At 41.1% G+C, this 144,179-nt stretch overlaps 1 protein-coding gene across 4 annotated transcripts; it reads left to right on the forward strand.

The window, feature by feature from the left end:
- The first annotated feature begins 2,548 nt into the window (after nt 1-2,548).
- Nucleotides 2,549-101,358, forward strand: LOC125905718 (mediator of RNA polymerase II transcription subunit 13-like). Of its 4 annotated transcripts, none has more exons than XM_049603887.1 (31): nt 2,549-3,974; nt 23,361-23,598; nt 61,295-61,379; nt 67,809-67,892; nt 80,543-80,688; nt 80,989-81,195; nt 82,911-83,075; nt 83,183-83,339; nt 83,448-83,552; nt 83,811-84,467; nt 84,803-85,016; nt 85,623-85,701; nt 85,807-85,928; nt 86,148-86,244; nt 86,395-86,609; nt 88,940-89,118; nt 89,356-90,284; nt 90,528-90,707; nt 90,846-91,075; nt 91,190-91,388; nt 91,506-91,794; nt 91,877-92,129; nt 92,229-92,417; nt 92,542-92,765; nt 92,863-93,005; nt 93,561-93,719; nt 93,994-94,158; nt 94,473-94,636; nt 96,176-96,340; nt 96,554-96,663; nt 99,505-101,358. In XM_049603887.1, the coding sequence occupies exons 1-31, from the start codon at nt 3,903-3,905 to the stop codon at nt 99,635-99,637; spliced, it is 6,354 nt and encodes a 2,117-aa protein (XP_049459844.1). In that variant the 5' UTR covers nt 2,549-3,902; the 3' UTR covers nt 99,638-101,358. The 4 variants fall into 4 exon arrangements, with proteins under 4 accessions (XP_049459844.1, XP_049459847.1, XP_049459843.1 ...); XM_049603890.1 differs by having other exon boundaries at nt 86,166-86,244; XM_049603886.1 differs by having other exon boundaries at nt 2,550-3,974; nt 86,392-86,609.
- The last annotated feature ends 42,821 nt before the right edge of the window (nt 101,359-144,179 follow it).

Below are 144,179 nucleotides of genomic sequence, written 5' to 3' on the forward strand. Positions count from 1 at the left end.
CACTGACATGCAAACTAAATTCCTGGAGAGAGGGCCTGATAATAGGTATTTTACAGCGTGTAGGCATTTCAGAAAATCATTGCTCTTTTATGATTGCAAATGAAAAAGCTCCTTCGATTCAATGGGATATTTTTCGGTAAGGGACAATGTGATTGAGGGATAAAAGCTTATTGACTGAATAAACTAACTACTGAATCTTTTTAAAGACCTCTAGGGGGATCCGTGTGCAGAGGTCTGTAGCTATTGATTATAATTCATTTTCCTGTTTATTCATGACTGGAATTACAGTTGAGATACAGCACTCTGCAGAATCCAGGAAAATATTTCCTTACTTGTAAAAAAAAAAAAGAGATAAATTTAAGAAATGTGAGGACATGTAGAGTGAGCTTAAATCTAAAATCAGAAACCACTAAATCCACTTACATTTGTTGTCCACACTTAAAGAAGAGTCAAGCATATGCAGTGCATATTTATAATAAAATAAATTATTGATAATAACACAAATATTTGATGCTCTGACTCCTGGATGGCCTCTTTCGTCTACCTCAGGAAACTGTGACTGTGTTAATAATCTTTGTTCTTCAGCCTCAAAGGGCAGCACCTGAGAACAGAAGAAGCAACTGACGCTTTTATAAAAAATAGTGTAAACAAAACAACTAGCAATATGTCTATGTAAATACAACAATGCATCACATATGACTGGATAGTAGGATGAATAAGAGAAAAGTCCCCAGTGAGAATTTTGGGGGGTTTGGCAACCTTGGGGAGGAGTATCTTAAGACTCAGTACATATAAATGTTATTACTTTCAGGCCAACAAAGTGAATAAAGGAACAATTCAGTATTTCTCCACCAGAATTTAATCATGGGAAATAACTCAAATGGTTTATTTTTCAAAAAAAATTTCCAAATAAAAACAACTCTGGTGTAATGATGATATAATTACAAGTTGCAGAAAAGAAGAGTTAGACCTCAGTTAATTGAGCTTTCAAGAATTATTTCCTTGAAAGAACTGCTCCATTTAAACTTGAAAAATATTTTTACCTTTTAAAGTTTATATGGCGAATGTGTCAGCAAACTGTTGCCTATTTACACACCCAGTGGATACAGAAAAACAATAGCATTCATTTGGAGTCATGTTTGTGGCCACATGATGAATGCAAGTCCAAAGTTCACTCTCCTTTTACCTCTGATTTTGGTCTCCACCAAATACTGAGAAAAATGTTTGGCCCCCTGGCTGCTAAATACGCCACTATGTTCAGCAGCTATGATCACTAACTTTTTTGGTCCTGGTCTCACTCACAGGGTGTCAAAATATGCCACTTAGGCAGTGTGTGGCATCACTGTAATGATGCTGGGGACACCCTTTAGCTTCTGTATGTATAGATTTAAGAGTGTGATAGTCTGCACAGGACTTTGACCCAGAGGGTAACTTAAGTCAATGCTGAGTTATTTTGTCACATCACACATTGGTCACGTGACTCGACTCATGTGACAAATGTCAATCACAGTGATTGTAATACTTGTAATACTGCTGAGGGCTTCTGCCCAAGCGTGAAAATGATGAGCAAGGATGAGATCATGTTGGTTTGTCTACTGTTTGGATTTTAGTTCTTTTTAGCTGAAAGCATATTACACGCTACCTATCCTTCTGCATCTGCTGTTGCTATCCAGGACATGCTACCAATGCCGGGAAATCAAAAGCACATGGAAAACATAATAATTGTTGGGTGGGCTTTTACCACCAGTGATGTCTTCCACATTTATACATTTTACTTAAAAAAAATCTTTTTTTTTCTTTTTATTTGTAAATATAATACAAATAAAAAAATGATACATAAGATAATATTTACACATAAAGAAATGTTTTTAAATAAAATTTATGCCTATTAATATATGTATATATATATATATATATATATATATATATATATATATATAGGTGTCTAAGGGTGGGGGAACTTCACCTCTTCACCTACAACCAATTTGGATAACTTGCAATTAAAGCAGTGCTTGATTTAAGTATGATTCTTATCATTTCTTCATCTCTGATATGTTTTTTGAGGTAATTAAGTGTTACGAAGTGGTGAATCTGGTAAGTGTAAGACTAACCTACATAGATGGCTCTTATGAAACCTAGTGTGAGCTCAGTAAGTCATTCTGACCTCTATTCTGTCACATCCTCTGTTGTGAGAACACAGTTACATTATGTAACCAATGCATCACAGAAAGACAGCATACAGCGATGAAAAAAACCCACATCATAGCCTATAAAAAACCTTTCTTTAAACACTTTTAAATAGGCAGCTGACCAGGAACAACAAAGACAACATCTACAACAAAGAGCGCAATAATAAAGGAAGTGCTGACTGTCATCGCGCGCGACAGACACGGCGTCTCCAGTGTCGCATCCAGTCTCATATCAAAGATACTAAACAGTACTGTAATCCCAGACTTTGATCACGTGAGCACAAACTTGGTCAAATGGGAAGGCGAGTCTCGGTAGTACGCTTCCGACCGCCATTACATTACAATGCGTGGTGGGCTGGACGATCGTGCGCGAAAAAATGCTCCAGCGGCGCTGCGCGTAAAGCAAACAGACACAGAGGGTGAGGATGACACACTCTCAGGGCTGCGCGCACACTTATTTACCAATATAATAACACGCTCCCAGAGACAAACAACGAGCAACGAGTCGCTGCTGAGGAACCCGTGCGCATGTTTTGAGGATTTAATTCAATAACCAAACCGAGAAGGAGGAGGATTCGCTTTTAAATGTCGTGCTGGTTTAGAAAAGGAAAAATCTGCAGCATGCAACATAGTCTTTATGTCAGCGATCGGCGCCAGACAAGGACTGTCACGTTTACTTGAACTGTAAAAAACATCAGATTTTTTTGTGCAAGATTGAGGCCGCGAGAGGACGTTTCGTAATGATATAAAACTGAAAGGAAGGAAGGATTTTTTTCGGTCTACAGAAGCCTGCTTGTCGTTTTCCTGCTGGTGGAGTGTAAGAATAGTTTTTCTTGTCTGAACGCTTAGACTCATGATTCGGGGGGTTACATGGGAACCCGCTCCACTTTTGTCCGCCCTGCCACGGAGGAACACCCCGGCTCCTTTTCCTCTTTTTTAACCAGCGACCCCTTCGTCTGCGGTCCGTTTAATTGAAGAGCAACAGAGGGATTAAACATTCCTGCTCGCAGCGCCTGTTTGTGTGAGGCAGACTGGGTTACATTGTGAGAGGAACGGTTGTGGTAAGAAAGACGGCTATAAATAGCTCATGCAATTCTCGAAAACTATCACAAGTGGTGCATCAGCTTGTGGAGCAGACGGAATCCTGCATGTAATGTCTCCGCTTTAATTGTTTTTTTGCAGAGCGTGTTGTATTTTTAAAACAAGTTTTGACTCTTTTGCATTTTTTTGTTGTTGTTGTGTGTGTTGTGGGGCTGTTCCTCGGCCGCGGAAGAAAAAAAAGGAGTCGTTTCCCCCCATGGATTATGCTCATTTAATGATGAAACTATCAGCGGAAAGACTGATATGGAAACAGGCTGATCTTCCTCTGTGTGTGGATTGAAATGGATACATGTCTGTGCTCTCCGCCTTTGACAATGATCACATTTGGAATCGCCTGACCTGGTTTGTAACAATGTTTTGATCCCCGCGCACGCTTTGGATTTACATTACAACATTATATCCGCTGGGGCTCCATGGATGCATTTTGCACTTCTTCTTTTTGAATACGCCCATTCCTCTGCCCGACCATCCGATCGAGTCTATTATCTGGACCTCTTGTGAGGTTAGAAACCTGCTTGTTTTGGGAAACCGATTTGTCAGCCCTGCTCGGTGCTTGATACCGATGTAGGATTTCGACATGCCCAGCGCTGACGACCCCAACGGCGGACGATTATGACTACAACAGCGAATTGGGTGGCTAACGGGGCAAGCCTTGAGGACTGCCACTCCAACCTCTTCTCTCTGGTACAGTATCCCATTTAATCGTCACAGACACGCGAGCCCAGTTGTGATTGACAAGTCATAAGAGCGAGGGAGGCACGCTTAAATGTGTGTCTGCTGTGCAAAGGTGAACCAATAGCTGATGTTGTTATTAGGTAATCATTAACACGGGTTAATGGTGCGAGAGAAAAAGCACCATATTTCACCTTTAAGCCTGTTTATAATAAGACATCTCAGTCTAGAGGCTAAAATCAACATGCCTTTACAAAGAATAACACTTTAGGATCTGATTACAACCTAAAAACTAATCTCACATCGCTTTAAGTACAATTTCCAAATGCTACCAAAATAAACCCACCACTTATTCTGGCATGTATCTGCAGCTTTGGCATGTATAAACAATGGATAAATACATTTTTTGTCCTCGTCAAGTGCACATTGCTTTGGCCTCCACTTGAAATAATCATTTGACTGGAAATCGAGCTGGAACTCTGTTGCATTGCCAAGCAACTAACTTGGAAAGAAGGCGTAGGCCCTTCTGCTGCCTCTGTCAAATATTTCTAAAGCCAGAGAATAAAAAAAGCCTCTCTGATCTCCAGCAAATAATAGTTTAACATGCTGATCCACTAAAACGGCTCACCGGGTTATAAATTGGAAGATCATTTAGTGTGAATGTGAAGAAGCACACAAAAGCTAATATATTTCAGATGAGAATTGATGCCATAATGATGTCTCCTAGAGAAAGGAAGGTTAATAAGATTTTGACAGACAGCAGCAAGCACACAGCGGAAACCCCACTTTCACACTCTTTATCTGAAAAAAGGTGTTTTTTGGACTCCACAGGCAGTATCATTTTTGCAGTAGTCACCGGGTTTTCTGAGGGTGGAGGAGATTGAGCAGTGTGTTTTCACAGTTTTCATCCTGCAATCAGCGAGTTAACTGTCCTACTACAACAGGCAGCCAAGTGGAAAGGCATGCGGTAGACTGAGCTCAGGCGCAGGCTGCTGAGAACCACAACAACATAGGGGTCCTGAGGGCTTTTTAGGTGATCATGCAGGTTGTCCACAAGCAACAGCAGCCGGCCTGTGTTGCACTACACAGGTTACACCAAAGCTAAAGAAACATGTGTCACAGAGTATGGATTTAGATACTTAGAAACTAATATCTTTAAAAATTCAAACAAAGCACTTGCAGTTCTTCCCTCTCTTGTGTTTGAGTAGTTTTTGTGACTGTAAGCAGAAAGAAACAGGATTCAAAACACTATCTGAAGCTATTCAAAAGCATCTTGTTTGAATTTCTTTGCACTGACGCTGAAATAAATCCAGCAGCGCTCCAGTGTCTAACGTCTTAAATTTTCCCTCTGTCACGTAACAGTCAAAAACAGCGATTACGTCTCTGTCAACATCTCAGCCGAGGTTATTCCCTCGTGGAACAAGCTTTCATTCACTCGCCCTGGCGTTGTTGGCCATCGCGCTGGCCCCTGTGAACATCCCTTTCAAACCGAGGGAGAAAGAGACCATCCATCAGCTGGCTTGTTGAGAATATTTATGACTGGCCAGTGCCACAGCGGTTGCTCACTGGCAGGGGCTCCTACAGGGAAGTCCAAGACTGAACAAAACGCTAATGACACACAAAGTGTCCTGGTTAGAGGATACGGCTGAGACAAAGAGACAGGGGACACAGACAGGAGGATGCAGATCACACCTTGATGTTGGGAATGAGACATTTGTGCATGATAGTGGAGGCTGAAGCGCAGTTATTATCACTGGAATCAGGTGTGAGTATTGATCCAGCAAAAGAAGACTTGAAATAATATGTATTGTACATGAATTATTGCTCGGTTATGATTTCCTGCATGCATTTGACAACTTATTACTTGTGTCAGTGCTGAAAGGATTAGCTGATTAATTGATTAGTCAATCAAAAATGATTTGAGAACAATTCTGATGATCTATAATTAAGCAGAGATTTTTTTTGCCAAGGAAAAAAACGCCAGAATTCTGTTTTCCAGTTTATCAAATGTGAGAATTTCCTGCTTTTAAGTGTAAGTAAGTATTTGGAATAGCTTTTGGGATTTTGGCTGTTCAGCACCTTTGTTATCAGGAAACTGTGACAGGCATTATATGGACTCCAAAACGGAGAAATATGGACATTTAGAGTTCCAAAAATGACAAGACTACGACCTCATTTGTTAACTTTCTCCTCCAGGTCATGCTGGCTATCTTCTTACATAAAGGTCTCGTGGCTAGCTGGTGAGCTCTCTGGTCTGACAGCCTATTAAACAGCATTCCAACATACACTAACCTCGTCCCTCACACAGATTTACTGGCTGTTATTGCAACCCGCATCAATAAAAAAGTACCTTTTAGAAAGCACAAGTGCCTATACTGTGGGACTTTATGGGGATGCAGCGGATTATTGTCATGTGCTCTGTGAGGCCGGTGTCACACACTGGAGATCGCTGCCATCACACAACCCACAAAACAACTGTCTTTTGTTGCTGGTGATCATCCATCTGTGGCAGAAAAGCAAACGAGACCCTTGTAAGTGGGAGAAAAGATCCCGAGCTGGTGTGCTAAGTTGAAGTGGCGGTGGCGGCGGTGGAGGAGGAGGGAAGGGTGGAGGACAAGAGGAGAAACAGAGGAATGTTTTCAGCCGAAGGAGTGAGTGAGGCTGCAGCGGAATCTGTTTTCATTTTAGGAAAGTATTATGACTGATGTGCATTTCCTGACTGCTAGCCTCAGCCTGTTTGAGAGAGAAACAGTGAGAGTGAGACAGAGCAGGGGAGAAAATTAAAGAGGGAGGAATGTAATGAGAGAGAAGGAGGAAGAAAGAGTGAGAGAGAAAACAGTCATCGTTCTGTGGACTGGGCCGGTTCTCATGACGCCGACTTGAGCCAGAGTCCCAGCCTGAATGTGAAATGCAAGGAGACAGTCGAGAGCCTCACGACGCAGGAAGCCTCAGTGTGTGTGTGTGTGTGTGTGTGTGTGTATGTGTGTGTGTGTGTGTGTGTGAGTGTGTGTGTTTGTGCATGTATTGTAAACACTGTAAACCATCTAGACTCGGGAGACAAACTTCAAACACCCATCACATTATACACACACAGACAAATACACACACGGATGAATTCACCAACATGGGGAGAGGAATAAAATAAACACCCACATGCACACACAAACATATGTATCACAAATGCAACACGCGCGCACATGCTGAATCTCACACTCGTGTTTTATCTCCTTTATCTGGGTTGTGAGTACACCCTATATCCCAAGGACGAAGGCTTGTATAAACATAGGTAGAATGCAGCGCCCTTAATTAAAGGACTTCCTCTGTCCCCTCGACAGAGTGCAACACTGGTAATTAAGTGTCCTCAAGTGGAGGTCTAATGTGATCAACTAAGAGGTGCTCATTAGCCAAACTGTATTCCAATAGAGATCTTGCATATATAATAATGATGCTACTGTCTGGCATGGAAATAAAGTGCTAAGAGATGAGGCTGAGGGAATACCATTAACAGCAGTGTCTTGATTTATGGCAGGTGAGTGGCCGTGCCTTGTAAGAAGAAGCAGGTAATCAGGGACGGTGCCTTTTTAATATTAGGCTGTTTGCATTTCCTCGTTATTAATGGTGGTGGATATTGCAAGGATGCTTAGGGATGAGGAAGAGGCAGCGGTTGGATGAAGTGTGTGTCATGATCAGCCGGAGCAAAGAATCAGTCGAGATGGGGGTTATAAAGGGCTTGGCACCATTTGGCTGATACGATATCTCTAAGTGTTGTGACCGATAACAAAATAATATTGTTTTTGATACCTTCATCTTTTTATTCATGTAACAAAAGAAGGCAAATGAAGTTCCCAAATCTTAAAGATTGTGTAAACTGGGGCTAAGTGGTGCAGAGAAAATCAAATATCATGATATTTTTTACACAGCTACAATACTGTAGGGTTGCCTATTGGTGCTTTCACACTATGAGATGTGTAAATATTATCAAAAATGTGGATATAATGACTCAAAAAAATCAGAAAATTACATAACTTTACTGTAATGCAGCCTTTAAACCAGGAAAAAAATGACACTTATGTTATTACTGGGGCTGCCCCCAAATAGTCGACCAAATGTAAGTCAACCAGAAAGTTCATTAGTCGACAAGATTTCATTGGTTACTTAGTTGCAGGAAGAAAAAAAAGTGAAACTGTTAGGAGCTGTGACTTGTAAAAATAAATCAAAACAGAACAGATACAGGAAATGGCCACGCTCAGCAGTCAGACAGAAAGTCACATTAATTTCCAGGGCTGGTACCTGTGGTTATTCCACAGGCTAGTTAATAACATGTTGGGCAGGAAATCCAAAGTGTGGGTTCATTTTGAGAAGGTGAGGGACGAACCCAAGGTGATATGTAAACTCACCTTCATTGGTCGACTACAAACATGACGTATCATTTGAAACATGTAAAAAGCTATATGCCTGTTAGCCACTTAGCACAATCATTACTGCTTTGCCGACAGCATCATTAACAGGCAGCTCGCTCAGTGTGTGACGTGCAATTGTAGATGAAATATAGGCTTATATTAATGAAGGTTCATTAGTACGGTTTTGTATTTCTCTGTAATGTAGCACAGTATTAACAATGTAATTTAATAATTAAATTTACATTGAAAACATGTGACTGACTAGTTTACCAGTGGCCCTAAATGACAACTACTGGTTCACCAGGAAAATTCCTTGTCAGGGGGGCAGCCCTAGATATTATGATATCCACAGTCTAAGAAGATATTTAGTCTTAAATCACAATATTGATTTAATATAGATATATTGCCCAGCCCCTTAATAAGCTACATGTTAATCTGGCTAATACATTGGATATATTGCATATTGTTGGTATTGGTGTATATTTATACACTGGCGTCCTCCAACCCATACAACCAAATAAGTCGGTTATTCCTACGCTCTATTACGACCCACAGGAATGTTTCCTAAATTAGGGCCTCTACCAGTGTCACACCTAAATGACAGAATAGGTTGAAGCCCATATGACTGTTAACGTTTGCAGGTTTAAACGTGGTTGGAAACAGTTGCAGTTGCACCAAAATTACTTTAGAAAAAAGATCATGTTCTGGCTTAAAATAAATAAGTTTGTGACTACAAATGTAGTTAAAATAAGTCAACGTTGAGTTTTGGCTTCACATGTGACACAAACAGAAGTCTCCTGGGTGAAAGTCCTGTATTTCATGACCCCTCCATCCACCTCAACTGTCTCTGTTTACGGACTTTCTTGCTCTTTATACTAAGTCACCTGACTTCCTCCTGTGCTCCTGTCATAATTACTACAGCCACTCAAGGTTATCACCTAACACTAATGTAACTATGGGTTGTAGTAAGCTGCATATATAAACAACCTATGTGGTCATATGTTTCTCATTAATAAGTAACACATGCCCATAATGTAATTTAGAAACAATTTTGCCATGACATTTTTTTTCCAGAAGAGAGAACGGACAGGTTAATTTCTCAACTGTAAATATCTTGGTCCCAATACTTGGATGAAACTTATATAAAAAAAAGAAAAGCTAATGCATGTTGTGGCTTTATTTATCTGCAGTGAGGGTCCAAGGACAGAGGGACGTCACATGCTGTAAAGCCCTCTGAGGCAAATTGTGATTTGTGATATTGGGCTTTATAAGTGAAATTGAATTGAATTGAAGAATTGAATTTATTAAGAAAACAAAGACCAATGGCAAATATATAATTTTTGGATTTTTTACTGGCAAATAAAACACAAGCAGCTGTATGCAAATATTGCCTATAAATAAAAAAGTGAAGGCTGGCGATAATCTATATTTTCGTTATAATTAACAATTTCCAAAAACAGGGTTCCAAATATAAACATTATTTTTAAAAAAAGCTTCATAATTTCCAAGAACAGCTGGGCACTGTAGTTTTTAGCAAACGTTATGCAAACAGTTATATATGGTGAATTTGTTGGGGACTATTTTCTGCCACAGGTTTGTGGGCTATATTTTTTCATTGTATGGAGGAATGTGTCACTCAGGTCAGTGCTGTGGCTCACTGATGTGTTTTTAATGGTTTTTGCACAACAATAGAGTTCAAACTCTGCTTCAGAGACAATTACTGTTAGCAGGATCAATATATTGTTATTTTTGGTCTTTTCATGGGATTTGTTTACACTAAGAAGATTATAGATTATCACCAGATTTATCCTTTAAAGCCCCCTTTAAAAGAACTATCTGATGAAAGATAAGATGATAGGAATCATCACCGAGAATCTGCCAGCTGTTTGTAAAAGCCACAAAAGTGGAGTTCATATTGAGATATCTGAGGATGACATTGAAACCATGCCAACGTCCTCTTGCACAAGGAGAGGATCAGTCCAGGTTTCCAAGGCATCACCCCCCCAGTCTTCTGCTGTGTGCCCAGTGGAGCAGCTCCATCTGGTTGCTTCTCACTCAACAGTCCGCCCCCCACGCCCAACCTGTGCTTTTGGCTCCGCTTGCTTGCAATTTTGACAGCGAGCATTGGCTTCACCTTGAGTCTGTGTGTGGCGCCTCCCACTAATCTGCCCCTGTCACTGCTGTGGGAATCCCTTGTCATCCCAATAGGACTCAACCCTGCAGTGGCCCACCTGTGTGAACATGGCATTCTGTGTGTCAGAAACAGACATACAGGCCCCTGGAATAGTTTGCTGCCATAACAAAATGATTTGTGAACAAGGATTGCTCACTCGTGCTCCTGTTTTTACTACACATCTCTTTTCTATTAAATCGTCCCAGAGTGTAGTCATGGATCTTATCTGAGCGGTAGGCTTGTCAGAGCCCTGCCACAGAGGTGAAGAACGGTTCAAAGACAGGACAGGGAGGAAGGAGGAGGGGAGGAGGGAGGGAACCACCGCTGGTCCCGGAGCTGGAAATGGGACGGGATGGGCAGGAGTATTTTGGAGCACGGTGGCTTGAGTGTGAAATATGTAAGCCCTGCAGTGCCAGCTGTGTTCTATTCTTAGCACCCGCTGGTGTTCCTGCATGTGTGCAGGGCGACAGAAGGCTGAGTGGGAAAAGAGGATTGGTAGGAATGGGCAGTAGCTGGTGCCATCAAGTGCTTGTGATTGCTGGAAAGTTAGCTAGTTGGCTAGAGTATGCACTGAGAGGATAGATAGATTTTAAAGGGGACCTATTATGCCGTTCCTTATTTTTTTTGGTCTTGTAATATTACAATGTCTGCTGTTCATATTAAACGCGGCCAAAGTTTCAAATAATGAGGTTAATGTATGTAAAAGTAATCCCTGTGAGAAAAATCGTCAGACTTGACACTGTTCTGAATTCTCTGTTTCTGTTTTTTTTCTACTTTCAAGACAAGATGATGTCATCTTTTGACATATTTCTTTATATGGTCATCTGCTCCAGGCATGCTACTGCAAGTGTTAACATTACATACTGCTACATGTAGCTACATGCTAACATCAGGGAAACATGTAATCTTGGTTGCCAGTATGGTCATTTCTTCTTGATTTCAGATCATATTCTTGTTGGAACATATCCAGTTGTGAAAATATTGGTTTAGAAGCTTTTACTGGGGATTTTTCACAGTAGAAAGTTCCACTACTTTCCATTGCAGTCATTCCCCAGCTGCAGTGATCATGCAGAGATGTTGAGATATGAAAGACCTGCAAACACTGACCAATCAGAGCAGACTTGAGCATTTTCGGGAGGGAGGGCTTAAAGAGACAGGCGCTAAAATGAAGCGTTTCAGGCAGAGGGTGTTTTTTTGAACATTAAAGCATGTAAACACGTTCTACTAGAAACCTAAAATACAAGTATAAACTGGAAAATTAGCACAATATTGTAAAACTTCAATTAAAAGCCTAGACTGAATTAAACACCTAGTCCCTTTTACTAGCCTGGTGTAGCTACACACTTTGACAAATAATGGCCTGTCTTTGGATGAATAAAACCACATTGTTGACTGCCCACTTGAGCTAATGTTAGCTAGCTGCTGAGCTTGTGTATACAAATACAAATGTTTAAACTTTTGTCAGTATGGAGATGGTACACATTGTTAGCTCGGTTGATTTCGTTTCTACTGAAACCACAAGCACCAGACAAGACCATTAGTCATTCAGATTTACCGGCATGACAGAAAACAAGTGGTGACTCCCTTCTTCAGAAGTGGTCATAAAGTCAAAATATGTGTCCATTTCCTGATCACATGGAAAGTTATTTATAATTCTTTAGTCCATGAGGGTCCACCCATCAAAAGAATCAGTGTTTTACATAAAAATGAATCCAGTAATGAATATTGTTTTAAAAGGATAAAGTGGTGTCATATAGGTATTCTGGGTGCTGTCAAACAAGTGTCATAACATAATTGATGTGTTATTCAAAGCCTAATTTTTATACAAGTTATATTCATACTGCTTTGAATAATGTATTTGATGGCATTTCCCACCTTTGCTGGGCAACAGTTTAGTGTAAAAGGAATTAAAGGCCTGTCCCATGTAGACGTCTGTCCCTAATGTATGCCTGTTGAGTTCAGTGGTTTAAACAAATAATAGCCCGGGCTACTAATTGAAGTTTTACAGTAGGTCCCCTTTAATGTGGTAGCTGGTTGAGGTGAAGCTAATTGTATACTTTACTTATCCTGTTGGGTACTCAGCATTTATATGCTGCAAAAAAAACCTTCTTAAAAGGACACATTTATTAGTTATTTAGTCATTTTAGCCAGTTTTTAATACACTATAACTCCGAATGAGGGATCAGCACTCTGTAATCAAGAAAATTACACTTGTTTCTTGATGATTAATGAATTCATGACACCTGATTGTTTGGATAATGAATATTTCTCTATGAAATGAAGAGGAGTAGCAGTTTTAGGCAGGGAAACATCAAAGTTATTTTGCACCAGAGCTGAATTTAGTTCTGTCTCCTGTAGTAAGACACAATTCCCTGAAACGCTGGTATTTCTCCCCTATGGATTAACACAGTTTCCCTCCAAACTATTACATTTTAGATGTGTGCCGCTACACTCCCTCTGATCTGAACCCAACGTCTGAAGCCTTGTTGTCTGATTGGTAGATAAATTCCAAAAAACAGATACGGCTTGTGTTCGATAATGCTGCTGCTCTCTGTGCCATCACAAGATCTGTTCGCAATCTCTTCACCTGACTGCAGACACCTTGACAAAGAGAATTTCTTTAAAGGGAGATACTGCCCTGCTTGTAACTGGGCAAATATTTTCTGCAAGCCAGACAGCTTTGCCAATATCATGGTTGGCTGGGATTCAATTGCAGTTAAAGCACACTTAGGTTAAAGGGTGTCTTTTTAGAGCCGCAAAACAAGGGGAGAGAGAAAACATTAATGTTGGCTGCCGCGCTGTTGCAAATTCTAATTATCATGTGTTCATGTTCCATTGAGAGATTATCTGCGACCAATCAGACGGGTACTTGATGAGAACAAACACATTATGTGCAGACTGTTGATTCACAGCCATTTGTGGTGCATTGATTCTCCCTGCGCTGCCAAACGGCGCTCTCTCTCATCTTGAATTAGGCAGACACCCATGATTTTTCAGATGCTAATGAAAATTTGTACAGCTCAATTTCAGTCCTGGCTTGCCTCACAGAATAAATGGACTTTGCAGTATAAAAGTGAGGCACAAAGGGTTTGATAGAGTATTTACCAGGCATGACTGAGTGAGCATGGAGCTGCAGGGCTAAGTGTTTCGGCAGGGCGGTGTTGGCAGAGCTAGGAACATGCCATGGTACCATTGTATCTGTTGTAGAGAGTGAACGGACAGGAGAGTAGGACTTGAGTGGGATTTATATAAAGCTGTGTGTGAACTGTGTTTCGAGAAGTGCAGCGGACTTCTAGTGTTAAAGCTCTGATTGGCTGCCACTCCCACGTAGTGAGCAAACAACAGATTACAGACAGCAGCCAGGTGAGTTGCAGGTTGAAACCTGTTCAGGTGTGACCTACGGTGGAGTTAATGGCTTGGCCCTGCCTACGTCCTGCACACACAGACTCCCTCTCACACACACACACACACACACACACACACACACACACACACACACACACACACACAGGCAGAGGCATTGCTGCTTTCCAGTTTTTCTCCTTTATATTTTGTTTATCTGGTGTGTAATGAAACAGGGAGAAGTCATGCTGATTTATGCAGGCCTGTCATTTTATCTGAAATGGCATCCCTGTGGAAAAAATCAATGCAGGAAATTACAAGCCAAATTAGATATTTTTCATACAGCTTATGCCCCATTTGCTCAATTTCAGGAACAATCAGACTATTAACTACTTGTAGGCATTTCCGAAGCCTCCATGCAGTGCTAATTGTACAATTACTGCGTTGAATTCTCTCTTTTCTCTCGCCAAAGAAACTCGGTGAGAAATCCCACACTGCAGTGTCTTGCTTCTGGTAATCCCAGGACTTTCCTGACGCATGTATGACGTGCTTGATAATATCTTTAGCCAAATTTGAGCTCATGAATTCCAGCTGTAAGGAACAAACGGAGGTGTAGCTGTGCTCAGCAGAGACAACATACAGAGGCGTACAGTACAAGCCTTTGTGATTTTTAGAGTAAAGTAAGGGACCACAATGTTACATTTCCACTGTAACCCTGGAGACAGAAATCTCAAAAAACTGAATACCTTGCTCAATTCCTATAGATGTTGTATGTTGCCTAGCAACTGCTGTTTTTACTGTTTTTACTTTTTCTCTCTGTCCTCTGTTTTTCCTTCTTTGTGATTCTGTTTTTCTGTCTTTGTCTGCGTCTTTCTCTCATTTCTCCCTCCCCGTGGCTTGTCACGGTTAATTAAGTTACACCAGAGACACTGGTAAAGCAGAGACTGGTTTATTTATTTGCACGTTAATAATTTAGGCTAAGCAGGGCCACTGCTTTAGCCTGTCCCCTAACACTTTAAAAGCAGCCTGACGCTGCAGCTTTGTGTTGTTTTATTTGCCAAGTGGCTGGGGATCTTGTCAGCCCTTTCAGATGCTGCAGTGCCACTGTACACAATGTCTCGCTGTCCTTATTGGTCTTCCACTGCTGTCGCCTCCTGCCTCCCGCCTCTCTTTGTGTCAGGTGAGAAGTCATGGCTTGATGGAGGCTTTCTGCGGTGTGATTGGCAGGTCTATCCGTCACTCAGCCCTGGGGACTCTCGCTGCTCTAATTAGGTCGCTTGGCTTGCTCACCTCCCAGGGCTGGATGCTACAGCAGAACACAGATCAAATGACGGTCCCTTGTTTTGTAGGGACTTGTAAAGGTGGCGGCAGAAGGCAGAGGAAAAGCATCTGTTTAGTGTCTGCAGCCCCAGAGGCCTTCTTTCTACACCTGTTTGGTGCTTTTGTGTCGCTCTCTCTCCCTCACAAGTGCAGTAATGTGCATCGCTCTTCATTTGTGGTGTAAAATGCCAGAGGGGAGCGCGACTCCTTGTGGGTTAATTTGATTTCAGCGGGTTAATTGATGAAGGGGGAGTCGTTGCCTGTTCTGATTTCTGCCACTGGCTCTTCTAACTGGTGACTTCTCACTGCTGACTTAGCAGCTCAGCCACCTTCATTGTCTTTGTTCATATTTGCTTTTTCACACTTGATTTTGTATTAACCTGCTTCAGCGTGCCACTTCTGAACATTGTGCCGTTAAAGTTGTAATCCTTAAGATTTAAATCCTGGTTGATGGTATCTGGTGCTCACAGCAAGTGTGGTTTAGTACAGCAAATGCTCCTTGAGCAGCTACTTTATCAGGAATACAAAAGAGCAACTGTTGTATCTGTTTACCACGCACTCACACACAGTCACCATGTTTTAATAAAGAAGTCATATAATATTTTGCCCTTTCCTTTATGCTATGAGCAACCACCATCTGATTTCATGCCACGAACAAGGCAAGTAATTTTCTGCACAACAGAAGAGAGTTGAAAAATGTGCAAAATGACTCTTTTGTAGATGCTTTAGGACAAATACGATGAGCACTAACCTCTGTGGCAAATAAAATCAAAAAACTAAAAAATAATATATAAATAAATATATAAATAAAATAAAATAAAATTACAAAAATCTTGTGCGTAGGTAGGCAATTAAAATTGAGCGAGAAAATGGCGGACTCCGCCACTAATTAGGGGTTTAAGGATACATTGATATGGATTGAAATAGTGATTCAGTAATAAACAATCCAATACCATCGGTGTCAACTGAAAACACTAATACATATCGTCATCTTTAAGATACATCTTTATTGTAAAATTCCTGTGGCATGTCTGTGTCATCATTTCCGTCCAAGCACATGCAAACAGCACTAGTGGCCTAGTGCCAGGCAAGTAATGGCCAGCAGCCAAGATTAAGACAATGAGGATATTTACTGATATTGTCTCATATTGATCACATGCCCTTAAATTAGATTGAATCAAAATCATATGGCATGTGGCAGACTTTGTGATATCAGCAAATATTGTATTGCTGTCCAACAAATCGATATTATATTGTATCAAGATGCAACTTGCGATTTACACCCCAACCACTAACAATGAAAACTACTATACAGAGAGACAAAAGCAGAATTTAGATACATTGGTGATAAATGCAATGCACAAGTAGTTTCAAAAATGGGGTATAATTTCATGAATATCTTAAAGATTATAACTTTAAACAAAAATGCTGCTGAAACTGCAAATAAGTTGTACTGAGTGTCTGTTACAAATGATTTAATTATACCCTGTTCTTTGACATTAAAAGAGAGTGTTGCATGTGTCTGATAAAGACTCCGAGTCTTATCGAAAGACTTGCAGGCATCACAAGTGATCTGAACACACCCCAAATATTGGCAGCTTGTCAAGTGTCTAAACTGATTTGACGTTGATGAGAAAGCTATGGCACTCTGACAGAATGAGTGTTTCACTTGTGCCAGAGTAGGTAAAACTGCTGATACAAGCTGTCTCTCAATTGCCTAAAGTGCCTCCTTTGTCAGACTATCAGACTGTGAGACTCTTACACTGTTGTGAGACTCCTAAAGAAGTGGCATCTCTCTTAGATGACATTCTCATGCGCTTTCTGTCAACTTTGATAGAGCATGAGGCTCCGCTGAGATGAAAATGTTCCCATCAGCTGCAATCCTGATGGAAAAGTGTCCTTAATAAAGCTGCATATACCAGAATAAATACAGTTTTTCTTATTGATTTCTCTCTTAGTTAGCTGCATGTATTAAATTATTACTAACAGTCATTTGTTGCGAATGTGAAATTACATGCCTTTCTCTGCTCCGGGCAGCTGCGCAGCCTTGTCTATGTGGAAAAAGTCCAACACAAACATACATTCAGCTGCATGTTGGGAAGTTTAAGAGGTCCGTTCAAAAGGTCCCACAAGTTTTTTTTGAGAAAGAACAGGAGGAGCAAAAATATTTTCAGTCTGCAGAGGCATTCCTGCAAAGTGCATGTCAAGTGTGTTTTCCTCTCAGCTCTGCTATCTAAGTAGCGGAGGCTTCCTCTGCATTGTAAAGCTCCTGGGCTTAAAACAATATGCAGTATATATATGGTATGTATTTGTGTCTGTCTTTTCAGACCTGCAGTAAGGCATACCTCTTTATTCTCTCTTCTGTCAAAGTCGCACGGTTTATCCAGAACTTTTTGTTTGAGCAATGTATGCCAAAGATTAAAGTTCTGACTTCCATATTTCCTTTTGATTACAAGCACATGTCTGCTGCACTGAGGTTGACCTCTGGTTGGGATGCAGATTATGTTTTCCAAGCCTGGGCTCAGTTCACTGTATAGTCAGGAAATTATTTTTAACTCTCTGGTTTTAAGTTCAGGTTCCTATTTTAAATCAATTTTCAAAAAAAAAAAAAGTACAAAAGCATGTAAAGCAATAGAGAATCCACCGACACTGAGAAGGTGATTTTAATAGAATACTACAAATAGAGTGCAATCTTCCACCTCCTCTGTGCTAACATAAAAATATTCAGGAAACATAAGGTTGGCTGTTATCTTTGCTCTGTTTACCAGACAAAAAAGACATAAAGAGAGGAATAACACAAAGGCGAGAGGGAGAGCGTGAGATACTCCTGGGTGTATTCAATAGGCATCCGTGACAGTGAGAGAGTGCTGAGAGATGAGAGGGAGAGTGGAGACAAGAAAGATAATAGAGGTGAGAGTGAGGTCAAAGCTTCGGTCTGTCTTAGCAATGGGAGGAAAAGCTCTTGTTTTTGGTCCTGCACTCAATCAGAGATTGAACCAGCTAACCAACAGAACAAGGGGGCTTGCAGGAGTGCTGGCTTTATTGACAGCGAAACAAAATTCGCCGTCTTTTTCCTTGACCCCTTCACCTGTTTTACCCCATCGGTAGTTTTTAAAGGAGACAGAGACGGCTGCCTGGAATAATCGTTGATTTGCTCTTTCGTGCTTTGAAGGGAGTCGAAGAAATTGCTGCTTCAGGTGCATATTTGCTCTGCTCTTTGCCTGCCATCTTGACGAACGTGGCTATAGATTCACTGTCCTACCAAGCACATCATCGTCATCATCATCACCGCCGCTAATGGCACAAAAGGACTCAAATTCCTCTCAGATTAATGAGATTGAAATCCCAATTGGCTGACCCTTTTACTGCCTTTACCACCTAAAACACTACTTAAACAGTCAGTGCATGGTGTAATTTATCCACTGATTGATGGACATTTGCACACTAAATCTATTCTATCCATATTATCCAACTTTAAAGTGCACTTAAGCATCTTTCACCCCCGATTCTTTTATGACTAACAATGAAAGAACTACAGCAAAAATGATTAAATGGTGTTTTTATTTGCGTGACAGGATTTTACTCACAACACTGATTTGTCACCAAAGTCGCAGAGATAATAGCTTGACACGCTTGACAGCTTTTCTCTGCTTTCTCTTATGTGTTACAAGTGATAATTTATTCATACAAATATAACAATTTGCCGTGTTTTTAGCGCTGGTATTACCGCGACTCCAGGGACTCCATACATGTGGATGCATATGTGTTCATATGGGACAGAAACACCCACTGAAACACAGCTGTCGTCACCGACAAATAACTGGACATCAGCCGGAAAATATGTCTGCCTCCTGATGCATGTCACTGTCTTTGAGCACTTCTGGTCTGCGCATCATCACAGCTGCTGTGCGTGACGTCTGTGTATGTGTGTGCGTATGTGTTAGTGTTTGTGTGCGGGCATGTGTTTGGATCTGCCTGGGAGCATGTGACTGTAGCCCTGTTCCTCTTCCTGCAACTGTGCCTCAGCTAATCCTCCACAGGAGTACAGCAGGGTGTTAGGTTAGTGCTTTACACATGGCCAACAAATACACAGCACCTGTGTTTGAAAGACATAGTGCAGCCTCTGGCCATTTAGCGCCATATTTCACCTGAAAATACAACGTGTTATCGGAGAAATATTAGACTTTAAGCCATATTTCTGCACTAGAGAGGGAACAGATTTTGCCTTAAAGCCTCCCTCCACTCAGAAATGTGTTTTGGTTATTGTTACTGCACTTGAATGTTTGACCTTCACCGTGCAGAATAATGTATGCGCGGTTTGACGCAGTAAGGGGGATATCAGTTTCTCTCTGCTCACCTTAAATCTCAGTTTAAGGCATGTACAAGCATGAGTTGACAGTGCAGTTAGTTTGGAAGCCGATCTGTAACTTGAATATGATGTGGCAGTGCACACGCACTGAGAGTGCACTTATCAGTGAAGCAGGAGACATTTTTGTCCAGTAGTGAAATAACTTAACTACTGGGTGGACTGCTGTGAAATTGACATTCATGATCCCCAGAGGATCAATCCTGACTTTTTCTCCAGCACATTTGGGTTGAAATGTCTTAAGAATTATTGGATGAATAGGATCAGGATCTCTCAACTTTTCATGTAGCAGCATCATGAAGTCAAAAATTTCAGTTTGTCCAAAGCCTTTGTGTGTCACTAAATATCTTTAAATTGAATGACTTTCCCATCAACCTGTGCTGTACTATGTAGGGAAGTGTAGTAGGGCAAGGCATAAGGGGAAAAGAGGTGATTTTTTTTTTTTTTTAATTTTGCATTATGAGAATAAAGTTGAAATGTCAAGAATAAAGTTAAACCTTTTTATTGTTGGTGCCAGGCAGAGGAAAAAATATTCAGAGGAGGAATTCAATCGTTTTTTTTAATTTTATTTTTGAGAATAAAGGTGAAATGTCAAGAATTAAGTTGAACACAAGAAGGCACAAGAAAAAATAAATCAGAGTGGGTAGATTTTGTTTTTTCAATTTTAAAAAAATAATGTTGAAATGTTGAGTATAAAGTTGAATTTAAAGAATAAAGTCAGATTTCAAGAATGAAGTCAAACTTTCAGTAATAGTAGCAGGCATAACAAAAATAAAGCAGAGAATTTTTTTTTGTATTTTGGAAAATAAAGTCAAAATGTTGAGAATAAATTCAAATTTCAAGAATAAACTTGACATTTCAAGGTTAAAGTCAATTTTTGGAGAATGAATGAAACTACTAATGTTGGCACATATGGCTGCCTCTACAAAATGCCCTGAAGAGATGACTTGTTGAAATTGTACTTCAGAATCTGAGGAAATGTTCTCTTTTTTGCACAAACACAATGTGGCAAAGAACTGTGAGGACTTTGAAGAGACTGTGTTGAAAGTTGCGTGTGTTCAAGTTTGAAAGGAGATACCAGACGAGCTTGCAGGAGGCTTGTGCAAACTGAAGTAGCTGGTAATGGACAGATGCAAAGGTATTGATGGTTACATAGTATACAGAGAGCATATGTTGTATTAGAAGACAATTTGATTGACCAGAGGAATTCTCATATATTCTCTTAAAATCCATAAACTAACTATATTAATTATATGTTTAGTGCTACTTAGCAAAGGTGTTAAACTAAGATGGTAAACACTGTAAACATAATATCTGCAACACAGCAGCATGTCAGTATTGTGAGCATTTTAACATGCTCATTTAGCTCAAAGCACCCCCGTGCCTGCACACAGCCTCACAGAGCCGCGAGCATGGCTGTAGATTTGTTAACTTTTTCTTTGAAACACCACATCAGACTCAAATTATTATTCCGAGCAGAATATTTTTATGTCTAAAAACATAACTGGAGGGGATCTTTAACAATCAATTCACCAGAGAGTGTGTGCTGCCGTGTAAAAACCAACAACTGGTGTGCCTTTATTGTGAATATATTTTTTGACATTTCACTTCTCCTCGCCTCCTCGTCTCTGCTCCTGATTCAGTAGCAGCAGACAGCTGTGTCAAACAGCGGAGGAACTTTTGACATTGACTGGGAGTGACGAGGCAGTGCAAGCAGATGTCTTCCTCTTTGCTTTGGGAGAAACAGCATCCTTGACCTTGTCATGGCTAATTTTAGGGCTTGGCTTATCACAGCGCCAATGTTTATATCTCCCATTACACACACTGTCATTACAGGAGGGGCATGCTTGTAATTATGGGTGCATTCTGCTGTCAGGATGTTCCTGGGGGTCACGTGCATACCTCGGTGTACGCTCACGTATAAGATGCTGCAGCTTTAGTGCATGCATAGCTTTGGCTAGATGTTTGATTCGGACACATCCCTGCTTGTTCCCTTCAAACTGAAAACACACACACTCTCTCTACGGTCATCAAAGCTGCGGAGCCTCCCTTTTCTTCATCCACTCAAAGACACTGCAGGCTTTAATTATCTTTGAGCCGCTCCTTTCTACCTGTCCCCATCCCAAAATGGGTCAGTATTTTTTCTTCTCTCAGCTGGTCTTGGATGTCTTGGTGCCCGAGCCAGTGTGCCAAACACGATCCTCACAGCTGGGTGAACACAGGAGAGGAGGGCAGCGCGACACACCGAGAGATTTCCCCCCTGCCTGCCAAATCTCTGTCCTGTTCAACAATGCCTTTTGTGCGCTCGACTCATTCATGCAGAAACACACACACACAAGGACACAAACAAACATGAGAAAGAGTTTCCAAAGCACACACAAGCATCGCAAGGTCTGTATGTTTTTTGCTCATTTGCATATGTATGCTCATTTACAAAACAGGTGGAGGTTTGGCTCTGTCTCCAGCTCATCACTAAATGTATCATGGTGCAGAGCCTCCACGCCCAAGTCCGCAATAGGCAACATAAACACCTATCATCCCATTAGATTAAATGGAGTAGATGTCAGACGCTGGGCCGGGCTCCAACCATTGACCCCAACACTATTTCCTCTCCTCGCGTCTGTCTCACTCTCCATGTCTTGCTCCTATATTTCAATGCTGTCTCTCCTGTAGTAGTTCATTCCCCACATTTCACTCAAGGCCGTCCTTTATGTCTCACCGTCACTCTCCTGCTCTTCTCCTCCACATACTCGTATCTTTACAGCGCCGAGTGAATGAGGTTGTAAGAACACAAGGAGACGTTAACTGTGCTTTAACATTTATACAAAGATCATGGCTGCGTAAACAGGAAGCCAGTGAAAATGCAACACAGTTGGAAAGAGTCTGTGCAGTTATTGATCGAATATTGTCTGATGCTCTCTTTCATGTGAGGGAAATCTATTGTGCACTGAAGTAAAGCACTTCAAGGTTAACACGACACTAACAAGACTCTTATCACAGTATAGATTTACGCATGATGGTTGTTTTATTTTATTTACGGCATGTGAGATAAATGTTGGGAAAAAAACCCCACTGTCATTAACATGCACAGGTATAGAATATGCTACAACAGGAGCTCTGCTGACATAATTTCAAATAATATAAAATTCCATATGACATTTGTGATTGCCAATAAAGAATATTTGCAGTATTGATTAATCTGCTGGGTATTTCCTGATTGATTAATTATTTGTTTGGTCTATAAAATGTCAGAAAATAAAGAGAAATGCCCAAGATGATGATTTCAAATGTTAAACCAACAGAAGAAAACACAAGATATTCAGTTTAGGGGTGTCCTGGTAGCCCATCTGGTAGAGTGTGTGCCACATGTAGGCTTAGTTCTTAGCCTGGCCAGGGTTCAAGTCTGCCCTGAGGCCCTCTGTGCATTGTCCCCCTTTCTCTCCCCCCATTCATATGTCTGTCCTCTCTAATAACTGCAAAAAAAGCTAAAAAAAACCCCACAACAATTTATAGTGATATAAAACTGAGAAAAGCAGCACATTGAATAATATTGAATGAATATTTGGTGTTCCTGCTTGATAAGCGACTTAAACAATTAATGGATTATCAAATTTGACTGCAGATTAATTTTCTGTCGAATTGACTTTTCAGTGAATCAACTAATTGTTTCAGTGTTTGCGTGTGAAATATGAGTGAAATGACTTTATTTGTCGCTGCACATAATAACGGTGCTGTATTAAGGTCGGACTGTTTACAGCAGCTTTAATCATTACTCCCTCTCCTCCTCTTCTCTACAGGCGGAGTTGACAGGCATTAAATGGCGTTGCTACAGCTTCCAAGGCAGTGGGGAGTACGGACCGGTGATCTCGGCCCCGGCCCAAGACGACCCGGTCCTGCGCAGCTTCATGCGCTGCGTGCAGGCCAACCTGCTGTGCGTGTGGCGACGCAAAATCAAGCCAGATGCCAAGGAGCTGTGGATCTTCTGGTGGGGTGAAGAGCCCAACCTCTCCGATGTCATTCATCAGGAGCTGGAAGGTGAGAATGAAAAAGCTTCTCTCTTCTATCCATCTTAATTATTTTTCCATCCCATCGCTCTTCACTTCGGCTTCCATTTCTGCTGTGAAAGTTGAGGTTAGAGGCTTGTACAGTCTGTTTAGTTTTATGGTTGCTTTTTATTATGTTGCATTGGGTTATATAGACTGAGGAGTGATTACATGGAGTCTTGGAGTTTTAGCAGGTTGTATGGCTGAGAAGTGGTGAAATATGTGTTGTGTGCAGATGTACAGCATGAGTTTGGGTTGTATGAGAGGCAAATGAATGTGAGCATAACGCCTGCATGTTATACGGGAGCTGCACTGAGAGCAGGATTCAGTATCATGCAGATTCGAACGGTTTAGTCTCCTGCAGATTCAAGCGTCGTGCTGTTTGTTTAAGATGTGTAGGGCGCATTGATCCAGTGATATATTTGAGCCTCATATAGCACATATCTGCAATGTGTTTGCATTGCAACTCAAGTGTTTATATGCTGCTTCAGGACTATCGCCATGATGAAGCACACGGCAATGGGGGAGATTTTTCTCGCTGGTATTTACAGTGTGCGTGTGTGGTTGTGTTGGTGAAAATTACACTGCGATATCTCACTTGAGAGAGTGCTACTGTCAGCACTATTGTCCCTATTTATAGAAACATTTTCATTATCTCACCGCGCACGTGTGTAGAAGTCTAACATATCGACTAAGCCTCTGGAAGACAGGGAGAGGAGGAAACAGGAGAGGGATTATATTGGGTTTGGTTTAGCAGAACAACAGTCAGGAGGAAAAAAAAGCAGGAATATTGGATGGAGAGGTTGAAGCGATAGTGAGAATTTCAGCCCTCAGTTACCTATTAAAGCTGACTTGATGTGAAAAGGCCTCTCAGGCACTGCAGTAGATATTTGACAGATGTTCTTACTGCTGGTGGGGAGAGCCCTTTACTCAGACTGCACGAGCATGTGTGATAGAGAAAGATACAGTGTACATTTCAATTGAGTTTTGTTTGCATCACTAACAGACGCTACAATAACTTCCTCACTTCCCCCAAAACTGCCAAACATCCGAACTGTGTTTCCAAACATCTAACAGCAAATAGTTATATCATCCAGCTCTGATACGATATGGCCTTTCTGATAATTCTGTTTCATAGTGCTCACTGATCTTTAAAGACGCATGGAGGATGATAGTGATCACACAAACACACACAGTCAGCGTGGTGAGCACTCAGTGGCAGGAAATCGGCATCCAGAAAAAAAAGTATTACAAGAAGCCGCACAACAAGTACGCAGCAGTGTGAAATTTTAGTATTACCTCACCAATTTGCAAGATGTTAGCTGGCAGCCTAAACCGTCAATTATGACTCCCTTTGAGCAGCACACCGAGGCCTAATAAAGTTTGATAATCTGGACCTATTTGATTACATGTTACAGCTATTGATTATGTGGGATTGAAGGTGTGTCACTTGTTTAAGGATTTTGTTGCTGTTTGTTTATATCTGTGTAGACCATGGAGATGTGCTTTGCTTATGCTGACTAAACAAATCAAAGTCAAGTCAGCATTTTTGAAGGGAAAAGAGTTTAAAATAATACTGATACACTTGAGTATCACAATATTATTGTATGTTTTGTGATACTGTATCAATTCTCAAAAACACTGAATTGAATTTTAGTTGCTTACATTTTGTTTTACCTGCAAAGACTTTTATTTTATGGATTTATTTTTCTTATATAAGCAAATGTTAATTAATTTGCTCAGGCTGCACAAAAAGTAATGCTATGATGCTGAAGATTACAGGAACTGTAATAAATACAGTGTCCTGAATGTGTAAAAAAGTATAAAAAAGTAAAAGTTTTTATGCATATGGTTGTTCTTTATACTACAACAGGTTTCCTTAAATTAGATTAAAAATTTTAAATATATTGCCTTGTTTACAGTATCACAATATATCGCAATATATTGCAATTAGTAGGGCTGTACCCAAATATTCGGATATTCAAATATTCGTTTCTATGGGTAGGTATTCGTTATGAAAATTTGGTACTCGATATTCTTTTTTGACATTTTTTTTGGTGCTAAACGTAGTAGATAAATTACCTAAAGTAAATTGCATTGTTAAAAATGTGAAAATATAGTATAGCCTACCAACTGAGCTTGTGCGCACGGCACGCTTGAGCGCATCCGTCTGAGGCTGTGGATCAATGCCAAGTTTTACCACTTTATCACTATTCCCTCTAACTTGTAGCTGTTTTTTCGTTATCTTTTGAATTTAATATGAATTATGGTACCGTTTTTGTCAACGTTTGTTTCCCCCATTTTGTACAATAAATTAATGTTTAAAGTTTCAATAAGTTTCTTTTGGAGTGTGTGACACACGTGTGTTTTGAAAACGACCATTGAAACAGACTGTCACCTACTCAACGCATCAGTACCTTCGGATGCCATGACAGTAATGGCCAATAATGTCAAAATATCATTTACAGACCAATTTAACAGATGATCACTGCTGCCCGACCCGCAGGTCCATTTGCGGGACCCGCGGGTTACGGATCGACCCGCGCATCACTACTCAGCTCAGTCTATAAAGGCTGTATACACAACAGTAAGGCTATAGACATTATATTCTATTCAGGCCGGCAGAACCAGCAGCGCATCGGCTCTACAGTGCACCGCACTGCTGATTAACCATTTTATTGCAGCACAGAGTGTCTGCCAGCAACCAATTACTTACAGAGGCTTCCTACAACTTGTTTCAACGGTTCTGATTTAATCAGTAGACAAATTAAACAGGATGACTAGCCAATGTGAAAATCAAAAGAAAGCATAGAATAATGTACTGAAGGAGACTGTTGTGCCATCACATTTTTTTTGTGGTTTGAGAGCAAAGATCTGGTCGCCGCCGTGCAAAACTCCGGAGTCCGCCGCTGGTTATTGTCGATTGATCGTTGAATATGTTTATGAAATATCAGAGAACTGTGAAAAAATGTCCATCACAATCTCCTTGAGTTTAAGCTGATGTCATCAGATGTCTTGTTTTGCCAGATCAACAGTTCAAAACCTCCAAAACATTCAGTTATTCTCCACTGAGAATCAATCATTTGACTTTTTTTTTTTTTGACAAAACCACTTAAACAATAAATTGAATTCTCAAAATATTACTAATGGACTGTTGAGTCTTTGAATTCAAAGGCGTTTAGTACTTATTTAGCATCACACTGGGTGCTATGGATGGACTGTAGTGATGTGGCGTAATATCTATGAACATATTTCTGCATATGTTTGCAGAATATGAAGGCAACTGGAGAAGATTCTGGTATCGGAAGCATTCTGGTTTCTGTTTGTGGTTGGAGTAGTGTATTGTTGAACGATTACGTCCTGAGCAGCAGGTCAACATTTCGTGTAGAGAATTGACTGATGTCCAATCTCAGAATCTATCGGCTATCGTCTGATGACAGTTTTGCTTCATTATATTAGCTTTTCTTAGTATGTATCTGCGTTCATATACACATATATGTTTGCAGGACTTAGTCAAAATGATTGGCACGTGGAAAAGGAAGTCTTGGCCTGGATATCCGCTGGCTACACTGGATCTACCCAAATACTGTCGGTGGCCCACAGAGGCTTATCGTCCTCAGACCGATAGCTGATGGGTTCTGAGATTCGTGTGGCGGGACTCTTGAGGAGGATTTACTCTACAGCACAACAGATATACAGACACTGACTCACTCTCTCTCTCTCTTTTTCACACACGCACACACACGCACGCATGCACACACACACACACACACACACACACACACGCACTGCATACAATTATGATAATAAGACTTCTTTACTTCTCCTGTAAAATCTTGCAGGTCTCCCTGTACAATTCCTATTAAGCATAGAAAATAGCACTTGGGGTGTGAGCAGGAGTTGATAATTGTTAATTAAAGTGAAGCTGGATTTTCTCCAAATTAGAATCAGATGTAACACAGGGAATATCAGTGTTTTACTGAGTCTTAAAGAGCTACACACCTGAATTTCTATTCACTGCGGGGATGTTTTACGTGTTAGATTTCTCTGTCCCTCATGCCGCCTTGACTCCTCTCTCACCTGTCGGTCTGTTCCTCGTGTGATTTCTTGCTCTCAGTGTTTCGCTGGTTCTCTGGCTGACCTGGTGGCTGCATGAAAAATATCTATTGATGTTAGCTAACCTTGGATGCAGTGTATAAAAGCAGATGTGCAATATAAGAGCTAAAAAAACTTTGATTACGTGAAAAATTGTTGTGTGTCACAAAATATTTGTACTGTTGGGGACAAATACTTACTCAATACTCAATTACTGTACTTAAATTTTTAGGTCCTTGTAGGTCCTCGAATATTTCCATTTCATGTAACTTCATACTTTGTGTCCGTGCATTCCAGAGGTAAATATTGCACCTCTTACTCCAGTTAATGGTAACGTTTCAGATTAAGATCTTACAGAAAGACATGTGATAATCTTGCAAAGTACAGTATACTGTTAAAAGATTAAAACAAGTGGTTGCTTGACCAAAAAAAGCGACCCCTTGTCCCATTTCAGATGTGTATCATTTCTCCTCTGAACTTCTCACGTGGTTTCATTTATATAATTGTCAAAGGCTCAGAGGTTTTTTTTTCTTCTTTCCTCCCTTGTTAATCATCTCTTAAATTTATCTTGTGACCCTTCAGATGGAGCTCAGCCCCCAGTTTGTAAACCACAATAGTTAAATACCCACAGTGGCTATAATTAAAGCTACTTAAATTAGCGCCACCTTGACCAATGCTGTGCTTACACACTGATATATTATTGTCTTGGCTGCTTTTTTCTGTAGAACAAGTACTTTTACTTTTGATATGTAACTGCTTGTGGCTAAAAATACTTCTTTACTTTTATATAAAAATGATTTTGAAAGCAGGACTTATACTCATAACAGTGTTACGTTGTGGCATTGGTACTTTTAGTCTGGGTGCGAGTACTTTTTAAACCACGAATTGGTCTTTGTTTTTGGCCGTAAAATGGTTCAGAGTTTACTTTGGGAAGTTACATTCACACTGAGAAAGTCCGTTAAATACATCAGCATTCTCACCGCAGTGCAAAGTATCAAGTTTCACTTTCACCTCCTCTTTTAAACAAAAAGTAAACCGTCACCCTCTTCCCCAATCTTGTTCCCATTCTGCGAAATGTACTGTACTGAATTTAACAATCAGTTGCTTTTAATTTTGTTCAAATCAGAAGGTTTGATACACACAGAAGCCAGCTGTAACAAATTAACTACTGTTATTGCCACACGCCAGATCCATAAAAGAAAAAGGCGTGTTTTTGTTCACACTCATCCATTCACAAATGCTAATTTACACACATTTGACTGAGCAGTAAAAGCTGTCAGCCTGTCGGGCGCATAGTGCGAATAGTAAGCAGGTTAGTTATATTTTGATTCATATAGAAAATATAAAGCAGTGTGGATTCATTGGCATGTTTTAAATTAGCTGGCTAGACGACTCAGAGGGTTGTCTGCCAGCGGAGCAGTGAATGGGGGAATTTTCAGAAGGTGCTATGTAATAGTAGAGAAGAGGATGTTGCCTAACATCCCTTACACAACAATAAGACAAAGACAGACCATACAATTACTGTCACATTACAAATACAGTCACTACAAAAAAAAAACAGTTGTAATTGTAATTTCTGAGAACCATTACACACATGAAAACTGGCAAAAGTGTTGGGCTTAACAAGCTCAGAAAACTCACGTCATTAAACTGTTTATGATTTTTAAGTAAATTAATGTAGAAAAACACAACCTCATTATATTTACGCTACATTCATTAGTTTTCAGTGTAGCCGCCGGCAGTTATTCGACAGATATGAATAATATAAAATGTGTTGTGACCTGTGAAACTGAGACAAGTCTCACGTTACACACAGAGGCTGCACTTCAACAGGTGGGATTAGGAGTAAATTTAGTTCAGATGGCAGAGAGAGGGTGCAGAGAGATGTAACGCTGATTTGAAAAGGAATCCGAGTGGAAGTTGAGAGGACAAATTGACCTGCTGACAGGTAATAGGAACACACAGAGTAAAGCCTACTCTGGCATACTTCACACACCACAAAAGATGGACTTTGATGACACTGTGAAGCTGCATGGCATCATGGGAGCTGTTATTGTGATTGTTAAACAACCACCATTGCAGATGAAACTCTATTTGATGTTTCTCAGGCAGACATCATGTTCACAGACAAGGAAGTTAATGTGTTTACTCACCAACTTCCTTCAACACTCTGACATCATCTGGTGTTTCATGTTTCCCTGGAAGTTAGAGCAACTTGAGGGGCTGAAGAGGATATGACACCATTGACAGGCGACCAAATTAAATTATGTTACCTTGAACACAATCTTCCTTTGGCTATCAGTATGAAGACGAGAAAGCCTTTGGGGGCAACAGCCAATATTCTGGGAGATCCAGTGTAGCAACAGATATCCAGATCAAGACTTCCTCTTTTCCTCCATCTCTACCCGCATATGAATACAACTGAATCATAAAGATGCTAATATAAAGCTAAATCGTCATCTGACAAAAGCAGATGGTTTCAGATTGCATTTTGACTGGTTACTATCCACTCAAACCTGATAAGTCAATGCTATTTGGACTACAAACGGACTACAAACAAACCAAAACACTTCCAATACCAAAATCTTGTCCCATTGATTCTGCTCACATATGCAGATAACTGTTTAAAGAGATCAGCTAAAACAAAATTATAGATTTCTGTGTTCGAACATTGTTGAACACATTTGGGATAATGTAAGTACACAATTCAACAAAATATCGAACATTTGTCTCGTTGTTTTTAGACATTTAATGCAGGAATGTTACATATGACACCTTTAAAGCTTTAAATAGCAGGACTTTATCTTGCTCTCTAATTAAGAACTTACCCCCTTTACCAATGTTCCCATCAGAGTGCTGTGAGTGAAAACTGTCATTAAAAATTTTGAGATATTATTCAAACCAGCTCCAATTAGGTTACACATTAAGGCTTTGCAGTCAGGCAGCTTGGTAGACACCATGGCTACCAGTGCCGCTGGAAATTAAAACAAGAGATGCAGTGAAATGTTTAGTTGGTTATTATGCATGCAAACAAAGTAGTATGTTTGCTTGAATTAGACAAGAAAGAGAGACAAGTGCTTCACCCATTTATATTTGTTAAGGCGTGGAAGCTGCTGGCCACTACTATGAGCTCATCCTTACAGAAGAAAAGGCCTCTCCTACTCTGGATGACCTGCTAATTATCTGTTTTTCAGTAGCATCAAGTGTCTCGTTTGATCTTTGCTTAATTTGATTTTATATGAAGGTCACAAACGGAAATATAAAAAACAAATCTACTTCAAAAATCTTATGATTATAGTGGCTGTCGTGATGAAGGAGCCATGAATCCTACAGTGTGACTGGAGTGCAGAACTGTTCTGGTCTAAATAAATCATGCCTTTGAGATGGTGCCAGCAGTATGAGCAGCTATGATCTAGTGTTACCTCTCTTCTCCTCTCTCACTCTACTCCAGCACTCTCTGATATTGTCTTTGGTTCAATGATAAGTGTTTAAACATCACTTCCAACACGCTATGGCTTTCTTTTTTAAAATCAGATGGCATTGGCCTGTGTGTGTGTGTGTGTGTGTGTGTGTGTGTGTGTGTGTGGGTTAAGTACATTTTGAGAGGAAGCAGGATTAATGCGTTGAATTGACTGAATCGTCAGCATGTTGCCGGCAGAGCCAGAGACAAAGTGACATATTTTGGACATGAGTCATAAATATGAACACACAGACAGCCACCCACCCACACACACACACACACACACACACACACACACACACACACACACATGCTCACACAATGGTTAATGTATGACTGAAAATACAACGTGGACCTTGTGATTATCCAGCAGAAGTGTCACATGCTCTGTGGCTTTGGAGCTACTAACATGTAAACTGCATTTATGTAATTATTGACAGTATCAGCTGTACTTAAACCAAAACATTTTACTAAAAGTGCCATTTATCATGTTTCTACGACGACTATCATGTATGAAAGAGGGACATTTTTGATTATGGAAGCAGACATGCTGGTCTTTTTTAAGGTGGATATTTTAAATTGTCACACTTAAAGAAATTAGTCAATAAATGCTAACATAAACCAAAAAAGTACCATTTATATTAAATATTATATTATATTAAATTAAGTAAAACTGAGATAAAGAGATGATAAAATTTTTCTGAGTTCAGAGAATTTATCAAATTTACTGTAACAAAGTTTTGTAATTACTTCATAACTGTTAATAATTTCAGTTTACTTAAATATGCTGAATTCACTAAAAAAAAAAAAAAACATCCTGAAAAAAATCACTGCTGATAAACATCAGTGTATTTGAAATACCAGTAAATACACAAACTGTATTAAAGTAAATTAAGTAGATTCTATTGGCTATATATAAATTCTTAAAGATTACATAAATGATATTTTTGGTGTATGCTAGAATTACTTCACTCAGCTGGATGGAAATTATAATGAAATATTAAAGCCTGACAGAATAGACCAAACAATTTCTTGCATCACAGGAAAATCACAAGTATAATTAGTAACATAAATGATGGCTTTGATTTATGGAAATGTCCCTGACAGTGAACCAACATATCTAATTTTAGAGGTTTGGCGCTGATCTACATTATTAATGTTATACTTGTGCTTTTCCTGCTATGCCATTAAAAAAAAAGACCAATACGAATGGTTTAAATGACGAGTCAGTAGGTTTTAAATGACACGTTTAAACTTGAAATCAAGAGTGCCAACAGATGCTTTATAGTCCACTGTGGCGTGCGTGTGTGTGTGAGGGCGATAGAGTGTGAACCTGTAAAGAGCCGCTACAGACGGCGGCGTTGGTTCAAATTAAGGTGTTTCTGATCTGAGAGACGAATGACTAAAAATGTGTCTGAGTCGTGTCCGGTGTAAACAAGCTTTAGTCACAGCTGGCTGCATACAGACACAGTGTCAGCAGCCACATCACACCGGCCAAAGAAGGGCTCAAATGATAGCTCATTTAGCCTTCAAAGCACAGATATAATTTATCCCCTTTTTAACAAAGGAGTGAGCGGTGCACACGTCTGGCCAAAGTTCAGGTTTGTTTTTGTTTGTAGTTAAACTGCTGTGCATTTTGATGAACATTTTACCACCAGAGGACACGTTGTACTAGGGCTGAAACTAACAGTTATTTTCACTATTGATTAATCTCCCCGTTATTTTCTCATTTAATCACTTTGCCTGTAAAATGTCTGAAAATAGTGAAACATGCCTTGTGTAATCCACCAGTACCCAAGGTGATGTCTTCAAATGGAGGGTTGTGTTCAACCGACAGTCCAAAGATCCCATGCTGTTCAGTTTATAATCATGTATGACAAAGAAAAGCATCAATCCTATAGCCTTGATGATAGTACATGGAAAACACCAAAAAAGCCTTGCAGGACGATCTGGCACACAGTGTACCATGTGGGATGCATAAAGCTGTCAAATGGGATCTTCGGGGATTAAAACAGGGGTTTTCAGTTGTTATTATACTTTTCTTTAATATAAAAAGACTAACGTAAATTAAATAAATACATAACAACTGTAATTAGGGAGTTTCAGTGTGTTAACACTGTAGTCTTACTGAGACAAGCCGGTGTCTTTTTATAAGACAATGTAGACAAAACATGATGGAAGTCCAGATTTTAAACTGAACTATACTCCAAAGAACTCAGAGTATTTCTCAGTGAAAAAAAATAGCCTCAGGCATTAATATATCAGCTGGCCTTATAAATGGAGTGTCTACTGGTAAAATTTGTCTTTACACTAGAATGACTTGCACATTTTGTAAGATAATGTTACGGCAATTCCAGGGTTTAATTTTTTATAACCACCTTTCTTGTCTCATGAGTTACTTTGTGGTATTCAGTGAATATTCGTTTCTATTTGACATTTAAGTGTAATCCCTTGTATTATAGGAGATGCACAAGGACCACCATTAAATGTAAGTTAATTGTCAGTTTTGTAAAAAGTAAGCCGCATATGTCAGAGTAATAACTTAAAAAAATTCTATATTAATAAAGAGTTAAATGTGAAAATCACCATTGTAGGCAAAAAACATTTTCTCTATTACCTCCTATTTTTCTTCTTTTCCATTTCATCTGTTTATTTCCAAATCATCAATAAGAACTTCCACTCCTTTCACCTTCACTGGAGTTCCCCAGGGTTCACTCCTGGGCCTCCGCCTCTTCTCTTTCTCAACTCTAGTCTCTGGCTCTCGCTTCACATCACATAGCTTTCCCTGCTGCTCTGAGACCAGCAGCACTCTACCTTTTTTACTTTATATCCTCTGACAGCTGGGAGTATGACACGTGGGGACTGGTAAAGTTTCATCTCAGCCGAGCAGTATTCATCTGTTCTCGCCTCCCTGACATCTTCAGTCGGATGCTTGTCCACCACCTTTACCTCAACCTTGACAAGACTGTGCTGCTGCTTTTCTTTGGCAAAACCTGTGCAAGACCTCCCTGTCAATACCGACAACACTGCAGCGACTCAGATAACAAACTGCTGTGTGAGCCCCACATCATAGCCATGAACCTGAACCTAACACATCTCCCAAATGAGACTATCCGCAACCGCAGAATTTTCTTCAGTGCCTGTATCTCATCCATGCAGCTGCAGCCACCATTGTCCTCAGTGTCCCTTCATTTCTCCTGTCACATTGCTCCCGCTATACATACTGACTTTAAAAACAAAACTCAGACTGTACTTTTAGGTCGTGACCTAGACTTCTGTCCACGCTCTCTGTTCTGCCACAATTGTCCAATTATTTATCCCTCTCCCTGCAGTGGCCTTGCTGGCTCCTTTCTTCCCTGTGGAGAAATGACTTTCCCACCTGAGTTAGACGAGCATGAGTCATTACCTCTTTTCCATCACAACTGCGCATCCAATATCTGAGTCATTTCTCAGTCTGTATTAATTTACTCACTTGCAAAATGGTCCAGTTTAACAGGGTTCCCGTGGATCCTTAAAAGGTCTTAAAAGGCACTGAATTCATTTAAAAATGAGGCTTCAAGTGATATAAAAATGTCTTAAATCAATCTTTCAAAATTCTTAAAAATGCTAAGACATCACTTTTTAACAAGTTAATAGAAATAAAATCAAAATAATTAATTATTAAAAAAAAAGACTGAATTTCTGTCATGTCAACATCATATTTTGTTTACAGCCAGGATATTTAGTGCAGAGCTAGCTGTCACTTTACCCTGGATGACATAGGAAAGTGTAGATTCAGTGAAAATTGGCTATTTCACCAAGATTTTGTGGCATGGTGGTGCAGTGGTTAGCATTGTCACCTCACAGGAAAAGGGTTCCTGGTTCGAACCCAGGTGTCAGTGTGGGTTTTCTTTGGGTACTCCGGCTTCCTCCCACAGTCCAAAGGCATGCAGGTTAATTGGTGACTCTAAATTGGCCGTAGGTGTGAATGTGAGTGTGAATGGTGTGAATGCCTGCCCCTCCGTGACCCCTAACTGGATAAGCCGTGACACAAAATCAAGGAAATTATTTTGTGGCATGGCTGAAATTGGTACAAGGCTCAGTGTATTTTATGCAAGAAGTTCAATCAAGACAAAATCTCACATGCAGAGTAATAGACACAATATTGCCAAGAAAATTTAATTCTGAATTGCATTAAAAAAAGTCTTAAAAAGTCTTAAATCTAAATTCCCTTAACCTACAGTAACTGGAGATACATATTAAATACATATTCAGTTTCAAAAAAGAAGTGAATTATGCTGTTGTAATGGTTAAATTGTGAGTGTTTAAATATGTGTTAAAAAAAAGTCCTCAAACAACATTTTCATTAAATTTGCAGATGCTTGTCATCATAAATATGGAGCCAGTAATAAGTGTTACATGTGCTGTGCAGGCACTGAACCCTACAGCCCTGACAGTGGGTTGGTGACTTATGAATTTCAAATGATTCCGCCGTTGCACTCCTCACAAATTACTCTGAATGAAAAGCATCAGCTAGATCACTAAAATGGAAATGTCAGTTTTGTTTGTCAGCCCACAAATGTGCTCGACTCCCATCGAGACAAGAGTACCATAATAGGATTGATTATGGATTTGCAGAGGAGCGTGTGGGTGTAGCGTTATCCAGTTAGGAGTTTCTACAGCGGAAAAACTAAGGGCTGATGACTTTGATAACACCATAGGCGGTGCTCCTGTGTGCCACCAAAACAGCATGTGGTCAAGGTGAATGCAGGGGCAGGAGAAATAGTTAGAGGACCGCTCACTTAACGCTGCGTAGCAGGTGTTAGCGTATTTATCTATGCTGTATGATCAGAATAATTTCATCTGAGGTTGCTGAAACATTCATCTTCTACATCCTAATCAGACCCATGTCACATTTAATGAGTATTATTTTTCCTAAGATATATGTGTTGCCCTTATTTTAAAGCTCCCGTTGGAAATATCTATATGTTTTCTAACCAAAGAGCCAGCCTTCCACCACCCTGAGTTTTCCTTTTCTTTCTTGAAACTGTAGTAAAGCTGAGAGGAATACAAAGTAGGGGAAATCCAGCAGAAAAAGATTGTGACTGGAATCAATCCTAGCTGGGGGTGAATGTTGTTCCAGAGACGGGAGTCTTAACCACACTGTCTCAGAGAAATTATGTGCATACTTAATTCAAAAATGATCTTTAGAAAAAAAAAAGCTAACTAAAATGCACAGGGATGCAAGGCAGCAGAGAGATGATTTAACACCACATCTTTAAATAAACGTACCAAATCACTCACCTGTTAAGCTCTTTTTGTCATTATCGCACTTTAATATGACGTTCAGCATCATTCAGTGTATTTCTGCCGTCATCACAGCTACCAGTCAGAGTGAGATAGGACTGAATTAAAAACCTGGGTCGTGCATATTCACTATCAGCTCACTGGTTGGCTGGTGTAACAAAGATATGTGACCAACAAGTGGATTAGAGCAGCAATGCTTATGAGAAAATAATCAGAGATAATGGAATTAACAGAACAGAGAGAGGGAGTGAATTGGACATGACTTCAGGCACTGGGTTTAAACAACAACAACAAAAAAATCTCTGCCAAATATGTAGGGGAGCGTCTCAGTCTGTCTGTCTTCTGTGTTCGAAAGCTGCAGCTGGGTGCTGTGCCCTTCATAAACAGAGCTGGTTGCCATATTTTGTGGAGCTGGAGGGGTTGTGGAGTGTGTATGTACACACCATGACAGGGTTCTGTGTGTGTGTGTGTGTGTGTGTGTGGCACGACTGTGACTGTTATCATTCCTTGTGTGTGTCCGTAATTGGCCCAGAGTGCGTGTGTGTGTGTGAGTGAGTGAGTGTGGGCTGGCAGAGGTCGCAAGGTAATTGTCCTGTGAAAAAACGGTTGCCAAATGCGTGTGTGTGTAGCAGAGCGCAGGAAGGAGGGCTAACCTCTGCCTCCATCTGTCCACGTCTGGCTGTGAACTCATAATCTGGCCTGTGGAGACAAACCCTCTTCACCACTTGCCACCTGCTTCAGAAATACAGGTTAGATTGAGGTTATTACGGCTATGGATCTGCTGGCGAGGATGCTCGGTTAGTAATGTGCCGCACATAATTTCCTGTTTATTTTAGTGGCTCTTTTATTATTTAAAAGCAAATCAAAAGCAATTTGCATTTCACATTTGGAGCTTAAAGTTTCACTGAGGACACATTTTACCATGCGCGGGAGCAGAATGAATTCCTGACATGAGAAGCATTTCATGTTCGAAAGTGTTTGTGTTTGATTTCTTCTAATTATGTACACATGACACTGCTTAACTCTGTAAAGAGGCTGGACTGTGACAGTCACTGACAAAAGCATCAGCTAAAAATGTTGGTGCGTGTTACTATTCTGCATTACAGAAGAAAACATACAGCAGATGTGAACTTCAAAAGACTATTATTTTAATAAGTTTAACTTTCATATGGATCCACAGCAGATAAAATAGTGTTTAATTCAGTAGAGGTATTTAAACATTTACATCCTCTCCAATTAAAGCATTACAAAGTCTGTTTCATTAAAGGAATAGTTTGACATTTTGGGAAATACACTTACTGAAGTGTAAACATGATTTACGGCGGGTTAAGTGCTGAACTATTTCTTGTCTGGGCTGGTTGCCTGGCAACCTCATGGTGATGACAAAACTCCAGGAAGTCATTGCACCCTGCCAAGAACTTGTGCGGCACATAAGCCCCTGTAAAACATTTTTTCACACAGGTTTATGTAACTAGAGCCATACCAACATATCGGCCGATATTAGTAGTGTTAGTAACAAGAAATTGCAGAACAGAAATGCAACACTGGCTCTGGGGTGATTAAAAACAGTGTCACCATCACATAGATTGGCTACCACAGAGCTCTGGAAAAGTAACCTTTTTTTTTTTTTTTTTTGTTAAAAATATTTTTGGAGCTTTCTGCCTAATTTGATAGGACAGCTATAGCATGAAACGGGGAGAAAGAGATGGGGAATGACATGCAGCAAAGGGTTGTGGGTTGGAATCAAAACCACGGCTGCTGCGACAAGGACACATCCTTTGTACATGGGGCGCCTTCTCTACCAGGTGAGCTAGTGGGCACCCTGATAAAAAGTCACATTTTCAACTGTAAAATGTCACACCATTAAGTCTTGCCAATAAGTTATATTAATTAGTGAGTTTTAAAAGTGCTGGCAGGAGGATTTTGTTACCTTTAGACACTGTTGTAGTCAAGACCATTTAAACTGACCAAGTCATGATTAAGAGCAGAGTTTATGGAGACCAAGACAAAGCCAAGACCAAAGCACAGAGACCCCATAATAGGGCCAAAACAAAGACCATATATTACTGTATACTGTATTATCTGTATACGGGCTCAAATGTTACATATAGCATACTTTACGTATACTTTTACCATCCCTCTTATATAGCAGTTGATCTCTTCCTCTGCTCGGAGGGTAAGGAGCTCCTGGACCTTATTGTCTCTTAACATTATTGACATTTTCATCTGCTATTCTTCTTTGAGTTAGCCGCTAACTGCTGCTAGCTGCATTTTAAATCTCCTGGTGGTGGGTCGCACACATAACACATTGTCAAAACAGCACAACCATCCGGCTCATGGGCCCATCCTACCTGCTGTCCCTTTCACACAGATGTCATTGTGGTGCTACTACCTCCACTGACAGCTTAAAGGCGAGAAAGCTCTTTCTCCCCATTCCATGGTCGTACTGTTTATACGGAACAGCGAGGCATTGCCGCCTTGAACATGCTGTGTTAAAGGGGCTCCAGTCATGACCAAGACCAGAGTGTATCGAGACTGAGACAATGCAAGACTTTGGCGGGTGAGACCAAGTCAAAGACCAAGTGTACCATGAGAAATGTTTTGATAAAATAATCACAAGACATTTTAGCGGTGAATTCTATGTACAGGAACTTACAAAGCAAAGCAACGTTAATACAGAGCTGAAATCTTGAACAGTTTCATCGAACAGAAAACAAATATATTCCAAATAATGTCAAACTGCTCCTTTATTGTGCTGCTTTTTTCCCTCGTGCTAGAATTTCATAGCAGGTGTACAATTTATAGCAACCTCCCCACACAATGACAGATATTTGCACCTATCCACCTAATAGCACTATCATATCCAGTGCAGTACTGCCACAATCTTCTACTTATGGCCCTCCTTGAATCAGTGACGGATTAAGTGTTTTGCTGAAGTGCATCTCAGCAGCGGTTGTTAAGTGAATGGAGACCGCTGTCCATTTTCACCTCCCTGATTATCGCAGCCAGGATTCAAACTGGTGATCCTAAAGTGCTGGCTCTTCTGCTGCGAGCTGTAACCACCTGATCATTTTGATGATGACAGTGAGCGGCTGAATATACTGCATACTGTGAAATCTAACCTTTAAGGTTATACTGACACATTCTCAGGGCCATCATAATATGTAAAATTTTAAGATCTGGGAAGTAGTTGGGAGTTATGATGTGTTTTATGATCCCTCTTTCTCCTCGTCTCTCTGCTCTTTTCTCCTGTTATTTTTTGCCCCCTTCTTCTTCTTCTGTTTCCACCCTTGCACCTACTCAGCCATTGTTACTGATATCATCATAATGCTACCATTCAATGGCAAATTAACAAGTGAAGAAGGGAATCAAGTGAGATTGTCACAGGCGATGTTCCAAGAGCTTTACAGCATTGCTCTCTCTGCTCAGCCATGTGCCAACGTGATCCCTGCATACACAGCAGAAATGATGAGGGGTGCGCAAACACGTCGAATCCTCCCAGGATGCATGTTGAATACTGTCAGACAGAACAGGTGCCAGTGAGCAGACAGGGAAGTGTGTTTCTGACCTGATAATGTGGGTGAAAGCGGTAATTTCTTTCTGCACTGCTTTGGTTAGGAAGCCTTTTAAGGTTATGACTTGTAGTCATAAAGTGGTGAATAGGAATTGGATGAAAGGTGTTAAAGATTAACAAGACAAGGGCCGCACGGGTCAATTAGGGTAAAATAAAGCAGGCAGGAAATGAATAAAAGAGAGTCAATGAAAGTGAAAGACACTTCTGTGAATGTGGGGTGGTATTTTCATGGGGTGGTTTCAAAGGGAAATATTCAGCAACCTGATAGTAACATTTTTTATAGAGTGCACAGCGCATATTCATCACCACTGGCCTTTTCCTTAGATGCAATAATGTGATTTTAATGTGTGTTGCACTGAAATGCATCTCCTCACTTATGAAAGTGAATTGAAAAGCACACCTTAGGTTTATTGAATCAGCTGAACCTTGATTACACTTTTTTAAATAGAGAAACGTCGGAAGAGTGTCTTCTAATAATCTGACTTTAATAAAGAAACAAAATCCAGCCGTGATCTAAAATGACTCCCAAGCCCCATTTCTGTGTCAACAAGTTTTACTTGGCATTCATTCTTTCCTCTGACGCTCGCCTCTTCCAGCCCTCTCTCCATCCTCCCCCTCCTCCTGCTACTCCTCCTCTTTTCAGGCTTTGTTGTGCTTTATTTTTTCTCTCCTCCCTTGTTTTTGGGGTTGCTCTCTGTGATGTTAGGGTGGCGAATGTCTGCGAGCACGCTCGGTTCCTTGGCAAATAAAAGGTGGGGGTGTACGGTTGCCAATCAAGGCCTACTCCTTCTCTTTATTCCTCCAGGGTTTGTCTTAGGAACAGCTCTCAGAAGCAAAACTCAAACAGAGGGAATGAATAATTAGCCTCCCAATTTTTCCCTTGAATCGGGAACTAGGTCGCCGGCTGACACATGTCTCAATAGGGAACAACTTCGCTGAAAGAGGGAGACCTATGGAGGTTGTAAGAGCCCCCCTAAAGGAATACTGCTTCACCTACTGAGAGGGACACACAGAGTCAGAGAGGCAGCGAGAAGACACAAGCATTTGCCCTTTTTTTTCCTGTCTGGCTTTGGCTGGTGAAAAAGTGAGTCACATGTGGAAAGCGGCAATTCCATGATAGCGAGAAAAAAAAAGAAGAAAACATGAGCGAGAGAAAAGAGGGGAGGAGGGGCGGGAAGACGAAGAAGAAGAGGGAGGGGGTGGGACAGGGGAGAGATACATGTAGTGAAGAGAGGGAGGGAGAAAGGGAGGGGAGTGTGCGTATGACGGGAATTCATGCTTCAAAAGAAGAAGAAAAAAAGTGGTTTGTTTGGAGGGAGAGAAGAACATCTGCGATTTCTCTTTGGGCAGTTAGATATGCAGTCGGTTTGTTGTTCTGCACATGTTTCCTTTTTGGTTCCTTATTTGCAATCCTGCCAGCAAAAAAACCCAACATACACTTATTTTTCAAAATTGGTCACTTCACACCTCCTGTTCACATCCTTCTCATCTTGAAATCTGTGAGAGAGGATCAGTCTGTTCTACAGCTATGACTGTGTTCTGACTGGATGGACACACTATTCTGTCACAGATTGACTTCAAGAAAAGTGGCGCTTGTGGGGAGAGAAAAACTTTTCCCTCTGACTTTTCCTGGACAGACGGGGGCAGATGTACGCGGAGAGAGGAGGGGAAAGTGAGCTAGGGAGCAAGGAATGAAGGAAGCAGACTGAGCACTGAGGAAAAAATTGCCTCAGTCATGTTTACTTGTCAGTAAATTTTGTGGGGCAAGGACGGAGAATCTCTGATTTCCTTCCCGCCTCCTCTTCTTCTCTCCACCCCCTTGTGGGTTGTCAGGGCGTGGTGGCCTGTGACCTCCTGACCCTGCACCGTGTCTGTGTGTGTGTGTGTGTGTGTGTGTGAGAGAGAGAGAGAGAGAGAGATGAGATGGCAGGGGTGAAGTTTCCCAGCTGCACCAAGGAGGGGTGGGGGGTGTACGCTTTTTCCTTTGCAAGCTTTCGGTTTTGAAAGAAAAGCCACAAACTGAAAGAATGAAAGCTTTGTGTGTGTTTGTGTGTGTGTGAGAGGGTGACACAGAAAGAGATGGAGGGACTAAAAAGAGGGACGGAGAGAAAGAGAGTAGGAGTGCAGAAGAAGAAGAAGACAGAGAAAGAAGAGAGGCCGCGAGGGAATTAGGAAGTGAAGGGAATCTGTGTAAGTGTGGTGAAAATAGTGAAAAAGTTTAGGGGTGGGGCAAACTGCGAGATGGAGGGTGGAGGGAAGAACGTGGGTGGGAGAGTATGACATTTCTATTTTAGCATTCAAGAAGATCAACACTCGGGTGCTAATATAGAACACAGGTTTACAGGGATCCCTAAAAACAAACAGACCATGTTTATGTATCTTCCTCCTGTAGTTTTCCTCTGCTGCTGCCGTGTTTCAGATTTACATTAAAAAGAAGGAGCCATGTTTCTGAATCTTTTGGGGGATGATTTGGAACCACAATAAACAGAAATGTGTTGCTAACCAGAGTCGCTCTGCTCCAACTTTGATATGTCTGCATGTGTGGAAGACCGGTGTTTGAGATAGGCGTACTGTATAGATCGTGGGCTGATATTAATGTTGCCTCAGGTTATGTACTTCCATAGTACATTTACATTCCAAGTGCAAACACATTTTATTTATTTATCATGCTCACGATAAGCTATGTGCAATACAAACTTAAAAACATACTGATAGTGAGGGACTGAGAGTGGGTCAGCCTAAAGCACCCTTCTGTAAGATACAATAATAAGATAATAAACTGTTTGGGAAAAAATTCATTTTATTTGGTTTGAAACATATATCTGTTTAGATTATTATCATTATTATTTAATTTATTATTAAAAAAATAATTATTATTATTTTTCTTCTATTTTCTTCTATCATTATTATTATTATTATTATTATTATTCATAATACTACTAATAATAACATATTTAACATAGTAATACTGCACTTACAAGTCATAAGAAAAAGAGAAATAAATAATATAAACAAAAAATATATAAAATAAATAGTTAAATAATAATATAATAGTAAAAATCATCATCATCATCATAAATTAAATAATAAAAATGATAAATAGTTAAGAAAAAGAAAAAAGGGAAAAGAATACAAATAGTCTCTTACAATAATCTCTTTTTTTGTGTCAGATTTTAAAGCCCTTTAAAGCAAATTTGTATTTTTTTTATTATCGGCTAAATAAATAAAATTGACTTATATTATGTGATGCTATGCAGCATTGGCGAAGTATTCACTATTTTTCCAAGTAACTGTTAAAGGACATGGCAAAAAACATCTGGAACAAAAGAATATTTTGAGCTAAAAAACAGGAGCAGACACAAAAAAACATGTTTTGTCTATATAGATAGACTGGGACAGCACATCTTATTTCAGTCAGTATTTGACTTTAAGATTTAGCTTCAGGACACATGTATTATGATGTGCAGACTAAATCCAAATGTGTTGAACACCAAAGATGACTCAAACGTGAAGCTATATATACATATATTTTTAAATAAATGATCGAGGATTAAATGGAATGAATACTGTTGTTGTTTCCTTCCATCCTCCCGTCTGAAGACGAGCCAGCTGCCTTTGATATCTGCAGTTTGTGAGGCCCCTCAGCCGGCGTCAAGTGACTACAACGGCCAAATTGATTTTCTCCCCTGGCGTTTTTATCAGCAGCATAGAAATGCTGATTTTGTGTTGCAGGACCAACACAATCAATCTCTCCACAATAGCCAGCTATTCTCCTATAGGGACCTCAGCTGTTTGTTAGAACAATTAGCAGTCGTGGAAATATTGTCTGATACTGAAAGCCTGCAGATGTAGACACTTAGAAATGTTTTCAGTCACATCTGTCAGTATGCGGTGTGTTTAACAGACTGCTCTTAAACAGGCCAGAAGAGAGAATACACTTGTTATTATTCAGTGAAGGTTTACCTTTTAGATACTGTTTGTACTTATGCATCCCTAGCAGTCCACTGTTGTAACCAGTTGGGATTAAAATCATTGCTTGGTGATGCCACTGAAATAAATTCCCACAGTCTCTCCACAATGGGCCGTTCTTTCATCATCAGTATCTGTTTATCCTTAATCCTCTATGACCACATCTCCGGCTCAAATGGCAGTAGTCTGAAGGACTTTGTCATAAAAACTCGGATAATGAGACCTTTTGAGGCCAAAAGCAGAAATGATAATTTCTGAGCTTGAAGCAAGATTCCCACACAACCCTGTGGAAACGGTACTTTTGGTTTGTTTGTTTTTTTGCTTTTTGGATGACACACATTTTCAGCAGTACTTGGTAGACTTAAATTATACAAAAAGAATTAGGTACAAAATGATATATACAAGCTCAAGTGTGACTCAGTAAGAAAGACAATATGGATGAAAGTGAATCAACAATCAATTCTTACTCATCTGATGTGTTGAACATTATGTTCCTACAGCAGTAATGCCGGACTCCACTCAAATTTGACTGGTTTGAATTATGACCACACAATGCAGCATCACTACTTTGTTTTGTTCTGTTCTTAAATGATTGTCTTTAAAGGGTCCCTGTCTAAGTGACTAATGGGAACAACAGTTTGGGTTTGGGTGACATAAACCCGTAAGGGCTTGTGTCCACATGGCATCTTTCTTCAGCAGGAAAGCAGTGGCAGGGTGTTGGGAAGCGCTTCATCCCAGTGCTTCATAAAAATGCTCCCAGTGTTTTTCTTAATTGAAAATGACATATGATCCTATGACAACAATATTCTGACCCTAACATTAGCTAGGTAGCTAACGTAATGCTGCTGTAGCCATCTCGCTACCCCTGTGAGTTCCCACACAGATGCACAGGTTCAGCACTATGTCTATATGCAATACTTTTATTGACTACTGCCCAGCACACAATAACAAATTCAGTCCTCAACATGTGCCTATGGTTACCCGGCTCATGTCTCCCAGTCCATTCAGTTTTAAACCAAAAACACAGGCAGTGTCCTTCTTTTTTTTAAAGATAATTTTTGGGCATTTTTTAGCCTTTATTTAACAGGACAGACAAGCGTGAAGGAGGGGGAGAGAGAGGGAGTGACATGCAGCAAAGGGCCACGGGCTGGATTCGAACCCGGGCCGCTGCGGCAACAGCCTTGTACATGGGGTGCCTGCTCCACCACTAAGCCACTGACGCCCCAGGCAGTGTCCTTCTCCTTGGTCTGGGCCTCAGTCTCCCGAGGGCCAGCACACTACTGTGTGACAAAGGGAGGGATGTTATCAGAACAAACCAGCAGCAGCTGTGTCAATCAACTCACCTGGTACAGAGTGGTCGAACAAAAAAGGCGGAGCGCTCTAAAAAAGGACACTGGTCTTGGCTCTTTTTTACTAGGTGGCTGTAAAGATGCTGGTGATGAGAAAAAAACATGGTGGACACAGTTAGATGTGAAAATATGCTGGCTCTGCACACACTTAAAATGACTATTAAAAAGGAGCCTGGTGGGATTGGTGATGGTAATTTTTGGGGTTGTTTCTGGTTAAATGAAAGGATCTCACCATTTAACAAAAAGGTCTATCTCTGTAGGGGTCCTTTCCTTTCCATAATATCATCAGAATAATGATCTCAGCCTCTCAGTGGCAAAACAAACACTTTTACTGGATGTAAATGGAGGGTGCGGCTGAGCCCCGAGTGGTTACATTACAGCCTGCTTCACAGCTGCCAGCTGCAGCACTCTCTCTCAATACTGGACCAATTTCAAAAATTGTTATTCCTATTAATCACCTAGACATAAAAACATGGGAAATAGCATCCTGTTGGAAAAATACAGAAGTTACCCTTTAAATTTCTGCAGCTTCCTCATCAATTAAGCCTCTATGTGACTACTGTGACACATTAAAGACATACTTGATGATTGGCTGTTTTTTAATTGCTCTCTGCAGTGCTATGCGAGACTCCACTGAAAAATGTATCCAATAAGTGTTGTAAGGACCAGACGAGGGACCGCCGCAGACACTGGCATGAATGAACTGCAGCCTGGAAAGAGAGGAGGGCTCTCCATGTCTCGCTCATCCTTCAGAGAGAGAGAGAGAGCCTCGCTGTCAATCTCTCTCTGTCTCTCTCTCCTCTCCCCCTCTAGTGGCAGTTAGGGAGCCCTGTGGAGTCCCGCTAAGCCTCTCAATAGCTGCCCTGCCTCCCACCTCGAGGCCCATTCACTTCTAATGAGGTGCTCAAGTGTCTGTGGCTTAACATGAGGGTCAACACCACAGAAATGGGCCCTTTTACAACGCTATAGCTCCACCGCTCTGGCAAAAGTGATTAATGATATCATGCTCTTATATTTTAATCTGCTAGTGTTTCATTTTAATGTGCATCAGTAAAATGCTTGTTATTTTTTCATGCACCAGACAGTTTCTTCATTAATATAAATTGTGTTTCTCTATAGCTTGCTTACATAATATCATACTGACATTATTCAGTATATTCACATATACTTAAATCCTCAGGCGGCAGTTCAAAAGATAAACTATTTTCTTTTAGCGCTGTAATTTGCTAGATATTTGGCTTGTGCATGTTGCAGCACTACGAGCTGCTTGACACTTGACACATTATTTTGACAGCTGAATGAATGGGAATTCACAGGAAGCGTCACTTCACTCTACCTGAGCAACACTCAAAATATCAAGGTCCTAAACAGACATCCTGCACTTGAGATTGTGTTGCAGACAAACAAACAAAAGCCACTTTTAGTTGAAGTCACTGTCTCCTACTTCACAACCGCTTCCTCTGGAACGACGAGTCAAACTCGTGGTTTTTGATCATTTGTCTGTAACCTCCCCTGTTGTGGTGCTTTGGCGCAAACCGAGGCCATGTGGTTATACTGCTGGAGAAAATGATGTGAGCCCACCTTCCTTTAATTACACAGGCAGAGTTCAGTATCAGGTTGATCTAAAAAGTAAGAAGAAGGGGAGGTGTCAAGGATTCAGGTCCATTTCCTTTTGCTGGCTTTTAATATTTTTAAGCAATATAGTTCTTTTGAATTGGCGTCACTGGTTTTCTGCTGTCCAACCTGAGTATCTGTGTGTGTATTCATCCCTATATTTAACTCTACATTTGTCTTCGACACTTTGTCTTAAGTCAGCATCTAAAGGAAGAAGGATGTTCTGCATTTCCGAGTGCTACCATATGACTCAGTCTTGTGGTTAATCAGTTGTCTGCTTGTTGTTCTCTCATACGCCAAGTTTCCATTCAAATGTGCTGCAAATTACTTGTGAATTTCCACGAAATAAGGAAAAGAAAATGCACGTTTACATCCACTTCTGTTATGTCATTTTCAGGAGATGGGTGCATCGAGATAAACAGTTGGTGTCAGTTAGTCTCCAGTTGGGTGCCATCAAACCGTTGCAGAGGAAGAGGGCACAATGGGGTAACATTAGCGTTGGTCAAATCTACCCAACAATGGAAAATGTGACGAGAATATGGCGTGAATTTGAGTTACTATCTCCTCAAAGATGCTTTTATCTGCACCTTGTTTTTATTGATGCAACAACTTTCCATTGCCGTTTAGGTGTAAAAAGTTGGTTGCAATATTTTGACTATATTTCTCCACATTCTTTTTATGCTCATAAAAAGAAGCGGATTGAAATGCAGTTCCCAAGCAAATGTGAAGAGAAGGGTGTGCGTCACAGTTTCCCAATGAAAAAGCTTAAATTTCAGGTGTCAGTGGACCCAAGACACATAGATAACGCCATCATACAGACCACCACTGTAGTTTCTCCGAAACATCTGCTTACATTAATGGCAAACTGTAAATACAAGTCATCCTCGCCACATTCAACCAAGTAAACAGAAACAAACAGTGGCTGTTACTTCCTGTGTATTCAGACAAACAGGATTCATTCTGAGAGGAAACGGCAGAGTGTCAAAGCAAAGTCAGGACAAGACGATGAACTCGTGCTGCACTTTGAGAGCTGTAAAACTCAAAATGTCAAAGTAATACTCATTATACCAATACCTTAGGCTAATAATTATCTTATGGGTTAAAGGTTACATGGGCCGCAAATAAACCCACAATGATTGAGGTTCAGACACTTGGCACATGCACATTAGCTTGAAGAAATACGCTAACATTTTGGGAAGCAAGTTTTATTTTACTGTCTTGATCAATATTAGTTTGATCCTCTGATGCTTACAGAGATTCCTGTCTTTCCTATTCCCTTTATGTTCTTATGCCTCTGGGCCGGCAACAGCGACTGTCCATCCATTCTTGTGATCATGACCTCTCAGTAACACCTTGAGGGAAGTTCTTCAACTTTGCCACAAACGTCCACTCGCACTCAAAGATGAACTGATTAGATCTTGGTGATCAAAGTCAGCTCTACTGTGACATCATAATGTTCTGCAAAAACACTCTTCCGGCCATTATTCAAAGTCATAACGCAGGAGCAGATAAGGAGATATTTGGTCAGATACTGAATCGGTGACACAAATCTTGGGTGTCCACTTTGAAACTGAGCTGATTGTGTAGATCTTCCGTGCGTCCGGGTTTAAGATGTGTGTAAAGCATCTCATCTTGGCAGCTACATCCATATTTGAAGAGTCTACTGTCATAACTACAGCTTTATTGGCCAGGCACGTGAACGCATAAGGAATGTGACTTTTTGTTTTTTGTTTCTCACACTCACACTAATAGACATACAGCAGAACAGGAATACAACTGCTTAACAAAGTCAAGTCAAATCAGGTTTATATGATTTATGTATATGTACATATCCCTATATTACAAGTCAAAAATTTGCCTCACGGGGTTTCATAGTTTGCACAGTAAATACCATCCTCTGTCGTCACACCATGTGATGAAGCTCTCTATCAGTCCTGTGTGCTCGCTTGTAAGAATAGTCTATGAAGTGAAGACAGCATGTTTTTCACTGGAAATTACTCACTTGAATCATACAAGTCAATATATTGATTACTTTTTGCCATAAAATACATTTAAAACCTGTAATTAAATTCCTTCAAAGTTGTCACAGTGTATGAGTCAGGACAGAAATGGATGAACTGCAACTTGACGTGTTGGCAGAGGCGTAAATTTTGAGGTAATTCTAGTTATTTTTAATGCTGTAATGAAATCTGAGAGGCCAGTTGTGTTCACGTGAGACCGCAGAGACAAAATGTGTTTCCACGACAATGTGTGCAAAACAATTCAGACACCACATTCCATTCATTTATTTATTTCCCAGCGACTTATGGGAAAACACTTGGCACTTAGCATCCATCCGTCCACACCATTCCAAACATCAGAAGATTTGTGTGTGTGTGTGTGTGTGTTTATGTGTGTGTGTGTGTGTGTGTGTTCTGGGTTGAATGAGCTAAGTGACTCAAATTACGTAAGATTGTGGGATAATTCTGCCGACCTTTCTCTGCACAGTTGTCTCTTTTTTGAGTGTCAGGGTTGGCGAGATGCCAGCACGCAACACACACCAACACACTCCTTCCTCACTGTCAGTATCATACAGAGCAGATTTTTATTTCCATACTTCTTTTTGTCATGACTTTTCAGCCATCTTTCTGTGTCATGCAGACCTTGTTTCTTCCTTCTTTGTTCTATTTTTGCTGTGCTTTGTTTCTATTTCTGTTTTTGCCTCTTTTTCACACCAACTATCCCTTTATATCCTTCCTCTGTATCTTTCCTCGACAACACCATGCAGCCCAAACCTCTAAATTCACACACGTGCATTTTTATAGCAGGTTATATTAGAGACTAATCTCATTTTGCTTTTGGTGTTGGTATTATAGCCCCACTTGTATCCTCCCCAATCACTCTAATTACACCATTGACTCTGCATTAATACAGTAAATACCCTCTAAATTATAAATTACACTGTCAACATGCTCTTACTAATGAATCACACACAGTATCACTCCAAATCAGCGCTGGACTGACTGGTGAGCTGCTAAATAAATGAAGGAGCTTACGTGTCATGTCTGTTTACCAAATTAATTATAAACAAAGAGCTGACAAACCTGGAAACATTTACAGAAGAAGAAAGAAGAAATTAAATTTAAACATATGCCTACAGTACAGTGATATATTCTGCCTGTCTCGTTGGCTCCGGGAGTGAAATTTGAGCTGTAAGCAGCTGGTGTTTTCTAGTGTTGACATGGTGCATTTAGTGATTCTTCTTTGTTGTTTTCAATTATTTATTTCCCTCTTTATTTCCTGCATGCCCCTGATGATTGCCTCCCCCTTTTGAGTGTCTAAAATGTGCAGCTTTGTCTGTGAAACAGATCCCTGTTTGCACAAGGAGAGGCTGCCTCCTCAGAGAATTACACCTAGTCACTTTATACCTTTATCTCTCTGTCTCTCTGTGTATATCTTATTTTCCATCTCCGGTTAATCTTGCTATTTTACACAAGCAGACACACGTACAGTAACACTTAGACTCTATGTCCTCTACTCATTAGTATGCCTTGTGCATGCCAGCAGTAAGAGATGCTTTAGGCTCCTCGTATTCACACCAGGTCATTGCTGGCAGCAGTGTGGCATGCTGTGTAGCAATAATAGCAGAACCCTTGTGAATAAACCACAATCTGCGTAACTTAAAGTTGTGACATGATGTACTCTGTACATATTGTTACGTCTGCAAATTCAGATTTGTTCTGCAGACCTCAGCTTGGCGCACAGTGAGATGTAAGCCTCCTACAGCATGTGCTCACAGCGTTCCTGTTTGTGCTCTTAGTTTTTTTTTTTTTTGTCTAACGTTCAAGTCAAATCCCCCCATCGTCCGAACCAGCGATATAAAACAAGGTGAATTTGGTGTGCGAAGAAGTAACGAGGGGAAGTTGTGTAAGGGAATATTGAGAGCTGCTGTGTTGACATGGCCTGGGTGGGTGCCAGCCACCCGTTCTTACCCTCCACTTTGACCTCAGCTCAGGAGAGGTGGGGCTTTTCTGGTTGCAACTTGACTCCTCCGGTTCAAGTGGTGCTGTAACGGGGGTGAAAGAGATGACCAAACACGTTTCTATTCAGCGAATACTCGCACGGAAAATTAGATATGTCACCAAATGCTCTATCAGCAGGCGTTTGCTGTTGTTTTTGTGTGCTTGTGTTTATATGAATACGTGCACTCATGGCACAACACTCACACCCTGGTCCCTTCTCTTGCCTCTCAGCCTGACTCACTCCCACAACTATGCAAGCAACTCCAGCTCAGTCACCTAATTGATTCCAGATTTTCCCCTCATCTCTTCGCTCGCTCGCTGCCTCCTCCTCCTCCTTCTCCTCCTCCTCCTCCTCGCTGTCACTGCTGCCCCTTGTTCTGTCCATCTTTCTGGGCTTTCTGGGTCCCAGTGCCTGCCATGTGTGCATTCAGCTTTTTTGCTACTGCGTGTTATGTACTTAAGAATGTAAATAATATGAAGTGTGATTATGTATGAGTTCCTCTTTGTAGTCCCTCACCTTTTTTTCCTCTTAACATAATTTTCGGTACATGTCAAGTCAAGTTATTTTGTAAAATTTCATGCAAAATCCCATCGTTATTAAACTACGCCATCATCCGGTGAGATGACTCAATAAGAAAGCTGGTACAAGTTGCAGCTGAAGGGGAACTTACCAGATTTGATAAGCAGGCTGCCAGCATTCAGAATTTTAACCAGAAGTTGTAAATCTAACTTGTGTTGGGGCTAAAATGTGACTCACCATGCTTCCAGTTTAAAGGTTGTAAAGATCAGTGTAATTCAAAAGCAGGCAGAGTTTCCTGTTTACTGCCCTCTGGGTTGTGCAGAGTGGTGGTGGATGTGCTCTGTTGTGTTGAGCGGACAGGTGTCTCTGAAAAGTTTAGGGATCGGTGTCACTGCAGCATGGGAATGTGTGGGTGACTGTCACATGTACAGGGCTGTTTGCTGTTTAATGATCTGAGGAGCTGATAGAAATAAGGTGAGAGAGCGAGAAAGGAAAAAAATGTCCCATCGTGACCTTTCATCTCAGAGCCTTTAACATTTCATGCATTATGTACAAGCGTATGAAATTCATTCTTTCTTGAGAACATATTTAACCATGTTTGTGTAAAGTATACAGTCAGGCAGTGGACACTGTGCATGGACATGGCTAAGCATACAGATCAGTATGTACAATTTGAACAGTATGGCCAGTGGTACAGGGTTGTACAAATAAACTGTATTTACATACCATTAGATAAGAGGCACAGTCAGATGCCATGTGCTTATGCTACTGGTATCAGATGCCACTGGATGTTTAATTGACCTCGCCTGATCCTGTAACTTGTTTGTTCATAATCTCCCACATCAGCCAGCTCCATGCTCATGTGACTGAAAACAGACAAACACAGGAGCAATAACATAAAACCCAGGCCTGTAGATTTAAAGCCCTCAATCACTAAACACAAACCCCTTTCATGCAGTGTGTTCCTGAAATGTTCTGGATCATTTCCTGCATGGGGTCAAGTGTGAATGGGAGCAGCGCAAAGCAGTGATATTCAACTTATGGCCTTCGGGCCTAGTCTGACCCATGATTGGGTTCCAGGTGGCCTGTTGAGATAAAGTTATTCATCAGATTGAATTTTTAAAAAGCATCAGAATAGTTTGTTGATAAAAACAGGAAGGATCAATCAATCAATCAATCAATTTTATTTATAAAGCCCAATATCACAAATCACAATTTGCCTCACAGGGCTTTACAGCATACGACATCCCTCTGTCCTTAAGACCCTCACAGCGGATAAGGAAAAACTCCCCAAAAAAACCCCTTTAACGGGGGAAAAAAAAACAGTAGAAACCTCAGGAAGAGCAACTGAGGAGGGATCCCTCTTCCAGGATGGACAGACGTGCAATAGATGTCGTACAGAACAGATCAACATGATAAATTAACAGTAATCCATATGAGACAGAGAGAGAGAGAGAGAGAGAGAGAGAGAGAGAGAGAGATGCAGGTAATGACAGTATCTTACAACAACATTAATGAAAGTAATAATATTGTAGTTATAGTTCTGGTTACTGCGGTACAATATGTTGAAAGTATGTATTAATACCTGGCAGTATACATGTGTGACAATAATCATATGTGTATAATAACAGAAGAAGTATGACTAATGACTAATGATGGCAGCAGCAGCAGGAGGCATCTGGCGGGACCACGGCAGCAGCACAACCACACACGTCACGCTGTCCAGGCACCGCTGTGATATGAGTTAATCTGAGAGACAGTGGAGCACAAAGGCTCCGGAGAAGAAGCCGAGTTAGAGACATCCAGAATGGCCGGGTTAGCAAGATGCAGTAATAGAATACGAGAGAGAGAGAGAGAGAAGGAGAGAAGGGGCCCGGTGTATTATAGAGGGGTCCTCCGGCAGACTAGGCCTAAGTCAGCCTAACTAAGGGCTGGTACAGGGCAAGCCTGAGCCAGCCCTAACTATAAGCTTTATCAAAGAGGAAAGTCTTAAGTCTAGTCTTAAATGTGGAGACGGTGTCTGCCTCCCGGACCGTAACAGGAAGATGATTCCACAGGAGAGGAGCCTGATAGCTAAAGGCTCTGGCTCCTGATCTACTTTTGGAGACTTTAGGGACCACGAGTAACCCTGCGTTCTCAGAGCACAGTGTTCTGGTGGGATAATATGGCACTATGAGCTCTCTAAGATATGACGGAGCTTGACCATTTAGAGCTTTATAAGTTAACAGTAGGATTTTAAATTCCCAGATAAATACCCCAGACTCTCTGCCCTCTGATACTAGAAAACCCCTGTGTGCTCTTGACCTGTGTGGGGCTGCTGTGACTGGATTTGCCTCTTGGAAAAGATGAGCGAGGACAGCAAATGTTGAAAGCGTGAAAACAGGCAACTTATTCTTCTATATATGCAGATGATTAACCCCTAACATTTGCTTATTAACTGGCCTCTTATCATTTACCAAAGTGGTCCCCGGGCAAGGCAAGTTGAGCATCCGTAACGTAAAGGGTTACAGCCGCCTGATAAAAGAATTAGCTGATGCCGTATTTGAATTCTTGACTTGTGTAGGCAGCGTTAACACCAGTGCTTTTGCATGTGGTTTGATAGCTAATAAGCAAAACAAGTTTTGTTTGCATTGGCACTGGACAAAAAATTTCCTTGCATGCCACGTTCCTGGAAAATCATCTTCCACTGTGTACATGTACATCCGGCCTTGCCTTGTCTTCCTCTTTTTCTGTTGAGTGTAACGGCGGTTGGCATCCAAACTGTTGCATTACTGCCATCTAGTGAACTGTCCCTTGCCCTACCTATTACCATGGCATGTGTAAAAAGGCGCGAGACAGCAGTGCTCCTGAATGTAGTGCACTTGTGAGTCGTGAGAATCACTAGCAGTGCCTAGAAGGTTGTCTCGGTAATTTACTGGGAATTGTGTAAAAGAAGCTATAGAAATGGAACATAATAGTTCACAGGTTAATCAACAGCTGCTGAAGAGCTAGCTCCTGAGCTCAAAACTCACTGCTGTTTATATAAAGCACTTAAAGTGTCTTAAATTGATGCTAAAGAGAAATTGCCAAAGTTGAACAAACGGCAGAGCTTTGAGTAAAAGCTACTTTGATCTTCTAGTCGCTCAATAATTAGTTTGTCTAATGGACGGAGACTGTAGTAAGTTCCAGGGAAATGTACGTCTGATGACAAACTTATTTTTCAACACAGATGTTAAAGCATTCATATTCAGTTATGGTAGCAATTATGGAGTAATGGGGCCTTGCTTTGCCCCAGAGGATAATAAACAGTGTTACAGTTTGGATTTCATCAGCAGAAAAATGTTTTTATTTTTTGGTATGTGGGATGATGTAACTGGTCGGCTGTATGGAGCTCAGGTCAGCTCTCCCCTGTACTCATACTTGTGCCAGCATGACTTCAGATGGTGATGGTTGATGCATTTTTAAGTGTTTCAGTTTATTGGTCGAATGTAGGCAGCGACACCACCTTAAATTCATGTGTCCACAACAAGACAACAGGGGATCTCAGGAATAGATCTTGCTTTTGTAAGGACAAATATTAACAATATTGTTTAAGATGGCAAAGGACAATGATTGATAAACAGACTCTGTAGACATGAAGCATTTTAATGATGTAACAGGCCCCTGAAGATGGGAATATAGACAGATATGATGATGTCAAAATTGTGAATGAAAGGAACTCTTGCAAGATCCTTCACACCGTATTTCTGGGTTAAAATAAGTCCCTTTCCACCAAAGGATTCAGGATCTGATGAACTTTAAAGCAAGCGATCTGCAGGAGCTTCAGAGATTCAACACTCTTATGTTTGCCTGCCACATTTCAAACAAGAACGACGGCCAAAGAACCCAAATTGGAAGCAGATTTTGTCAAGTGGAAATGGAGGTAAAGTTCCTGAATAATAAAGGTTCTCCTAACATCCTGGTTCCTAGCCAAGCTTCCTGCAGTGGAAAACGGGCTGTGCTGTCAATGTGTTTTTGTTCCCCGTCTCTACATGAATGAATTTAGAGTATATCCATTTTCTGTTTTGTGTTGAGAGCTGTGTAGCTCAGCTGGCCGAGCTGCATTAACTGTGGCTCAGTGCCAGGGTAATACAGCATATTATTGCCATATTAACAGCCAGCACAAAGACAGTGGACTGCTATAAGTAATCCCCTCTGGGCTTCTTGGGCCTCCTTATGCACTTTAGTTTTTGTTATTCTGATGTCCATGTGAGCGTTGCGCAGGTAATTGGTCTGTTTTGCTCATATCAAACACAAATACCTGTCCTCGGTGGGAGTTTACCTTTTCATGTGGGGAATGCAACTGAGTCAGAAGAAGCAAAAATTAAAAACCTGCAGAGTTTGATCGACTTGTGAATCAATATTGATGACTTTACAGTTGCTTTTCTTTGTGCTGATCAAAAGCTAACAGGCCCGCACTCTGTTTCTGTAACAGTCAGCTTTTATGGCCTTTTAATTTTCTTTGGCTGCAGATTTAAACTTCATCCAGCACCTCAAGGTGTTGACAAACCACTTACAGCCCACTCATGTCAGATAGTGTCATAAAAAATGTAGTGTGAGCTTTACAGGAAGCTCACACATTTACAGACGTGTGTCCGATATCTCTCACAGCATTTGCGTTACATTATAAACCCACTCGTATATGCTGAGGGTTCACACATGTGCTCCTGCTCGTAGGATTTGTGATTTGGTAAAACCCTGAAAGTGCAGCCAACTCACAGGAAGAAATATGAATTCATTTTACCTGGTGATTTTAATACTTTTAGTTATATTTGAAGATATGGCATTGAGATAATGTTCTGATAGTTATCACAGTTTTGATTTCGTCCTTACCACCCACATCCACAGATTTCACATTATATCATATCATCATCCTTATCTAGGGCTGCAACTAATGATTATTTTCACTGTTGATTAATCAGTTAATTATTTTCTAAATTTATTGATTTGTTTTTTGGTCTATAAAATGTCAGAAAAAGGTGAAAAATGTCGATCAGTGTTTCCCAAAGCCAAGATGACATCTTGTTTTGTCCATAACCCCAAAATATTCAGTGTACTGTCATAGAGGAGGAAGGAAACCAGAAAATATTCACATTTAAAAAGCTTGAATCAGAGATTTTTTTTAGTTTTTCCTCCTAAAACATTTCTTAAACCACTTAATCGATTATCAAATTTATTTAATTTAGTAGCTCACTCCTTATCCGTCTTTCCTTGTTTGTCTTTCTGTTTCCCTCCGGCCATCTCTGCAGCCTTGTAATCTCTCTCTTTCTCTTTTATGAGTAAAAATACAAAAGCATACTAAGATTTGTTGCTATGCACAAGCTCCACATGCAGCACACACACACACACACACACACACACACACACACACACACACACGCATACACACTCACACAGCAAACAGAGACCAACCTCTGCTCAGACATGCAGCAGGGCAGCTAATTAGTAAAGTGGCAGTGGGGTTTTGTCTGAAATCACACACACATACACACAGTGTTACACACATACACACACACATTTCCCAGTGAGAGCTCATAGTCTGCACACTGCAGAGACACCACTGGACGCCAATACTGCTGCTGCTATTGATCCAAGACAAATGAATGAATGAGGGGAGAGAGAGAGGAGGAAGGAAATGTGTGGAGAGGGGTCATCGTGTTCGAGACAGAGTGTTGTCACACCTTAACTCCCGCCTTTGCCCCCCCCCGCAGATCAATACCATCTTTTGTGTTTGTTAGCACGGTATTGTAGTGGTGAGTGGTCACTCCCTCTAGTGGTGTGAGACCAACACAGTCAGGGGACACGAAAGAGTGAGGAGAGGAGTTGAACATGAGACAGGGAGGGTCGAACACGCTGGGAAAAAAGAGAAGGACAAAACAGAGAGAGATGGAAAGACAGGGTTAGATAGAGAAAAAGAGAGGTGGAAATATAGAGAATGGTAGTGGCGACCCAGTTCCATCAATGCTTGTTTGTGTTTGGGGGCGGCGCGGCAGTTAAGAGCATGGAGGCACGGGGATGGGGGGAGGAAGGTTGTGAGAAATAAACATGCATTTGTGAGGACGTTACCTCACTGTACACACATACAGCACTCACACGTGTGAAGTCAGGCCCAGAGCTCGCATGTGCACTAAGGCACTTCGGGAACCAGTTCTCACACACATACTGCATGCATTAAGATGAACACACACGCACACATTCATAACGGTTCTGACAATTTTGGTGCCTGATGTTGCTCTCACTGCTATGTTCATGAATGTGTGGCAAAAATTCACACACGCTGCACTAGTGTTGCAACAATATGATATTTTCATGGCACGATAACAGTCTCAGATAATATCATGGTATATAGTGTTACACAATTATTATCAGTTACAGTGATTTTTTGGTTTATTATAACTGAAACTGGAAATCTATTTAAAATTGAAAGTATGTTTAAAAAGTCTGACAGGCAATCAGAAGATGCACCGTCCCCAAGACATGGATTAATGAGCTAACCTCTTACTGCACACCTGAAAAATATTACATAATGCAAGAAAAAAAACCTTCAACCTTTCAGAAAATTTGGGGTCCCTTTATTAACATTCTGCCTACTTTGAATGCAACACAGGGATGAGACTCTTCCTGAAGCAACCTTGACTTAAACTTTTATGTTAATTTCATTATATAGTCTGTCAAAATCATATAAATGACCAAAAAATGGAGGACCGCACGGAGGTGGGTTTGATGCTGAACAACTTTCTTTTCCAACTTTGATCATTTCTGATCCATTTGTGAGTTTAGTAATGTACATTTGTACGCCAAAATGTCCTAAGGGTTAGTTTTAGTACAACCTCTCTGTATATATTTAAGGAATCCTAAGGTATCCTTATATGTAATTTAGATTTTGTGTCTTTTCATTTTTGGCTTTGGTTTGGTTTGATTTTTATTTTTGTTTTTTGCCCCTTTTCCTATATTTTTGAATAAATATCTTTGCCCCTTTCACCTATTCATAACCTGATGCATTTTCAGAACTGCTCCTGCACTGTAATTTGAACATCTGTAAATAAAAACAAATATATGCAAAAAAAAAAAAAAAAAGGCTGTCAGGCAGTAAAGGAGGAAAGAAGATGCCGGTGTGCGTGTGAGATTCTTCATCCAGTTGTATTTTTATTTCCGATACTGTAGATAAGCAAATGTACACAGTATGATGTACACTACCAAAAAAAATTTTCATTTACCTGCCACATCACCCTCAAACACATCTGTGGCATTTTATTTTGGTATCATTCCACAATACAAACATTGGTGCACATTTTACAGTTTGATAAGGACTCATAATTTCAAAGATTAATTGAAATCAGTAAGAAATTAATAATTGAAAGAAAAGGTGAAAATTGGATTATATAAAAAATATTAGCAAAACAGGCTGCTGCTTATCTGCTAATCATTGTTTATAAAATATATATTTTTACCTGCTTATTAGGAGTCTGGTGCATGATCAGTTACTCCATTTGTGTTTCCTCCCATTTTTTTCTTCACTTTCCATCCTTGCAAACAAACATGACTTTTGGCTTAAAATCTGAGCGAAAATCTTTTTTTTTTTTATATGCCTGTGCTTCTTTTAAAAAATATCTGGCTTTTTATCAGTTAAAATCAGCCAAAACCAAAAATGATGAGCTTTCAGTTTAATCTAATTGAGGCTGATTACATCCAGTTCCTTTAAGATCTCTCAGGCATGATGCCGTTCCCTGTAGCTCGGGCTGTGACGGATGATGGATCATGATGCTTTAAAGCCCTATTGCACTTAGCTGTGCATTTAGTGTCTACAGTGCGCTTTTCCCCTGGGCCATCTGTGTTCCTCCTCTGATTAACAGGCAGTAAAAAACTCAAAAACACGGTGTATACAGACCGACTGTTGGTGAAATGACAGTTTGGCGGTGTTTGTGCTTAACACATCCCTACAGAATATCACTCTTTAATGTATCAGATCATTGTTTTATTTCACACCCCATTTTCTGTGTTTATAATGTTGGTGTGGGGTTGCGTATGCATGCTGCTGTGGATGCCTGACCTTGTTTGCTTGCAAGAGTGATTTGTCACACCTTGTGTTGATATGGTGCAGTGAGCTGGCTCTCTGACAGCTACAATATAAACAGGAGCATCTAATGCGGACTGCATGTTTTCTCAGGCATCTAAGTATGTGCTGCCGCCGCTGTTGGGATTTGTAAAACACATGGTACCTGCTCTGTTCGGAGCTGGAAAAGTTTGGGTAAATCACTGGGGTTTGTGGTTTGGTTACGTGAACTGTTGGGTGGGAGGATGCAAGGTTTGAGGAGTCAGTGACAATTTTGGAGTTACAGGGGTCAAGAGCCTGCTGTGGAGCCGGTCATGACATGAGTAAATGAAGATGGGTTGTGGAGGATTGGCAGAGTGGGGGGAGAAGAAAAAAGTTGGGGTGGGGGATTTTGAAGAGAGGGAGCGAGAGGGAGATATAGAGACAGTGAGAGCTAATGAGCTGGATTTGCTGGAGACTTGGCATTCTGCTCGTGGTGCTCGCTCTATCTTTCTCCTCTGTAGAGGAGCTGGCTAGAGCGAGCTTCCTGTCTGAGCCCTGAAGCAGGAGTAAATGAGGGGTGGGTGGGTGGGGAGGGGGAAGGTGTGGGGGTGGAGGGGTGTTGGAAGCAATAGAACAGAGGAAGGAGGAGAAGGAGGAGGGTGAGGGGCGGGAGGGACCAGTGTTGAAATTGAATGCCAGGGCGCCATGTTCTCACCGCCAGCGTTTCCATGGTTACAGGGTAATTCTGGCGAGTAAGGAAATTTCATTCACCCTGGTATGAAGAAGAAGAAGAAGAAGAAAAAAACAGGAGCGAAATATCAACAAAGCAACAGAAAAGGAAAAAGGAATACATGCAAAAAAAAAAAAAAGAGGAAAGAGAAAACCTCCACTGGGGTGTATGCCACCCATCCCCCAGGCGATCTGCCTCTGTCTCTCATTCCTTTTTTTCTTGTGTATTTCTGTGATGCTTGGTTTGTTTGCCACCACCCTATAAGCAAACACAACACCCACCCACAATCCTCCAGTTCTTCCAGGAGCCCTGCAGGTATATTGCAAGGAACAAAGAGAAACACTGTTAACTGGCCGCTGTGCGTGTGTGTGTGTGTGTGTGTGTATGCTGGTGTGTTCTTTTTGGGAGCAGGGTAATGGGGGGTTGGTGTCAGGGGGTCGGGGGGGTTAAAGAAATCAGGAGGGTGCTCAATTGTTCACAACACATTTGACACATGTGAGGTAAAGTGCGGCTGATGTGACCACACTTTGTCTCACATTTCACAGAAAAAAAAAATGAGGTTGAGATAAAACTCTGTGTGCATGTACAAACCTGAGCACGCAAGCATGTGTGTCAGCCTGCGCAGATACAGCCACACTTTCACTCTCCGGCTAACTGCTGTTGACAACTGCATGGGGTTTGACTGGGCTGTCGCTGCAGCCAACCTGACAGCTGTAAAGCCAAGCACCCTCTGCACACACACACACACACTCACACACACATGGATGTGTACGCACAACTTCATCTTCAGTGTAATTTCTGATATGATGTGCAGGTTTTCTCATCAGCACATGCAGCATGTTTTGACAGAGCGGGCCATAAACACACGCAGTTAAATGCTGAATCATGTGTTGTTTATTATCCTCAAGCTGGTGCGTGCAGATGTTTTGCCTTCACAGAAAATACCATTACTTCTTTTTTTATTTTTATTTTTTATTATCGAGATAATAAAATAGGGAGGTTTATAATTTTATGATTGCTTTCTCCTTTTCTTCCAGTGGCTGAGGAGGGGCTCTGGGAGTGCGGGCTGTCCTACGAGTGCAGGACCCTCCTGTTCAAGGCCATACACAACCTGCTGGAAAGGTAAAAACCATCGTCGTTATCAAGAGGCACTTAATTAGCTGCACAGTGAGAGCTGCTGAGTGATGAACAACATGAAACATGTTACATAACACACACAGTTGCATAGCATGAAGTATATAACTTGCAGTGTTATTAAGTGTGCGCCACAAAAAGTGACTTTAAATTTAAACAAAATTAACTTATTTAATTTTTTTGTTGTACATTTACACATTGTTGTCACTTTACACTTTACTTAAGCATTTACAAACCTCATATATACACAAAATAAATGGCTTATAACACACTAAAATGCAGTTATAGTGCAAGCAGATATAAGTGTTTATTAATTTAGCTGTCAACAACTATAACTCCCCCTGAGGGCACCCATAATTGGAAGCCAGTGTATAAACAGATATCAATATATATCAAATATCAATATAAAACATGCCTTATAGTTATAGTTGTAACAGATACTGTACTTTAATATTATAACACCTGACACATTTTACCACTTAAAAAATGTCATATATCTGCATAGAGCTGCATATTAGGGAGGAATAAATTATTTTATGTAGGGCTGCTATAGTGTTTACACAGATCATAAATGCTAAATAAAAGAGGTTAAGTAAAGGATTTAGAAGCTAAAACTATTATTTATATGGGTTTTTTTTAACTTTGTATAGTAAAGCTGGGCAATATATTGATATTGTGTAAATAGTGTGACTTGATATTGTCTTAGATTTTAGATGGCATGTGTTATAAGTGTTGCTTTTGAGTGTAATTTTCTGAACTTACAAAACAGTTTTTGATTATTATTTTTTTTTTAAACAAGGTATTTTTATTGATTATTCAATAAAATTCACAAAGCATCAACAAACAAACGTAAAACCAACAAGGACAAAAATCAACCCCACCCACCCACCAACCCAGAAACAAACAAGGAAAGCCAGACCAGTGAGAGGAAATAAAAGACAAAAACAAAAACAAAAAAAATTAATTTTTTTTTTAAATATATATATACATAAATATAGAAAAAGAAAGAAAGAAAGAAAAAGAAAGAAAAAATTTTCAGCTTCCATATTTGCCAAAAATGGTTGCCAGGTGGCAAAAAAGCGTGTCATTGATCCTTTAATAAAACAAAAGATTTTCTCCAATTGTAGATAAGATCATCGCAATATTAAAATTGAGGTATTTGGTCAAAAATACTGTGATATTTAATTTTATCTATATCGCTTAGCCTTTTTTAATTCACAGTAAAATAAATATAAATCTTAATAGCATGAAACATATCAGTAATTTTAATTAGCGCTCTGAATGTAACTTCTGTCTGTGTCTTAAATGACCTTTTGAGTCAAACACAAAAATGACCAAACAAAAGAACTTAGTGTCACACTGACAGACAGTTTCAGTTTTCTTCCAGCAGCTTCACCTTAATGAAATTATAATCTGAGCGCTGAATCACTTGCTCAAGTACCCAAAGCTCTCCTTTCTGAGTCAGAGCCATCTGTTAAATGAAGCAGCACATATTTGCTCTCTATTAAGTTAAGCATCAGTGATCATCATAGGGGGCAGGTTGAATTAACCTTCCTATTACCTTGAAGCTAACTCCTTTTATAGCTCACTATTTCAACACAGGACGGATCATTTCCACTTTCTCTTTCATATCGTTCAGACAAAACTGACCTCTGTCGCTGAGCGTTGTTATTATTGTTTTTAATTATTCTCATTGTTAAGAATGAACATTTGTTTGAATTAATGGAGTCTTAATCAAACAAGTGCAAGTAAAGCAATTATGAATATTACAATAACGCAAGCACAGAAAAATAACACAAATACAAATGTTAAGTGCTACATTATAAAGTACAATGAGGACTAAGAGCAAAACTTTGTGTACTAACTGTGAAGACTTTGTAGGACGTTGTCAGTCGAAGCTCCAGAGACAAGACTTCCCATTAACATAGACCAATTTAGACTGGCGAGGAGCGCTCTGTTGTATGGTTCATTATTTTTTGACATTTTCAGTAGAAGACTGGAATAGACATAAATTATCCTCAACGCCTAACTCAGCTCAGAGATTAGCATATGAAAGCATTAAATCGTGCTTGTTGCCAAAGTGGAGTGGGACAGAAACAAAAGATACATACATCTGTCAATTTACCTTAAACTACACAAACTGTCTAAAACTTTTACAGTGCCGTACTACAGGGTAAAATTTGATGAGAGAAGATTTCTGACAGTTACTGTAGCCAGAAAATCAAGAGCTCAATTAAGTGTAATAACTCGAGTCACCTGTCAATCAAGCACACAACACATTTCCCTTCGAAGCTGTTCTTATTTGTATTTTTATATTGGGTCAGATGATGTGTAATGTGACAGGAGTTGCTCATAGTGGCAAACTGGCAGAGTATTATCACCCAACTGTGCAGTTCCCTCCACGCTCTGCAGATTATGTCAGTGTCAGAGGCCTGCAACTTTACTGTTTTGGTTCAGTGTCACTGCTCTCATCAGCTCCATGTCCAAATGCATGCAGCTGTTTTCTTTGGGAACATTCAGCTTCAACCCTTTGAAGCCTCAGCAAGCTGGCTTGATTTCTTTAAAAGCATGGGAGGAAGGCAATGGGCAATCAAAGAAGAAATGACTTAAACAATTAGAAAGAAATTTGGGAAAAAAAATTAATTAAAAAAGAAAAGAAAAGAAAGCTAAAAATAAACAAGGAAATGACCTTTAAAATGTGCCAAAAAAAAAATCTGTAACATAATTTTAAAATGTAATATTATTGATAATAATAATCAGGAATATTTCTTTTCTGAGCTTTTTTCCTATTTTTTTCTTAAATAATTTTCTTAATTTATTTATTTTTTGTAATTTGTAGGACATTTCTTACCAAGTTGCTCATTGCCTTTTTACATTGTTTTTGAAAAATATCACACGAACTTCCTTAGGGTTCAGAGGTTTAAATACCTGCGAAAAATGTCTGAAAGCAGCACAAAAAAACTGATGTTGCTCCAGGTTTCAAAGGGTCAATAAACCTACCATACACTACAAACAAAGTTAGTGATTAGCTAGTGAAGCATTGACACTAGCGTAGCAGCAAAACAGGCAGATATCAGAAAAAATAAGAGGTTCGGTGGAAACCAAAATAGAGCTAATAGAAGAGGAAACTCCAAATGGATCCACTGTTGCTTTGTGTCGACTCGACTTAAATGGTGATATTATGTCAGTGTTGTATTTACAGCTTGTTAAAACACCCCCTTGTGACAAAAAAGCAAGTTTGAGACGTAATATTCCCTCGATAAGATGAGTATACACCATGCAGCAACCTTCAGGGCTGAAAAATGAAGTCAACGCAGAAGTGCCAAAAACTGCAGTTCTTTAAACGGCCACTTGAGGCTGGCTCCAAAAGCAATTCAGTCCCCATAGACCCTCATGTTATAATGGACAAGTTTATACACTTAGGTGTGTGGCTGCTTTAAGTAACAGGCTATCTGTGAGACGTATGCGTTCAGATCCACCCTTTGTGCTGCCACAGCTCCACCTTCTTGTCCAAAATGGTCACTTCTGGCTCCAAACAAACAAGATAACAATGGCCAAAAATGCCATACTTAAGGCTTCAAAATTGGAGTCCACAAACCAACTGGTGAAGTCACAGTGGCTACGTCCATTATCTTTATACAGCCTATGCTATACACAACAAGACAAACAGTAGAAGGAGCACAACTGGCTTTTAAGAGCCTTAAAGAGCCTAAGAGGAGTTGAAAATACCTTATTGGCTTCAGCATCATCAAGAGTATTTGTTTGAGCCAGCATTTGAAGGAGCTGTAACTTGAGGCTTTACAGGATTAGCATCAGCATTTACTCACAGTAGCTGCTCCGTGGATGTAATGAACTGTTAACTCCCGTACACTTTATTCTTTGTAAGGGCTCCAGCTAGCTGACCACGCACAGGCATGCACTGATCTCATACAAGTAGCTTGTACTGGGGCTGTTACTGACCTTATTACGCAGTTGGGGCATCAGCCATGATGTAACCCGTCCACATTTACTACAGTCTCTTTGTTAATGTTCTAAAATTAATTGTTTGGGGTCGATAAGACTGTACCAAAGATGGTAGAGCTGCAGGCTGAAAGCTTTGGATTGCTCAGCCTGGCTGAGTGCAGAGGAGTCCATAAAATCATTTTGTAATTCCTTGACCCGGGTCAGAAGATCCAGCAGGGAATTCACTGGCACCTGCTCACAGAGACAAGTCAAAGTTCTGAGAGCGCTGAATTTTGTCTCTGAAAGGAGGCTGAAATGAGGTGAAGAAGTGCACAGATGGTGAGATAGCCAAATAGGGAGCGCGATGACTGAGCTGTTTGATGTGATCAAATTTTGATCTGATGAAAGAGAAGGCTTTTGGAAAGCTATGTGTAAAAGTGAAACACCACTTTGGAGGGAAAGGAGATTAGCAGAAGATTACCTTTCCTTTTCCTGTGCACTTGTCATAAACTCCACATCTCAGACTTCAGACAGCGCCTACTGCAGTTTATATGTAATAACTAAAGTCATAAATCAGTTCTAACAGGAGATACGCTAAAGGTGAAGTCAATATTATTCTGTTTTGCAGGTCTTGTGGCTTATTTTTTGCTCTAACCTATGCAAGGACACAAGGAATAGTTTCTACTCATTCATGGCCAGAAATTAATTTTGGAAGATATCATTGAGAAACGGGGCCTTTTCAGCCTTAAAGTCTGAACCAAGGCTCACATTTTTGTTACATTGTATACATACAAGTAATGTTGGCTTCAGATTGCTGTTGTGCGACTATACATGATATATCTATGCTGCAGCTCTCTATACTTGACATTGATTGGTTTGCAGACGGGCTTTCCCATTCCCTCATATCCCCTTTCTCTCATCCTCTAGGAAAATAATTTTAAAAAGTGTCTGAGTTTTTGTCAGTTTTTCCAACTAGAGTCATCTCCTCCTCTCTCCATGTGCTACTGTGGCTCATTTTTAATGTTGCGCTGTTCATGGACAAACTAAAACCTGCACTGTACATTTACTACCACTTGACAAATTTACCGCTAGTCCCTCCTCTGCTCCGATAGGCAGCACCTGTCTGCTCCCAGCACAGCCACCATCACTCTCTCTGTCACTAAACCGCACACAAACACTACACACTGAGGCGCTACACTGCTCTTATCACTTGACGATAGCCTGCCAAAACTTCCTGTAATTGGTCTTAAAGTGGAAAACCACCCAGAAGATGTTTTCACGTCAGAAATGAAATGCAACCATGGCTCAGTTTGATCATGACTGAGATCACCTCTCTCTCTGTCGGACCAAACTTTGACCGTTTGGCCTGGACTGTGTTCCAGGGGAAGTTTAACACCTGTAATTGCGGTTTGGATCAAACTGAAAAGTCCAAAAGTCCAGACCAAACAAGATTGGTGTGGAAGGGCCATCAATCTGCAATAAGGATTGATAAGGATGCTGGTAATATTCTGCCATTAGTCTGATAGTAGTTACTGGACGAAACTAAGGTTGTATGGGTACAAGAACTGCAAGAGCAGGAACAGGAAGTTAGACAACACCTGGATGTGGATGAGAGATGTGACGAGTTTATCATAGTTTCTAAACTATAAACAGTCCATCACTGGCAGTACATATACCAGACATATGTAACTTGGACTTGCCATTACATGACACATTACACTTTATTTAAACAGTTTTCCTGGCCCTCGTATTAACGTTGCGAGTTAAGCGGAGCACCACTTTAAGTCCACACTGAGCGTTGTCATGCCAACATAAAGTAGTAACAACAAAGCATGGTGTTGGGCGATATTAAGAAAACATGAGGCAGCTATCTTGTCAATAGTGCTTACCATTGTTGTTGTTACTCCTCATTTGTTCTGGAACACTGCTTGACAACAGCTTGACAAGCTTGACAGTGGCATAAGTCCCACCCATGGCACTGATTGGCTAATGGAGTCCAACTGTGGCGCTCATTGGTTATTTTTTATTTTAACCGAGAAACCACTGTTTCATGTCACGATGCCAGACCAGAATCAGTTAACTAGAACTTGGAATAGGCTGATTCAAAGGTCTGGACCCAGGCAAGTTGAAGAGTTGTCTTTTGCACCGTTTAGTTTAACGTAGGATTTTTAAAGGCATTTAGACAGAATTTTGTGTGGGTGTTGTGAAGTGTGTGTTTTTAAGATTTTCCTTTCTACTGCAAATATATATTTACTCCAAATAACGGTTGTCAGTCTCCTTGATTATTAATAGTTGGTATCCACAACATCAATAAACAACTGCGCCTTGTATCAAAACTTCTCTAAGCCTCTCGTGAATACTATTTGTTGCATGATTCATATGGAAGTGCCTTATACAAGATTTTAAACCACATTTCCCTTGTCTAATAATTTACTTATCTCCTCTGTTGGCTTCTTCTTCTCTTTACTGCTGCAGATGTTTGATGGACAAGGGGTTTGTGAGGATTGGGAAGTGGTTCTTGAAGCCGCATGAACTGGAGGAAAAGTCTCTGGGCAACAGGTAAGAAAAACTTTCATCACACACCTCATTGAGATACCTTGTCATTGCACTTCTTCAACATGTTTTGTATCCCATTGTATCCCATGAGATTTCGTATAGGCTGTGAGAAACACACACTGCAGAAGTCCATGTGTGTGACCATGTGTGACACGGCGAGGCATTGTGAGAGGCTTTCATGTGAGTCAGTATTCGTCTCCTCTCCTTGATGTTCCAGCAGCTGGCTCATGGTGTGAGACTATTAAAAACCAGGACAGTGAATGGTGGTGAGAGGTGAGAGCTGAGCTGAGTCGCGCTCCCACAGCTCTCCCGCTCTCTCTGGGTGAGGGGAGGGTGTGTGTGTGTGCGTGTGTGTCAGTGTCACGCTGTGTGAGTGTGTAGGCAATGTGGGAGACAGACAGAGAGACTGAAACAGAGTAAAAAAAGAGGGGTAGGTGTGATGACAGTTGCTCAACTTGTTGCTTCAGCCATTATAGTTCCCTCTCACAGCTCAGTCTGCCCACTTCAGCCTCTCCTGCTGGTGAGGATGCAACATTCCTTACATCTCTAACATAGCGGTGCTTAAATGCTAAGTATTCAAGTAGGAAGCCACTTAGCTGTCAAATGGCTCATTTTAGAAATCTGCTAGAATATCGCTTAGAGGCAGCAAACAAACAAACAAAAAAACCCCCATCCTTTTATTTGTATTTACTTTGTAGGTTTTTGAACTGTAAAGCCGCAAATTGCACTGTCATTCAAATGTGGTGCAAATTAAGAGATACACAGGAAACTCTCGCTCTTGAAAGTTGCTGACACAAGTGCAGTCTGCTGCGGTGCGCCGTAGCAAACTCTGTTCAGAGCAGGTGGAAGTCCCTCAGTGAGGCACAGCGCGTGACATCTCAAGAGAGTGTGTGTGTGTGTGTCGCTTGTGTTGCATACGTGTAGTGTTTTGAGAAATACTGCAAGGAAGTTTGACGTGACTGTGACATTTTTTCGCACCTTACCACTCCTGGTAAATTATACTGCGCTACAGCTGATGAATTAAAGGGAGAGGAAAAAGCTGAATATATGAGTGGAGACACATAATGAATGCAGGTGCTTCCATACGAGGCACATGAGGGGTCACTGAAAGGTTTGATGAGAGTGGAAAGGATGTGAATCAAATGAATGCTTTACACTCAATACTCTACATGGACAGCAAACTTTTTCACAATGTGTCTCTCACCCTCGCTGGCCACACAAGGTGACCCCAGCTCTAATTACCACGGATGCCTTTTTCTGCTCTTTTTTTTCCTGAGGTTGTGACATCTTTTACAGATTCTCTGCACATGTTTTGGGTACATTATTCTGTTTGGCAGGTGGAAGCTGCTCATTAATTATCATCAGTGGTGGGTAGAGTGCTTAAAATGTACTCAAATACAAGTACATTTACTACCAATAAAAAAACTGACTCAAGTATAAATTACCTGGTTAATAAATAACTCAAAGTACAAGTTTCTTTTCATTTTCACCCTTTAAAAATGGAAGTCCCGTGGACGTCCTCAGGAGATTGTTGTTTGCATGATCCTGTTAAAATGAATCAACAATCTATACAATCTTTAAGAACCGTAATAGCTAAAGCATTGATTGTTTTGCTGCAGAAAGCTAAGGCTTCTGTCTTCTGTATCATTATGTCATTACGTTACGTTATCTTACTTGCGGTGCAAACGTGGCGACAATGCATGATAGCACCCATACTTCTTCGTAGTGGCCCTAGGAAATCATTGTTTGGATAATCCTGAATATATCAGTCTAAAATAAAAACTGTAACAGCTAGACTATTCATTCATTTGCAGCAGTAAACTACAACCTCTGTCTTCAGTGATATCACATGTACTCATCATGATGACATCATTATGCTATGTTTGTGTGCAGTGTAAAACCACATAAAAACATGCAGTGGCACCAGTGGAATGAATAAGGAATCTATCAAAGTGCCTTTGTACTCTGCTCATGAAAATTAGCATATCCCAAAAACTAAATAATGTACATAGTTTAAAAAAACTTAGAGAGTGTTTTGAAATATTTTGTTGATGTTTCTACGTTTAAAAATCTTTTGGACCAATGTTTTTTGTGTTTATTTTGTAAAATGTATTGAAAACGAAAAAAGTCAAATTTTCTTTTAATTTTTGACACAGTGTCATTACTATTATCAATTACTGTGGTTTATTATCTTACCTTTCAGCTTGGGTTGTATGGATTTTATGGATTTGACGCATTTGAAGATACTCCTACTACTACATACTAAGACATGGCACGACAATAAACAAAAATACCAATGTAGGCACTGGTGGACCATTGCTATTGCAAGTTTAAAGGGTTAATAATTTTTAGGGTGCAGTAGCCAGTGCAAAAAAATAATGAGCACTTGTTGCTGTTACACATGACAAATGAACACAGCTAACGTTAGCTTGGTAACCACATTTATACCGCCAGTATGTATAACTTCCTTCAACGTGCTTGCAGAGGTTAGAGGAGGGGTTTCTGAAAGCGGCACAGCGAGCACTTCATCATGTAACCTTCGTTTTTTTAGATTTTAGTATAAAGTGTGGTCAGATGTGGCCAAGGATTGTTGTTGGAAGCTGCATCTTGTTCTGAGGTTTTGCCGTCATTATCACATCATGGCCGAAAGGCAGGTGGTGCGTCTTTTCTGCCAGGCAGCTGGAAGTTTGGCATCTTCTTGCGCTCTCTCCCTACACACTCAATCCCCACATTGAGAGCATAGTAGCTGTTATGATGGTATAAATGGCAAATGTAATGAATTAAAATGTAGATCACTAGTTCAAAATTAGACTTGAATAGAGTAGAAGTACAGTTTGGAAAAAAGGAACATGAAGAAAGCTAGTTCCTGATTAAAAAAAAAATACTTTTCAGCTTATGTGTGACTTATAATGAGTAATGAAAAAGTCAGAACTGGGTGTTTGTGGACTGTTTACCAAAATCACCATGTTTGGCACATGTTGCATGTGTGCAGCAGAAGTATTTTGGAAAGTAGCTGTATGGCCCTGATTATCACATTGGAAAGGCTAAGGTTTTGCCTGGAAGAGAAAGGAGAAAGAAATATTTAGACCAAATATAACCAACATTACAACTTAACAAATGGGAGTGAAGCTAAGAGAGTCACTGAAAGATCAGTAAATAACATTTGTGTGGGAAGAAGGAAGGTGTGAAAGACACTGGGTCCAGAGTGTGTTTGTGTGCATACAGTACGTATGCACACTAACATATGTTGAGATTCGCTCTCTGAAATTACGCTCTGAGTGCAGAGATTTTACATGTGTGAGTGTCTTTTTTGTACATCATGTAATTCCTCTTGGTCTTGACAGCTCTGTATGAATATGTTGTCAGCTGGTACGCCCCCTGCTGAGCCAATCCTGACTTGTTCTGTCTGTGAATTATTGAACATCCTGGAAGGAGAGACAGAGAGGGAGAAGGAGAGAAACAGAGAGAGAGAGACATTCTTGAGCACACAGAGCACAAACAAATACAAATCTTATGTAGATGTCTGCACTAGCCGTGCTATTTTCATGCCTGCACTCTGCGGGTGTTGCGTGTATCACATTGTGTAAGTGAACCATGACATTTTTTCCTTCCACATGTCTCCACTGCTTGCTTCCAGCACACATGCAAGCACACATACTGTCCTAAATAACCACACACACACCATCCCTCCTTCCCAGAATAGCAGTGTTGCCCCACAATTGACAGTGTGAGCCCTACGGACCCCTGCAGTTCCCTGGCCGTCACTGTTTTCATGCCATGAGGGAACATTGCTCAGTTAGGCATACACTGACCTCCTGCCTCAGCTGTAACCAGCTCCTTTGTCTCTTCTTCACTCCCACACTGTGCCTTTTATCCCCAACAGGGGGCGCTTCGGTGCTGGTATCCATGCCATGCCCCCTTACCCATGCCAACTCCTGTGCCTTGGCGTCGCCGCCTTTGTCAGGCTTATCTGGTGTTTATCTCGTATGTGTCCCCGGGGCATGGCGAGGATTGGCACATCCAGGACACATCCAAACCACCCTCCTCCTCCTCCTCCTCCTCTGACACCCCCTCCCACCCTCCTCTCTCAGCACAACACTCATGCTCTCTTTGTGTCTGAATGGGAGGAAAGCACTCTGGGTTGGTAACGGATTGCATCAGACGCTGAGGGGAGCGAAAGAGAGAGAGTTAAGGGATACAGAGAGAGTGTGAGAGAAGAGGCACGGGAGAGAGGAAGAGCAGGGAGGAGGCTGTGTGTGTGTGTGTGGGGAGGTGGGGATCAGAGAAGGTGGGGGGTCGTAAATTAATCATTACTATAGACGGCTGAATGGATGTATTAGAGTCTGTCTCTCTCATTAGTTCAGTCAATTCTATGCATGCCAAGTACACTACACAGTATATTTGTTAATCTAGGTGCTTTCATTCGCATTAATGGCCATATACTCATGCATAAATAATGTTCATATTTTACAGTGTAATAGAGCTGTCCTCTGGTGCTACACCATGAAACAGAAACAAGTCGCTCTGCCAGTTTAAACTACTTTTTGAAAAACTGAATACCTCTCCTCTTCTCTCCTCTCCTCTCCTCTCCTCTCCTCTCCTCTCCTCTCCTCTCCTCTCCTCTACCCAGGAACCAATGACATTGAGATATTAGCCATCTCCTAGGCAACAAACATTTGGTGTTAGGCCAAATCGCAAGGTCACAGAATCTCCAGGAATAAAACAACACAGACAAAAAATTTTTTTACTGATGCTAAGATCGTTTTTTATTTTGTGCACAGTTACAATAGCGTGGCAAATAGATGTATGCTGGGGAGGAAGGAAGCCAGGGGGGAGTTGTACAAAGTCCTCCCTAATATGAACAAAAAGATAATTTAATCAGGTTTAATCACAAACAGACAAACGAGAAGAAACAACAATAATAATAATGAGCAAGCAAGAAAAAAAATATATAATTGGTATGTTTGGTTAAATTTTTCCCCGGTGCTTTTAGGGGCTTAAAAATACTTGGAATCCCAGCTGCAATATGTGAGAGAAAGAAAGTCATATGCTTCTGTGTCATTTAGCCTTTGTTTTTTAATCTTCATGTAAAATAATGTGACTACCAAGTGTGATAGATTTATAAAGGAAAATTAAAACCTTGTAATTTGGTAGATGTTAGTTAAAAGTTCAGCATTTTTAACTGTTACCACAAAGAAAACATTATTGTATATGTGAAATAGTCGATCGGTGAATGGTGTACAGTAAGATCCCAGTTGTGTTGTATAGATTTTCCTACTGGTTGACTCAGGGACTGGCTGATAATTGGACTGGTTACAAAGGTGACTGACAAGAAAAATGCCCCCATGAGTGGCTGACTGATAGATGGAAGCTTTCCAACCGACTGGCAGACAGATGAGTAAGGTTAAATAAGTATCTGACTGAATGAATGGTGACTAAAATACTCTCTGACTGGCTTATTAAGACCAGTTGTGAAAAAGGCTCTAATAAAAGTTAAAAGGTTTGGATTTAGAGCTTTAGCATTTAGAAAGAGTGTCGAGTGAGGAATTCTTAATTAGTTTTTCAATACATCAGTCAGTAAATACTTGTTAGTGGGGCCATAAAGGAAAAGTCATCCCGTTCATTCCTGCTCTTGCTGTTTATTTTTCCGCCGCCCATACTTTTTTTTTGCAGTCAACTACTTTTGCAGACATTAAAGCTAGAAACTCAAGTCAAACTTCAGGATGTTTATAATGGAGGTCAATGGGAGGATCATTACGTAAAACGTACTTCTTTCAGAACTCTTACTCGCTCTTCAGGGGCATGTTCAATGTCAAAAAAGGTATGCACCGTCTTGCTACGAATTTCATGTCTTGAAACGGTGTGCAACGGGCTTTGAGGCACATTTTCTCTTGTTAGGTGGGTTTGTCACCTTTACCCAATCAACAGCAATGTGTCTGTAAACCAAATTCTTGTAGATCTTCACCTGTTGGACATCAGTTTTTGTTTTATTTTACATTTGCTTTGGCAACATACACACATTTTCCCATGCTAATAAAGCCCTTTTGAATTGAATGGAATGAGACCCTATCTTGTTAAAAGGCATTGCACCTGCGTAACACAACAGGGTGTTCAAACACACCACCGTTTCTTTTTAAATTAACATTTTGCTACTTCACTGGGGGGCCTGAATGCAGCCCTTCTGAAGAGTGGAAGTAGGCAAAGGCAGCAGAGACCTATTTACAGTTCTCTCCTGCTCCCATTGAGAAAACCACTACTATCACTTCCATTGAGAAATTGAGCGTAACCATGGTGCAGTCAAGTTGCAAAAATCCCCATAGCGTCCCATATTGTTCCAACAACAAGCCAAAGCATCCTTATTTAAGTTTCTGTAACTTGCTTCATTACAGTGATCTGAAGAGATGAGGACGCCACGATCAAAATTCTTTGTGGGAGTGCCTATGTCTGCAGTGCTTATTTTAATATAGAATATAACCATTCAACCCCCAAAAGGCTTAAGATGTGAAAAAAAGGGGGCAGCTCTGTCAAGGTTTGTCTGGGAAATCTGGGGAAGAAGCCAAATGGAAAATGTTATCTTGCCAGGTGCAGCTACAGCTCCTGGCCCTATGCTTTACTGCCTCCACCTCTTAAGTTTAAGTTCCTAGCAGTGAGAATTGATACTATACTAAAATCTATTGGAAACTTATTATGACAGATAATAATGAAAACTTAACTTATGTTTGCTAACTTAGCATTAGAATCATCTGTTTTAGAACACTTGTACTATGTTAGCATGTTAGCATGTAACACTAGCATGTTAAAATATTGCAGTGTCTTGATGAAAACATGTCGACGACTCTGTTAACATCAGTCATTGTGGAAAGACTTTGTGAAAATCATTTTTACCCTCCACTCTCTATGTTTTTTCCAACCGGAAAGCAGACAGAAGTGAGTCTTTGCTGCCTTTTTCTACTTCTGCTCTCGCAATGCACAATGTGAAAATCCCCTATGGTAACCAAATTTGCATTTCCTATCATAGCAAAGGCATGACCCGCCCTACTCTCGTTCATTTACTAGTAGTTTGATGAGTGGTGAGTACTTGGGTGGTTGAGTTGGTTAGTTTTGGCAAGAGGAGTGAGATTGGTGAGGGTTAAGATAAGAATGTCAGGGTAAGCCGATCAGAGGCAGAGTAAGACGGGTCGTGCCTTCGCTATCCGAGGAAATGCAAATTCATGTTGTGTTCAGGTGAAGGATCACTTCAGAGGAAACCCCTCTGTCTTGCCTTTTTTCCAAAGGATCCAGCTGAAAGCCACTACTATGTAAATGACAATGAAATGTGTTGTTGTGCGACTGTTATTATTATATGTGTTTTAGCCCATCAGTAGCTAAAAGGCTTTTATGGAGAAGTCACTGTACTGATATCAGCTGCTGACATCTTTACTGTGCCTCATTGATTGACTACATGCACTGTGAGCCATAAAAATATTAATGTACTACAGGGGAATGAGATAATGTATGATGTCATGTTTATTTTGGTGTTTAAGTCATTTTAAGATAAAAATTAAGGAGTGCCACCTTTTTGTTCATCCTGGTTAAATATTTGGATGAGTGAAATATTTGCATTTTCTCCTTTGAAGCGTGTTGTTCTACATGTGTTTTGGGCCTCCCTGGAGACAGACAGCAGAGAACATGTGGTGCGCTATCCCCCAGATTTCTAATATTACCAGGTAAAACCACTGAGAGCAAGAGAGAGAGAGAAGGAAGAGAAAAAACCCCACGTAGATCAATAGAGAGGATGGTGATACATCACAGCAACAGCCTACCAACAGATCCTTTTCCTCTTTTTTTAATTAGGGCCACAGATATGAAGGTGAACACCAGCGCTAGCGCAAAGCATTCACAATCGTTCTCTGCTGTTTTTCAGGACTAACAAGAAATCTTTTTTCCTGTGCTTCTTGTGCCCGTAGAGAGGGCGATGACTGTGCACAGTTTGTGTCCTTGAGCACCTTTTCATTGTGAATCCATATAAATAGTTGGAGCAGTGTTTGAGCACAAACATTGTGATAGCAACACTGGCTAAAACCACCCACTGGGGGCCTCTGAATAATACATCAAGCGGACTGCATCCCCCTTATGCTCGTGTTAATACTGGAGTGTCATGCATGCGTGCTGGAACATATGCACACACCTGCATTAGCCTGAGAGCCATGGTGGGATTTGTTTGTATGGAATAAATTTATCGTGCTGGTGCAGTGGAAGGACTTTTAGAGCATGTGTGTACATGCTGCTCGCAAGAGCTTACAAGAGGGTAAACATCCTCTACATCGGTCCACCAGAGCAGTGTTGACACTCTTGTGTTTCTAAAAGATGTGTTCAGAATGTGTAGGAAGGGTTAGGCAGCGAGAGAGATGAAGATAACTCATAATAGTGCTGCTGCGGTGGCAGACAGAGAATTTAAGGTACAGATTAGGGAGATTAATCCCTCAGATTTGAGTGAATCTAAGAAAATGCTATCATGCCTGCTTAGTGCATGTGACTGTTAATGATATCTTAACTCAGTTATCACATCCTGGGCTTTAGATTCCTTGAACAGTGGAAACAGAAGCTTTGTGTGCACATTTTTGTAAACTGTTTATTGCTTCCTAACTCTAATCTAATCTTGTTTTATTTTTGCTCCCACTGGGTTAGACAAGAGAGCATCCCCACAAGCAAGATAACGGTTGTTATTTTGTGTGCATGTGATGTACACACAGATGCACGTGTGTCAAGTCCATGATGCATGTCGGACATTAAACGGCTCCCCTGCTGGCTGGTTGGCAGCGTCGTGATGGGGTGAAAAGACACATGTTGTCGCGTGAACCCAACACAGTCGCTTTACTTTTTGTTTTTTTTTTCTCAGCGGCATGCAAACGTGATGCACACGTGTGAGTTCGTATGTAGCTGCAATAACTGGGGGATTATCTGCGTGCATTTGAGCTTCCCTCTACATGCATACAGTATTTACATCTGCACATATATGAGAGCCTGACTATATTTTGCAGGCATATAAGCTAAGCCGCACATGTAAAACCAAATGAAATAGACACACACACACACACACACACGGACAGAGATGTGTGTTCGTGTTCTCCGACTCGACATTCCCTGATTGATTTCACCATAAAATTGTGCTCAGTAGCCACCCATTAAAACTCTGATCTCATCGATATGTGTGCAGCAATTGCAGTGCATGGCACTGAATTATTCACCTCCTCCTCTTTCTCTCACACTCGTTTTGCTCTCACTCCTCATTTTACACTTTATCTTTCCTTCCTTGTCCTCCTAATTTCCTCCCTATCCCTCTGTTTTCCCTTTACATCTCCGTCTTATTCATGCATCCCCTTCATTTCTCTACCTTTAGTGCTCACTCTGTCTCCATCTCCTTCTATTGCTGTCTTTTCCTTCGACCCTGCTCTTCCTCCTTTTTTCCTCCTCTCACGCTCACTTTCTTTTCTCAGTCCCCCCCTTACCTCTCTCTATCTCTCTCCAGTACTGTCAGCCCTGAGGCGAGTCTCAGCCATCACTCCTCTTCATTTATTAATACCTGTACTCATACAGCCCAGCACACACAGCTGCCTCACATCTCTGTCCACTGTCCTCACACACACACACACACACACGCATGCAAACACACACACACGCACGCTTGCCGAGTGCACAAATGTCCCCGAGGATGCAAGAAGCCCAGTGTGTCCACACACTCACACCCGCTTACTGTGCAGAAAAATGCCCTTTGTAAAAGGACAGGGAGCATCAATCTCCCAGCTGCGTCAGCCTACAGTTTGATGCTCTTTTTGTAGTTCTGCTTTTCCCTGACTCGCATTTAATTGCACTTTATTGCAGCTATAATAGATCTTAGGTCATAATTGTTGCACATTAGTTAATGGTGAGACTGATTGCTTGTATAGTTTATCAATTATAACTGTGTACCCAGCTGAACTTTCCCTCTGTACACAGTATTAAATGCCTTCGATAATTTTCATCAGTCGCCTTTTTTTGGGGGCTTTGCTTTGCAATGTATCACGTAGATTTAATTGAGAGCACCAAGGTGAACAATTCTTTATCAGCACATAGTAATTCCAGTGGAAATATCAAAAGCAGCCAGCCATTAATTCTGTTGGATTGCTGTCTGATTTTATGACGGCGAAAGAGAGACGGCGATACAAAGAGAGAACAGATGATTTCCGACAGTGATTCCGAGCTATTTGGCCAGAGCTGCGTTTTACGAGGGGTCTTAAGGGAGTCGTGTTTTTGTACACACATCAGTCCCGATCAGTGCGCACACATCTCATAAAAATATATAATAACAATATAAACAGAATTATCAACACAAGAGGGAAATAAATTCTAATGGATGCTTCATTTCACAGCCTTATTTAATCTGTGCAGTGCAGCCAGAACAGAAAGTGGAACACAGTGAAATACATACAATTTAGAAATCAATCAACCAATCAGCCAGTGAAAAAACATAAAAAACATTATTTTTCTTAAGCGCCCTTAGTCGTGCCTGCTCATATAGGTAAATTGCATAATTGGAGTATGTTTTCAATAGGCTGGTGAATATGCTGAATATAAATTGTTTGTGCAAATGTGCATGTAGTTAGCTGGACTGGTACTCTCGACTTGCAGCTGTTCCCCTGAGTGTCTCCATGCAGCTATATATAGCGCTTCGTATGGTGTAATGATGCACTGAGGACAAGGTTGGAGGGCAATGACATTGAAAGCATTTTGACTCATATGTACAGATGTGAACTGAGGAGATGATAGACAAGTGCTGTGTGTGTGTGTGTGTGTGTGTGTGTGAGCGAAAGATTGTGTGTGCTTGTGTCGCAGGCTTGTGTATGCATATGTATGTACTCTTCCTCCTGTGATTGTGCATCATTGTGTTCAAACCACCTGTTATGAGGGTATGTTTTTGACTGCCAGAGCATCAGGAATATTTATGAAGCAGGGAAACTGGCCTCCTCTCTCTTTGGGTGCACTCGGCGCCATCTGGAGGCCGTCACCATCAACGCCACAAGATATTTGGCTCCCTCAAGACTGCGTTTAGTTCTGCCCATGAGTGACTGTGGAACTGGCCATTTTATTGAATTTGATGATCCATTACAGCTCAAATGGAGGTCCGGCTCCCTTAGGGCAAAGGAGATATTGCATAGGCAGCAGGGGTAATCACGAGGAGATTACAGTACCTGCTGACTTTATTGTCAGTCTGATATATATAAACCAAGGTGGTAAGGAGCTTTATAGATTAAAAATATACATCAGTGAAGCCGTCTTGTAGTTAATGATGTCCAGCCCGCCCACTGGTATGTAGATTGCAATAAGGCCCCAACAATTACTCCTCTGTGATTAAAAAAAGGAGCAATGCATGATAAACTATGCCGAGGCTGCGTAATAAAGAGAGCGCTGCATATGTAAACATGTAGTCACCACAATCAGTCATAAGCAAATGAGGATTTATACCTGCAATAAGAAGCCCGTGTGGGGAATGATGAAGATGATCAATGTAGGTAGAGCTTAGCGAGGCTTTTACAAAGACACATTCTGAGTGTTGTTCTCCAAATTGCTGTTTGGAGAAAAGCAGTCGTCATCTGTCACGCTGCCGCCTGAAAGACATATTCATGTTGTACACTTGTTTTTTGATAGATGTGATTTTAGGGGTTTGTTTAATCTCAAGTTTAGCACAATTAGATGTAATTTTGATTTGATTTAAAGCTCAGTTTAATTATGTTAACAGTTGAAGTGGACAAAGATTCTGTTTTACAGTGCAATTAGAGTGCATATTGCCAATTAATTAAAGGGCAGGTCCATCTGCATAGAAACTCTCACTCAGCCAATATCAAAAAATGGTGACATAGGCTGCCCTCCCTTCCTTCAACCCATATTTCATATCATTCTGTAGCTTTTCAGAAGTGCTTTGCATCTAGGTAAACCCAAAAATTCAAATTTTGGTTGTATGTAAGCATAAAAATATTATTTTCCCAAGCTGTGCTGAAAGCTTAATTACTATGTTACCTGATGTAGGTTTCTGCACAATGTTGTTGCTACATGTAAACCCATGTACTTCTGTGGAAGCCATGTAAGTACGGTTCCGAAAGTCATACAAGAACACAAACTAGCAGTGGCAGCAAGACCAGTAACTCTTTGTGTTCTGCAAGGTAAAATTAGTGTTTCTGTCAAAGGAGTCCGGTAGCTGTGGACGAGGGCAGCAGCAAAACATACTTATACCTCCTCAAAAAAGGACCACCTAATAAAAATCTATATTACTTTAGGTGTATGCTTTGTTAAGATTAATTTGACACTACCTTGTCACCAGACAGCCCTTTCCTGATGGGAAAACTAAAGCCATTATATCACCCTCTTCAAAACCACCAAACTCCGCTGACAGAAAGAGTAATTTTACCTCACAGCGCATGGGAGTTGCCGGTCTTCCACCGACTCAATTGTGCAGTTTGTTTGTGTTATTATAGCTTTGCTGCTGCTACAGAATGACAGTGAAAGATTTTGTTCACATCTTTCTATGATCAGCTCACTACACACACACACACACAGAAGATCTACACCATCACACTCCTGTACTGTTTTCGCTTATCTTCAGTCCCACATTCTAAACCATTACTGTCTTCTGTCCCCAGTGAACACCTATCATGCTCCTTCTCCTTCTTCCTCCACGGGGAGAGCAATGTGTGCACGAGTGTGGAGATCGCCCAGCACCAGCCTGCATACCACATCACAGAAAACCACATCCGCCTCGCACAGACCTCCGCCACACCAGTACAAGGTGATACCACAAAGACATTGTTTCTTTTGTTTGTTTGTTTATCTTTTATGAACGATGTACAGAGAACAAAAACAAAATGATGTCCAGTAAGCATTCACTGCAATAAAGGAAAACCAGAAAATGATGGACATGTACAATACAACATGCCATATTGTACTAAACATGTGAAATGATCAAAGTAGCATTAACAACTTTCAAAAACATAGTGAAGTATAATGACATAAATGAAATTATTTAAGTTTACTTATTACACCATGCTTTATATCTTCTCTTCTTCCACTCTGTTTTATCCGTCTGCAGTGATCCTGAGTCCGTATGGTCTGAGCGGCACTCTAACAGGTCAGGCCTATAAGATGAGTGACCCAGCAGCACGGAAGCTGATGGAGGAGTGGAGCTACTTCTACCCTATGGTACTACAGCAGAAAGAGGGAAGTGGAGAAAAGGAAAAAGAGGAAGCGAGCCAGGCGTACGATCGCAACTGTCACGCGGCAGTGGAGGTCATCGTAGGTATGGAAGAGTCAACATGTTTGTTGGATTTAAAAGAGTGTGGAACCCTCCCTTGGCCTCTGTGTAGACTCACAGACAGTTTGAGCTGAGGTATTAGTGGATGGGGTGCTATTGAAGTGTACTTTGGCTGCAATGATCCTCACAGTCTTTTATCACATCTCAGAGTGGGAAAGGGGAAGTGACTGTTAGGGAGGAGAGTGCAGGAAAGACAGAAAGGAAAGATAGGGAAGTGGAGGCAAAAGCCCCGGGGAGTTACTCTTAACAGCTTTGTCTAATCAGTCTGATCCCACAGCGTCAGTTTGACCTGATTATGATCAAAACTCCTATGGATACCAGTGGCTTTTACATCTAAGAAGGAGAGTCTGTCTCAGCTTTGCTTTGAAATAAAAGTGAAGAGGAGAGTGTGAGGGGATTTAAGATGATATGTTTTTATATAAGCAGTGAAAGTGTGTGATTACATTAATGGATTAAGAGCAAGTGCAGTGCGTGTACTGTAAAGCTGCTGTACTTATAATATGTATACATTACTATAAATATATGGATGCCTTTCTTCAGCAAAATATGAAAGGAGTTGTATGTGACATTAGACCTTTTTACACAGAGATCATGCAATAGGGCTGCTACAAAGTCCTGTTGTTACACTGCCTTTACTTTTTTACCAGAACCGAAAAAAACAGCGGCATTATGCTGCTTCAATGTATGATTTTAGATAGCATGCCAGCAAAAGAAGCGTGATGGGTGTAATGTTTAACACAACAGCGTCAGCCTCTATTATGTCATATAACATACACATCAACAGTGCTTTCTAAACAATAAAAATGGCATGACATGACATTTTTGGCTGATGTCCTCTTCGAGTTAGCTGCTAACTGCTGCTAGCTGCTTTTTTAAATCTCCCAAGGGTGGGTCGCACACATAACACGTTGTCAAAACATCACACCCTGGCCCAGGCCATGGTCCCGTCCTGTTGGCTGTCCCTTTTACATAGACATTAAAGGCGAGACAACTCTTTGTCCCTAGTCTGTGACTGTACCTTTTACAAAGAATGGCGAGACGGAAAAACAGCGTGACATTCCCACAAGCAGTGTAAAAGAGGCTATTTTGAGCATTCAGAGCCTGAGCTAGGATTGCTTTCACACAGCCTTCAACATGGAGGTGGCTAAGCAGGCAGTGCTAACATTGTGAACAGTGCTAATAATGACAGAAGTGGTGGTGGTGAGGTTGCACTTCCATGATGATGCTGTTCTGCCACCATCATGGTTCGGCACAGTGTTATCACAGTAATGCACAGTATGAGCTCACAGCAGCAGTGATTAGCTAGCCATTAGGATACACTCAGTGGGACAGCCGACGTGGCTACAGCAAGAAAGAACAGAGACGCTCAGATTACAACACACACAGAGGGAGCATGACTTCATTCTCTGCTCAGGACACCATTACTCCACTATAACTCTCCATAGCAAATAGTTGTTTGCCGCTATATTAATGCTCTGAAAGTCGCTCCTCTAATAAATGCGTAAGGTGATGAGGGTGAAGATATCTTTAGGTACAATCATTTTGTACAGAATTGTGTAAAAAAAAACAGCTGTTGTTTTAACTGATTCCTCCATATGGTCCTCATTTTTGACAGTTTAAATAAACCTTGCAGTTAAAAATGAGCACCAGCCATGTTGTTTCATAACAGTGAATAATGCCCTTCTTTTCCATCTTCTTAGGTGGAGTAAGGATGACCTACCCAGCTGCTTTAGTGCTGATTGCCCAGGGGGACCTACCAGTGGAGCAGCCTCCACCTGTTCCAGCAGCTCAGGGCCTCAGCAGGGAGCCAAACCACTGCAGCGTACCACTTACACCACCAACGTCACCGCAGCAGCCCTGCTCAGGTAACAAATTAGCACCTTCCTGCAGGACATTACATACATTAATTATTCATTAAAATCCCGTGCACAGTTCTGCATTATGACACCTGTCCCACCCTCCATCTTTTCAGCGGACAGTGGCTTTGTGACCTCCGTCTCCAGTGTCCCCACACCGGACAGCAGCATGGGGGTCACCAGCATAAGCCCAAAGCATTCTGGGAAGAAGCTAACCTGTCAGGTCGTCCATCAGGCCTGGAGGGAGTGTTATCTCAACCAGCCTCAGCATGTGTAAGTTCAACCATTGCTGAGTTTGTGTCCTCTGGTTGGTGTGATTATTATGGAAGTGCAGTGATGCAGTTGAGCTGGTGCCCTCATGGATCTGTTTTTTCCCCGTAGGCCGAATCCACCAACTGACGTGACGCCTAAAAAGGAAGTGCCAAATGGAGTATCCATGTGGGACTTCAATGATCTGGGAGCGAGAGCATCCTGCAGCTGCTCCAGGTACCACAGAGCTGCTCCCGAGCTGTTCAGTATCAGCACTGTACTTACATGTACAGCAGCTGAGCTTTGTGTTCATGCTTAGTGCAAAATAATTATTTATATTAAAAACCTTTTTCAAGCTGGATGCTCCAATTTAGACAAGAGAACATTTAAAATTAAAAAAAACTTTAAAGTCTGGGAAAAACTAAACTAAATGTTTTTGTTCTTTAGAGGGTTTTCAATAGTTTTTGTTTTTTAACCCACTTGACTTTGTTGCAGGTTGAAGCAGCAGAAGCTGAATTTGACCACCACACCCACTGCCAACCCCCAGACTAGTGCCAACCCCACTCAGTCCTCTGGCCCGTCATTATACCCTCCTTCCCTACCCAAACACAAGACCAGTGACAAAACAGAAAAGGCTGACAAACAGTCCAAGAGGCCGGCCATGATCCCCTTCCACCACCGTCTATCTGTCACACAGGAGACCCCTCTGGAACAGGACTCACCCGGAGGGCCCCAGCTCGGGGGTCTCGTGGCGCTGGAGCCATCCTTGGAGCCTTTGGCTGCGCTGCCAAGCTGCAAGTATCCCAAACCCCTCTCCAATGGCAGAAAAGCCCCTGATTCCCTTCTGCATTCGCCAATGTCTCCACTTCCCCCCACACTCAGCCCGCACCCTCGAGTGCAGGACCCAGAGGTCCTGGATGGGCCTGTGGATATGCCCGTCTGTCAGGATGGGGCTTCGGGGCTGGGGTTGATTACCAGCGAGACAGCTGTGTATACTGCTCTGCTGAGGCAGAGGGAGAATGGGGCCGGCTGGTGGAGAGGATTCAGGACTCCCAGGACTGATAAGACTGACTTCAGACCCTGTGAACTCCCTAGTGATAAATTAGAGGAAGTGAAGACGGAGACGGCCACCGAGGGGAATCCACTAAAGAGGTAGACGAGGGACACCATAGTAGTGTTTTGCAGAATTGTAGGTGTAGTTTGGAGAGGAAGAGTATGAAGTATAAATACTCATAAATGGAAAAACGTCCAATACAAAAGAATCAACAATAAAAACAGCAGGATGTGAAGGGATTAAGCTCCATTATCAGCTACTACTAAAACTAATTTGTGTGAAGCATCCAGTGAGAGCACCATAGTTATTTATGAAATATGAGATAAGGTATGAGGACACACAAGAAAGCAAGCAAGACAGAAATAATTTACCACTACTACTGGAACCAGTACTGCACATTATTTCATTACGATTGTCTCTTTGTCTCCTCCAGACTTTACATGCAGACTCAAAAGAGATTTAAAATCTCAGAGGAGCGGCTGAGGGACCACATCCACACTTTGGGCCTGTTCCAGCAACCGGGTGTGGAGGCACTGCGGGAGCCTGGCGACGATCCCTACGACTTTAAGGAAGGAGACATCGAGTACACTTTCTCTTCTTCCAAGAGGTTAAAGGGTCAAGGGCGAGAACCCAGCAAGAAGGCCAAGGTAGGACACAGTTTAGAAACACAATGCAGTGACAGTTAAGATTCCCAAACACTGTCAACAATATTTAAACCACAGATCACATGACTTCTTGCGCTAGGGCACAAAATACAGCACGTTTTATGTCTAACCCATGTAATCTTTATTGAAAAGGGGGGCTCCTGGCTTTTTATTTTGGTTAAATATATTTATTTTGGGGCGGTGGTGTGGTGGTTAGCACTCTTGCCTCACAGCAAGAGGGTTGCCGGTTCGATCCTGGGCGTGGGAGCCCTTCTGTGCGGAGTTTGCATGTTCTCCCCGTGTCAGCGTGGGTTCTCTCCGGGCACTCCGGCTTCCTCCCACAGTCCAAAGACATGCAGATTGGGGACTAGGTTAATTGATAACTCTAAATTGTCCATAGGTGTGAATGTGAGCGTGAATGGTTGTTTGTCTCTATGTGTCAGCCCTGCGATAGTCTGGCGACCTGTTCAGGGTGTACCCTGCCTCTCGCCCAATGTCAGCTGGGATAGGCTCCAGCCCCCCCGCGACCCTCAAGAGGATGAAGCGGTTAGAAGATGAAGATATTTATTTTGACTTGAATTGATCTGAGAATATTCTACTTTCCACCAGGGAGAAGAAATCACCAGCAATGGAGCACTGCCTGATGGGAAAGATGCTATGTCCATTTTTAACTCCGCTCCAAAATCAGGTGGGACATAGCCACCACCAACATCAGCATCATACGCATATTCTATAACAAACTGAGTGCGATCCATATTTCAGAGTGCAGGTAATCAATCAATTGTTTTTTTAGATGAATCAGGTCAGGATGACGGAGCTGCCAAAGCCAACCCTTCTCTGACGAGAGAAAAAGATCTCGTGGTCAACATCTCTGATCTAGACAACATATTTGATGAAGATGAGGAAGAGTTGGGGGTGAGACTTCATCATTTATGCACTATATTCTTACATATTTTGTTTTTTAACAAACAGCATTTACCGTCCTTTGCAGTTTCATTTTGAGCAAACAGATGATACATTATTAGTGTAATTCTTATAGTCATTATCCACTTTATTTTATGCTTCAATGTTCTTAAGCAAAAATATTGTGTTAATTAAAACTGATCCTCTATTCTTATGTGTAATAATTTGTAGACTGTTTACCCCAACCAGCACTCAACCAAGCTTCCAGTATCAACAGAAGATCGCCCTCTGGGGAAAGAAGGGAGAGTTGCAGTACCTTATCCATCAAGTGAGTCACTGCCAGTTCTGTAATCTTGATGAAATCCATCTAACTACAGTTTTTATCTGTAGTCTCAAAACACCTGTGTAAACTACATTTTTCTCTCCTCATCCTCCTCCTCTCTTCCTCTCTGTCTTCATTTATGTCTCCTTTCAGCAGTAGCAGACCTCCAGAGGATGTTTCCCACCCCACCTTCTTTAGAGCAGCATCCAGCCTTCTCCCCCATCATGACGTACCGTGACACCCCGAGCCAAGAGCCCCCTGCGCCCAGCGGAGCATCTGACCACCTGCCACCTTTAGTCTCCACCCAGTTTACTGAGTACAGGATGGAGATTGAAGAGGGCATGGTCAGTCCCCGGCAGGACGATATCAAGGTGAGGAGAGGTGGATCGATCGCCAATTACCAGCACATGTAGCGGCGCATTCAGCTTTGTTCATCATGTGTTGAAGTGTAAACTGAGGAAATTACACTAAAGTATGGGAATAGAGACTTAGACTGGTTAATTACTTTCATAAATTACTTTTATCCATTTAAAACATCAAGAGGAAGTCGATTCAAGGATTTGTTGACTGACTGGCAGCTGGTCAGGCTCACACATCATGGTGGAGTTGTTTCACTGATACCTGTAGATCGCTAATGAGCTGTCTCTGTGTTGTGAGACAGACATCTGTACTGACTGCAGCTAGGGGATGTTAATTATAGTAGAATGCACTTTGTGGCCACTATTAGTTCCATCTGCTCTTCAACACAAACAACGAGCTCCTCCAAAACAGCAAGTATTGTAAGTGCAGCTTAATGCGTAAAACATTCAAACGGAATTAAAAGGTTCAGTTTAGCATTAGAATGGATTGGATCTAAGTAAATTAATGACAACAGCGTGTTAGCTCCAGATGTAGTCGATTTTCATTGGATTGTACTTCAGCCTCTATCATTCAGAGAGTGTGCTGTAGTATGTAATCAACATGTTTTCAGTGCTAGTTAACGTGGGGAACAGTACCTTGTAAAGTAAGAGTGGTCAGGGGAGGTTTGTGAGACTTGCTCAAACTAACAGGAATGAAAGATATTGTCGTGATTAACTGACAATAAAATGTCGAGAGGCTAGAGGGGGCACATGATCACCGAAACTAGAGTCTATAAATGTTGTTACAGATGTTGCTGTCTTTGTTTTATATTGATGGGAAAGCTAAAATGTGGCACAAAATGTGTAGGAGCAACTTAAGTGGTTGCAAATACACTGGTGCACTTAAAGTGTTTGAATCCACATTAGAACCGTTTACCTCTATTTTAGAAACATTTACTTAAAACTACAGTGCCCAACTTTTAAAAGGACATTACTCAACCTTTTTAGAAAACTGAGGAATAGTTTTGTTATTTGATATTTTTAAGATTCATGTCAACAGGCTAGGGGCTGAGAGCATTGAGCTGTTGATAGTAGTCTTTTTGTGTGATTTGTTGACACTTAAAAAAAAGTATACAATACTGCCAGCCATATTCAGACCATGGCAGTACATTTAGTATAGTCCAGAGATATGAACCCAACAGAGTGCTTCCAATATTAAAAGCAAAATGGACTCTTAACTGGTACAACCCCAATTCCAAATGAAGTTCGGTGCTGTGTTAAAGGTAAATATAAAGAGAATTCAATGATATTCAAGTTATTTTTGACCTACGTTTCATTAATTACATTTATGGAGGCAAGACATTTAATGTTCAAGATGATAAACTTTTTTGTGTAAATATATATAATGATTCTGAATTTGATGCCTGAAACACAGTCCAAAAGAATTTGGGACAGGGGCATGTTTACTACTTTTCTTTTAACATCACTCTCTAAGCATTTGGGAACTGAGGACACTAATTGTTAACTGTTGTTACTTAAGTTTTGAAAGAGAAATTCTTTCCCATTCCTGCTTGTTTATACCACTTCAGTTGCCCAATAGTCCGCATTCTCCATTGTAGTATTTGGGGCTTCATAATGCGCCACGCATGTTCAATGGCAGATAGGTCTGGACTGCAGGCAGGCCAGTTTCGTACCTGCAGTCTTTTACTACGAAGCCACAGTGTCGTAACACGTGCAGGATGTGACTTGGCACTGTCTTGCTGAAATAAGCAGGGATGCCCCTGAAAAAGTCGTCTGGATGGCAGCATATATTGCTCCAAAACCTGTATGGACCTTTTAGCATTCATGGTGTCTTCACAGATGTAAGAGTTACCCATGATGCCATGGGCCCTAACACCCCCATACCATCACATATCCTGGCTTTTGAACTGTGCACTGGTAACAGTCTGGATGGTCCTTTTCCTCTTTAGCCCAGAGGAAATGGTGTCCATGATTTCCAAAAATAATTTGAAATGTGGACTCGTCAGAATAAGTTTTACACAGTGTCATGACTTTTTTGGAATAGGAGGTTGTAAACAATTGGGGTTGTACTTTAATATAATATGTCCACTGAGTGTTCATCAAATACAGTGAAATTGCATCTCTCTAGGTTTTCCCAAATAACCTTGTGTTAAATTACACATGAGTTACTCTAGCATTATATGTAACTGCTAACTTAAGTACCTTTATTCTTGTAAACTTGCATGCACGCTTACTAGATGGGAGTGTTTAACCCATCTTGTATTTTCAGTGTAATGTGTCACCAAATGATAGACTCCCCCCATATACCTCTTACATTTTTCCATGATTTCTTTTCTATCCAGCCACAGATAGGCTCCTCCATGTTTGCTCCGCTCTCCTGCCTGCCCAGCCAGAGTCTACCACCACTTAAGATTCCTGAGCAATGCTACTATCGTCCATCCTGGGCCCTCATGCCCAAAATGGAGCATTTCCCAGCGGTCATGCATCCCCAGAATACTGGTTTCATCAGAGACGGATACACGTGAGTAGTCAGCTATGGCAGGCTTTCGTGACTGAGAGGTCTTTAATGGCATTTGATAAATATGTGTTGTTGACTTTTTAGCCTCACTAGAAAGAGTGCTGTTTTCTAAGGATGCTCTGTTTGGGTGTAAGGAGCATGGTGGCCTTTAAGAGCAGCTGCTCAGACCTTTAAAGTAATATTGTTTGTTTGTCTATCTGACTGTTAGTTTTTGTTTCGTTCCTTGTGTTTGTTTTCCAGAAACATGCCCAGTGTCAACGCCCTCACAGACCAGGAGTACGGCCAGATGAGTGCCACCACTGCCTCTGTGAGCACTACAGCTGGCATCCTCCCGTCTCCTGCCACTCCCCGCTTCTCTGTGCCCACTCCGCGAACCCCTCGCACACCACGAGGTATTAACGCTGCGAGCTCTGGGCAGGGCTCGGTGAAGCAGGATGGTACTGAGCTCAGCTCGCCAGTCTCCACGCCCTCCACCAGCCTGCCTCTTAGCTCTGTAGAGCCCCTAGCTCGGCCAGGACCTTCTCTGCCTGAGGTCCACAGCCTCTACGCTATCCTCCTGCTCTCTGACTCTGTCCTTAACGTCTTCAAGGATCGCAACTTTGACAGCTGCTGTATCTGTGCCTGCAATATGAATGTCAAAGGAGCAGATGTGGGGGTGTATATCCCTGATTCCACTTGTGAAGATCAGTACCGCTGTATGTGTGGCTTCAGTGCCATTGTGAACAGGCGGCTGGCCCATGGCACTGGCCTCTTCCTTGAGGACGAGCTGGATATTTACGGTCGGACTTCTGAGGTAGGCCGGGCGGCCGAGAGGAGGTTGGCTCTTTGCCGGCGTGACCCAACTATGGGTGACCCCAGGGCGAAGCGGCCACAGGACGCAGCCCCCGCCTGTCCGTCAGTCATGATCCTTCTGCAGGAGCACTGCTCCCAGCCTATTTCTTCCCTGGCATCACTGCATCTCCCCCTCAGCTGTTCTTGCCATGGCCGCAAGGGGGCGCTGCTTCAAAGCTGGATGTCTGAGAAGCAGTGGGCAGATGGGAGTGATGCCTGTGTGGACTGTTACAATGCCTTGGAACAGGGGCTGCAGTATGTGGATAACCCCACAGGAGGGAAAGTAGATGCAGCTGTTGTCAGAAGTACCGCCCTTCACTCCTGGCCTCACACAAATGGTAAGAAACATGATTTGGCTGCTAAACAAGGGGTGTAAAATGTACATGTATACTTACAGATCTTTGTTGAGAATATTATTTCTATGTATGTCTAGCTACCTCTGTGTTATCTAAACTACTGTATGTATTGATGTGTTTTATGTTTGTTTATTTGTTTCTTTGGTGTATAGAATCATGTTAACGTGTGCATCTGTTCATGTATCCTTTGTGTGTGTGTTTGTATGTGTCTGCCAATCTCCACAGTGGTGGACATGAACATGTTGTCGTCCCAGGATATGGTTCGTATGCTGCTGTCTCTGCAGCCTTTCCTGCAGGATGCTATCCAGAAGAAGAGAACAGGACGGACTTGGGAAAACATCCAGCATGTTCAGGGTCCTCTCACCTGGCAGCAGTTCCATAAGATGGCTGGGAGAGGCTCCTACGGTGATTCAATACATCTTTGTTTTTATGCAGAAAACTAATCCTCTACCTCATTATTATTTACTGTATGTTACCTGTAATGCTACAACTCTTCATTAGACTATAGCTAACTAAACATGCTACTGTTTTTATTTGTTTAAGGTTCGGAAGAGTCACCAGAGCCCTTGCCGATCCCTACAGTGTTACTGGGCTATGACCGGGAGAGAGACTTCTTGGCATTGTCTCCTTTGGCGTTACCTTTTTGGGAGAAGTTGCTGTTGGAGCCGTATGGTGGGCAGCGGGATGTGGCATATGTGGTGCTGTGTCCCAATAGCCCCTCTCTGCTGGCTGCAGCCCGGGCCTTCTTCCAGGAGCTCAGCGCTGTTTACGAGGTAAGAGATTGGATTCCAAATCAGAAGTGAAGTAGAATTTCAGCACATTGTGTAATATAATGTGATACGTGTTGCTAATGAGAGAATAAACAGTAGCTCTGTTTCTGTCTCCAGACGTGCCGCCTCGGGAAGCACCGTCCTCTGGCCAAGGTGTCCAGGGATGGCCTCGTGCGTGTGGGGGAAGAAGTGGAGCCAGAAAAGCTGGAGGAGTTGGACGTGGATCAGTGGGTGACTGGACCCTGGGCTGGACAGCAGCACACCGACAACCTCAGCAAACTGAAACTCTACGCTTACGCCTGCAAGCAGCAGCTTGGTGAGAATATTGAAGCAGACCAACCTGATATGAGCCAATAAAAATACCATCCAGGCACTTCTGTTGCACTCTATTCAGCTTTTAAAATTTGTTTTGTTTCTATTTTTCTTTTTGCAGCCCCCCAGCTGTCAGCCCTGCCTTTGGACAGCAGTCTTCTGTTGCCTCCCAAAGTCCAGCCTCCTTTAAACCCCACATCATCCTCCCAGCCTGCCTCTTCTGGGCAGCCTCAAGCTTGGGGCCCTGATGGTGAACAAGCCTCCGGGGCTGTCAGCTCAGCAAACGCTTCGACTCCGACTGCAACAGCCTCAAACCAGACAGGGGAGACAACCCAAGGAGCAGCCAGCGACTCTAAAGGGTCCTCCAGTACCACACCACCAGCCAACACACCAGCAGAAAACCCTGAGCTGTAAGACCCGCATTACTGAGAAAATGACCTCATTCTTAGTACAATCATAATGCAACTTCTTTCTTCTCTTGCTGTCTTCCAGCACCGCTGAGCAGTCTAGAATCGGCATCCCCACTGTGGCCGACTCAATGGACAGCCTCGCCAACCCACCAGCAATTGTTATTTACATAGTGGACGCTTTTCTTAGCTCAAGTGGAGCAAGAAATGAAGGGGGAGAGGAAGAGGAGAGCGAGGAGGTGGAGGCCAGTAGCATTTGGCTGCTAGGGCTTCTTCGCTGCTACACTGAGATGCTACAGACTTTGCCTGAGATGATGAGACCTGCACTGGTGCTACAGGTTGGAAGACACTCAAATTTACACAGGACAGAATTCAACAGAATTCACTTGCTTTTGTTCTCACCATCTTTTATTTCCATTTTGACGCACCTCATGTAGGTGGTGCCGTGCCAGTATCTTCTCCAGCCGGCCAGTGGGGAGAGCCATTTCTATCTGCAACATCTGCGCTCCCTGGCCTTCTCTTGTTACTCCCAATGCAGACGTCTGCTGCCCCAGCAAACACACATCAAGTCCCTGACTGGATTTGGACCAGTGTCCACTGTCAATTCTGTGCTTAAGAGTCCAGAGGTAGGCATGGAAATTAAGCAACTTTTGTCATATTATACACTGAATATAATAATAATATTCGCACTCACATATGCTACTCACCTATATTAATTCATTTTTATTTCTTCAAATCTTCCTTCTCCAGCATCCCAGCCCACTGCAGCTGTACACTCCACCCTTCATTCTTGGTCCAACCCGTCCCAAGCAGCCAGAACAAGGAGAGATATGGGCAGAGATCCCTCCTAAATACAACGTGCTATTTGTTGGATACTGCTTATCACATGACCAGCGCTGGATCCTGGTGTCCTGCACTGACCAGCAGGGGGAGCTCCTGGAGACCAACATTATCAATATAGATGTACCCAACAGGTGTGAACGCGGTGTTTGTGGTCCTACTTCTGTGCACAATTTTGAATTGTTCAGCTTTTGTTTGTATGAGATTATATGCTATTTTTTCTCACTTCAGAGCGCGACGTCCTAAAGTTTCAGCCAGAAAGATGGGTCTACAGAAGCTGTGGGAATGGTGTATTGGCATCATCCAGATGACCTCACTGCCATGGAGGATTGTGATTGGTCGATTAGGCAGGCTGGGGCACGGGGAGCTAAAAGGTGGGTGATGTCTGTTCAGAAGGAATCGGACTTGTCTTGATAAATAAATCTGTAGAGTACACGTTTGTTGCAAAATATGATTTTCTTTCTTCCATTCAAATGTGGATAAGATGTTACTTTATAATCAGCATCACCACTTTGTTTCCCAGAGAGCATTTACTGACAAGCATATATGAGTGTATGCTAATTTGGAAACTCTACTTTAAGCAAAGACAAAGTAGTGAATAGAGACATTCATTCAGCATTTTCTTCAGCTTCTCTGGCATTGGCTCTTTCCCTAATTTCCATTTATAGTAATCTACTGGGCAAACACAGGTGCAAACACACACACTTGTTTTAAATTGTTATATACATGTTTTATCATTTACTGTATTTTTTTTTATCCTTTTTTAAATGTCATTTTATTCATTTTCCCTCAAGAATTTTGTTAATAGAAAAAATCAATTAGAGAATGATCTGCTAAAGTACTTTTCATATCTCTCTCCCTCTAAATACCCCTGCTTTTATCTTCTTCTCTCTCTCGCACATGCACCCCCCACCCTCTCTCTTAACCAGACTGGAGCTCACTCCTCGGGGAGCATTCCCTCCATTCAATAGGGCGCCAGCTGAAGGATGCTTGTCGCATGTGTGGGATCTCAGCTGCCGACTCCCCCAGTATCCTCAGTGCCTGCCTGGTCGCCATGGAGCCACAGGGTTCCTTTGTGATCATGCCTGGTTAGTAGCCTGTTATAACATAACAATGATGATGTTTATAGTCATAGTGGTTATAATATCAGATATTGCAGTACACTGGAATTATTTAGTTTAGTTTAGTTATTTAGTTTAGTTAGTTTTTGCGTCAAAAATGACAGTAACAGTGACAATATATTCATAAAAACACAGATAAGGTACAAAAACATGCTTTAAAATATTGTTCAGAAAACCCTTTTTTTGCAGGAGGTAGTAGAAATAGTCCCATCACTGTTTCTGTGTTTCTCTGTGTACCCAGATGCAGTCACCATGGGCTCAGTGTTTGGCCGTAGCACTGCTCTGAACTTGCAGACCTCGCAGCTGAACACACCTCAGGATGCTTCCTGTACACACATCCTTGTCTTCCCAACGTCTGCCACCACCCAGCTGGCACCCAGCTCCTACCCTACCGAGGACAATAATGGTAGCAACTACTATACTCAACAGATAACTTAAGTCTTGAGATTTAGATAAGACTAAACCCTTGTTTAAAAATGGTATAGATATATTATTTTGTACCAGCAGGTGGCATCTTTGTGCTAGAACATGTCACCCCACAGTCACAAACAGCTTGTGTCCCCATATCTGTACTTTTTCACTGTGTCTTGTACCAAAGATACACACATTTGTTGGAATATTAACTAATTTAAACCATGCAAAATGACCCCAAATTGGACATCTGTTTTGCCAATAACCAAAGTTAATCTTTCTTAATTTTCATCTCTATTTTTCCCTCAGATGACATGTTCGACCTGCCGTTTCCCGACGAACTGGAGAACGACATTGGCCATGACATGATGCTGATCACAGGGAACCTCCACCCTTCCCCCAACACCTCTCCTGTGCCCTCGCCTGGCTCTCCGTCCGGGATGGGAATGGGATCACATTTCCAGCACACCAAGGTGAGTCATGGGCCAGGGGAAAGAAAACATCCCACAGTGGCTTGGGCTGTTGCACATGACACCCTTTTACAAAGGAATACAATGACCTACATGCCCTACACGTGAAAAGAGCATGGTTCTGTATTTACACTACTTACACGTAGACATTGTTTCTGAAGAAGGAATAAGGCTCAGATCCTGCACAGGAAGGAAGAGTACAGGGTGTGATCAGACCCGATTGACCTAACTTCACTGAGATCTTTCTGCTTGATTCAGCTGAGCAACCTTGATGTACCAAAACAATTCTGGAGGAAAAAAAGTTACATATGGATAGTTACTATAAGGTCATGTTCTATATAATGTGCATTTCAGTTGCTATGTACAAGTGTTTATTACAGAATGGTTTTATTGTTACTATAATGCATATCTCTTCAGGTTAAGATTTGATTTTGTACGTCGAAGCATGGGAGCTTCATTTCGAACAATCAAACAAGGATCAGAATTATAGTTTTGCCAAGTATAATGGATGCAGAGGAATTTGTCTCGGAGGCACGGGAGATGAGATGTGTTGACAACCTATAGCACAGAACATTTTATTCACTACTGACAAACTGTGGGAACACTGTGCAGCAGAACAATAGCAATAGTAACTGTTATGCAAACTTATGTTTTGTTAGCCGTGTATGTTGTTACCGCATTGACCTGCAGGCAGAAAATGCAAATATGTACAGCATGTTATTCTTTTTCAATAACTTGGACTTCATGGGAAAAAAAATGCTTACCACCTAAAGAAAGAAGATTTTTCCTTTGCAAATGGGACTGTTGGAGCTGTATGACTTCAACTATACTGCACTATAATGCAGTGTACTGTACATATGTTTTGATCTATTAGGATTCCATGCATTGCCTAGACATATCTGACTTGACATAAAGTAATTCTGGGGTCAAGCACTGCTCAAAAAACCAATAACTGAACCAAATAATAATCAGATTTAATATAACAATTACTGACCTACCATATATCTGCAGGAGATCTGACATAATTAAGTAAGGCACGGCATACAGTACATCAGGATGATCCCTGCATCACCCTGTTGGGGTCCATTTCACCATTATGACCACTAGCTGTACATTATCCCATTATCAAATCAATAATTCGTCACAAAATGTTGAGTTAAAAATTATTTTATTGATTTAAAAATGAGTTTTATTGCGCCTGCTAAGCAGCTCTGGTCCAAAGCTGTCTATAACAATGGTCTTTCACATAGAGCGGTCTGTTAATAATCACAATCGAATGTTCCACAAAGCCATGTAATAATAAATATTATTAACTTTAGCAACCAGTTTTGTCAGTACTCTCTCTATGATTTCATTCTTTGCTGTGAACATAACATGTTTTCATTCTTATTAAAAGAGGACAACCCACTCATGCCAGCACAAAGGCCCAGAATTATAAGATTCTCAGTAGATAGATGAATAAAATGGTTAAGATCATGGCCAAGGACTTGAAAGGCAGTGAAGGTTTGTAATTAATAACTTGCCTTCCCCCTGTGTGTACAGAGCCAGGGAGAGCGCTTGCTGTCCAGGGACAGTCCCCCAGAAGAGCTGAAACAGCAGCCGCTAGCTCTGGGCTACTACGTCTCCACTGCACAAGCAAATGGACTTCCCCACTGGTTCTGGGCCTCCTGCCCGCAGGCTGAGAGCCAGTGTCCACTCTTCCTCAAGGTACTCAAAACACAGGAGAATACCAGTAAAGCTTATGTGAGATGGAAACATACAGAGATGGAAAGTGATGCTGATGAATTGATTAAAATAAGATTGCACCGAAATGCTTTTTAATTATGTGGTTAAACATTCAAGAGGCTTACAGCTGCTCACAGGAGTGTAGCCAGGCATGTTTCAACAATTTACATCGTGCTCTTTGTTTCTTCATGTCAGGCCTCCCTTCACCACCACATCTCCATAGCCCAGTCAGATGAGCTGGTGTCAGAGAAGACTAAGAGGACCCCTCACCCCTTAGACTCAAAGACCACCTCTGATGTGCTCAGGTAAATATATAACACATGTCATCCCTTTAAATTTCATTATCATCTGCTGTAGTGGACTGTTAGTGAAAGCAGATACTGGAGGGTGAGTACAACACAGGATGAAACCTTCGTGGTCTGTGGCTAATAGCCTTATTCAAGTAGTTAATAAAAATCTGGGTTTAAGTCATCTTATCATTAATTTTCACATTGTTAACAAACAATATATGTTTGCCATTATAATGTGTCTAGGAACAGGTAGGTGTGTTAAAGTTATTTGTTTATCAGTAAGAATGAACAGCTTGCTATTTGCATTAGAACTGATAAGAAATGATAAGTGCAAGTTCCAGATAACATAACAATTATAATTATCATTATTATCATAATTGTCTTGATTAAATCTAAATAGCTCATTGATGATTAATAATGACAAAGATAAATAAGATATTTTCAAGTGTCATTGTAGACCTGAGAAGAGAGGTAGTGGTGTGCTCAAGGACCGATTGTTATTGTCCAAAAACTCAAGGAAAAAATGCAGGTGCTCTTGAAGAAGAGGGCTCAAAATCTTACCAAAGACGAAAAACAAACTTCAGGCACTCTTGCATGGAGCAGGGAAAGAAAAAAGGTAGCTTGATTACTTCATTAAAAAGCCTTTATTTTATTATGGCTTGTACAAAGACACTTTAAAAAAAACCAACCGGTTTCGACCTCTTGGGTCTTCATCAGGGTTACAAATGGAGACATGATGTTCAAAGCAGGCCTATTTATAGGCTCAACTGGGAGTGTCAGGGTCCTGATTGGTGAGTGGACACAGGTGATAGAACTCAAATCAAATTGACACAGGTGATAGAACTCAAGTCAAATTAACAATCAGAGCAGTGATACCAGACTCTCCAGAGGAAATACAGATGTACACTGTAGACCTATTTCCACCAAACACTGTTGGTATGGTACCTCTCAAACCCAAAGTAAGCCTTCAGACATGGTACCTAGACCGTAGGTCCGCTTAGCGTTTTCACAGCAAACAGTACCCTTTCATGTGTGGGCGGGGTTGTTGTCACTCACTGCTGAGTCCAGCATTCATTGTATTTCCTCCTTTATCAGTCTGCACCTTGTTTATTGTCCACAGAACAGTTTTGCACGCTGACATTTTCAAAACAAAATAGAACAGGCTGCAGTGAGAGTTTCTCTCCATGGGGTATCTAAAAATAGCCGATCTGTGCATTTAGTCCTTCTAAGGCAAGCTCAGGGGTTTAGTGTTGCCATAGCCCACAGGAACAACGCTCCATGACGTTTTTCTTCTTTTTTTCTCAGAGTGAGGATTAGAATACATGCAGTTCATATAATCTGGTTGAATATAATATATATTTTTAAACGCTTGAACATCCACTCATTACTAAAAGTCTGTGTCATCCAAGAGAGACAACAAAAAGTAAAGTAATGCTCAAAGTTGTCACAGTGAAATTTAAGGTCTATTGATTGAGTCACGTTTTCAACTGATGCATTAAGTAACATTACAAGTAAGCGTTCCACCTTAAAAGTTGCCGGCAGTCATCCCAGTGAATTAAATTATTGTTTCTAAAGCCAGGCATACACTGTACGATTTTTAAAATCTTATTCTTAATACCAGCTCACACTGTACGAGTGAATTGTCTGTGATGTGCGGCTGAAGCTCATGATTTATGTGCTCACACTGTACGTTCCGATCATCAAGCACGATCAGAGAGCTCACACTGTACGGGTGGAAATGGCTCGTCGGCCCCTGCTGACTGTCCTGCCCGTTGACAGCTGTCAATAAAGATACATTTGAAAGCTCCGATTTGTTCCGGAAGTGCAGGACAAGCGGTTTGCTTTGATGATTTGCGCTATACTGTGTGCCGAAACGTCCAAAAAGAAGAGGCGTCGGCGCGTATGGACTCGAAGATGGCTTGAGAGACGTGGACAGTATGGTTTGTCCATTTTACGAGAGCTGGAGGTAAGCTGGCTACAGCCGGGTGCACCCTGTGTGTGTGTGTGTGTGTGTTGTACCTTGTCTAGTGTGCTAGCTTGTGTGTTTGTTGCGCTTGCTTGAAAATGAGAGCAGAAAAAACTTACCAGGCAGCTGAAGACTATTGGCTATCTCCTGCCAGCGTTTCTCTCGTTGATAGCGGTCATGATAGGTGGAAGAAGAAACGTCGAACAGGCATTCATACTGTTGCCACAGCTCAACCAACCTGGCCTCCATATTTACAGTCCACCGACGCGTCGCCATGGTGATATATGTCTTCGCGCAGGCGCAGTGAGGGATAAATGCACAGACGTTGGTGAATCAGCTTGTGGCTCTGCTTCAACTGTGCGAATGTCTGTGCCGGCCAACCAAAATTTGTCAGAAATTCATCCGACCATCCGACCGCGGTTCTGGAGCAGAAGATCGGCCCTAAAACTACATAAGCCTAAAAACCAGCAACAGCCCTGAGCCCTGAGCAGAGTGACCGTCTGCTATTGACAGGACAACAGACTGCAGTGTTCACAGCTCAACCTTTTAGTACCACATCTGTGTGCTAGGTACCCCAACAGAAGGGTGACCAAAAAATGGGGATGGAATGGAACGGTACCACTGGTAACATCCACACTTTTCACAGTGGAGACAGAAAAAAGCATACCGAACTGAACTGTACCTTACCGTACTACTCTGTGACAAGGGGGCTTATGTGCTACAACATTGTGAATTTTTTTTAACTAATATTTAATAAATATTCAATAATCCTGACAGTGAAATGCTTAGTTTACAGTATTATGATTAAGGAAGTCAAGATTTGTTAATTGGATATACCTTAAAGTTACATTTTCATATGAATGGTCACTGCTAATATATTTTTCACACAGGTTTGTATTGGAGCAGTACAACGCCCTCTCCTGGCTGACGTGCACCCCTGCCACCCAAGACCGCCAGTCCTGCCTGCCTGTCCACTTGGCCGTACTGATCCAAATGTACAATGCCATCCTGAACATGCTTTAGCTGTGCAAGACTTCAAGGACAACTGTAGGGGACTGATGGTTACCTTCATTTCCTCTGTGCCTACGCTTCCTCCTTCTGGGCACCAGAGAGCACCAGAGCTCTTCGGTTGTTTCGGGTAGACGTGGATTTAATGGCCAAATAAAGGACAGAGCGAGTCAGACTTTCCCATTCCTGGAATGTAATGATTAAGAAGAGTGAAACGCTCTGAACACTGACTTTAATTTTCACTCATTAACCGAGACACCCTGCAAACCCAGCACAGTTTGTGCCGTCACAACTGGTCCCGTGCCAGTTATGGTGCTTTCTGAGGGGGAGAACAGATGGATATATCCAACTATGCCCATTTTACTGACATATCGCATTGTTAACTTTCTCCTGATCAAAACAGCATTACGTCCCACTTGGGCTGACACCTCTTAGTGGCATTTGAAGCGTCTGACATTTACAGAGAAGCTGTTTACGATTATCTTCACACCTTCACCTGTGAAAAGGGACGTCCATGCAGGGCCACACAACTCCATATTGTACAACCAGCAAAGTGGCATGAGGACACAAACACATGGCTTTGTTACATCAATGATGTTTTTACATTTCTTTTGTATAGAACTGCACTGTTGAGCTTCTTTGGGACTTGCAGGCGCTCGATGAAACTTTTACCTTTACTTTGAAAGGGGGTCCTCATTCACTCCAAAGGGGGAGCATTTGATAATGGCACTTTTTCCTCACCTTCCAAAGTGTTGTAGATATGAACACGATGGAAAATATTTGACCAGTTAAGACAGAAGTGTTGTTTATAATGTAAGACGTACATTTGCAAAGAATTGAGACTTATTTTTAATATTTAAAACAAGAAAATGAGAAACTTAAACAAGGCCTTTTTTTCCCCAATTGACTGTTAATTGTCTTGGGATCTGAAATAAAAATTGTCATTTTAATGCAATTGTAAAGATGCCATATTTATACAAATTATAACATGTCATAGAATTTGATATATATATGTATATACATAAATATATATTACCTCTTCCAAGCAGGCACTTAATGATAAGGGTGTTGGACACAACCATCTCTGTAAAAGTGGACACAGTATGAACATTTATCAAAGAAAATGCATTTTAGTTGTTTGTTTTTTTTTATTTTCTACAGATACTGAACATTTTACCTTTTTATTTAATGAGTTTAAATTAAACTAATTGATGCAGGAGATACAGTATACTCTATATTTATAATATAGAATAGAAGACCATGGTATTTGAACATTGCAAGGTTATTAAATATTTAAGAACGATGCTTTATTTCATTGGCTCTTCTAAATGATGTCAAGCAAACCATTAGAAAGGCCTGTTTCTTCAGCTTCACTCAGTCTGCTCTTTGTTAGATTCCTAGCATGTTTGTATATACACTTTTCAGCTGTGTTTTTTGGAAGTTTTTTCTTAAAGCTGTACATTTCATGCTGGTTGGTTTACTTTCAAGTGATTCATATCAAAGTATTTTTTTGCTGTGAGCTTTTTTGATATACAGTATACAGTACAAAACTCATTTAATTGCAGCCAAGAGGTTGAATTGCCAAGTAAGTGTACACAAATGTACAGACGAGGGCAAGTTTGCAAAAATTTGTTACATCTGTCATCACTTTGAATATCAAGCAGATCCACTTTAGTGGGAGAGATCTGTTACTTTTACACTCTTTTTTAGTAAATTATTAAAACTCTTGGAAATGATGTCGTGTTCAGTGTTCTTCTCTTTTCATCCAGAAGACTGTAAACCACAGACTATACTTTTTTTTTATTCAAATTTTGGTCACAGTTTATTAAGATAATAGTACTATAGATACTATGGATAATATAGAATAGTTTTAATCAGTGGTGGAATGTAAGGTATATTTACTAAAGCACTATTTTGAGGTATTTTCCTCTGATTAGTGCCTTATTCAATTTTTAACCGTCACATTTTTAAACAGGCAAATTTAATCTGATAGTGATAATAATAATCTGATGGCTAATGTGGTTAATGTTCAGGTTAAAGGCTAACATGTCACCCAAAACATTATGAGCTAATGAAATATTAAGCAGTCCTTTAGATTAAACTACACAGGCATATCAAGTTAACCCCCTAATAAAAATGTACATATTCCCCTCTTACCTGTAGTGCTATTTATCGGTACAGATTGTTTGTTGCACTGTCTTCCTTCTCTCAGATTTAATGGAACTAGATGGCACTCACCATTTGGTACTCAAAGCACCAAAACAAATTGAAAAAAATAAACAACTCAACAGCAATGTCTCTTTCCAGAAATCATGACCTGCATACTCAAGATAATCCACAGACCTTGTTGTGAGCAGTTTCAAGTAAAAGCACCTCTTAGCTAACAGTGCAGCTCACCCGAGGAGGATGCTATAAATGTTTACATCTCTCACTGTCGTGAGCACAAGCCTCTTGTCCATGAGTAGATGCACGCTTCCTTCTGTACTTTGATATGATTGGCAGGTGTAGTTTGGTAGAAAAAAAATAGTTTCTTTATAAAACTGCTTACAACAGTAAGCCCAGGCTAATATTTGCTGAGATCACTGAAATCATGTGGGACAGGCTTTTAATTCGTTTTGCAGATAATTCTGGCTCAGAAAAGATGAGAAATATGATCAAATTGTTCATTTAAAGCAGTATGAATATTACATATTAATAAAGGGATTCAGATAATATATCAATTATTAATCATTCATTTGATCTAACTCAGACATCAGACATTAGAGAGAGTGAGTTATGGCAATCGAGGATTACATCACCCGGCATTCTGACACAGCATCACTTTATCCTGTTGAAACAATCCTCACAACTTTGATTAATTTTTATGAAAAAACTCTTTTGATTCTTTTGATCGGTGGACCCTTATGGGCTAAAGGAATATGATTAACTTACAGGGTAATTGAGGAATGGACACATAATAACCCCATTTTATACATCTGAAGAACTTCCATGAAATAAATCAACTGCTTGGCAACCAGACCAGTCGTCTTATTGAGACAGGAATTTATTGGTCAAAATGTGTAGCCACCTCCAACCAGGTCATGATTTTTGGAAAGACACATTGCTGTTGAGTTTTTGAAATGTATTTTTTTTTGGCACTTTGAGCACCACAAGCTGAGTGCCATCGAGTTCCATTATATTTGAGAGAAGGCAGACATCTCTATAGCTGATATCTCCAGCACTCAGCAACTCACACCAAAACAAACTAGACTGATAAATAGCACTACAGGTAAGAGGAAACACTATGTCTACGCATCTGTGTAGTTTAAACTATAGGAATGCATTATGTTTAATAAGATCACATATTTATGGTGACATGTAAACCTGAAATTTAACTAGATTTAAAAAAATACAGTAATATATATGTATATATATATATATATATATATATATATATTAAAATTTGGTCCATTGTTGACAATACTTTAATTTTGAATTCAGGGGCCTTACTTGTAAAGGAGTATTTTTACAGTTAAGTATTGCTACTTTTACTCAAATAAAGAATTGAATACTTCCTCCACCACTGCTGATAATCAGCTTAGATATTACATACAGTAAATTGTGTTAATAAAAAGAATTAGAAACACACAACAAATTCAGATGAAAGTAAAATATTATGATTATGATATTATGATATTTTCCCTTAATCAGATACATGATGTTGAATATTCTTTTTTAGAAGCTGTAAATGCTGGAGCATGACAGTTCAGAGATGAAACTGTGTGAATACAGCTCGCAGCGGGAACAATCATAATTTAACAGGCTGTGTGAAAAGGAACATAAGCCCTTTAATACACTGTGCTGTCAAGAGGTGCGAATCATTGTTTTCCTCCATCTGCCTTCCATGTGACACCATCCAAAGAGCTTACATCTAAGGCTTTGCCACACTAATAAGCACTACCGCTGTCACTGTGGATAAGACTTAATGGTGGAGATGAGATAATTTTCTGACTTTGAAGAAGAGCATTGTTTACTGACTAGTTCTTTGAAATGAAAATAATGAATGATGCTGTCGAGTGACTATCACCCAGCTGTTGTCCTTCCTGTTCAGCAAGATCGTCTAATTTTATTAGATGTGTTCGGCTCACTCAGGCGAGCATAAGAGCTGATTCAATTCCTTTAGAAAGCACCGAGACAAAGGGGAATAAAGTAAATAAACTTTTATCACATCATAAAAAGAAGCTTTCTTTGCACTTACCTGTGTCAGCTGGCAAACAACGAACTAGCTAAGGAAGTGGCACTGAGCCAAAACACAAGAAGTGCCAAATTAGTGTTGAGCTGTGCTCACAGTGAAGCCAGGAAGCACCAGGTTATAGCTGCATGTTTGAAGTTTGATTTTAAAAATGTGTCCAAGTAAGGGACATCATCAAAATATAGGAGAGTCAATTGCCTGTTAATGTGTGTGTGTGTGTGTGTGTGTGTGTGTGTGTGTGTGTGTGTGTGTGTGAGGGACTAGATAAAACTAAATGCACTCGTCAAACAATTGTAATGGACTAAATTAGTTTATTGTGTGTACATAATCATTCTAAAGGATGTCCTCTTCAGTGGACGTAAGAGCCACGGCCTTTTTGTGGGATGTGGTGGGGGACTTAGGTGAATATGTGAGGACATCAGAGATAAAGAGACAGTGAAGGAGGTTCTGTTGGACCACCAGGGTCACATAAGATCCTTGAGTGGAAAACTGCATTTTAATAGAATCTAAAAAGTGGACAACAAAACTAGACCAAACGTCAGTCTTTGAGGGACTGGGCAGCTCGAGGACACCACGAATGAAAAGGGTAGCTGAAGAGTAAAAGCCACTGAAGAGTCACTTGTCGTGGTGGGGCTGTCTAATGGCCATCGCAACTGGAGGCAGTGGACTCTTAATTGACTGCAATGTGTTTTCCACAGATGGCCTATTAGGCATTGGACAAAGGAGGCCAGGGTCTGGCTTGACATAGCATTAGCGCAAACACAATTAGAAGTCAATGACGTTTTATGTCGCTTTTTTCTGCCAACAGTACACCACACGAGACAACAAGGTTGTTCAAAAAAGCCCTCTTAAGAGAGCTAAAGGTCGACTTAACACTAAAGCTTGTTGTCATGAAACAGAACGTAAAAACACCCAACATCTTTTTACCGAATAGTGCTATGTAGTATAAACATATTTTAGAGTCGTACTTAGAATATCCCAGATCAACAGGTTCTACAACTGTAAAGGCTCAGTGTGTAGGATTTCGGGGGATGTATTATCAGAGATGGAACATTATTTAATAAGTATCTTTTCTTTAGTGTATAATCACCTGAAAATAAGCTTAGTTAATGAGTCATGGTCCCCCTACACGGAGATCGATATGTTGCACTGTCATGTTTTTACACTAGCTCAGAACGCACAAACTAAACACTGGCTCTGGAAACATCAGAAAAACGCTGTATGCCACACAAACTCCGACACTGCTTTATTCATGTTTTTACCGATTTAAATCACCAGGTCCGAGAACTCTGTGAACAATTCATCTCCCTGTTAAAACCTCCTTAATGTCTGGGTCTGAAGTTATCAGAAAAAATAGGCGAGCAAGTATTTGCAGGTGCTGGGTTAGAGGCCCGTCTCTGACACGCTGAACAGCATCGCAGAAACACTAATATGTAAAGTGAAACTGCTTATTCAGTGTTTTTACCCATTTAATCACCTGGTTGGTTTGTTACTCTGTGGATAATTTGGCTCCAGCGAAGTTTCAGTTGTTTGCAATCTACAATCCACACCATAAGGTGCCCCTAAGGGTGTTTTCACACCTGCCCTGTTTGGTTTGTTCAATCAAACTCAAGTTTGTTTGCTCCCTTAGCGCGGTTTGTTTGGGCAGGTGTGAACACAGCAATCGCACTGGAGTGTGCACCAAAACAACCGGACTGAGACCTTCTTGAAGAGGTGGTCTCGGTCTGGTTACAAATGAACTCTAGTACAATTTGTCTGTGGTGAGAACGTGTTCTGACCTCGATCTGAACCAACTGCAGTCACATTACACATTGTTGTGGATAAGCATGAGCATGTTACAGTCCTGGAGGATTATTAATGTGCACCTCCTCCTGAACTGCCTTAATATGCACATTCAGCACATCCAATGCATCAAAACATTGTTTTCTAGTTGGAGCCGCACCTCGTTTTCAAACTGTATGGTTTGCCTAAAAGGAATCAGCCTCAAGTGCAAGCAATATAGTACACGATGGCCAGCCCTAAAATCAACCCTCGTAGTTGTTCCTTCACTGTGACATTAGAAAGTGTTGCATTTATCTTTCAAGTGTGCTTTTCTTCAATGTTTTGTTTACTTCCTGGATTTATCCTGCATGGAAATCAAGAGCAGCTTTTTCATGCAGGCATGCCATGAGAACGTGAACCATCTTTAGGCAATTATGCAACTTTGCAACAAAATTAGTCCCTGATTTGGACCAAAGCAAGCAAACTCTAGGTCTGAAAGCACCTTAAATTGTCCTAAATCTTACACACTCTTCCTTTGATTTATAGTATAAGTCATTATTATATAGACAATCTAATACCAGAGCGGACACACAGAGAGATCGGAAATCAAAGCAACATGGAGGCCAAAATGCTGCCTGACTCATAGTTGCATATTTATTTTATCTAATGAGAGCACCACTTCAGATCTCTCCAAAATGGCTGCTCATTAGGTATACTTCAGTTACTAACGTGTTTGATGTAATTCAAGTGTTGCTGTGAATACAGATCTTTACCGAACTGACTGTCCTGTCTCCATCGTTTCAAAACATAGCAGAGGTGACTGAGGGATCAGAGCCATTCTGTCACTCCAGATGACCTGTGAGAGTGCTCCACTCGCAGGCGTGACTTTGGCAGGGCAGAGCAATGCGCTGTTTTGACATGTCCTCTCCCTCTGAAGTGGAGGCAGCTGGGGGCTGTAGCTTCACACTGCTTTGTAGATGGTGGTAACGCTGCTGATTTCTCTGAACTTCAAAGAGAGAGAGAAAGGGACACACACACACACACACACACACACACACCCACACACACACACTGTCTGGTGTCTGTCATGGCAGCCTTTAGCCAGTGGTCATATGGGGGGAGGACAACGTGGTAGGTCCTGACCCTTGATATGACAGCCAGGTCAGCGAGGGTTCAGGGCTCTGCAGTAGCTGTGGGTGGTGCAGGTCAGGGTCATCACCATCTAATGTGAGCGCTGTGAGTTTAGGAGGTCATAGGACTGATAGCTCTTTATTTAATTTAATGTGAGGCCTACTGTGACTAGTTGATGTTTTGCTTTGTCACCAGGTGTGGCACTCTAAATGGGTCAATGGGGCAAAGACAGAGAGTCATGTGGAAACTGGTTTGGGAGGAGTTGACTCCAGTTGGATCTGACTCAGGTTTGATTGCTCAACCTGACATCATAATTTAATGTGAAATAGATACACCCATTATGTTTGCATCACTTGCATCATAGCAGAGCCGGCCCAATGCATAAGCAAACTTAGCGGCTGCCTAGGGCCTCTGTGGCCAGCAGAGGGCCCCTAAGAGTGCTTTAAATGTCCCACAAACAGCTGTGCGACTGTATGCGTACTTTGCAACTTGTGCAGGCTTTGCAAATAACGCAAAAGCCCCGCCTTGTGCCAATGTTTAAAACTATAACAAAAGAGGATGAAATGCCTTAGGGTATGATCACGTCTTCAGGGAGGAAGAACTGACAGACTTCTGCTTATGACAGTGAAATGCGGGAAAAGCAGTCAGGTAAACTTCTGTAAATACTTATCACCTCTCCAAATTTGATGTCAGTTAATAACAGTCACATAAAATGATGTGTGCGTAAACTAATATTTACAATACACACAATAGTCCAGTGCCATTTGAAGTGACAACACGTGTTAATCATACCCCTTTGCACCAACATGGAACAGCTTCTGTTTCAGTTCCTGCATTTATTTTTCAAGTATACAGTCAAAGCATTTTGACAAAAAACAAATTGGTTAAGAGCCCAAAAAGTTGGTTCTCAGCTAGAACCAGAAAATAAAAGGTTTTTCTTATCCTGAACTGTGAATCATGACAGCATCACTAGGCATGTCATATTCTACAGATCGAAAAGGATGGAGAAGGCAACAATGGAGAAGTCAAGCAAGAAATCTTCAGAAAAAGAGTTTGTTTCATAAATAGTTGGTCCATGCTTGCTTTTTTGGTAAAAACAAATATCTGTAATAACAGAACAAAAGTAATTAATGTGACCTGCAATTTTGTTACTGCTTCTGTTATGTATTGTAATGCCCTCCATTGGCAACAAATCCTTGATTAGAATGGTTTTGTGCAAAACCATCTCTGTCTGACTCAGAAATCGAAAAAAACCTGTCCTTTAACGTCTGCGTGATGCGAGGCAGGTCATTGTATAATTTAACAGCACTCTGCGGTGTCAGGGGGAATTGCAGCGAGACAAGAATGAAAGTTAAGGCAGCACCTGGCAGCCCAGTTGAGGCAACCCTGTTCTTTTTTCCTAAACCCAACCAAGTGCGCTAGTTGTTAAAGGAAAAAAAAAGTCAATTCATGGTGTTGTACCAACGTAATATGTTATTTTAAAAGAGACTGTGTGTACACGGTGAAGTGTATTTTAAAAGAGGACAATGCATGTAACAGGCATAACTTGACACCGCCTCCCAGAGCATCAACAACCAATGCACCCAGGGTACCTTTCACGTTGTATCTGGACGTAGAATGTCCAAATGTCGATATGTGACGAGGTTGGAGTGAGAATGTGTTGGCAAAACTGATGGAAACACGAGCTGATTCACTGGCTAGTGCTGAGGTTACAAGAATCTGCAATGGAACCGGTTCAAGAAGCTCAGCTAATTTAATGAGCAGGGGTATAAGGGGTAGCCTTGCGTTGCCAGACCCAATTCGCACAACGCGAATTGGTCTGGACACGGAGTGTACATTTCCTCTATTCCCGAGGGGCGGTATCAATGTCTGTCACTCAAAGCGCCCCTTCACACAATTGGAAAGACACAATACAAATCAGAGTAAACAAAGAGTGTTGCCGTCTTTGCGGATTTCCTCCTCGCTGTGGACTCCGAGTTGCATAGCTGTAATTCCCAGCTTGGTCGCTTCCCTGACCTGCTCGTCCATGAGAGCAACTAGCGGAGAAACACCAATAGCCACTGGGTTTTCACTGAGTCCCATATTTTTCCCGATCAACGAAGCCAGTTGGTAAATTAAACTTTTACCAAACCCCGTAGGAAGGATGGCAAACACATCCTTTTTTTTCAATAAAAGCTTTCAGTGCAGCTGTTTGCTCTGTTTTTATAGAAAATATACATTGTAGTTCGTTCAACACATTTGCCATCACAGTTTCAAAATCAATAGCCATGTTGGTTGTTTCTGAAATGCATTCACTCTGCTCCTTGTCCCTCCTATTCTGATGACGTGCCCGCACCAAAGTAATGACTGGCCCGGTAGGCTTTAACCGATGCCAGAATGCGCCTTAATGACTGCATGGCCAGACTGATCTGCGGAGCGAAATTGAATATGAGCTTGCGGGATTAAGATGGTTTCACCAGGCTAATACGGGGGGCCCCCAAAACCAAATCTGACAACGGCCCCTAAAAGTCTTAGGCCAGCCCTGCATCACAGACAGTATGTCATTTCCTGTGCCACTACAGGTACACTTTATTTTATTCTATTGTACACTCTAAGTGTCTTTTTAAAGGATTCATTATTTATATTAAATCAAAATACTACTACAAAGTACTACCACACCTGCATTGTACTATCTGTACAATGCAGGTGTGGTAGTTCTGGAGAAGCTGGGCGATCCCAATCAAAACATTTTCTGCAAACACAAACTTAAATATTCAGTGTCATATCAATATGTAATTACCATGAGAGTATTTTGATTAAATATAATTAATGAATCCTTTAAAAAGACACTTAGGGTATACAATAAAATAAAATAAAGTGTACCTGTAGTGGCACACTGCAATAAATTGGGATCGCCCAGCTTCTCCAGAATTACCACACCTGCATTGTACTATCTGTACAATGCAGGTGTGGTAGTTTTGGAGAAGCTGGGCAATCCCAGTTTATTTAATCTTGCTCCTGTGCAAAATGACAGTTATTCCAGCTGTGCTTCACATGAATCAGCCTCCATCCTTAGGTCAACATCCGTAGTGACATTATAAATCAACACAGTTAAAACTGTTCACTCCTATTGTATTATTATTGCTCTTTAAAGGGTTGCCAATTTCCCAGTCACCTAGAGACTTTTGCCAGCAGCCCTAAATAATGACTGTGAAAAGAGCACAAAGCAAAAAACACATTACATTTTTAAAACAGATTTTGTACTAAAAAATGTTTCAGTTACTGTGGATAATTACAATAACTGGGTGATCTGACTTGTCAAAAATCTTAAATTTTGTCTAACAGTACCACTATTTATCTATATTTTAAAGGTGGGAAGAAATGTGCAAATGTCAACATCTCCTCCCTTTAGATCAATAGAGAAGGTTAGCTGATGTTATTAGGTCATTAGTATTCCTTTCAATTAGTGCCCTCACTTTCCTGGTGCTCCTGTGCAAGGCCAGCTCCAGCCAAACAAATCCTCAGCCATCTTCCAGATGGCTCCAAGGAAATGCAGCTCTTGGCGCAGCTTACACTCGACGCGGAGAGCCATCAACAGCTTTTGTTTAAAGGGTCCCTGCTGAAGCGACAGAACATCTGCCAACTCAGCACGGCAGCCTGTTTGGAAACATCTGATTTTGTCTGGGAGTGCTTTCCATCCACAGCCTCGGCATTTGCATAAATAGTTTTTGTTAGGAGGGGGGCCGCCGAAAGGAGCGCACAGAGTTTGCAATTCCCTTTCCTGTAAATCTCTCATTGCAGGGTATTACATCCTTCAAGCCAAACGAGAACTCCACTTAACACTTTAGCCAATGTAAATAGAGGAAGATAAAAGCTCTGCGGACTTCAAAGCAGGTCCCCCTGCGCCCCTCTTTTGCACACATCAAACTGCGCGAGAGAAAACAATCTGTCATTTATGTCGGATATAAAAGTTTGAAGGACATTAATCCCCTTGATGACTGTATGCCACAAGCTATCCAGGAAGCCTGAGTGGGGAACGGAGACCTAGAAGAAAAGTGAGGATGAAGAGAGGAAATTTGCTCTGATTTTTGAATCTCAGTGTGCATGTGGTCATTATCTGTGAGCTGGAATTACTGATTTATAAGATGTACAATAAGGAGTGTAGTGGTCTGAAGCATGCTGGATTAACTCAGTGTATAACAATACACCTATCACATATTGGTTGGACACATTGGAATGTTTCATTAATTTATTAATATATGAGTTTTGTTGCAGGAAGTTTAACAGCTTGCAGATGAAAGCTTTCTCTCAGATTCTTCATCATCTCATTATAGTACTTTAATAAATGTTTAATTGAAGCTCCAATCTGAACTTTAATTTGTAAAGTTGAGAGATAGTGGGACTTGCCGAAGAGGCAACACTTATTATCAGATTGTGTGTTGCAATATTTATTATCATTTACGCTTAAAGGACACGGTAAGTGCGCAGATCTGCACTGTTAAGTCTTTAAAACAAGCCCATTCTTAAGGGAAAACAACACAAGAACGTCTGTCAGCAAGAGCGTAGGTTTTGTTCCAACATCAGGGGGGAGGGCACATAAAAATCAGAGGCGCTAGGGGTCCTCCGCCAGAAGATTTTGAGCTGCAAACACTTGATTTCCTGCATTCTGGTGATTTTATGTACCACTCTGTTCCTTTCCTGCATCTATTTATGGTGCAAAGGCCTTTAATTTTGTCAAATAAAAGTCCTCTGCTTGTTTCATGTTTTATTAGGGGTGGTACAAATGCACATGTCCTAAATATTGAGTGGGATGTATCCCCTGCACCCCTCTGAAATCTACATCAATGTCTGTTGGATATTGATTACTTTATTAAAACTAATTGAGCAGTAATCCTGTTCTTAGACGGCAGGGAAACAAGTTGTAAACTGCAGTGTGGGTGTGGATTTGGCTGAGTCATATTTTCCACATAAGTCTGTTAGAAAGCTGACAGTGGTAGATGCCTTCAACAGCTGTTTATCATTGGCCATCGCATCACTGACAGATCAAAACGCCGCTGTTACTTATGAGACATAAATATTAACACTAAAACAGAATAACCACTTGCAGGCTTGCTATATATGAAAATGCTTCTTCTTTTTTAAATATAATATGATTACTGATAATAATAAAGCATTGTCTGAACATATATCTTTCAAAGCACACAGACTGCTCCCGCTGGTTCTTAAAACCAATAAGCCATCGGACACTTCAACCCCCCACTTGGCATCATGATGAGGCCTATCAACGCCTCTGAGATGTAAAACACAGCCTCTCCAAGCTCATTGTTTCATTATTTGATTAATTATTTGACCTAATTATTAAGAGGAGGAAACCATCTGCAGCTGCGATTGGCTGAGACTTGTTTGGAGCAGCTGTAAAACACCCAACGACAGCACACCTGTGGCTGTATTACAGAGAATCTCAGTGTAATGTACGCTGATGGGAAACTGCCACTCACACAGGTAATTATACACTCCTGTTTGTGTCGCCTAGCAACTGCAGTGTTTTGTTATTAAGCAACAGCCTAATGTTCAACTGCTTCTGGTCACATTATTACTGTGTTTAATCATTAATTCATTAAAATGCAAAAGTGTAATGATGTAATGTTTACTGCGCTGCACTTTTAAAGATCCCCACACAGCTGTTTTCCAACTCTGCAGGAGTCTTAAGACTACTATCTAAATTAAAATCAAAATAAAGGAATGTCTTGTACTGTAAGCATCTTTTTGTGTTTGGAAATGACTTTAAATCAATTAATTTAATTTTTTAATACAGTTTAAGTCACTTTGTAACAAGACACTTGTCTTGAGGAGAAACCGGTGCAGCAGTTTGTGACTTATAACCGTGAAAACATTTAAAATCATAAAAACTGTGAAGGTTAAAAAACAACAGCAGAGAAGCTGAGACTGAACTTGTGCAGAAGAGAGAGACGGCATGCAAAAAAGTGCAAGTAATTTTAAAGCATTCCTCATCTTTACTCATGCAATGTCCTCCATGCCCACAAGGGAGAGTTGTTAGTCAACAGATGAACTATATAGTTACACATGCTAAACTATAAGTTCAATATAACATTGATTTTTCACCACTTTTCCATGTTTAATCAATTTGCGACCAATCAAATGAATTAATAATCTCTTAAGGCACACTGACACGCTCATGATCATGAACATTGCTACTAAACACTTACGCCATTACCTCAGATTCAACACTGTATAAACATATTTATAAGCAGCCCTTCCACATGTATCATCAAACTGACCTGTTTTTTTCATTATATTAAATTTATATATCAGGTAAGCCATCCTGATCACTGAGGACCCTTCTCACCCCCTCCACCGCTCCTTCCAGTTACTGCCATCAAGTATACGCTACACAGTCCCACTGGCCCCAAAAAACATCCACAAGAAATCCTTCATCTTTCTGCAATAACCACCCTGAACAAGCTAGTCCTTTTTTAAATATTTGTTTTGAATGTGTTTTGAATGTGAATTGTGTGTATTGTTGAGCCATGTCAAGAGAGAATTTGTGTCACTGTTACGACAGAAGATTATCTTTCCATCTATTTATCTATTGGATTGCACCTTATTTTGAACCTTATTGTTTTTATATTGTGCACTTATCAAATTTGCTATAAATTTGATTTAAAGTTGCTCTACATTTGCCTTTTGTGCTATATCATTTTACCCCTTGTATGTTGCACTCGTTTTGCAGCTTTATGTTGCAACTGGTGCACAGCAGTTTCCCTCTGGATAAATAAACTTCAATCTTATCTCTGTTAAACAAGCATGCACAAAGACACAGCATTGACAAACATATCAATACTGTGGCCTAAAAATAGGGGCTAATGGTTATGAGAGATTTTTTTTCTGAAATAATATAATGTAGATGATATATTATAATGCAAACTGAAGTGTAAAAACTCCCAGACTTTAAATATTCTGAGATAAACAGACACAAATAGCAGTGTCAGTTAACAAAGTGTTCTTGTGTAAACACAGTGGCAATGAAACTAAATCCATCAAATCTCTGTATGTAAGATATTGGGCAACTTTGACACATTGTTATGTTGCTTTTTCCTCTTCAGTGTTAACATATATTTATGTATGTCCTTCTCGTGTTCTTCTGCTTTACATATAATCATATGTCAACTAATTAAATGTCACTTAAAAGCGCAAAATTCACAAGTTTGGATTCATTAGCACTGGATCAATATGTTGATCAGATATGTGAAGGCATTCTGCAGAAAGTGAACATATTCAGAAGTCATCAGACAATAAACGCCACCCTAAATATAAACTTTCTTCTTTTAGAGTATCACTAAAGACATTATTGCAAACTGCTTTGTCCTGCATCTCATAGTGCTTTTCATCCTTTAAAACCCAATCAATAAAATAAAAACACTCTTTCTCTCCCCTTCCTGCTATCTTCCTCCCAAACAGGAGAGAGAGATAGAGAAAGTCAAGTGCCATATAAATAAAAAGGTCTTGCCAGAGGCACTTACTCTGCAATCTCCTGAAAATTGTGTCTTAGCTCAGCTAGTCCACTCAAGTCACATTGGAGAATGCGCTCCAAATCAAAGCCAGAATCGCAAAGCCCTGCAGTCATTAGAAAGATAGGGGAGTGAGGAACACATAATAATGATCCATTAGCTTTCTCTCTTTGCATATTCTCAAGATCTGCCTCTTATGGTAAGATAAGTCAGCTTACTGGCATGACTGAAACCGAGAACATAAGCACACGTTCCCCTTCCCCTGCTACTCAGCTCCCTTTTGTTATTCACGTGGAGGATCCACAATTGCATGTAAATCAACACTATTATGGTGGGGAAATTTGATGAAACATTCGAAGGCCCAATGTTGTGCCTGTCCGCCTTGATGATCATAACAACTGACATGCTATCAAGGAACGGTGTGCTTCCTCGTGCCATGAGCCGTGTGTATGGCGATTATCATTACAATAACAATGACAACATTCATTCCTTCTGAAAGCAGGATTTATTGGCTGTGTGTATCGATACTAGAAAAGGTAGCAGGCCGGAGTGATCCTTGCTTGGCCGCTGGAGCAGTCTCTGTCTGTCTTTCTCCTGCTTTGCTTTCTCTGGTTCTAATTTAGTCGTCCTAATCATAAAAGCATCAGCGAGCTGCTGTTGCAGAGTAAACCAAGAGGTGAAACGTGCCCCTAAAAATTCCATTTTCACTCAAGTGGACCAGCACAACAAGGAACACGCAGTAGACAGAGACAGACTTCTCAGCTGCCAGATCAAATGGCAGAGAGGCTGATTATTAGAGACAGACAACAAACAACCCTGCTGATATGTGTTTTGTTGTGGTCGTCGCAGTAAGCACGCGAGGTGAGGTACACTTTGACATGTGTGGATCAACTTGGGGTGAACGTACACCAGCTTATCTTCTGAACTTTCAGCTTTACACACAGAAACACCCTGATGTGCCAGTGAGGTTTTACCAGTGTATGAACGAGGAAGGGTTACATTTAGCGTGTTTGGAGCCCATACCTTTTGGGGCAAGGGGTCGAACGGATGCTGTCTGTCCATATTCTCCGCCATTACATTCCCCATCTAAGCTGGCAGACCCTCTGACTGCATATAATTTGAGTCATCAGTCTCTATTTCTACACAGCAGATGTTTCCCCATGTCAGCAGGCCCCCTGACAAAGCAAGATGGAGAACCCTCCTCTTTTAAAGTGTTGCACATGAGTCTCCCGTCTCTCCTTTCCTTCCCTCTGCCACCACACCAGCCTTCGGGATCCCACGGGACACCGTCCCACGTCCAATCCTGAGGGTGGGAAAACGTATTTTAATCGATGCCTGTGTTCTGAACCCAAATGAAAACGTACGCTATGGAGTGACACATGGGAACAAAAGGCAGTTAGTTATTGTATTTTTGCGGTTGGCTTGATGACTCATTTATCTTGAAACATGGACTGGGATCCTGGAAGCCCTCTGAAAGCCCGGTAAAAGACACTAATGGAAGGTGATTAATAGGCAACTGGGGTAAATGATTGCTATGATACTGGTATCATCACTGATGTAATGTGATTGAAATGGCCATGACGCATAATCATATTCCTTTTTTTTTTTTTTTTTTTTACATCATTTTGCGTGAGGATGAAGAGGAAGCACAAAACAAGGCAGAAATCATGATTTTATTTAAGCTGATATTGACATATTGCAATATTGTGTTTTGCTGATAGTGAAGTGATCTGATGTTATATCTGCCTCCATAATAATCAGAAAAAGAAATATATATATATATAAGCTATATCAGACCTGATTTTTTTAAAGCTTTTCAGTGAAAAACAATTTTGATCAGTTCTCACATTTAGTACAATTTTGATCAGTTTGAACTGTGGGCTGAGTATGGTGTGTGAAACTGTATACAAGAAAGAAAGAAAAACTGGGATATACCTTAAAATAAGGCAGAAATAGAGCAGGGGAATTATTGAAATGTGACACTCACTGATTTTTTGTTTTTACTTTAATCATTACACGTTGCAATTTTTGTTTTTACTGTGCTATGCGTCAAATAGCCTATGTTAGATAAAATCATGTTTTTAGAAGGTTAAAAATTAATTCGGATTATGCTCATGAGTAGAAATTTAGGCAGGACTTTTCTAATATTTTAATACACTCGAAAAATTCAAAATGATTCAACAACAATTTTATATTTATTTTGGAAACCACGCAGAAGTATTGATAATGCGAAAAAAAAAAGAAAAACAGTAATAAAATAGATAATCTCGTAAAATAACGTTAGAGATCATGCTTAGAAATGATCCACTCTTTATGCGCATTTATTTTCCTTTTCTTAAAAAAATCTGATTTGTGTAATAATCTGTCGTCCATATCCAAACCAGGACAAAGTGCTGGACTCGTGCGTGATGTCTGCAGCGTTAATTAGGGTCGACATGTTTTTAAACTCCCCTCAGGAGCGACCTGCAGAAACTGTTTCAAAGAAAAACCATCCTCAAATGGTCCCATGTAATATTCCCTCCCCTCGCCGGCAAATGAGTCCGTGTGGAAGAAAATTGCAGGGGTCAAAAAAAAAGTGTCACAGTTTTCTTTGGGCATTCTTTGAACAGCGCGAGGGGATGTTATTGTATCAATTTTACTTGATAGACCCAATTAGGGTATTAGGCTTTTCCTCCTCAAACGGATTGTGCGCTAAAACGCGTTTGATTCCTCACATCAAAGTTGACTCAAACAGAATTTTGCTTTTGACAAGACATCTTTTAGAAACTGCTCTTAAAATCGGACCATAATATCCTGTGTTTGCGCAGGCAATATTTTATAATTGTCTCACAATTCAAATCAACAATCCCCAAAACTCAAAAAACATTTTGCAGCTTTGAAACAGAGCGGGGTGGATTCATATTTTTAGGGTTATCAGTGGAGTTTAAGTGGGGAAAAAAAGGGAACCCATACCTCGGCTTGTATAAATGGATGTCCCAAAGTGAGCATAAATCACTCCTGGCAGTGTGCACACCAAAATGAAACCGCATTGGAAATATTTTCCCGCCACTGCAGGGCGCTAGGGAACTGCAGGACACACCGCACTTTCACTCATATTTTGACAGGATACTGTATATAACAACAACAACAACAATAATGACAATAATGATAATAACAATAACAAGAGAAATAATAGTATACGACAATTTTTTTAGTAGGCCAAATCGTTAAAAAATATAAATGTCAACACCTATAATTAGGAAAAACAAATTTATTGCCTTCTCACACTTTTATCTTAATTTAAAAGGATACTAATATTCCTTATATTAAGCACTGAACTTCCTTTACATGCAATAATTTTGCCGAGCAAATAACAATAATTAGGAAAAGTAGGTAATACAGCCTATTGTAAATTTAACTGTCTTTGATTTCTTCCTTTAAAATATACGACCTTATTTTGTGACGTCTACAAACCCCTTTTGCAACTCATACATCACAAGCCACACGTGTCAAAATTAGGCTACGTATAAAAATGAATTTCCTGCATTTAAGAATGTGTTTAAAGTTTAATTAATAGTAATAACGATGCTTAAAAAAAGAGGCCTGTTTGCAGCCGCGTGCATGCATCAAATCACTTCTGAATATTCTCAGCTATAGCGGGTTATTAAAGAAGTTTATGAAGTATTTTAAAGCATGAAATTTAAGATAAAGAATATATACCTGCTGGCTTGCAGAAAAGTTTCGGTGGTAAATGGTTAGTTTAAATGTTCTTACTCTATCGGGCTCAGGCCTGTTGTCTCTCTGTCTCTGCTCCATGGAAACACAGTGCTGTGTGTGTGCGCGCTGCCTACATGGCGCAGGCTGCAGCAGGATGCTGTATACTGTATGGCTGCTCTCGCACACACACACACACACACACACACACACACACACACACACACACACACACACACATTCAGACGCTAGCTGCAAACAGCAGAAAATATACAACAACATCAAAGTTCTACTGCGGAAGACAAGAAAATCATGCCAGCATATCGGCGTCCCTTGTTGCAGATACACCGGTGTTTTTCACATTACAGTAGCCTGCTGTCCCCCGTTCTCTGTCTCTGTGTCTGTCTGTGCGGCTACTGCTGCTGCTGCTCTCAGTCACACAGCTCAACAGTATGGATCAGTAAGAGTCACACAAACAAATGCGAGTTGACATCAAGAGAGCCCCCTCCACCGTTTGACATTGTCACTGTGTGGACAGTATGTTTGCATTATCACAGTTTGAAATAAGAGGCTCGTTTCAAGTGAAAATAGGGTCAATCACAAAAACAACAGCGGTGCAATACCAAGCCATCATAAGATTATATCAGGTTTAACCGCCTTACATCAGCTTCAGCAAAAAAAGAAAACATGAAAGACAGAAAAAAGAAATTCAGTTCATATAAATAACTCTCTGTGGTTTTCATATTTCAGAGCAAAAGTCCATAGTTGTGAGTCATGGTGTGACAGATGGTCAAGAATTCATAACTGACTGAAAATATATAATGGATTTGAACAAACAGATTTATGGAGAATAGGCCAGTTTTAAAAGTGTTTACTTGGAAGTTATTAATTTAATAAAAAGTGGAGGATAAGTAAATAAGTAGGAAAGGGCAGCTGTGATTTTATTTAAAAACGTGTTTGCAGGCGCTTCATATACGTTTTTGAGTATAATATGCTTCATTAAAAAGGCTAATAATCATTTATTATGTTAATGTATATGGGGATATATTGGGTCTATTATTGTCTATTTATTTTGACTGAACTTGTGGGAAAAGAAAATATGCAAACTAGTTTATTTAAGCAGATACTGACATTAGTTATAAGGGAAGATGTTATGTTGATGTAGATTTACATGCACCAATGTTGTATATTGTGACACACATGTTGTGTTGTGTCTATGTTCATAGTATGAGCTGTTGAAAAGAGCAGATGTAAACCAGTTTATTTCAGCAAATGCATGTACAATTTTACATATTGTGAGTTAATTAAACAATATAGTGTATAATGATGGTCATGGGCTACTGTATGCAGTAAAAAGGTTCCTGTGCAAGTTGTTTTTTTACTGCTTGTTGTTTGAACTTGAACATGTTTTCTCATTAATGATGACAGATGACATGAAAATTTATTAGTATGAGTGTGAGGTTTTTTTGTTTTTTTTTAAACTAGTCATAAAATACTGACTGCACTGCATTCAGAGAATATTATGACTGGTGTAACAAACTCTCCTGTCTAAACATGCTCTGCCCGTGATGGATGAATCATGTCCTAAACTGTTACATAGGAGGAGGAGGAATCTCACATTTCATTAAGCCTTTACAGATAAATGCATGTCATTGTAAAATGTATGCAAACAGTCAGCAGCTGACCGAGTGATGGCAAGTGTGTGATAAGAGTGCAAATGCCGAGTTTGCAAATGTAACGACAGCCGAGGTCGCTCCTGTTCGGCTTGACAGCTATGTTGCTGTTGTTTTCAGGCTTCTCTGTCCACGGCTGTGTGAGCTGATGATGAAATACCTGCGTCAGGAAGCAGATATACACACGTTTGTCACCACTGACAACCACATAACAGAGAAATACTGCAGGCACAAACACAAATACACTAAGAAAAAGTACTAATACTATAATCTATATGTAAATAAAAAGTAAGAGCATGAATGTGCACGGCAAACAGATACTCATTTGTGCACAAAAACAAACACAGCACATGCAAACATTATATAACAGGGCTAATTCATCTGTCAGCCTCTCAATTTCTCTCCTCTTATCTGACCCACAAATCAACCAGCGCATCCTCAGTGCTCCACAAAGAAAATTTGATCTCCTCTGTGTTTTTTCCCCAAGCTGCTGGGATCACGTCTGGGGACGAGACCCCCCCCTCCTCCCTCAAGAGAACGGCCTTGTTTGGGACTGTCAGTCAGTCAGGGGAAAAAGCGCTCCTTGTTCTGTCCATTCCGCTCATATCATCGCCCAACACTCCCACTCCCCCAAGAACTTCCACTCCCCAAAAAAGCGCCTCCAAATCTGATTATTCTTGTGTTTCATCAGGTTGAGAGATTTGGCCGATGGCGTATTGGCATTTGACTTCTGATTTATCTTCTCTCTCCCTCTCAGCTGCAAATGGCGCTCTGCAGCTGGCAGCAATTCCATCAGTAGTATCCGTTTCATTAAATCCTATGCAGAGTATATTGAAGTTTCTCCATCTTGCCAATTTGTTTAGGCGCCACCAATAAATTTCACCACTCTCTGGTGGTGTTGTCATTCTATCGGAAACATGTTTAAACAGCTTCATCTCTGATTCCTACTTTCTTTAAAAACATTGACATAAATCACAAAACCTTGTCACAGACCAACATTAGTCAAACCAGTCTGTAGCTGGTTGTCAGTTGAAACACAAATGTCATGTACTCAAGACTTCTATACCTTTGCTACATTGGGACCTAACTGACTACAATGACGTGACCACCCTCCTTTGTGCCATCTTAGTGCCACACCTCTACACCACTTCCATTAGCTGCCAACCGGAGTAACTGAGTTCTTAACAGATAAGAAGCTGATCTAAAGTGACAGCCAAATGGAAAGTCTTAGACACACTTAAGGATGCAGACCACAGCAGAAGAAAAGGAAGAAAAACAATGAAGTAAAAAAATCTCCTTCCACCACTCTTTGTGTGCTTTTGTGGTTTTTTTTTCCCCAAATAATTTCTTTTAAAGTAATCCCTCTGCTCTTTGTCATCACTGGTTGGTTAGTCTGGGTGTACAATGGAGAAGGTATCTTACTGTAGGCTGCTCTCATTCATGTATGCTTTGTGTGAGATGCACCAGGCTTTTAACCAACTCCAGTGTAAACCCATCCACATCTTTGTTAAACGCTCAGAGCAACTGGCATAGTTTGAAAGCATGAAAGGGTGAGTGGGTCCAACAAACACCAGACTTTGACCAAGACGAGTAGTGTTCGGCACCAACAAACCGCAAGATCTGTTTTAACGTTTATGGTACTCAAAGCTGGATGTTTTTTTGGAGACATCAAAGATTTATTCCTAACCTAACCAAGTAGTTTTGTTGCCTAAAGCTAACTGCCGACCCCTCCTTACACCACGATTGTGCCACTCAAAGTCTGGTGTGTTTTTATGCAACATCCGTGATCCTTTCACAACTGTAACCAAGTACTTTTGTTGCCTAAGCTTACCCCTGATCCCTTCTTACCATCTACGCCTTCTGCATCAAAGTACAATGCAAAAGCCTGACCTCTGACTCATTTTGGTAATGCCTGGGGCTTCTGCCCAAACGGCAAAATATGACGAGCAGCGATGAGATCAAGTAGGTATATTTATAGGGCACACTGCCACTTGAATAACACTTTTTAATTAATATGTTGAAAGTATCCGCAAACTGTCCCCAGGCAACATTGAATCTTTATCGTAACGTGCTGTATATGAAGACTGGTTACTGTCATTGTATTTCATTTGTTCTCCAACAATATCTGCTCCTAAAAATGAAAGCATGATTGATGTTTAATAGTCAAACCTTGGCAGTTCATGGCATTTGTTTAAGTCTTGGTTGCATATCGTTGTCGACATTTATGCTGATGGGATGCATAGATGTTTTTTAAAATTCATCACAAACCAAAGTCTGTCTCTTACCTTTAAGGAATAGTTCAGACTTTTGGGTAATACACTCATTGCCTGTCTGGCTGAGAGTTAGATGAGAACATTAATACCACTCTCATATCTGTATGTTAAATTTGAGGCCACAGCCAGGAGCCAGTTTGCTTAGTTTAGCTCAGGACAAAGCTAATACAAGGAAACAGCTACTGTGTCTCTGTCCCAAGGTAACAACATCAGTCTGTCTATCAGCGCCTCTAAAGCTCACTAATCAACACGTAATATCTTGTTTGTTGAATCTGTACAAAAACAGATGTTTAAAAATATCAGTGTGCAGCTTTATGGGGGTGATGTGGTTATGTGCTAGACTATTTCTTGGCGAAGCCTGGTAACTTTATAGAGTTTCAGCGGGTTGCCTGGCAACTGCTCAGAGCCAAGAAACAGTCCGGCACCAAATTTAGCAAAGTTTTATTTTCAAGGACTTAACACACCAGGGCCTGCTAAATACTGGGAAGTGAATACTTTACATGAAAAAATTCTCATACTAAAAGCAATATGTATTTGCGACAGTTGCAGCACTTGTTCAATAAAAGCTCCAGCTCTAAAAAAAAATAACATAGCTTTTTTTTTGCCAGGTAATATTGGCCTTTTGTGTGAAAGTAATCATGTCAATAACAAAAATATACTGAAATGAAAATGAATCACACAAAACACAGATTGTGTATGAATTGAACAAATCAGATATAATGTGTTAGGTATGTTAGCTGTTTCCCTCTTTGTTTGGTCTTTATGCTAAGCTAAACTAAACAACTTCTAGCTGTCACTGAATAATTTACGAATAGCTTTGAGGGTCTTCTTATCAAATGCTCACCGGAAAGTGAATGAGCATATTGCCCAAAATGTCCAACTTTTGTTTTAACCAACTGTTGTAGTCTTAATCTTACCATAGATGTGATGCAAAAATTCAGTCTCCACTGTCAAAGTCCTGTGCTTTGGAAACCCAGCTGACCTCTGACCTCCTTGCTTTGTCTTCTCTGAGCTGTAGGAATGTTGTACTGCTGGGTTGTAAAAAATGAAAAGGGAATCAAAGCAACAATTGCGTCTTCCAAAATGTTTTTGAAAAATGAAAATGAGCGCTGAAACAACATGTTTTGTACATACAGTAGTTAAGGTAGCTTATTCAGTGGATCACTCACATTTTCCGATTCAGTCCACCCACTGTTGGTTCCTGTGCACGCTTGTAGTAAAGACTGTGACATTGTGTGTGAGCATCTGTGCAGATTTCACATTTACTCATGCTTTGCCTGAGAAGATTCAACACCGTCCTCATTACTTCACACTTCAGTATGCGCTCCCTCCAGTCTGCTTTCCCAACAAAGCAACAAGCTTTTATGTGACACACTGTCTGTCTTCTCCCGTCTTCTTTTATGAAAAGCCTTCAGCGGCCTCCATCAGCAGCCCCACTGATCAAAGACACTGACATTGCAACTAAATCTAGAACAAGCACCTGCCACCACTGTGCTGAAAGTGTATGCATTATGTTTGTTTCTTGATTTGTGTGTGTGCAGGTGTATGCAAGTGTGTTTACTACTAGTTTGTGAGCATGTTACACACTTACTGTGTACACACACACACACACACACACACACACACACACACACACACACACACACAGAGGTGTTGTATTTTCTGTATGGCCCATTTTGCATCTTCTCATTATTGCAGCAGCTCAAGAAGGCATACACACCACCATCAAGGAAGGGCTGCTGGTTTTCAAATCATTTAAAGGAGCAGTGTATAGCATTTAGTGGCAGTGAGGTTTGCAGTTTGCAACCAGCTGAAACTTCGGCAATCTGCCAAGCGTGAACTGCTGGTTAGGATTCCTTCAGTGTCCTTCGGTTTTTACCACGCTGAAGGTAAGCTGAATTATCCGCAGAGATTTCTTTCTCTCAAAAACAAAAGGAACCAGTGATACAAACAGTTAAAAACACTGAATAAAGTGATTTCACATTAAAAATAAATGTTTCTCCAGTGCTTTTCATCTTGGCTACTAGACCAGCACCTGCTAATATTTGCTCACCTTTTTCTCTGATACCTTAAAAGTCAGACATTTAGACATTTTTTAATAGGACCTGAATTATCCACAGAGATCTCTCCCTCTTCAAAACAAACTGAAATGATAATTCAAACACTTAAAAACACAGAATAAAGCACTTTCACATTAAAAGTCTGACACAAAAACTCAAACGCTGGTCCTATCTAGCGCTGGCATAGGGCCAGTGTTTGATTTGTTCATTCTGGGCTACTGTAGAAAGATGGCGGTGCAATCTGACAGACTCTGTGGACGTGGACCCTATGTAGATATAAACAGCTCACTCTAAGACAATGAAAACACATCGATTCTTATTTTCAGGTGATTATTATACACAATTATTTTCAATTTCTACCAATATATCTCTGCAAATAAATTCTTTACACTGGACCTGTATATTAATACTTAAACATTTAGTCATTGTATATATGACACTGCATTTCTGAAGATAGGTTTATATAGCAGTGTGTGAAACTGAGTTTTGAATGAGACAATAATTTGGCATTGGCATTATCTTTCATCCAGCTTAATAAATGAACCACCCACATGTGTTTGTGTCACTTGAACCTGTGACACTTTTCATGGCTGAGGTCCTGTAAACTTGGCCTCAATTGCCATGTAAATGCTGCTGCTCACTTCTCGGGTTGCCAGGGCAGCCAACCTTAACCAATTCACAGCTGAAGAATATTTTGTTTTCCCCTCAGAATGGCCAATGTGCAACCACAAAACATGAATGTCCTTTCTTATTGTGACCACATTTGAAGATTAATTGGCTGTACTCCTCATGTCCATGGGTTTTATTTGGTTGTACCACTCCACTTCTCCAGCCCAATCCTCCAGTCCTCCTTTTGCAGCAACTGTTTCGCTCTTACGTGACAATGTCTCGGTAGAATCTCCGAACCTTCCTGCTCAGCAGAGACAGAGTCTGATGAGGGGAATTGAGGAAAGGCAGCAGACAAATGGGTTCTTTTGTTGTCCAGAATAAAATGGGAATATACTTTTCGAGGGATTTCTTAATATTAAACACTGTTGTGCCTTTTTTGTTTGACTATTTGTACAGAACGATTGGATTTGTACTAAATTTGATACACTGCAATGCTCAGTGGTTACCTTTTTGGCCAAAATTTCCTGGGTTCAAACCCGACCTAACTGGATGGGGCCTACTCGAATGTTGCATGCTCTCCCAGTGTTCGTGTGGTTTCTACTCAATGTCCACTAAAACGGAAACTGTATACTATAAATGGGCTATCTGTCCTGGGTGTATCCTGCCTCTTGCTCAGTTAATACTGGAAAAACTCATCTTACATAAGAACACACATAAGAACATGGAATCCTGCATATGGCATTTTAAAGCTTTTCTCATTTTTATCCATAGGGCAATTCAAATCCTTAACTGTGTCATATTTTACTTACAGGTGTTCCTGTTTTACCTGATTGGTGTGTTCTACAGTTTTATTCAGCATTGATGCTTTCATTGATTGATTTTTTTTTTTTTTTTTTACATTTTTAATTGTGGTTTCATTGTTTTTTACTTCTTGTTGCCACTGTTATGTAAGTTTATTTTTGTTTTTTGCTTTTATTTCATATGTTTTACTCAACTACATTGTAAATGTGGTCTCTAAATGTATATCCGAGTAAAAATAAAGGTTGAATGACTGAATTTTTATCAATAGAACTGGGAATCCAAAGGTAAATTCCCATTGCTACTGTTACCATTAGCCAAGCATTTGCATACATCCCGCTCTGTCTTGCTCATCACAGAGGAGAGAGGAAGATGCACATGAGGAAATGAGAGTGAAGAAGAGCAGAATAAAAGTGAGCATAAGGGAGGCTAAAAGCATTTCTCTTTTTTTTTTCTCCCCCACTCCTCGTTGTCTTCCTACTTGAGGCCTTTGGGGAGATAATGAGGGCCTTGGCTTTGTAAACATTATTTCTGGCATATTGCAGCTGCCATCAGCTTATTTACGGCCTGAATTTTAATAATCTGGGAGCTAATATGCTTCAGAAAAGAAGGAAAACACACAGTAAAGCCTGAGCACAGCCAAACATTGCTTTCCTACCCTCAGCAAGGAGGCCACTCAACAGGAACATCAAACGCTTGCTCTCCCGTGCCTGGTCCATGTTAATTGTACATCTATTGTTCCCACATAGGTCCCTGGGAACCAAAGAAGGGGAAAATTGGCAGAGGAAGGAGAGAGGGAGAGAGAGAGAGAGAGAGAGAGAGAGAGAGAGAGAGAGAGAGAGTGTGTAATGAAGCTCACGCTGGATAAATATGCTCTAAAACAATATCAGACTGACAAAGGTTTTGATGCGTTCCCCTGGGCTCCCTATTGCCCGTATCCCCATTACTCACCTTAATGATAAAAGAGGCCTGATTGCAACAGGCTCATTCTACACAGGCATTTATGCACATACAGTAGTCAGTCCTACAGCGGAAACTTCATGGACAGGCATCTGGTTTCCTCTGTTGAATTTCATAAATTTAATTTTATGTATATTGTTGGACAAAATTTAGGGGAGGCACTGATTTTGTGAGAGGGTGTTGCATCATGGTCCTTAAGAATCCTGGTATATTTTCAATGTGATGTAATTTTCTTAATATTCAACCCTGTCTCCTAGAAATTAGATTTATATGCAACAAATTTTAAACGGCAAATATATTCTGAGGGAAATGCCAATCTTAGAAAAGAGGACGACACTTGAAGGGTTTCCTCCAGTTTGTTTTGTTATGGAAGGTAACATTAGCTAATGCGCTAAAAAGTTAGCGTTATGCAGATATCCAATATTCCTCTTAATACCTCCCCAGTTTCTGATGAGGTGGACATGATAACCCTTAATACACATGACATTATTCGTCCCTACAACAGGAAATACTTTTTCCCTAAACCAATATGATGTGTACGCAACACACTTTTGATGATCGCCTCCATCCAGTCCTTCCATCTTATTGCATTTAACCACAGCTGTCTTTGTTTTTGTTGACGGGCAGTGGCAGCTGGTATGTGTTCAAATTTAGGTTTCGAGCCATGTCTCCTATTCCAGCACCCAATGATACAACAAGACAACATTTTAAGACTCTTGTGTAGCCTACAGCCCTGTGGTAGTGAGTTGTGTTTTTCCTCCAGCTAACAAACTGACGCCATTGTGACGTCAGCCCTAAAAGGGTCTATACAGTATCCGCTCAAAATGATTACAGCATTTTTTTTTAAATTACATTTTTTGTTAACATTCAACCAAAATCACAGTCTTTCTCTGAACTTAACCAAAGTGTTTTTGTTGCCTAAACCTAAGCCCGGAGTCTACGCCTAAACCCAGTTCTGGTGTCAAGGTCCACACATTACATGAATGCATTGATTCCTTACTTGAAAGAAACATTTTACTGAACATATTCCAGACAGCTCTTAACATTGCCACAACAACATACTTAGTAAAATACAAACGTCATTTCAAGGAGACAGGTTTATATTTTTTGCATGCATTTGTAATTTATCCAATAAACCCACAACATAACAGCTAGACTTAATAATGCCCTTGCAACATTGTAAATCACATCTAAATGCCACCATATGACATTTTGTCAGTGTAACAATATGACAGCATGAAAACAACATCGTTAAGAAATGCTGTCTACTTTACTCATTAGTGTAATTACATTTAAAGCACCGAGTTGTCACTCATGACAAAACCACAAAGTGCTGCAGTTGTTATAAAGCTGCACTTAAACTATATTTTGTTCATGCTAGAGAGGTTCTCTGAGTCTGGTCCAAACCTTCCTGCTACAACAGATCAATAATCCCAGAGACAAGACAGGACACTGTACAAAATATGAGATGAATCCAAAAAGCTTACGCTGCTCACAATATTTAAACAAAAGATATAGTTAAGGACTGGGAGTGGTGGGTGTAATGTGACAGAGAGAAAGAAATACGCATAATCTACCTCACCCACCTGTGGGTGGGGGTGGTTGCAGCACCCTCAGCAATCAGCAGTGGTCACAGGAAACTTTTCCAAATACGCACAGGGAATTTTCACACATTGTAGTGGATGCAGCTACAGATAATCAGTCTCATTTGTTTCTTTTTACTTGAGAATTAATGGGAGGTTGAGGGCTACGTAATGGCAGGTGGGTAATGGGTGCCATGGCTGGGCATTGCACCCCTGTGTCACCCCATGATGACAGCCCAACAGCAGTGCACCTCTGGTACACAGTAACTGGCCCAGCTAGACTTGCGTTATACAGATCAGACTGCAGGAGATTTATGTGAATGTGCCTTGTCTGCTGGAAAATAAATCAGAGGACAGATGCTGTGATTTGACATAAAGTCTGGCTACTTCATTTTGCATTGGTTTGTTCCATTAAATAGTTTTTTTAATTTTTAAAGAGATGTCTATTTTTAAGCACCACAATCCCTTAGAATGACTAATTTCTCTGTCAGAATTTTATCAATTCGATTTAATAACATCTTGAAAGTCTACAAGACAACGCTGCACGATAAAAATAATTTTATCCCCATTAAAGTTAGCGGAGGGCTACAGCAGAAGTTAGCTGCTCAACCAGCGGAAGATCTGGACAATTTTATAGCCATAAAGTTCAACTTTTTGGGCCTTATGCACCACTGAGAAGCTCTCATAGAAATGAACCAGCCCCCACCTCCATACAACCATGGGTTAGTAGCTCAAGGCTACATTAGCTGCTACAACCATAAAGCATTGTGGGTAATGCAGGAGCCAGGGTTGACAAGCTAAAAATATATGTGGAATAAAGAGATGATGTCTCTGGTTCTGCTGCATCCATTTGGAACTTTTTGATCTGTTCATCTCAAGTCTGACAATGTTATGAGTGAAATCCTTTATCTCTGGGATACTCTTAAATGTCAGCATTGATTTACATAGTATTTTTTCTTAGGGACATTTGGTTTGCTCTGTTATTAAAAATATATATAGAACATGAAAATCATCAAATATACAAGTCCTCCAAAATAAATTACACAAAAACCTGGCCTCCAGAATGACACATATAAGCTTTTTTGATATGATCGTTTCACCATTGAAATTAAAATCAGTTATAGGATCTGACAGTGCTAAGGTTTGGTTAGTATTAGCCACAAACAACTTAGGGTTGGGGAAACAGCATGGTTTGAGTTAAAACCTACTTAAGGTTTTAAAACGATATAAATCTTGGTTCCCGTTAGAATTAAAACTTAATTCAACTTTAACTTAATCACACTGGTTACAATAATAACACCACTTGATTAAGATTGGGGAATGAATGTGGTCATAGTTAAAAGAAACCAAAGTTGACTGTCAGTAGGAAACAGGAAACAAACAGCTGTCTCCTGTGGTGCTGTCCCACATTTTGTTTACCCACCCCTGCACCATGACTTCTTCCTTTGCTCCCAACAAATTAGAGTCATAATTACAACAGCCACTAGAGGTCTTCGTCAGTTGAAGGTAAACAAATGTTGTTTTGGGGGATTTTCTAACACAACTGATGCCGTCCTGCAGCTTTTCTTGGGAGGACAGTCTCCTTGTATATATATTTATTGCCTCAGGAGATACTGACTTGCAGGAGATTATTGAACTAGTTTATAATCACCGGCAATTTAAAGATTAACCTCACATGTCTGTGCTAGAATAACATCGCCACTGGAATAAATTCCAGACAGTAGAGCCCTGACAAAGCCTGCAACAATGCTTTTGGAGAGCACTTCTATGTACAAGACACAAGAAGGTTTTTGCTGCTTAATATAGAAACACATCAAAGCAAAAAGAAGCAAATTTACACACAGGAGACATAATTCACTGTCAATCAGCTAAAGAAAAACATGAGGTGCCAAAAACTCTACCTAGCAATCGACAAGCCAGTAAACACACAGCTGCTTGTCTCCCATTCTGCCACGCAGGCTGTGACAGAACAAGCTAACAGTCAGTCGGCAGCAGGACCAAGGTGACTGCAAGTTTAAAGGGCAGGGTTCAGAGAAGTAAGTGACCCCGTCCTGCCTCACACACTCCCCTAGCTGTACATATTTACGAGGTGTAATTTTTATGTGAGCGCCAGGCAACAACAGGTTTAAGAGGGACAGTGTAACCTTCCTGGGGCCCGGGGTGACCTGCACCCTGGCTACAATGGTTTCCCTGGGCCACAATTAGGACCAGGGCCTCACTTCATGGAGCCTCATTCTGGCCTCAACTCTCCCCCTCTCCCACTTACTATAGCTGGCTTTGATACAGTCATAGCTCCTGCTTCTCACCAGGCAAGTGCAGTTCATACTTATAATAACCCAAGTGCCAGGATACAGCACTGGACACTTTCAATATTATACGTCAAGAAGGAAAACATGAAAAAAAAAGATGAGGAATGAAGAGAAGTGAATTACTCTCCAGTTGCTTTCCTGCCCTTCTTCCTACCACCCATCCTCCCCTGTCCTCCCCTCACTGCCCCGCTCTCTATTCTATTCTATCTCTCTGGCTCGGTGAGCTGTGACAGTTGCCGCGATGCCCTGCGACACAGTGAATATGCAGCGGGGCTCACTGGGTCTGGCCACACAGACTTGTCACCACCATTCAGCATCAAACCCCAAACTACCAATTAACTCCTGAGCCCACCCCCACCTGCCCGAAGGCACAGTGACCTGCCCCCCTTCAGTCTGCGCCATTCCACACAGCACTAACCCCCCCACCGCCCCTTCAACCTCGCTCTATACTCTCTAAACATGCCCCATGAGATGCCTCATGACTCCCTGACATACAGATGCTCAGAGATATTCCTCCCCATCTGTGTGTGTCTGTCCGTCTGTCAGACCCCTGAACTTTACAAAAGAGGATAAAGTCAATTTGTCTGTGTTTGTTCCAGGCGGAGCCCAGCGTAGCTTTAACAACTTAGCATGTGGGGTAACAGAGAAAGACATGCTGGCTTTGGCACCGAGGCTGGAGAAGCAGGCAGTGTCCAGCATAGAGACAAATATAGCACATGGATGGGTCAAGAAAATTCAGGTCCAGGTGGATGTTATAACGCTGATTTAGCTATATATGCTACTATTAAATGTAAGTTCCTTAATCCAATTTTTGTGCAAAAAATGAATTCATTATTTGTCAAAATCTCAATTTTTAGTTCCATCCACACATGCAAGATGCTCACAGTGTCTGGTGAAGAGCTTTGTTGCAGTGGTCACACCGCACCTCTACAATCTGTATAATAATCTGTATAATGCTGCCATTACACAATTTTGTTGTTTTAACATATTTTATCATTCCATTCCAACATATAGGCTACCTTTTCTAGCTACTCACAGGAAAAGCTAAAAACATTAAAAAAAACTTAGGATTCATGGAAATCACAGGCAACAAATTCCACTCAAGAAGCAACTAACAATTCAAATGTAAAATGATGACCAAATGGAAATGAAAATAATAACCACAAACAGATTTGTTTGCCACTTTTGTCCATGCAATTTAGTTCTATTTATATGCTTTAAATACTAGTCTAACAGCAGCAAGAAGGGACAAATCTGTTTTTAGTTTTATACACACACAACACTAGTTATATGAATCAAATTTTCTTTTGTCTGTACTAAATTTCCACTAGTCGAGAGCTGGCAGTGGCTTTCTACACAGTTTCTGTGAAATCGTCAGCACTGACTGCCAGGAGGAGAATGTTTGACCTAAAGTATCATGAGCAAACTGCTCATTCTGTAAGTCTGCAGGGCTCACTCCCTTCGCTGTCCCACAGGGGACGATTCTGCATTAACATGGACACGTCACATGGTGGAGGATGACACACTCCTGTAGCCGCAGTACTGGCCGCAGCTTCTATATCCCCCCCCCCCCCCCCCCCCCCCCCCCCACCCCCCCATCATCCAAGAGGTCACCCCTTTAGCGCTCAGAAATCCCTTTCACCTTCTGTGTGGCCCTAATTACAGGATCACTGGGCTGGGAGAAATGCCTCCTCACTGAGCCATGCTGGAACTTCTTGTCCTGCTCCTATTCTGATATTTGTTTATGACAAAATCAGAAAGCATGACTGCTTTGCTGTGTGTTATGCAGAAAACATCTGTGAACTTATATGGATACAGATGGCTGTGTGTGTGTGATACATGTTCGGAGAGTGTGTGCATCCAAAATTTCCATTTATGAGAGGGCTATTTTTTTTTACAGGACAAAACCTGGTGAAACTATTATAAGTCTTGATGGATCCACAGGAGAGTGTGGCCCTCTTGATATCATCCATTAGCCATGCTGTCCTCAGTGTCCTCATCTGTAAATACTCACCCATCAGACAAAAAAAGGAAGAACAAGAGCATGCTGTACACAGGTCCCAAACAAGTTGTCTCATTGAGGGTTCAAGCCAGAGACAGGCTTTGATTAGATCTTAGATTTTTTGGGCCAGAAATATCCCAACAATAGGTGCTAGCTTGGTTAGCATGGTGCAATTACAGCTATTGCAATCTCTGAACCCATTTGCTTTCATCTGATGTCGATAAAGACTCTGGGGGTGAAGGTCAACATTTCAGCTGATCCAGTCTAGCCAGCAAATATCCAAGTCAAGAGTTCATTTTTCATATGGAGGCATGAAATTGTAAAGCTAACTCGTCATCAGACAAAAGACAATGGGTTCCAAGATTGCATTTTGGCCAATGCGTCCCTCCTCACCACGTAGACTGTTTACCTGCCGTTCAAACATAATTGGTCAATACCACTCAGACTACAAACACACTGCAAATGAAAACCAGAAAACTTCCAATACCAAAATCTTGTCCTGCCCGCCAACAGATTCTGCATACATACGCAGCCATGTTTAACTATGCTACTGCTAATGCTAATGCTAATTTTTCACTGGCAAGTAACAGGCTGAGAAAACCAAACACAAAGTAAATACCGGAAAAACTGAACACCCGACTCCATCTTTTAGTACAACCAAAGGCTAAACATTGACTTTTATAGGCAACCAAAATGTTTAAATTGACTTTGATGAATTACAAACACACTGAAATAGTAACAGCTATGGCCTATGCCTTTACTTTGGGTGAGCTATATAAAAAATATACCCCCCAACAGTTGTCATGAACAGGTATATTAACCAAAATGGTTTTTTATACCAGGCTGTAAACCTCTTTATTTCTGCTGTAAAGTTGGGCATTTTAACATGGGGGCCTATGGGAACCGACTCTCTTTTGGAGCAAGCCTCAAGTGGCAATTCAAGGAAATGCACTGGAGGTTGCCACTTGGACGGGATACTTTGTAAACCTTCTTTATTGCAAGGGAATGGCGACAGTGCTGAAGCAATAGACCCAAGACTTCATGACCCCATAATTTCAGCCAGCCTGGTTTGTTTAAAACTTATATGATCGTCTTACTGTTCGAGTTTCTAGCCCTGCCTTGTTATTATTAATAACTTGGATTCATCCTTAACATCTAAGTGTGTTTCTTGACTCTGTCACCAATGGTGACCTTTCCCAGCCTGATTATTTATTGCCTTTTATCTTCCCTACAAACGTGTCCGCATGATTCATAGCAGACATGTGTTGGGTCAGTTGTTCACAGTACAATGGTGAGATGTAATTTGTTTAGCTTTGTGACATGAGGGTCTTCCCAGTCCGCTACACTGTACAGCTTCCTGTTGCACATAGTTACATCACTCATCCAAAGTAGTTGCTCACTGGAGTTGATTGATAAGGCAGAAAGCTTTTACAGAAGGGGTAAGATTATCAGAGCACTGTCAGATGCACATTCTACTCTGAGAAGGCTTATTTTTGGAAGACCAAGGTCACGGTGATCTCAGCTACTCAGACTCTATCATTTACCATCTGTGGGAGTTGAACCGGAGAAAGGTGACGAGGTATTTTATCAAATTCGGACACCTCTGCTGACAGTACAACAATGGAATCCAGATTTCTCCTCCCATCTGCAGACACATGATATCAAGAGCGTGAGCTTTTACTTTATGCATCTCCTCTCATCTCACTCCTAGTTCCACAAATCACCTGTTGGCTCTCCTGCAATCACCCAGAGGGTCAAAGTGCACCTCCTCATGCTTGTCACTCACAGCAGTGTCCAATTTGAAGCCCTGTGGTTTGGGCCAGGTTGAGAGAGTGAGAAAAAACAACACACAGTGGCTAAAAAGGGAAACGGGAAGTCAGATACAATAGAGGGGACCTTTGATCCATGATGAGGGGGAAGACTTCCCCTCTGGGTGCAAACTATTAATGTGAAAGTGACTCTGCCCATTGCACATTTGTTACAGCAAATAATGGGCCTAAAATTAGTACACAATGGCAGGCAGACGGGCGACACTTGCACCCAGCCATGCGCAGGAAGGGAGCGGGAGGTAATTGTATAAAAATGAGTGATTTGTTGGGGTTGGGGCTGGTTAGGAGCGCCGGCCGGTCGGCATCTAAGGGCACAGGAGGAGAGGGAAGACAGAAGTTGACGACAGGCTCTTATGATCAAGCTCCTCCAGCACTGCCCATATATAAACCCAATAGGTGTGTAATGACCCATTAATTCTCAATGTTAGATATGTATATGGGCACAGATGGAGCCTTCTGTCTGTACTCTGCATTTATTTCATCTGTATTTGTGCATGTTTTCTAAAAGCTTACGGATATGGAGCAGCACCATGAGAGATTGTGGGGCAATGTGGCATAGTCTAAGTGAAATGCAACCATAGAACAAGATGAAGACATTTTAGAAATGGCGGAATGGGACGAATTCTCTGTCCACATGTTGTGATGTATTTTACGGCCTCACTCACCACCACTGTCAACAACACTGCCTCCGTTAAAAGGTACATTATTACGACCTCCTCCACCGTCGCCATGTTCGTTGTCGTCAGAAACTTATGACTCTGCCCTCTGGAGCCATCTACTGGATGTATCTATGCTAACATAACGGATGCGTGGAAATATGTGGGCATTTACAGTTGCAGCATTTGAATTTGTGACCACCATGGCCAACCAAATATATTCTCTTCATTTATTTTCAAATGTAAAAAGAGTGTAAATGAGCCTTAAATGTGTCGCTGCTTCAAGGAATTCAGCTGTTAGGTATCAGTTGATGGTTCACAGTGTAAATCAGTCAGCAACAAAGTGTGTGTGCTTGTGCATCTTCATGCAGGTGTTTTTTCCTGTAGGTATGGCCCATGTCCAGAGAAGTGGGGCCATTCTCACAGCAACACTGTGAAAATACTGTCACAGATGCTTGTCTTTGCTGCAGCTGATAAACATTTAGATTTGAGCAAAGTTAATCTTCAAGCCACCGTATGTCTGACTGTACTCGTGTTGTCAGAACATCCAGGCAACTGGACAAATGATGAGAGGAAGCCGACAACAAGTTCCAGTTTGACAAAAGCCTAAGCAGTGAGCCGCCAAAGGAACTTGACACTATAATCTCACAGGTCACCCATTCCTCAAGAACAGTCAGGAGACCCGTAAACCTCCTTGAGATCCAGCAGGGATTCTGACACAATCTGCTCACCACCAGCACACAGCAGTGGATAACAAGAACCAAGCAGCAGTGCAGACTTCACCTAGTTGAAAGACAAGCTCCTCTAACGAAAACAACAATTACAAACCCTGATGGAAAGCGGATTTGATTTGCAAAGGTTTTACAAGGCCAAATGGAGAAAGAGAGGGTGCGAGAGAGAGAGCGAAAGCGGTCTGTTGTGCATTAACTTTTTTGGACAGCAAAGAGTTTTTCCCAGGTGCTGAGGGATTCCAGAGATGCTGATGGGAAAGTGTGTTATTTTGTGCTTGTGTTTGTGTGTGTGCGTACGCATATGTGTTATTCAATCATTTATCACTGTAACCCGGAGAACATTGTTGAAAGAGAGGTCATGATACATGTGAAATGATACAAGTACCCGCCTTTACCACCACTTGTTCCTCCTTTTAGTTTTAAGAGACTAGTCAGCAGCAGGGATTATAAGATCTAATTTCCAGTGAGCACTGGTTACTGAAAATGTCTATATATGGAGGCACGCAAATGTGCATGCATACACAAACACACCAACTGAATTACCAGCACAAAGATAGGCGTAGATATTGTAAGCTGTTTGCTTATAGTGGTTATAAACCTGTTAAATGTTGCAGTAGATGAAGCCAAGAAGCTGCAGTGCCATGTAAGATTCAGTCTCCTGCAGCTGAGAAAAGGCCCTGAGGTAGACAAGCTCCTACTGAGGACACTTTCCATGACCTCCTGTAATGAGAACGGCAAAGTACATGGTGCAGTTTGGTTGTGAGAGCAGACAATAGGGTCTGCTGGGGATCATAACCTGTGCTGGACTGATTAGGAAGAAAGCAAATATTCATTGTTACACGCTCATGGGTGTATCTCTATTAACTGGCCACTATTTACTGGCAGCAGTATTAAAAAAGGGGTGTTTGTTTTCCCTCAATTTCGGCATCAGGTGATCTCTCTTGTTTTTTTTGGAGGAAAATAGTGTCCCCAGCTGGTTTTGGCTATCTAATAAACATGTAAACACTCTGCGTTCTCTACCTCATTAGGTGATTGCAGAGGCCGCTTGCTCTCCATAAATCAGGGCCCAGGTTATCAAGGCCTCTGATCTTAACTGTAGTGGGCGCCCAGCTGTCTACAGCCGCACTGACTAGGAACAGCAGGGTCGGAGGAATCCAATTCCCCACCTCTCCCACCTTTCTCATTTTGCAAATAAAAGAGGAGATATGCTCGTAAGTGCGCAAGTACACATGCAAACCGGCCATCAAACTCAAGGTATGTTGTTTGTTGGGCTGGACTGCTTTCAGAAAGCTGACAGTATAATGTCTCTTTCACGAATGTCAGGTGAACTCATTTGCTGAATCGCTGAAACCGTGTTTTTCCGACAGAGGTTTCACTTCATCGCAACGGTGAGAAAAGAATAATCTCCAGAGAGCCAGCTTGACTGAAAGATGAAAAAGTGAAAAGAATGAAAAACGGCTGTGTGAGTTTGACTTCAGCCGCCTCTCATACCACCATAAAGGTTACTACTTGCCAGGTTCAAGCACAGTATCACTCTCTTATTCCCTAATGTAAAACACACTCTGGCTGTGTGCTAGCCAGCCTTCTAAATGCTACAGTGCTAAGTGTCCATGGAAAGGCTTCCTTAAGGCATCTTCAAAACTGTCCAGACCTGAAGTTTCCCCTGAACCTTTCTTGTTAGCTGATTATTCCCTGTTGTAAACCTGAGAGGTGTTAATTTATAACCATATTGACTATAAAAGAATAAAGAGTGAAATCAGTTCAGTGCAGCACTCACACAGTGGTCACTACCGAAGCTAAACTAATTACATTTATATTATGGATAATGGTCTGAAAATAATGTCAAAATGGTTTGCAAATTGCCTCCAATTAAGAGCCGTAAAGTCTTTATTGCCACTATGCAAATAAAAGAGTGCCACACTGTCACAGTTCTTTTGGAAGAACTGGCTGCAAATCTAATGTCAAAATCTTCAGTGACAACTGAAATATTGAATTATGTCATATGAATGGAGACAGTAATAAGAAGGAAAATCACAACTGAATATGCAAATGATATATTACTGAATAAAATTAAATTCTAATGTAAAGCACTGATGAAAAAATAGGTCATTACATCAGTTTCAATGTAAAGGAAAGGTGTGATAAATATCTTTCCTTTTAGTGGCCTGCATGTGTGCTGTTGTAATTTAAATCATCTATATTTTACCAGTCGCCTTATATATTGAATATTCAGGCATGTCAACTGCAAGAGAGGCCGGTGGGAGGTAAAAGTGTTGAGGGTTGGCGATGCCAGAGCCCTCCTCAGAGCTTGAAATCTGTTAAAGAGCTGTAGATCCTTTCTGGCCCGCTTCAGGTTGAAGGCCTTCCTCTGTGGACTTAAAATTCAGGGCTCAGGTTTCTGGGCGAGGGGTGCGAAATAAACCCTTCCCTAAGTTGAGCCCATGATACGTTGTCATTAGCTAATGCAGTAACAGGTGCATGGGAATGCTTGCAATGATGGAGCCGTTCCATTGGATGGTTAGTTAGAGGGCACAGGAAGCCTTACTGCTATGAGGCCTGTGTGGTTGCAGCTGCAGCGAGGGGACAAGCCGCTGTTTATCCTCTTTAATTTGATATGCAATTGAAATGTGACGCCGAATCCCGGCAATCTTTTGATTCATACTGGAACAGCTACCAGAGAGAGACTGCTGAGTCAGCAGCTCCCAGACTTTCGTCCACTACATTTTATTAAAATCCGGGTGGAGTTCTCATTGAAATCAAACACTTTAACTAAACAGCCATAACTTCAGAGGGATGAAGTCAGCATAGACTTGGATAAAATGAATAAAACCACAAAAGAGTAAAATATTACAGCAAATAAAAGATTTAGGATTGAGCTGTGACAAACTTTGCATCAGATGTGACATCAGTCAGTGGATATTTCTTTCTACTTTTTGATGCATATCAGCCATTACAGTAGCATTCATATTCAGGAACGTATTTCAGGAAACTTCTAGTTTGAAGACTCATTACAGAAAAAATATATTCCGGGTTTTCCGGGTAGTCTTAGCAATCATCATTTCTCGGTAAGTGTTTGCATTCCTTGCTTGCTTCCTTATTAAATCATTATGCGTGTCAATTCCCTGCAATGCTACTGGCACATCTTCACACATACAATTTGAAAGGCAAACACCACAATAAACCACAATGTGCAGGAAATTTAATTCATCATTCGACCATGTCATGCAGCTCTGGCCACACCCAAAGTGGTGTCGGGTGTGGCAGTGCAGGTGTTTTCCATGGCAGCACTTCGTTCGGTCATGCCTGTTTGCCATTTTCACAAAGCGCCAAGGGCGTGAAGACCTGGAAATGGAGTACAGGCGGCACATGAAGCAGCGGGTATCATGTTGAATCTGATGAGCTGATAAAACAGCAGCAGGTGACAGAGATGCTGTGATAAACTTTGGCAAAGACAACAGAAAGCCTTTTTTGTATGGATTGGCAAGTGCAGCATACATGTTAAGGGCCCTGATGCACAGAGCCGATGGTCAGGTGGGCTGTTGGTAAGCACCTGTTGCCCTAGTGTTTGCAGTGTGTCCAGCACCATTGGCACCAGTTTTATTGGCCGCAGAGACCACCAAGCCCATTGGTGAGTAACATCACAGACTGGCAGTTCAACTAAGTGCATGAACAGGGAAACGGGGGTGAGAGTGGGTTGAAAGCAAACAAGTTAGCTTAAATCAAGAGAGCGTGAGTCCAAAGCAAACTTGTTATATCAGATAAGATTTTTTTCCAGCCATTGAGCACTTTAGCAGAAGTGCATTGTAATTGTTTGTATTATTGTTTACTGGCACACAGTAAATATAATTGTTCTTTCAACATTAGGATGTGTTGTTAATATGCTAACTGGCTAACTAGCACCTTGAATTCATCTTGTTGGTCTTCTGGTTTTCCTTTTGGAATGATGAATACAGACTTCAGAAGCCTTCTGGTATGGAGACATACATCTATCTCACGCAGGGGCACAACATACGAACCAGTTGGTCATTGGCTGTTGCTGTAGTGTGTGTTCAAGTGCAACTTTTTGACCGAGAGACAGCCGCAACAGTCGGCCTTCGTCGCCACTAGTCCTTTGATGTCCTTCTGCTGTGTCTGGGCCGTAAGTTTGAAAATATAGAAGTACAGTGCAGCAGCAATTTTGTGCCCAGTATAATTCAGATTTACCCTTTAAGTGCCCTGAGATTTGTTTAGATAAGGAACAGCATTCACTTCACTTTCCCCTAACAGCATTTCCTCTGCAATAATAAAATTATTCATACCAGTGACCCTCTGGTCAAAAGTCTGGGTCTGTTTGTTGTTATTAACAGATATGTGCATTTAAGAGCATATTTGTATGCCAAGAATCTAATCCAGGATGGAAAATCCATTGCATTGTGACTGTGTAAAACATGTAAATTTTTATTCATAGGTGAGTCTGAAGCGGCAGCACAGATACATTTGTCAGATAAGAGCAACCAAAAGAGACGTACTTGGCAGGATTCTTCACTGATACGCATAAAAAGAACGTTCTGGGTATCTCATGAATTCCGTACCTACCATATGATCTTTATTACTGCTGATACCCTCGGCACTGTAAAATCTGTTATAAAACTTTACTGTTCTTACTGAACTATGCTTTGCTATCTTCCATATCATATTACAAAAAAATAAAATAAAGTTCTCCCTCTCACAAACACACACACACACACACACACACACACACACACACACACACACACATGCAAAAAGGTTTACAAAACGTTTTAGTCAGTTTGAATGACGACAAAAATTGAAGCAACCCAGAATTGTTCCAGTAACATTGTTTCATTGTGTGCATGATGGCTGAGCACAGCTGTCGGCCTGGCAGAAAATGAAGAGTTTGATTGTAATCTGGGCTTCTCTCATTACTCACTTTATGCAGTAAAGTGTTGCAGCAAAGAGGTGAAACAAAAGAGAAGAGAAGAGCTCACAGTTTAGCAGAGAGCGGGCCAGATGAGCCACTCTTGGTGTGATTCATCGAGCTGGTGGAGGTGAAGTTAACAGCTATTGACAGGCCAGGCGGGCCACGGCTACTCTTCACCTCTAATCAGCCTTAGCCTTTAATCAAGTCCGATCCTGGGACACAATCTCCAAACTACTGATGAACGGCACTATTGGATTACCTCATGACCTGGATATGGGCTGCACTGGAACTTCTGCAGTCTGCATCACTAACAAATCGCACAAATATCTGATGATCCAAACAGCATTTGCATGCATTCCTTCCACATTTGAGCCAGCTCCCGTTGTTTTTTTAGAAACTTATAGAGTCTGTTGGCGCGGACGGCAACGTGTAATGTGTGTAATTTTATGGGAGGCTGCAGAACAAGGAAGCAGGGAATATCCTGGCCACATCTTTAACCTATTGAGGCAGGATGATGTCATGATTAGAAGAGGAAATTGGGATCCCTCCAGAGCCTAAACACCCCAAGGCTGTCGGGCCAGCCATCCAGACGGCTGCAGGGAGGGAGACAGAGCCAGAGCCAGAGCCAGAGAGGGAGAGAAAGTAAGACAGACAGAGAAAAAAGGAAGGAGAGAGATGGGGGCTTGGGTTGACCCACAGTGTCAAGATCAAAGCGTAGCGCCACTTGGCTGACAACGAGGGACACACTCGGGGGATAAGTGTGTGTATACGTGTTTGTGTATGCGTGCAATATGTCTGCCATGGACCACATCCAGCCCCTCCGCCTCTTCACCCAGACCTCATGTCAAATAATGCCGTGCTATTAAAGATATCTCGTCTCATCCTTCTTCTCTTTTCCCCTTTGACTGATTCATTGTCTCCCACATGTGCACACTCACACACAAACACGCACCTCATAGAAGGAGTCGGCACGTTAAACAAATCAGGCTGTGATGCTCTCCGTGGCTTCCTTCCCTCACAGTGGTGAGACACTGAGAGGTGATGAGGTGAAGGAGACAGAGAGCAGAGACGGGAGGGAAGGAGAGCCAGAGAAAGAGAGCAACAGAGAGAGTGATTGTACTTCAGAAGATTCCCTTTTGCATGGCCCCAAAACACTCATACTGTATAATCACATGTGTGAAAGCCCTTAATGAGCTGACCACAAGGCTCTCAGTTGAGAGCAGAAGAGGAACAACTGACGGGTTGTAAGGGTCAGGGGTGTTTTGACATTTGTTGGTTCTTAGCAACACTAAATCTCTCTCATACAGTGATCACTGGAGCAATTATCTCCTCCTTGTCCGAGAACTCAGCTGAGTTGAACTGGATGGGTGCCAAGATGGGCACAAGGGATTCTGCACGCACACACACTACAGTCATTTATTCGTCCTTTATCATGTCCCTGGATGTTTTTTGACTAGTCAGGCCAATCAGAAGCAGTTTTTGTGTTACTCTGACTCCTGCAGCAGGAAAGCCCCAACTGTGCTTTCCCAGACGTGTTTTTTTTTCTTAGTATGATAATAGTGGTGGTTTATCACTCAGAAGGTCATGTCCCTAAAATGAACTCAGTGTTAGCAGAAAAAAGAAAGAGAGCTATTCAGAAGCAGATCCTGGTTGCTACAGATCATCCTGTGCTTGGCAAGTGACAGCTGTAGACGTGACCTATCGGGTCAGCGCTCAAAGTCAGACAATATGATCAGGCTGGAGCAGGTGACTGAAGGTGTGTGAGTACAAGAGTGTAAAAGGGGCTAAAGAAAGAGAGAGGGTAATAAATGTAATGTTTAACCACAGCCTTTACACAGCCTGTTCACGGAGTGTTTTCTGCCTCGTCGTTCTTCATAAGAGGTACAATCGCGGAATGGTGGGACAGAGTTGTCTCGCCATAAGCCGGCAGCAGAGGTAGTCATGGCGCTAAATTGCAGTCTGTGTAAAAGGGACTGCAAGCAGAATGGGACCATGGATGGGAAGGGTGTGACATTTTGACCACTTGTTATGTGTGCTACCCACTGCCGAGACACTGACAAAAGCAGCTAGGAGCAAATTCGCAAACTGGGGATACAAAGAGGTCCAGGAGCCTCTTGTCATTCAAACAGAGGACGAAATCAGCCACCATATAAAAGGGAAGGTAAATGATTGTTATTGCCATGTTATGCCATTTCTACTCGCCATTTTTACACAGAGGTTGCGCTATAGGGCTGCTACAAAGTCCTTTCTTTACACTGCCTTTGCATTTTTACACATAACCAAATAATGGCAGCATCACGCCACATGTGGCACAATGGTGTCGGCCTCTATGGTGACATGTAACGTATGCATGGATAGCACTTTCTAAAAAATTACAATGGCCACATTTTTGGCTGCTGCTCTTCTTCTTTGACTTAGCTGCTCACTGCTATTAGCTGCTTTTTAAATCTCCCACTGGTGGGTCGCACTCATAATACCTTGTCAAAACATCACACCTGTGCCGCCCATGGTCCCGTCTTGCTGGCTGTCCCTTAAACAGTGACGTTGACTCAGTGCTGTTACTACCTGCCAGCTTAAATGCAAGACAACTCAGTCCCACCATACCGTGATTGTACCTTTCGTAAAGAACGGTGAGGTGGAATAACGGCATGACATTGCCACCTTGAACAGGCAATGTAAAAGACGCTAAAGTTTAGAAAGCACTGCCGCTGTGTATGTTTTATGTCAGACTAGAGGCAGACACTGTTGTCATGCCCGTCACGCCTCTTTTGCTTCTTGAACGCCGCCATGCTATCTAAAATAACACACCAGGGCAGCATGGTGCTGCCGTTGTTTGGAGACCTCTGTGTTAAAAGGGCTCATGTTTTTACATCACAATATCATGAAACGAGGAGAAGGTGCCAAAAAAAACAGCTTTGAGTGTCTTGATACAGGAACATCTTTTGATCTTGTATGAAAAGCCGATAATTTCATGCCCTCCTTCAGTTTGTGACCATATGCTGCCCCAACAACCCCTCACAAATCATTTCCCTGTCAATGCATAGCTTCAGGCATTGTACGTTTTTTTTGGTGTGTTGAAACAAGTCCAGTCTCGCCCCGAGGCAGAGACAGTGGGGGAATCACTTAAAGAGTTTTAAAGGCTCATATTTCCTCCCCTCGCCACATAGAATTCGGCTTGCCTTATGACCTACAACACCGTGAAATATGCTCTCGCCTCCAACTAAAACAAATAAAGCATAATTCTTCATCAGCATCTTCTTCAACAAGCTGAACAAGGTGGCAAAGAGAGAGGGAGAGACAGCAAAGTTCGCAGGAAGAACAACCCTGTTTGCATTTGTAGGTCTGGAGGTGAGGGGGTCATGGCAGGTGTGAGCTATGTGTCGGTTATAGAAATGATTTAGAGGCGCACAAGTGACTTAAAAACAAGTTCAGTCTTTCTTTATGTAAACATGTCATTCAATTCTGACGAGAGAGCAGCTTCTGAGATTATGATTTAGAGGAAAAAGACAGCCGGGTCAATCTGAGTGTTGCTCACAGGCATACAGGAGGATTGTATGTTTTTTGACAAATGCTGTGAAAAAAAAGGAGCAGCTTTGACACTTCAGAGATGGGAAAGTCAATGCTGAGTAGCAAATCATAGCATGGCTGGCTGTGGTCTTTCAAAAATCACTGGAAGTTCAGTAGCTAACATTTCAAAAGAGAGCCGGTCATGTGTCTAATGATGAGTTATGGCGACCTTACTGTGTCAGTTCGTATGACATCCAAGCAATGCTGTATTCATCATTTATGGGCAGAAAAAATAACCACATTTCTAAGTCAATTTACTTTT

Source organism: Epinephelus fuscoguttatus, linkage group LG18 (genome assembly GCF_011397635.1).
Source record: "Epinephelus fuscoguttatus linkage group LG18, E.fuscoguttatus.final_Chr_v1".
In the NCBI taxonomy this organism is placed as follows: Eukaryota; Metazoa; Chordata; class Actinopteri; order Perciformes; family Serranidae; genus Epinephelus; species Epinephelus fuscoguttatus.

What these genes read in the sequence shown, in the direction of transcription:
- LOC125905718 (XM_049603886.1), top strand. Translation starts at nt 3,903, where the DNA reads ATGACTACAACAGCGAATTGGGTGGCTAACGGGGCAAGCCTTGAGGAC. An exon ending in ATACACAACCTGCTGGAAAG is followed by an intron (nt 61,380 to 67,808) that starts GTAAAAACCATC and finishes TTACTGCTGCAG; the next exon opens with ATGTTTGATGGACAAGGGGT. An exon ending in CTCAACCAGCCTCAGCATGT is followed by an intron (nt 83,340 to 83,447) that starts GTAAGTTCAACC and finishes TTTTCCCCGTAG; the next exon opens with GCCGAATCCACCAACTGACG.